General features: G+C 36.2%; 3 protein-coding genes across 9 annotated transcripts; all 3 read right to left on the bottom strand.

Moving 5' to 3' along the window:
- Positions 1 to 12,894: 12,894 nt before the first annotated feature.
- On the bottom strand, positions 12,895 to 21,211 carry rcc1 (regulator of chromosome condensation 1). 2 transcript variants are annotated; one of them, XM_073847043.1, is made up of 10 exons: positions 21,072 to 21,211; positions 19,811 to 19,917; positions 17,456 to 17,643; positions 17,173 to 17,352; positions 16,999 to 17,095; positions 16,793 to 16,915; positions 15,863 to 16,009; positions 15,652 to 15,771; positions 15,388 to 15,540; positions 12,895 to 13,629 (listed from the first exon to the last, which is right to left on the bottom strand). In XM_073847043.1, the coding sequence occupies exons 2-10, from the start codon at positions 19,884 to 19,886 to the stop codon at positions 13,454 to 13,456; spliced, it is 1,260 nt and encodes a 419-aa protein (XP_073703144.1). In that variant the 5' UTR covers positions 19,887 to 19,917; positions 21,072 to 21,211; the 3' UTR covers positions 12,895 to 13,453. The 2 variants fall into 2 exon arrangements, with proteins under 2 accessions (XP_073703144.1, XP_073703145.1); XM_073847044.1 differs by having other exon boundaries at positions 20,998 to 21,117.
- A 1,712-nt stretch (positions 21,212 to 22,923) lies between these two features.
- phactr4b (phosphatase and actin regulator 4b) lies at positions 22,924 to 80,408 on the bottom strand. Of its 6 annotated transcripts, none has more exons than XM_073846836.1 (16): positions 80,312 to 80,408; positions 65,815 to 65,929; positions 63,256 to 63,300; positions 43,633 to 43,803; positions 43,124 to 43,204; positions 39,051 to 39,500; positions 37,259 to 37,663; positions 32,212 to 32,343; positions 29,403 to 29,913; positions 27,777 to 28,075; positions 26,925 to 27,105; positions 25,408 to 25,463; positions 24,927 to 24,988; positions 24,680 to 24,817; positions 24,431 to 24,507; positions 22,924 to 24,346 (listed from the first exon to the last, which is right to left on the bottom strand). In XM_073846836.1, exons 3-16 carry the CDS (start codon positions 63,266 to 63,268, stop codon positions 24,331 to 24,333), a joined length of 2,592 nt encoding a protein of 863 aa, XP_073702937.1. In that variant the 5' UTR covers positions 63,269 to 63,300; positions 65,815 to 65,929; positions 80,312 to 80,408; the 3' UTR covers positions 22,924 to 24,330. The 6 variants fall into 6 exon arrangements, with proteins under 6 accessions (XP_073702937.1, XP_073702936.1, XP_073702938.1 ...); XM_073846835.1 differs by lacking the exon at positions 80,312 to 80,408 and adding an exon at positions 79,406 to 79,765; XM_073846837.1 differs by lacking the exon at positions 80,312 to 80,408 and adding an exon at positions 76,084 to 76,183.
- A 50,860-nt stretch (positions 80,409 to 131,268) lies between these two features.
- On the bottom strand, positions 131,269 to 136,227 carry LOC141343113 (uncharacterized). Its single transcript, XM_073847716.1, has 5 exons — positions 136,106 to 136,227; positions 135,271 to 135,421; positions 134,793 to 134,906; positions 132,332 to 132,511; positions 131,269 to 132,227 (listed from the first exon to the last, which is right to left on the bottom strand). Exons 1-5 carry the CDS (start codon positions 136,161 to 136,163, stop codon positions 132,158 to 132,160), a joined length of 573 nt encoding a protein of 190 aa, XP_073703817.1. The 5' UTR covers positions 136,164 to 136,227; the 3' UTR covers positions 131,269 to 132,157.
- Positions 136,228 to 144,179: the final 7,952 nt, after the last annotated feature.

The following is a 144,179-nucleotide window of genomic DNA, read 5'->3' on the forward strand; positions in this document are numbered from 1 at the left end:
AAAACAAGGGGCTCCAAAGGATCTCTGCATTTTTTGCAAAGAAAAAATAGGCTCTGAAACTCTTATGTGACCCTGGACTACTAAACCAGCCATAAGTAGCTGGGGTACATATTTGTAGCAATAGGCAACATTGTATGGGTCAAAATTATTGATTTTTCTTTTCCAAAAAATGAGTAAATATCATGTTCCTTGGATATTTTGTAAATTTATCTTGTACATTTATTTGGACAACTTCAAAGGCGATTTTTTTCCACCCTCAGATTCCAGATTTTCAAAAAGTTGTATCTTAGCCAAATATTTTCCTATCCTAACAAACCATACATCGAAAGCTATTTATTCAGCTGTATAAATCTTTATTTCAAAAAATTGACTGATTTTGTGGTCCAGGGTCACATTATGTTGATTGTCAGTCAAACCAAGAGTGGAACTATGCTGTTAATAAGTTTTTGCAGCATAACTGAAAAAAAGGGATTCTGTTTACTGTGGCTTTCTACATGAGAGAGGAGCAGAAGCAGTCCACCTGTTATTTTTGAAAGCAGCACCCTGACATTTAAAGCAGTGGTGTATACGGTATGCTTTATGCCAAAGTAGGGATGATGGACTCTGGAAATGGCTATGAAGGGATACAGAGTCTCAACCGGCCAGCAGACACAAATACAGAATCTTAGATGAGCAAATGGGCTGAATACCGAACAGCATCATTATGGTCAGCACATATCTTTTTATGTGCTCCTCCAGTTTCTCGTGATTGTGGTTTGGAGTGTCAGTTACATAATGGCATAAACAGTGGATCAGAGAGCAACGCTGTTTACAGTGGGTGGAGGGAAGCATCACGAGGCACAGTAATGACAAGAGACCCAGCATGTCAGCTAGATTGATCAGGAGGATCACACTCGGCACAAAATTGCACTCAACCCAATTCAGTGGCTTTATGAGATGCACTATTAACAAGCTGCGGGCTAAATCACAGAGTCAGTGTGGATTTTACACTCAACTCACATTTTTGTACATAACACATTTAGCAAGTGATGTTTAACAAGCTAAAATGCTGAAGAGCCACTTCAGTTGGACTTTTTTTATTTATTTATTGTATTTGACAGTTAACTGTCAAGCACAAGCTAAATACATTATATATTATCATATATCAGTCATGATCTAAGCTTAGCAGTTACCCTCAAGGGAATATTGTAAAAATCATACCCATTTCTAGTAAGACCAATTTTCTATTTTGTGAGTTTGCTCTGTTCAGTTTCCATGGTGACATGTGGTTGTTTACCCAATTGGATAAGATGCTATATAATAACGACTGGTCTAATAGTTTAAGGCATGATATTATAATAATATCATATATAACCTCAACAATTACAGACATGCCAGTTTTCAGAAAACACAACTGCTTTACTCATGTCAACAGTTTTATCAATTATGGTGCACAACTTTATCATTGTACAAAAAAATTATGATTAGGGCTGTCACTAACGACTATTTTGATAATCAAGTAATCAGAGAATTCTAATTAATCTGAGTGAATAAAAATAGACCTAAGCACAAAAAAAAGCTTTAAAAAACACATATAGAATAGCAATGACAAATGACTGCAAAGGGCGCCAACGGCCCGACTATTGCTTATGCACTTTGCTATAGTCCTTGTTTAATATTGAATAAACATTTAATTCAAATGTCCACTTAATCTGTAATATTTGGCCAATGCTTTACGACAGAAATGCTATTCATTTGTAGCTTTTATTTTGCGATGAACATTTAGCATTTTGGGAAAAATGTATGTATTCTCCTGTGTTTGCCTAGGTTCACAAATGATTTACCTTACAAATCGGATAAAATGGCGCACGTTGGGTTCCCAGATGAACTTTATAATAACCCAAACTCAGCAATATACAGATATGGAGTTTAAAAAAATATATATTATTATTATGCAGTAATACAGATGTGGAGTACTCGAATTGAATCAAGGAATCGTGACAACCCTAAAATGAACCATAATCTTGGTAAAAACATGAAATTCAGTTACCCAGTATAATATCACGCAGCATATGTGCAAATGCTAACCTAGCCGGGAACTAATTTCAGGCACTTCGGCCATATTATGGCAGCAAACTTCCTTGACTATTACGCCGAATGGGAGTGTAGTTCCTAATCTTAGCGGCCTAGAAAATTGCAGCTTTACATTTTCTGCAAAATACACAAGTACACAATATAACTACAGAAGAGTCAAGTTTTAAACAGGAAAATATCAAAACTCGTTGGTCATTTTTGAACACAATGCTGTTGGTCTCATAGGATTCAATGATCTATGCTAAGCTATGCTTAAAGTGATATCACCAGAACAGGAAAACGGCTGAATGGATTTCAAAACGGTAAAACTCAACTTATCAACTTGGGGGGAGTTGGAGAATGAGCCTATTTCCAAAAAAAGTGGAGTGTTCCTTTAAGATTATACAATAAAATAATATGGTAAGGCAAACCAGTTTGCAATATTAAACAGCAAAAAGTGTTTTGTACAGCTAAAAATAGCTGGACGCGGATACAATTCACAAATGGCTGCGCCTACACTTATGGGAAAAATAAGGTGGATAAGTATGGGGTTATCTTTGTGTTTTTATTATTCAAACAAACATACTGTTTAAGAGTAAAACTAATTATTTTGTAATTAAAAAATAAAAGTTTGCAAAAAAAGTCTTCTTAAATCTCAAAAATAAAGAAATTGATAAAATTATTTGCACTGCGTGTAAAATTTTTTACAATCTTTTTTTTTATTGTGTACTTCAAACATTTTTCATTGCGAAAGCACAAATGTTGCTCTCTTTTCTGCTGTCTTTTTTTGCGGGTCTAAAATTTTTGTTTGCAAGTTGAAAAGTTTTGCTTGCGAGTAAAGCCGTATCTCAGTGGGCGGTCTCTTTCTACCAGGATAAAAAGCCTTTTTCTATTGGTCACTTTCGATTAGTGACCACTCCCACTACGTTTCCCCGCCACTGCCGCCGCTAGTCTGATTGACTTCTATCAGCCATGGCAAACAACAGGTTTTTTACTGAGTAAGATAACTAATTTAACATCTTAAACTCAGTCACAAGTGAATTTATGTAGTCTCTCTTCTCATGCTCACCCATTTAAATACGTAACGTTAGCTAAGCCCGTCTGTAGTTCGGTGATGCCGTTGAATAGATTTGATTATCGATTATAGCTAACGTTAGCTGCCAGAGCCCCCAATAGTAAAGCGTCAAGCCAATATTTTTTATAGAGTATAACTAGGTCCAGTGAAGTCGGGTGTAGGTAATCGTCTGTTAAAAAGTATTAGATTAGTTTAGATTAGCAAGCACGGTTCTGGCAGATCGGTCCTCACACATGAAAAAAGAAAAGGGTGTTTTGGAGCGTCTGATGCCCATATGTATATAAACACCACTGATCCTGACAAACTTCTTCAAAACACATGAGCATCCATTATAAAACACTCGCTGTATACAACTACGTGAATATACTGAACTGTGTTCAAGCAGAAATAGGATGTATAGTGAGTAGTGCATATACAGTGCGTTTGCGCATCAGTAATAACCCAGCAAGCAATTTTGCATTTAAAAGACGTCTATTAGCTGTTCAAACACAGCCCTGACATCTAGGCTAAAACAAGACTGAATTTGGGCTGTCAGTGAAAATTTAATAGGCGTCTAACCATAGCCCAAGAATAGACTAGACATCAGTTAGACCACTATTGAACGACTACATGTATACGTCTAATAGACAGTGATTATAGGTCTAGGCTAAAACAAGACTGAATTTGGGCTGTCCTGTCAGTGAAAATTTAATAGACGTCTAACCATAGCCCAAGAATAGACTAGACATCAGTTAGATCACTATTGAACGACTACATGTATACGTCTAATAGACAGTGAATATAGGTCTAGGCTAAAACAAGACTGAATTTGGGCTGTCAGGGAAAATTTAATAGACGTCTAACCATAGCCCAAGAATAGACTAGACATCAGTTAGACCACTATTGAAAGACTACATGTATACGTCTAATAGACAGTGAATATGGGTCTAGGCTAAAACAAGACTGAATTTGGGCTGTCCTGTCAGTGAAAATTTAATAGACGTCTAACCATAGCCCAAGAATAGACTAGACATCAGTTAGATCACTATTGAACGACTACATGTATACGTCTAGTAGACAGTGAATATAGGTCTAGGCTAAAACAAGACTGAATTTGGGCTGTCAGGGAAAATTTAATAGACGTCTAACCATAGCCCAAGAATAGACTAGACATCAGTTAGACCACTATTGAACGACTACATGTATACGTCTAATAGACAGTGAATATAGGTCTAGGCTAAAACAAGACTGAATTTGGGCTGTCCTGTCAGTGAAAATTTAATAGACGTCTAACCATAGCCCAAGAATAGACTAGACATCAGTTAGATCACTATTGAACGACTACATGTATACGTCTAATAGACAGTGAATATGGGTCTAGGCTAAAACAAGACTGAATTTGGGCTGTCAGTGAAAATTTAATAGACGTCTAACCATAGCCCAAGAATAGACTAGACATCAGTTAGACCACTATTGAAAGACTACATGTATACGTCTAATAGACAGTGAATATAGGTCTAGGCTAAAACAAGACTGAATTTGGGCTGTCAGTGAAAATTTAATAGACGTCTAACCATAGCCCAAGAATAGACTAGACATCAGTTAGACCACTATTGAACGACTACATGTATACGTCTAATAGACAGTGAATATGGGTCTAGGCTAAAACAAGACTGAATTTGGGCTGTCAGTGAAAATTTAATAGACGTCTACCATAGCCCAAGAATAGACTAGACATCAGTTAGACCACTATTGAACGACTACATATATACGTCTAATAGACAGTGAATATAGGTCTAGGCTAAAACAAGACTGAATTTGGGCTGTCAGTGAAAATTTAATAGACGTCTACCATAGCCCAAGAATAGACTAGACATCAGTTAGACCACTATTGAACGACTACATATATACGTCTAATAGACAGTGAATATAGGTCTAGGCTAAAACAAGACTGAATTGGGCTGTCAGTGGGCTGTCAGTGAAAATTTAATAGGCGTCTAACCATAGCCCAAGAATAGACTAGACATCAGTTAGACCACTATTGAACGACTATATGTATACGTCTAATAGACAGTGAATATGGGTCTAGGCTAAAACAAGACTGAATTTGGGCTGTCAGTGAAAATTTAATAGACGTCTACCATAGCCCAAGAATAGACTAGACATCAGTTAGACCACTATTGAACGACTATATGTATACGTCTAATAGACAGTGAATATGGGTCTAGGCTAAAACAAGACTGAATTTGGGCTGTCAGTGAAAATTTAATAGACGTCTAACCATAGCCCAAGAATAGACTAGACATCAGTTAGACCACTATTGAACGACTACATGTATACGTCTAATAGACAGTGAATATGGGTCTAGGCTAAAACAAGACTGAATTTGGGCGGTCAGTGAAAATTTAATAGACGTCTAACCATAGCCCAAGAATAGACTAGACATCAGTTAGACCACTATTGAACGACTACATGTATACGTCTAATAGACAGTGAATATAGGTCTGGGCTAAAACAAGACTGAATTGGGCTGTCAGTGGGCTGTCAGTGAAAATGTAATAGACGTCTAACCATAGCCCAAGAATAGACTAGACATCAGTTAGACCACTATTGAACGACTACATGTATACGTCTAATAGACAGTGAATATGGGTCTAGGCTAAAACAAGACTGAATTTGGGCTGTCAGTGAAAATTTAATAGACGTCTAACCATAGCCCAAGAATAGACTAGACATCAGTTAGACCACTATTGAACGACTACATGTATACGTCTAATAGACAGTGAACATAGGTCTAGGCTAAAACAAGACTGAATTTGGGCTGTCAGTGAAAATTTAATAGACGTCTAACCATAGCCTAAGAATAGACTAGACATCAGTTAGACCACTATTGAACGACTACATGTATACGTCTAATAGACAGTGAATATGGGTCTAGACTAAAACAAGACTGAATTTGGGCTGTCAGTGAAAATTTAATAGACGTCTAACCATAGCCCAAGAATAGACTAGACATCAGTTAGACCACTATTGAACGACTACATGTATACGTCTAATAGACAGTGAATATGGGTCTAGGCTAAAACAAGACTGAATTTGGGCTGTCAGTGAAAATTTAATAGACGTCTAACCATAGCCCAAGAATAGACTAGACATCAGTTAGACCACTATTGAACGACTACATGTATACGTCTAATAGACAGTGAATATAGGTCTAGGCTAAAACAAGACTGAATTTGGGCTGTCAGTGAAAATTTAATAGACGTCTAAACAAAGCCCAAAAATAGACTAGTCATCGAATAGACAGCTAATAAATGCCTACATATATACATCTAATAGACAACAAAATGGCAATCCATCCAAACAAATTAAATATACCGTTTTTATTAATAAAAATATTTTAAGCAATTTTAAGACAATACAAAATTATATTTTTAATGCAGAATAAAATATCATAAATACAATACACTTAAATATAAATATTATGACAAAAATATGGATTTTTAACAATAAAATAAAAATATAAAAGTAATTTTTTTTAGTAACCCATAAATCTTTAAAAGAAATAAATCTTCAATCATTTGTATTTTTTAAGATTTTGTATCAATTTGGAAGTTTCAAACTAAATCTTATTGTGCTTGTACAATGACAAAGATATTCTATTCAATTAGCTCAGACATAAATTCAATATAACAGTTAAAATAAATGATTGACTTAAAGATGAGAGCATTAGTAAGGAAATGTTGTTATGTAGAGGGTTGTTTTTTTACCATTGCTGCCCGGATTTCCTTATTTTCCAGGCGCTCTTTCAGATGGTGAAACTCCTCTTTAGTTTGTTCAAGTCTTCTGAGTGTGTTCACTTTTGCCTCTTCTTGCGCTTGAGTTTGTAAACACATACAAATAATAAACTTTCACTCTATTATCTATTAAATTTTGCAGTTAATCCTCTGATCACATGCATGCCAAACCGTGAGGCCTAGTCACGGATCACTAATAACTACGATTTGCTCCCTTCACTAAAATGTCACCGTTCCTACACATTATAAATACTATAACCATGAACACATGTCAAAGTGAAAACACAGATATTTACATGACCAATATCCTTTATTGTTTGTTGTTCGCCCGTTGCTCTCCGACAGTAGCCAGGCTAACGCCAAACCACGTCATGACAACGTCATGATTCGTGGTCTGGGAACCACATGTTAGGCTCGTTTGAGATTAACAAAATCTGCGCAGAATCGATCACCGGTGATCAACGCAAGATGCATGCCGGTTAGAAAAGTGTCCGAGTTACGTCCGACTTGCTCTGGCATCGTGCTGACGTGTGCCAAAAAACTCTCGCGATGGCGAGGCGGCTGTGTCGGATTGAGCAGTCGGGCGCAGTAGCTCTCCACCAACTGCGCTGAACAAAAGCACGATGGGAAACGACTGGCTGACAACACAGCTTAAAGCTCATTGGTTCAAACAACTGTGATGTTGCGTTCTTTTCTAAAATGTTTTATTGTTTTATATAAAAGCAACAGAGCTGAAATTATGTCATGTTTATCAGCAACACATATATTATAGTCAGGGTTTCCGCGGGGTCTTAAAAAGTCGTAAAAAGTCTAAAATTTAAAAATCAAAATTTTAGGCCTTAAGTCTTAAATTCGCTGCTCTAGGTCTTAAATAATTTTACACAGGTCTTATTTTTCCGATGTCCATGTAACGCTACCTCTAATGCTCATTTAAATTCTCTTTTTGTTGTTTCCATGGTGTTGTAGTTCTTTATTTCACTATTCCAAATATAAATTGCTGAATTTAAACTACAAATGAGACCAGCATGCAATAGCCAATCAGCTTTCTGTTATTGGCGCGAGTCTCTCTCGGATTGTACTGCAGAAGTCAAATGGATTTAACTTTTTAGCTATGATACTGGGCTTGGAAAAACTGAATATAGGGCTTGGCTAAGGCCAGTTGCTAACAACTGTAGATTTTTTTCTCCCTCTGTGGAAGTTACTGCGTCTTCAGACAGAATCGCAGTATTTATATAACATTTCTAATATATATATTTATAAATCAATAAATGTATTTAAAACATTAATCTCACTTTTAATTTTGCAGTGTAAATTATGTAATCTCACTGCTAACAGACATTTAGAATTTATTGATAAATTCATAAAATACATTTCAAAGGTACGCATACATTTCAAAAGTAAAAAAAAAAATCGCTTCAGAATTTTTTTTTTTACATCAGATATTTCTAGTGGTACTTTTATGGGGATATTTTGTGTGGAATAGTATCTGCTGATATGGAAAGTTCACTGTATATCGTAGTAATAAATTTAATTTATGACAGCCATGAAATTGCGTTTACTTTTTACATTAAACACATTAAATATCACATATGCATGTAATATAATATCTATTTCCATTACAGGTTTAGGTCTTAAATTTCATATAAGGTGGTATTAAAAAGGTCTTAAAAAGTCTTAAATTTCACTTGTTCATATCTGCAGAAACCCTGATTATAGTATATTCCGAGCTAATAATCTAGTGTTAAAGGTCTTTAATCCTGGTAGGTAGAGACTGCCTACTGAGATACTCAGTGAGCGCAAGCAAAACTTTTCAACTCGCAAACAAAAATTTTAGACCAGCAAGAAATAGACAGCAGAAAAGAGAGCAACATTTGTGGTGTTTAGAGTGCACAAAGAAAAATAAAGATTGTAAAATGTAGGCTACACGCACTGCAAATAATTTTATCAATTTCTTTATTTTTGAGATTTAAGAAGACTTTTTTTAGCAAACTTTTATTTTTTAATTACAAAATAATAAGTTTTACTCTCAAACACAGTATGTTTGTTTGAATAATAAAAACACAAAAATAACCCCTTAGATAAGTTGAATTCTTCTGTTGAACAAAAACAATGTTTTCAAGAATGTCGTTAATTAAACAGCTGGTAACCACTAATGAGTAGTAATGAAAAATAGAAGTCAAAGGCACCAAATGTTTGGGAGGAACTTTGTTGTTCAACGTGGCAAATCCATGTGAGCAACTTAAACCTGGTGCAATAAAATAATGAAATTCCCAATAGAGGGTTTGCACTTACATCACCACGGCCATGTTGGCAATACTCAGATGTAAACAACAGCATGGATTGCACGGTTAATGTACTACTGAATAGATTGTTCTGCTGTCTAGCACATGAAAAACCAGGTGGAAGCTGCTAAATCATATAGAGAAAGATAGTACCCCAAATGTTTTTCCTGGTCTGACTGATTAGTACAGCCCAAAACATGACAATAATTGCAAATCATAATCAATAATCAGCAAATATGCAAGTTTCACTTGGTTCAGTGCCGCCAATATGGCCGATTGATGAAAAATTACTGATAATTTGACCAAATAATTTTGTGTGAAAAATGCATTTACAACACACGTAAAACTTTTTCATGTGAAAAAAGAAAAATACTGAGTGCACTGTGATTTTAAACAATTAATTAACTGCCTGCTGTGAAACTTTTCATTTTCATAACGCTTTTAGAACTGCATGATGGAAATGAGTCAAATTTGAACTTTTGCGAATAAGGACGTTCCTCTCAAACATATTTAATGTAGCTTGCTGGCATTAAAAACGGTAACATTTAAAGCCAGTGCCCTGTCCACTTCTCAGATCAGCTACCTCATGCTGCCTCACACCGGGCATCAAAAAAACACTGATGACAGCATTAAATGGTGGTCAATTAAGTGCTTGCAAAAGAGGCTGTTAGCATTTCAAAGCTTTCAGAGAAAGTGGGCCTTGAAGGGCTTTTCAACTGAAATGCCCCACAAAGTCTCTCAGCATGACTCACTGTGGGCTGGAACATAAAGACCAGACCAGGAGCACAATACCATTTCCCCTTCATGGATGCTGAAGTGCTGCTTTGATCTGCAAATGTGATCAATAGTGACCAGCCAATTCCAGCTTCAAGTGTTTTCAACAGTTTAGGACATACTTATGTAAGCCTGAATTCTGACATATACCTAACAGAGTTTACATGTCTTCTGGTTGCACAAGGCCACCTTCTTATAGAAGAAAATCTGGTGAATGTAATCGAAGAAAGTCTGTAGTGGCTGTCAGGCTAATTAAAAAAATATCCATGCTTCTGAAGCCAAACCATTTTGAAGGAATGTATTAAGATATAAGCAATTAAACTAAAGGACGTCACTTTAGTCTTGAGAGCTCATGGTCGCCATCCAGTGGATAAATCACACAAATACAAAGAAACATTCAGTACTTCTATAAATGAAACCTTATGTTAAATCTAGATAAAAATACTTTGTAGACAAACTTTTTTAGTTGGCTTGAAAAAGCCTAGCCAGAAAGTTAAGTAGTTTTGAAAGCTTGAAGTTTTCTGTTTGAAATAGTTATTTAGCAGTTTTAAAAGCTAAAAACCTGTTGATTTAGCATTACTTGGCTAAAAAAACAGCTAAAACCAGTTGAGAAAAACAGCTTAACCAACTAAAACCACCTGATTTATCAAAGACCATCTAAAACCAGTTGATTTAGCATTATTTGACTAAATAAACAGCTAAAACCAGTTGACTTAGGAAAAAAAAAACAACAACCAACAAAACCACATGATTTCTTGCAAGAAACAGTTGGAACATTCAGCTAAAACCAGCTACTTCCAGCTTAGGCTGGTTTTAGCTTATTTTTTCAGCAGGGAAAACAACTAAAACACATTGATTTAGCAAAAAAAAAAAAAAAAAAAAAAACGCTAAAACCAGTTGATTTAGCATTATTTGGTTTATTTAGCCAAAAAAGGAACAGTTAAAAGCAGCTGAGCTGATTTAAAAAAAAAACAAACAAACAACAACAAAAAAAAAAAAACAGCTAAAAACCCGTCAATACGAGCTGATATAGCATTATTTGGCTAAACGGCTATAAACCAACTAAAAGCACCTGATATAGCAACAGCAAAAAGCTTCAAAACCAGCTAAAACCAGTTTATTTAACCAGGGGTGTAGTTGGCTTGAAAAAAGTTAAGTAGCCAGAAAGTTAAGTAGGCCTAGTTTTGAAACCTCGAAGTTAAGATTTTCAGTTTGAAGAATTTAAGTTGTTATGTAGCAGTTTTAAAAGCTAAAAACCAGCTGATTTAGTATGCAAAAAAGACAGTCAAAACCAGTTGATTTACTTGGCTAAAAAACAGCTAAAACCAGTTAATTTAGAAAAACAGCTAAAAACCAACTGAAATCACCTGATTTATCAAAAACCATTTAAAACCAGTTGATTTAGCATTATTTGGCTAAAAACAGCTTAAACTAGTTGATTTAGAAAAAAAAAACGCTAAAAAACAACTAAAACCACCTGATTTATCAAAAAACATCTAAAACCAGTTGATTTAGCATTATTTGGCTAAAAAAAAAAAAAAAAACAGCTAAAACAAAACAAACAAAAAAGAAAGAAAAAACCCCACATGATTTTTTGCAAAAAACAGTTGGAAGATTCAGCTAAAAATCAGCCTGACCAGCTACTTCCAGCTTATGGGTTTTTTAAGCAGAGAAACCAGCTAAAACACATTGATTTAGCAAAAAGGCTAAAACTGGTTGGTCAAGCATTATTTGTCTTAAAAAAAAAAAAAAAAAAAAAAAAAAAACAGCTGGTTGAGCAAAAAACAGCTAAAGACCATTAAAATCAGTTGATTTAGCATTATTTGGCTAAACAGCTAAAACCAGTTGATAAAAAAAAATTAAGTTGTAATTTAGCAGTTTTTTAAAAAACAGCAAACAGCTTAAAACCAGCTAAAACAAGTTTAACTAACAAATAAAAACTAAAACCAGTTAATTTAGTAAACAGCTATAAATAAAACAGTTTAAACCAGTTGATTGGCATTATTTTGCTAAACAAACAACTTAAGATTTCAGATTTAGGGGAAAAAACAGCTAAAACCAGCTAAATCCAGTTTAACCAACAACAACAACAAAAAAAAAGAAGCTAAAAAACAGTTGATTAGCAAAATACTGATAAATCAACTGGTTTTTAGCGGTTTTCTTTTTAATCCACGGCTTTTTACTGGTTTTTAGCCTTTTTGTTTTTAGTTTTGGTTAAATAAACTGGATTTAGCTGGTTTTGCTAAACCAGCTGTTTTAGTTGGTTTTAGCTGTTTTTTTCCCCTAACCTAAAGTTGTTTGTTTAGCAAAATACTGCCAATCAACTGGTTTAAACGGTTTTATTTATAGCTGTTGTTTACTAAATTAACTGGTTTTCTTTTTTGTTAAATCAACTGGTTTTAGCTGATTTTTAGCCGTTTTTCACTAGAAGAACTTTTAGCTGGGTTTTCTCTATATTAATTGGTTTTAGCTGTTTGTTTAGTAAAAGAATGCTAATCAACTGGTTTTAACTGGTATTTAGCTGTTTTTTTTAAATCAAGTGCTTTTAACTTTTTAGCTTTGTCAAAAGCACTTGATTTAAAAAAAAAAAAAAAAAAAAAAAAAAAAAAGCTAAATACCAGCTTTCTTTTACCAAACAGCTAAAAACCACAACTAAAACCAGCTGGTTTAGCAATAAAAAACCTAAGCTAAAACCAGCTTTAGTGCATCTAGAAAAAAATTCTTGGAAAACACTTAAACTCTAATCCTCATGTCTGAAATTAATTAATAGAAAATAAATTCATAAATATATAAACTTTAATCCTTAAATCAAAATATACAAGTGAGCATCCAATAAACCCACACCTAAAACCCTGTAAAGTTACACTGTAAAGACACTTTTTGCTTTAAATCTTCTCTAAATATGTGTTTTTTTAAAGGAGTAACCATACGTCAGTTTCTGTAAAGACTCATTTTTATTAATTGTCCACAAGGCCAGCAATGCATGGATACAATAATAGTTTCAATTAGGAAATTAGGAAAAGAGTTTAACACTGCAAAGTACAGCAATTTTTGTGAGTGATACAGATTAGACCTGCTATCATAACCTTTTATTGCTCGGACCAAAATGTGGAATTTAAAAAAAGGTTTTCCGGGAATTATCTAAAAGACTTATTAAATCACTTTTCAGCTCATACATGCATACAATCACTCACGACAGGCGGTCTCCAGGAAGCATACTAAAGATCTTTGTTAAAAAGAATTAAGAAGATAAAGCAAAGAAAAAGAAACAAAATCCATAAAAAAGATCTCTTTGATCTTTGGGCTCCCCATAAAGCGGGATAAAAGGTTTAATTAGATGATACTCATCCTACCCTCTCCCTCATTTGCTGGCTTGGCTCAGCACAGGAAGCATTACCAACCCCAGACTCCCCTGATCTTGATCAAGCTATAGGTTACAGATACCACTGATACAGTAGTTTGGCTCAGCTGACTTTTAGTCAAGGAGTTAAAAATCAGCTCTCCTGCTTGTCTTTGACCAGCAGGACTGTGTGCTGCCCTCCACTGGATACTGATAGCACTACACGGTTCTCTAGTTGCTTGCCCGTCATCTCCACTGGACTCCATTCATCATCCTCCTCTCCTGTACCCAGCTGCATATTGGTGCCCATGCCCCAGGAAAACACAGAGCCTAGCCAACAGATAGCAATGTTAGAAAACTAAAACACAGCTTTGACCATCAAAACAGTACATTCAGTGTTATTTTTAGACAGCCCTAAAAATAAATTGCTCGGACTGGTGCAATTAATGTAATTAGAGGTTGAAGATACATTCAGGAACAACACACACACTGCGTCATTTGAGGCATTTGCCATTTAAAACTACAGGGATAAACAACTCTACAGCCCAAACCTGTATCAGAACGATATCAGAAAATATAAATGCAAAATTCAACCATAAGGTCACTATAATATTGAAGCCTGTTTCTGCCACTGAACTTCTTAGAATACGGACTTTCCTCTCACAAAAAAACCAAGTTAGAATTGTGCAAGATAAATTCACAATTGCGAGAAATAAAGTCAGAATTGTGAGATAGAAACTCCAATTCTGAGAGGGTTAAAAAAAACCTACTTTTCAGAATTGCGAGTTTATTTCTCAGAATTCTGACTTTATAACTAGCAACTGCGGGTTTATCACACAATTCTGGAAAAATAAAAGTTAGATTTGAAAGTTTATCCCCATGTTTCACAGACGAGACTTAAACCTAGTCCTAGACTAAAATGTAATCGGAGTTGTTTCAACTGAACTTGCATCTAAACAGACTGATAACATTTTACATATCACAATTCTGACTTAATTAGCAATTGGGAGTTTATCGCTCAATTCTGACAATGTTTACAATTCGCAATTGCAAGAAAAAAAAAAAAATCTGAATTGTGAGAAATCGCAATTAATCTTATTTTATTCAGTGGTAGAAATGGGCTTCCACAATATCTAAATTAGGAAATGAATTACACTTTTATTCAGTAAGGATGCTAAAACAACAGTAAAGACATTTACAATGTCACAAAATATTTTTACATCAAATAAATTGTTCTATTAAACGTTCTACTAATTAAAGAATCCAGAATGGCAGAAATATTGAGCAACAACTCTTTTTAACATTGACAAGAAACCGTCGGGCACCAAATAAGTATATTCGAAAGACTTTAAGGATCATGTTATTTTAAATTGTAACATTTCACAATATTACTATTTACTGTATTTTAGACACATGCAGCCTTGGTGTGCACAAGAGACTTAATATAAACAATATTAAAATAAAAATTACTTGCCCACTTCAAACTTTTAAATGGTGGTGTTAAGTACTTTTCCGCCCACCATTTCATAAAGGACCTCTCAGATAGTAGTTGGTTTTAGACCATGCACAAATTCTGTATAAAAGCGTTTACAATTTGAAGCTTTGCATGATAACCTGTAGTGGCTAAAATATTTAATGGTGATAAAACATGAAAAATCTGACTTTTCCCCCCCATGTTTAAGTGCTATAATCAGGTTGCTGGTGCATCTACAAAAACAGAAAATGTAAAAAAGGACAACCCAGTAACTTTGTTCTGGAAAGTCTTTCTCTGCAAGCTTGGGAGAAAACGAGCAGCTCAGATTTCACTTCCTTTCGTTAGATAGAAAGGGGATCTTATAATATTACCACCCCTAAACTGGCACATTTCCACCCACGGCACCATCATTTTGTTTTCACAAGTGACAAGTGTACCAGTTCTAAGGCCATGCCAAAAGCTCAAGCAAAGCATGCCAACTGTTCCGTTGTTGGCTGCACAGATGTGCACAGAACACTAGAGTCCCAGCCTCACAGGAGACAAGAGAGCAGTGGATTTATTGATTTATTTACTGAATATTACGCTGCTACCACACAGATCTAATCTATCCTTACCTTGTTTAGTGACAGCATAGCTCACAGAGGCACCACAGGCAACCATCTGAACATCACTGATCCCAGTAACAGGTGTGGGCTCACTCTTCTCTCCCGCATCCTTCCCCAGGCCCAGACGACCATACTCCGCCCGACCAAGGCTGTGTACTTGTCCTGTGGATGAAGACAGAAATTGAACATCTGGTATAACACGATTAAAAAAAGTAATATAAATAAATTATTTTAATGTATGAGAATTACAAATGAGGTTTGTGGATGAATTACCTTCTGAATTCAGGCACAGTGTGTGATGCTGCCCCCCAGAGAAACCCAACCAGGAGGTGGTGGAGTTCTTGAAAGAACTGAGTTTCACAGGAACAAAGCAGGTGTTTGTGCTTTGGGTGCCTGTAGAAAGCAGCAAGAAGAAATATTCTCTAAAAACTCAGCAACAGACAGAACATTTAATCTTCAGGACTGAATGAGATACGAATCGTACCAAGCTGGTGGTAATTGGAAAGGCCAAATCCATAGACGTGCCCCTCTTTAGAAACAGCAAAGGTGAAGTATGCTCCACAGAAGACATCTGTGAAGACAACTTTCCCCCGTGGTTTAATGATAACCATCTGTGGCTCCAGCAGCCTCACTGAGGAAGGGAAAAAAGATTTATAAACACTGAGAAGTTTGGAGTGAGTGAAACTTAAAAAAAAATAATAATAATAATAATACTTCTATTCAGCAGATGCATTAAATTGATCAGAAGTATAGACTTATGTTACCTATTGAACTTTCGATTCACCAGACTCAAAGGTATTATAGTTTCCACGAAAATTGGCAGCACAATGATTTATAGCTCAAGAAATGTATCAAATAACATTAGAATGACTTCTGAAGGATCATGACACTAAATACTATAGTAATGGCTAAAAATTCAGGTTTGCAATCACAGGTCTACAGTCAAACCCAAATTTATTCAGACACCTTCAATTTCTCACATTATCAGTTTATTTGCAATAGTTTAGAAAATAGTAATAAAATATGACAGCAGTTAAACTGTGTCAGAACAAAGTCAACTCAATGAAACATGGTCAGGTTAAAGCGTCAAATCAAATTTTTGGTCCCAAATTTATCAGTTTTACTGGTAGTGCACTGCATGAATAATTTTTGGGTATATTGGTGTCAGTTTACTTTTTTGCCATCCTCACTTACATAAATGAACCATAATGTCCTGCATCCATTAGTAAACAATATCTAGTGTCTGAATAATTTAGTTTTTTTGCACAGTACCCCTGTTTTACTATAATTTAGATAAAATAAATGCAGCCTACATACTAAGAAAGTTTGGAACAACATGATTTTTTTAAAGAGTACATTATTATTGTCATTTAAATTCTGTAAGTGACAGTTCAATCAAAAGAGAAATACATACTCAATCCCTTCCTGCCTCCACGGTTAGCAAAGTGCTCAGCCACACGGCCCAGCTGCCCTTGTTCTCCACATCCTGAGGTGTACAGCTCTCCATTCACAGTCAGCATCACCAGGTGGTCGTTTCCTTTACATTAAATCCAAAATATTAGTATGTGGATTGATCACAAACAATGGAGTATCGCCACAGCTTGAGTTACTATGACCCACCTGAGACTATTTTAACCACAGGCTTGTCTATAGGAACCTTGACAGGCAATGTGCATTTTTTCATGGGCTCTAAGAGTCCAATGACACCATTATTGTCCTGCAACAGAAAAGACAGGTCAATCAAAACTGGTACCATGTTTCTATTCCACAGCAGGATATAAACACTATACTCACTCTAAAAGAGCCCCAAACATAGACTGTTCCCTCCTCTGTGAGGGCAGCTGTGTGACTGTCGCCTGCAGAAACCTGCACCACTTTTTCACCAAGGTCCACCTTGGCTGGGACCGTCTCCGAGCCTTCCTCAGATGTGTCGCGGCCCAGCGCGCCCTCGTCGTTACAGCCAAATGTATAAATCTACACAGGGAAAAGGAGGAAATGATAAAATGGTTTTATTAGTGGAGTTGAGGTTAGTACAAAGCTTATGATTAATGGTATTTGTACCATTGTAACCGCTTACATTTCCTGTATCGCTGAGGCAGACTGTGTGCATGCCTCCAGCCACAGCCTGCACAATACCCTCAGGAAGTGTCACCAGAGCCGGTTTCTTCCTTTCGAGCACATCCTCTCCCAGGCCAAGCTGCCCGACATCACCCTGCCCCAGAACAAGCACCAGGCCCTTCTCCTGCCCATGACTGTTGTGAGAGACTACAAACAACCACAAAAATGCAATGCACGAGTGTTTAGATCACAATTTGGTCAGTTACCCGGATGCATGGCCATATTCACGATACTCGGATATAAACAACAGCATGGATTGCACGGTTAACATACTACTGAATACCTAATTTGCACCGTCTAAACCATGAAAAGAAATGTGGGACTTAATAAAAAACAAACACCTTTTGTTTTTTCAGAAAGTTTTTTGCACTCTTCTACTTGATTTGTTTAACTTTCGGCAGTCTATAGTACTCCAAATGTTTTTCCTGGGCCAGCCGGGCGTAGTGCAGCCCAAAACATGACAATACTTGACCACTTCCAGCAGCAGTAATCAGCAAAATATGCATGTTTTGTTCGGTTCAGTGCAATCTAGGGATGTAACGGTATCAAAACTTCACGGTACGGTAATACCTCGGTATGAATGGCACGGTACGATATTTATTGAATCATTTACAGGAAAAACAAAAAAACTAATGAAAAGACTCAAAAAAAAGTGCCAGAAGTGTTTATTAAACAATTTACATGAACACTGAACATATCAATGGCATACAAATTAGCCATCTATCTGTAAACTTTGAAACAGGAACTTAAATTTTTCAATTTTAATAACAAAAAATTATGAAACCATGTAACCACGTTACTTTTTTTTTGCAGTACTTTAGCCTACTTTGTGTAATAACGAAAACATTAATTTCAGTGGAAAATAAGTCCAAAACTCTCTATTTTAACATTTTGAACAACAGGGCTCTACAATCTTTTGCTCTTTTTTTTTTTTTTTTTTTTAGAAATTCCTATGTGTTTTAGTTTTTCTGATAATCATGAAATGAAAGCATAAACATTTATTTATTTTTAATCAAATGAAATATAAACCCTTTTCATTTTTGGCAAACAAACAGAGGTTTACTGTTAAAATCAATACATGGAAGAAAAAATTATATTCATTTTAAAACGTTTAAATAATAATTGTAGTACAATTAAGTGGTTAATCTTGTTGTAATATTTATTTTCTTAAATGAAACGGTAAAAGTGACACTCACAGCAGCTTTGGAGATTGAGTTTATCTGTTCATGTGAGATGCAAATGCCAAATATTACCGGGAGCATCACGCATGCTTCAGTGTAGTAAAAAAAAAAAAACGCGTCTCCACCATTTCATACAGAGGCAAACGGAACATGCAGGATTCATATTAAAACGGTCTTTTTGCATTTCAGTTTTCACAGACACTAGTCCATATCGCGATTTGAATTAAGTGACAGACCAACTTTTGGTTTATTAATAAAAAAAAATCAACGAATTCCGTGGCATTCCGCGCTATAGTAGATTACGTTTTTATGAATGGAGTCCTGCGTGTTTTCGCGGAGGAAACATTGTAAACGCGCGACCATGATGAGACAGAAATGACATGCCTTCGTGTAAATAAGATAAATAACATAAGGCAATTTAGTTTGTTTAATAAAAGAACAATGTATAGACCTGTTCTATAGGAAAGATAACCTTAAATGACTTCTATAGTGATCTAGCGCTATATCGAAAATAAAATGAACTTGACGTTCAAGGGGGGCGGGCAACAGACCGCAAAGGATGATGGCCACGCCTGGGCTGATGGGAACTGTAGTTCCCGCTACCTCCCGTTCGCTCCATTCGCCTGAGCAAACTTTTCTCAGAAGACCTATTGTTTTATCGAGTCATGCGACCACGGTAGTATCGAAAAAATTTGCTATTGCGGTACGACGGTATTTACAATACCGTTACATCCCTAGTGCAATCGTTTATGTACCGGGCCGCCAATATGGCTGACTGATGACGCGTCCTGAAAACACTCTATAGACATTACAATAAAAACTTCAATTTTTGTTATTATTTGTCTCTAATAAGACTGACTATGAATTGTAGTAACATTCAAGCTATGATATTATAGCTACAATGGCAAAAAGATTCAGATCCTGTAAAAAAAACAAACATTAGTAGCAGGTTAACTAGATATCTGTGGAAAGGACTTTCTTTACAACCATTTAAAACAAAGAAAGGTTTACCATTTTTATTGTAGCTTTTTTGAGAGAATCTCTCACCTAAATACTTTTGGACAGAAACACCTACAATGCGGGTCAGATTTAAATAAAGATCTGTCTACATGAAAACAGACAGGACGACATACCTTTTTGTTTTTTAACAACCGTTGAGTCCTCAGTTGCTGCAATTGTTTGTCTCTTTGCAGCTTTTTTTGCAGGCATGGTGACTCTAAATGCTTGACAGAACCTAAAACTAGAAAAAAAAATAAAGCAATGCAAGCAAGAAATAACTTTCTGTATACATATAAAAGGAAACATGTGACCACAAAACGAGTCTTAATTAGCAGGGGTATATTTGTAGCAATAGCCAAAAACACAGTTTATGGGTCAAAATTATAATTTTCTTTTATGCCAAAAATCAATAGGATATTCAGTAGAGATCATGTTCCATGAAGATATTTTGTAAACGTCTTAACGTAAATGTATCAAAACCTAATTGTTCATTAGAAATATGCATTGTCTTCATTTGGACAACTTTAAAGGCGATATGTAGAGTTTTTGCACCATATTCCAGATATTCAAATAGTTGTATTTCAGCCAAATATTGTCCTGTCCTTACAAACCATACATTAATAGAAAGCTTAGTTATTTAGCTTTCCGGTTATGTACACTTTAAAAAACAAAATCGAGCCTTTTGACTGATTTTATGGTCCATGGTCACACATATAAATACTAAACAACATTTAAGGCCTACACATAAAACAGGCCTGGAATATCATGTATAAGAAAGTGAAAACTTAAAACTTGCCAGGCTTTCTAGGACATGCACTGCTGCACGTGGCCTTTTATATTGCCTATATATATTCTCTCTGCTTGTTTGGGCATCAATAGCTAAAATGTTGCCCAGTTAAGCAACTGACTAGATTTTGAAACACAGCCATTCTGTTTTCTGGCGGTGACTTCACGGTCTATGACTGACAGCAGCAAATGCTTGAAGGCGGTTTATCGGCTAAAGATGGCATTAGGAAAAACATGCTATTGATTTTAAAGGTTTTATACATGATTTAAAAGCAGGAAATGTTTAAATATGGCGGAACAAGATCTGACTTCAAGTTTAATGTCTTAAAGGAATAACCCGCTAAAAGTTTAAACAGACCGAGCCTCATGCAATGACACTTCGGCGTCACATGCTACTTGGTTTAACGTACTATTTGCTTTGACAATTAGTTATTTTAAATATCACGTCGCACAAGATCAGATATAATTTAAATAAGATTCAAATCAATGAATGAATTAAACAGGGTCAAACATGGTTGTTTTGCACACAGCTCACTTGCAGTTGCAGTCCAAAGCTCTGTTTGTATTACATTTCCTGGGCTTCTGAGAGACTTCTACTTATTGTCTTACCGTCGGAAGGCAGCTGAGATGAAAACCTACACTTATGAGTGAAAACTGCCCAGGTTCAAAGCTACTGCTTGTTCGAGGAGGTTTGTGAACATAAGTAACTCCTTGAGAGAATGTAACGCACGCGTGTCTCACTCCCGCACTACTTCATGTGTTTCACCGGAATCGCGCAAATAAACAAATGCGCAGGCGCCATCTATTGGACCGGCGGGTTGGGGAATTTTGTTGATGAAGAACATGCTGGATTAAAAATTATTTCACTTTAAAGTTAAATGTTACATGATCTTTAACCAAGGGATATTTTCAAAGTGTGTCTATAGTAGCATTTTAAATGTAATATACACACGACTACGACTAATCATAATTGAAAATTCTCGTAATAAATTAGAATCAAGCAGATACGTCACAAAACAAATAAAATCAAATAATAAAATCAAATCCAAAGAATTAGAATCAAGCAGATACGTCACAAAACAAATAAAATAAAATCAAATAATAAAATCAAATCCAAAGAACATTTAAAGAACATAAAATCTTTATACAAAATGTGTGCACAATATTCTAATTTTAGTTTAGGTTTTTGTAATTGCGTTATGTGTGATTTTTATTATTATTTTAAAAACATTTCTATTTACCTTTCATTTATTTTTGTTTCAGTTTTAGTCATTTTACTACTTCAAATAAAATTCATTTAAGTTCAAAATACTTTTAGAAGCTGGAAATAAAACTTACAAGAAAATACAATTTCAACCTTTCTACTTCAAGGTTTCATTCAATGTTTAATTCAACGTCTACTTGCCGTTTCTTTGTAATTATTTAAGTGAAAATTAAAAAGTAAACATTATTTTCATTTCTCATTTGCATTTGAGTTTTTCATACACTACTAGTCAAAAGATTTGTATAGTTTAAAAAAAAAAAAAGTATCTTCTGCTCACGAAGCCTGCATTTATTTGATCCAAAATACAGCAAAAACAGTAACATTTTGAAATAGTTTTACTATTTAAAATATCAGTTTTCTCTTTAAATATATTATATAATATAGCATTACTCCAGTCACAGGATCCATCAGAAATCCTTGTAATATTCTGATTTGCAGCTCAAAAAACATTTATTATGTTGAAAACAGTGGAGTAGAATTTTCTTTCAGGCTTTTTTGATAAATAGAAAGTTCAGAAGACCAGCATTTATCATTCTAAGATCAATTTAAAGCATCCTTGCTAAAAAGGATTAATTTATATCATTTGAAAAATATTTATTTAAATAGAAATCAGTTATTTTAAATAGTACAAATATTTTTGCTGTACTTCAGATCAAATAAATGCAGGCTTGGTGAGCAGAAGAAAATTCTAAAAAAAAAAAAAAAAAATTAAATCTTACTGTTCAAAAACTTTTGACTGGTAGTGTATATAAAATTATTACATATTTTCTCAGCTGTATTTCAATGAACAACACCAGGTCAGACACCCGAAGCATCTACAGATGTAAAATTAATAGACATCATAATATAAATGCAGAAATGAGTTATATTACCTGTTCCTGGCACTTCCTCTCTAAAGCCTCAAGACACTTTTGATGTTATATGCCAACATTGTTGCCTCTTTTGTAATGTATTACGCATATAGTGTTTTAATTTTTGTAATTGCAATTTTTCAACTGTCATTTCTCATCATTTAGACATTACATATCAGAACTGTGAAAAGAAGGGCCTACACAGACCATAATCCGTCTTTGAATAACATCTTTATTTCTGAATTCTGGACCCCAAAATATGTCAAACGTAAGCCATTTCTGTTTAGGTTCATAAGTCATAAGAACGCATTTGCAGGTAAGAAAAATGAAAGCGACACAACAAACATTATTTGTAAGCATTTTAATTTAGATTTAGAGGTGTTTACATCTAAACAGCAAATTTACTGTCAGTTTCTAAAAGTTCACATAGAATTAAAAAGCAAGAATATACAACGCTACATTACATTGTAGTGTCGAATAATACACTAATAATTTTGTGCTTAAAAAAATAGTAACCTATATGAGTTTCAATATATTTAAAATATTTTTCAAATAAAAGGAAGACAAGATATACACAAACAGTCAGGTTCATCTACAGAATGGATCTGTACAGCAGAGCAATTCCTATTTTCCTACTGGCCAAAAAAAACAACAACATAAATGACAAAATAATTGGAAAGAAATGAAGAAGAGTTCCTGCCGCAATAACCTCCCTGTCAACAATACTTCACAAAAACGTCATTTTTAGACCTGTATCAGTGCGTGTCCGAACTAAATTCATTCTCCATTTCAATGGGCAATAAATAACCAGGAAATCCTTTTTATTTAGAAATAAAATATTTTGTAAACATGACTCGGACACTTCTTAAAACTGAAATAGCTAGACCTCACTTTTACAGAAGGTGATATGATTAAAAAAAAGATCACAGTTTTGCTGCAGATCAATAGTGAAATATGAAATGCTTACATTCTACTTAAAAACTGATCCTAACTTCTATTCGTCTCAAGAGTGAGGACCACAAGGTAAGGGGAAATCTGTAACCCTGTCTTGAATAAAGAGGGCAAATGCCAAAGTAATGAGTAAAAAAAACTTGTGCCTTAAAGGTTCTAACATTATAAACATTCCAAAGAGTCAAACTAAGAGAAAAAAAACTAAAAATTACAGCAGCCTATACAAACATACACAAATACACAATAACGTCCAGGTTCAGGTCTTATTCTTGCAGCTCTTCCGTCTGCCCCGCTATGCTCAGTAACTAACACTTACTGTAGTATTACTGTATTTATTATTGTCACATCATTATTATTACTATTATTTTTAACTTTGTTACACTTCCCTGAAAGGAAATAAACTTTGTCATACGAAGTAAAAGCAGAAAAAAGGCCATTCAGAGAGTAGAGAGAGGAATATCCGCCATTGGCACAAGTAACATCCTCTTATAAGTCCTTCGTCGCCTCTCTGTCTTGGCACATGGGTCCCCTAAAGTCCAGGAGAAATACTGCATCTGTCCCCCAGAGGTCACCCGTCCCACACGACAGTGGGTGGACAACTGAGAAACGGTCTGTTTTGTTTGTTTTGATGTTTCTGAATGCTCCAGGCGTCCCTGTGCATCTGAAGAAGTACATTCATAGTAAAAGCAGTCTGAAGGGAGCTCTGACACCCTGAGGCTCCTCAACAAAAAACAAAAAAACCCAGTCATTTCTTCCCAATATCCACCAGCCTTTAAGTGCTTCATTTTCCAGTTAAAAGACGTTAAGGACGATGGAATCTAGACACAAAACCACATAAAAACACATGGTTAGATGCTTTGCACAAGAAGTTTTCTGTATGGTGCATGCAGCAATATACTTGCCTTGTGTAAATTCTGCTTTCCTCATGCACTTCCATCTCAGAGCTCTTAAACTCGTTGAGCTCTTTACGAATAGCAGCCTAAACAAACAGATATAGATCAATAAGCGAGACATTTCCAAGAAATCACTGTCTTTTGAAACTATTTATAGTCTTAAGTACTTGGGTCAAATGATATATAAAGACCTCTTTAGATCTTTATATAGACACAAATGTGTCTCATAGAAATTTGTATTTTTATTTGTAGATGTACCTTGTCTGCGGGAGTGAGTTTAGTCCATGGCTTGTCAGCACGGCGGTCGTAGTCCTGAGCGCATGTGACCTCCACATACTCGTGGAAACGTAATATTTTTCGAGCTTGTAGTTCGGCAACAGTCGGTCGTTGACTCAGCTAAAACAGAAAACAGACAAATGCATGTTAGAAATGCTGTCAGTTAGGTAAGAATCAACATTAATATTATATTCCAGTTGAAATGTAAAGCAAGCAAACCAAAACGCACCTTTCTGGTGAGCCTGCGCTTGATCTCTCTGACCTCTGCTTGTCTGTCTGCTTCATTTTTGGCTGGAGAGGAATGAGAGTTACCATCAGTACCAATCAGGCTGATTCAAATCCAATTTTACAGAAAAATGATAATCTATTAGTGCATTAAAGTATAAAATGAATGTATTTTGGATCTAATTTCACGTCCTACTGTCAAAGGATCACAAACTATAACTCATAAGCTCATTTGAGAGACACAAAAGCAAGGACTTCACTCTATTTAGCAGAAAGTATCAGTAATGTCTGCCGGCATATAAAACCAATAGAGACAGAGAGTAAAATATATGGGTCAGTGTCAATCCTTCAGTGAACACTGAGGGAATAAATGAACAGGAATAAATGAGCAACTAATGAAACGAGGAAAAAGGGACAGAAGAGAACGGAAACGGGAAGATAAATCACAATACAATAACTGGAGTGAGTATAAAGAGGCAATTTACGCTGGAGAATGTTTCTCTGTTCCAACTCCTCAGCAGTAGGTCTCTGGCTCAATCGCCTACAGACAAAAAAAAAATCTCATATTACTCATTTATTTTATTTGCATATTATGCAATATTGTAATACAAACTCATATTCATACACTTTAATTGTACTTAATTATAATAATGTGTGTGTACATTTGTATCTCTCTCAGGGGCGATGAGAAAATTCATAACACAAAAATAAAACAACGCCAGTATTACAAAATATAGCATTGGAAAGTCAATAAATCGCTTGTTTTTCTAAAGTAACTTTGTCTAACAGCGACACCAGCAGGTAAAGTTAAAGCAGAAGTCCGTTTCTCTCTCGCCTCCCCCGAGCCCATTGAGTTTTAACAGACCTCCTGAAGTGTGCGCTAGTTTTGGTGGGGGGTAATTGAGAATGAATGGGGGAAAGTCTCGTGAGAGGAGGCAATGCCTCCATCACGATATGATTGGATATGACTGGTTATGTTCGACTGTGATTGGTCCATGAGACTCTGCTCTTGTGTTTGTGCGCGTTCTACGTTCGCGAATCAGTCTGAATGAACAATATAATGCCGTTAATGGGAAGACTAATTTAAAAAAGTAAGTAAACAACTTACACACTTAGATATAACCACTTTACTACTTCAAAATAAGACTTAATGGCCTGGTTTCACAGACAGGGCTTAGACTAAACCAGGATTAGCCCATAGTTCAATTAGGACATGTAACATGCTTAGAAAAAAAACATTACTGGTGAGCATCTTGAGACAAAACAAAGGCACTGATATAATTTAAGATCAGTCAGTGCAAGTTTCTTTAAGTTGAAACAGCTCAGACTTACATTTTAGTCTTAGACTAGGCTTAAGCCTTGTCTGTGAAACCGGGGGAAAATGGCCTAAAAATTTAATCTGTGGGATTTTTTTTGTGAGTAATCAGCTGAAATTTTAAGTAAATCTCAGTGTCTGTGAAGACTATTTACCAAGCTTTGATGACTGATGATCAGAAAAATTCTAAAATATTTCCACTGATGTATGGTTTGTTAGGACAGGACAATATTTGGCTGAGATACAACTACTTGAAAATCTGGAATCTAAATTAAAATAATATAAATAAAATAAAATCGCCTTTAAAGTTGTCCAAATTAAATGCTTAGCAATGCATATTACTAATAAAAAATTAAGTTTGAGATATTTTGTCAATTTTCTACCATAAATATATCAAGGAACATGATCTTTACTTAATATCCTAATGATTCATTCATTTTGACCCATACAATGTATTGTTGGCTATTGCTACAAATATATCTGTGCTACTTATGACTGCTTTTGTGGTCCAGGGTCATATACACACACGCATACATTTTTCCAGACTAATGTCTTGTTTCTTGTTGGATCTTCCTGCACTGACTATCAGCCTACAGCCTATATTTACAGCTGTGTTCGTATTGAGTACAAAAGTTTTTCAGTGTGATTTGAATTTACGTGGGTGTGTATGGCTGAGAGGTCTATTACCGTGTGAGTGCGGTACCAATCTGTGTGCGGATGGCCTCCCACTGCTCCTTGCTCTGCCACGACAGACCCGTGTGCTCTACTTTGGCCTGCCTCTCAGGAGCCTGCCTGTCTGGGGCAGAGGGCCGACTGCTCAACTTCAGCGCCAACGTGTCCTTCCTTTTCACCCTGCTGGCCAGAGCACCTGCAGCGAGCAAACACACATGCACACACGCATGTAGTCAGAAGTTCTGGCTCTCTTTTACATGGACAGATGTCTGAGTATACGATCGTACTAAAAAAAACCTGTGAAATTAATACGGACAGCAGAAGGCACTTTCTAAACACATAAACACAAATGTATTTAAAACACAATGTACAAATGGTATTTTGAACATTATATCTATAAAAAATGCATTCATGAGTGCCGTTTATGAAGTTTTAAATATGGACATTTTTCTTACACACACGTATCGATTTGCTTAAGAAGGCTTTTATTAACCTCCTTGAGCCATGTGAAGCACTTTTTATGATGGATGGATGCACTTTACTGGAGTTCAAAATCTCACCACCTATTCACTGCCATTATTAAGCTTGGAAGAGCCAAGACGTTTTTAATATAACTCGATTGTATTCGTCTGAAAGAAGAAAGTCATATAGACCTAGGATGGCTTGAAAGTGAGTAAATCAGGGGGTATTTTAAACAGGAACAAATTACATTTCAAAACAGTCAAATAGTTAGTTACATTATAGTTAGTTACATGGTTACAAGTTCACATTATTAATGTTTTACTGTATTTTTGATCAAATTAATGTAGCCTTGGTGAACATAAAAGACTTACATGCAATATATAGTAGAAAAAGCTATTCACATACTTGGTGGGCTGTCGTCATCCTCGTCTTCATCCGATTCATCGTCTTTGTACAGTACAGGCCCGTCCGAGTCGCTCTCCTCCGGCTGTTGGTCTTCCTCATCATCTTCCTCCTCGCTGCTGTTGTTTCCTTCAGGGATGATGCTGACGCTCAGATCCCCCACCAGGCATCTGCGGCTACGAGGCTCAAGTTCTGGCTGAGACTGTGGGGATGGGAGGTGATCAGGTGGAGGTTCATCATCATCGTCATCATCATCATCATCCTCTTCTTCCTCTTCTTCATCCGAGTAGTCATCCTCATCCCTGCGCAAATAAAAATCTATTTCATACAGGATCCATATGCATATATACAGTTGAAGTCAAAAGTTTACATACACCATGCAGAATCTGCAAAATGTACATTTTATCAAAACAAGAGGGATGCGTGCAATTTTTTATTTAGTACTGACCTGAATAAGATATTTCACATAAAACACATTCACATATAGTCCACAAAAGAAAATAGTTAAATTTATAAAAATGACCCCGTTCAAAAGTTTTTATACACTTGATTCCTAATAACTGTTGTTACCTGAATGATCCACGGCTGTTTTTTTTTTTTGTTTGTTTGTTTCGTTTAGTGATAGTTGTTCATGAGTCCCTTGTTTGTCCTGAACAGTTAAACTGACCACTGTTCTTCAGAAAAATCCTTCAGGTCCTTCAGATTCTTTGGTTCTTTAGCATTTTTGTGTATTTGAACCCTTTGTAATAATGACTCTATGATTTTGAGATTCATATTTTGAGATTCACTGAGGACAACTGAGGCACTCATGCAACTATTACAGAAGGTTCAAACGCTCACTGATGCTTCAGAAGAAAACACAATGCAATAAGAGCCAGGGGTGAAAACGTTTGAACAGAATGAAGATGTGTATATTTTTCTTATTTTGCCTAAATATCATATTTTTCCAATTTAGTACTGCCCTTCAGGAGCTACAGAAGATACTTGTTTCTTAGAAAACAAAATCAGTTAAATTGACTCTGATCTTCAAATTTAATGCATCGTGTTTCCTTCTGAAGCATCAGTGAGTGTTTAAACTTTCTGCAATAGTTGCATGCGGTTCAAATACACAATCATTATAAAAAAACAAAGAATTTGTGGGACTTGAAGGATTTTCCTAAAGAACAGTGGGTAAACAAGGGACTCATGAATAACTATCACTAAAAAAAACAGTTGTGGATCATTCAGGTAACAACACAGTATTAAGAATCAAGTGTACGTAAACTTTTGAACTGGGTCATTTCTATAAAATCTAGAAAAAACTATTTTTTCTCTTGTGGACTAATATGTAAACATCTTTTATGTGAAATATCTTATTCAGGTCAGTACTAAATAAAAAAAAATAACATGCTTTTTGTATGATCCCTCTCATTATGCAGATTTTGCAAGGTGTATGTAAACTTTGACTTCAACTGTATTGACAAATTTTTAACTGTCAGAATCAAGAAAAGACACTCTATATAGTGCTTTAGTTTCTAGTAAATGTTCAGCAACAAAACTAAATTTAAAAATATATATTTTGATTCATAATTACATTTTTTGATTGACAGCTCTATTAATACGTATAAAAAGTGCCCAGATTTCACTCACAGTTTGAGGGGCTGGATGGTGACTGGCAGTGGGCGGCTGCCCTGGTACTCCGGTGGTGTCTCAAACAGCAGTGAGTGGGCACGCTGGGAGCCATCTGGGTGTGGGAGAGTGGGTCCCGGGCTACTGAGCGCCCTCTGGATCATGATGTGTAAGGGAACAGGGGCTTGGCGGGCTGGCGGTTCCTCTGGTGGGCTGGGAGGGTCAAAGTGGACAGGAAGTGGTTGGGGCAGGGGGTAGGGGTAGGAGTGTTGGTGGAGGAGATGATGGGTGTGGGCCCGTGGAGGGGAAGGGGGGATGTGTGTTGGGAGAGGTGGGGATGGGGGAGGCGGGGGCAGCTGGTAGCCCCCAGGGATGTTGGCCCTCATGTCCTCGGACAGAATGGAGGGAAGGGAGGAAATGGTCAGAGGAGAGTCCTCTGCATTGCGTTTGGTGACAGGCGTGGTTCGTTTCGGGGGCATTGGGGGTGAGGGCTTGGCCGGTCCTAGGGTGGTGCCTCCCTGTGTGAGTTCAGCTGTAGTATATAATGCACAAAACACATTGTAAATGTAAGTAACAGTTTTCAAACATATTGCGTTTGTTTCTCAAAGGAATAGTTCATTTAAAACTTATAATTCTGTCATCAGTTACCCATCCTCATGCCATTCCAAACCAGTATGCTTTACTACGCTTTAAAAAAAAAAACAGTCAAAATAGTTTGTTCTCAAGTTTAACTCCCTGATTTATTGATTCAGCTCCAATGACTAGTACTGTTGGTTTGTTAATGCTTTACAATAAGGTTTCGTTAACATCGTTAACATAAACTAAGAATGAACAATATTTGTACAACATGCATTAATCTTAGTATTGATTTCAACATTTACTAATGCATTATTGAAATCAAAAGTTTGTTAACATTAATGTACAGTCAACTTGAACTAACAATGAACTAACGTTAACGATGAATAAATACTGTAATAAATGTATTGTTCATTGTTTGTTCATGTTAGTTAATACACTGACCAACGTTAACAAATGACACCTTATTCTAAAGTGTTACTGTGATTTTTATCTAAAACTATTAAAAATTACTTTCCTTAATAGAAATAAAGATAAAAAGTATAAATATTGCATGGAAAACTTAAATAGAAATTTGAAATGTTGACAAGGTTGAAAACCCACCATTGAAAAAGACAAAAATCACAAAATTACAAAAAAAAAAAAAAAAAAAACTAAAATGATTAAAACTAAAACTGAAGTAAAAAGTAGTTATAGTAAAAACTAAAACTTGAAACTTAAAATATAAAAATAAAAGCTAATTCAAACATCAGTAAATGTTATAATATATAAAATAATTTATTAATATTAGTTAATATTTATTTAAACCTTTACTAATGCATTATTAAAATCAAACATTGTTCATGAACATTAGTTAATGCACTGTGAACTAACATGAACTAACAATGAAAAATTTTAATTTTATTAATGTTAACAAAGATGAATAAATACGGTAATAAACGTATTGTTTATTGTTTGTTGATATTACTTAATACTTTAATGTTAACAAATTACACCTTTTTGTAAAACACTAAAAATGACAAAAGCACAAAATAATTAAAAACCCATAACATATAAATGATTAAAACTAAAACTGAACTACAAAATAAAAATAGTAAAAACTAGTTTTAGTAAAAACTAAAAATATAAAAATAAAAGCTAATTCAAACACCAGTAAATATTATAACAGAAAAATATTGAAATAACACTGCAAGAGAACATCAGTGAAAAATGGCTTAATATCTGGCGGACATCTGTTATGTAAAGTTATCATATGATTTTGGAAGTCATATGGACTACATAGTTTTAAGTGCTTTTATATCCTTTTTAAAGTTTAAAAAACATGCAACTGCATGGTAAAAAGCATTCAGTACAGAAAAAGTAATTTTTGTGTTTGACAGAATAAGTAAAAATCACACTTTTGGAATGGCATGAAGGGGTGAGTAAATTTCATTTTTGATAAACACAACTTAAAAGTTTTCACATTTCAGATTAGTCATATCATATTAGTAGAATCAAATGGTTTCCATCGCGACTTGCCAGTAACATCGCCGAAGACCAAGTAATTTTTACAGAGCACATTCTAAGCAAGCAAGTTCATTGACAAAAAGCCACGTGACTGCTAAATCAATGCATTCCAAAGCCCGTGTCACATGACTTACAGATGATTTGTTCTACACATAACCAAAGACATGGTGTAAGTATAATGAAGAACAGCGGTCAAATGCGGTTATTTTTCGGAAGGAAGCATAAATTAAGCTAAACATGCTTTGGATTAGCCTAGCTGCCTCTCTACGAATCAAATGCATGAATTTCAGCCCTCAATCGAAGCAACCCGCAGGATTTCAGCATGTGATGAGGTGGACTGGATTCATTCCTCGTTCTCTAATCTCACAGCTGCTTGTGGAGCAACTGTTGCCTGCAGTAGCTTACGGGAACATATGCTAGCATCTGCTTTGGCATGACGGGGCACTTCCAGCAGCAGTGGCTCAGATCGGCTCAATTCCACAGGGGGCCTTCTAGCCGTTTTTAAACACCTGTTATTAATGTGCCAACGTGCTGCACGCTTGTGACAGCTTTAATGCCCGAAACATGCACTTGAGAATGTGAGTGAGAGAGAAAGCTTAGAAGAGAAGCAGCAAAGGAGGCGCGTTAGTTCCACGCTCAGGTGGTGCGCTAAAGGCATGCTTTGCTGAGGTTGAGAAAGATGAGGCTAGCGCACACGGGAGCAGATGAAGGACGCAGCTTTGGCGATAGGCCCGGCCTCGACGTTTACCTGTACGCATGCCTCCTGCCCGCCGGCAGAGGTAGACAGGCAGGGACAGGTAGACGTCATGGTCACCCTCACGCTTCCAACAGGACCAGTAGAGGGGGAAATCGCTGCCGTCACCCCCATGTAGGGTGGAGGCTGGCGGGGGACAAAAACACACAGTCCCCGGGCGTCAAACAACACATATCTTTACAAAGCAGGGACGACTTATTCTTCTAAATGACTGTCAACATCACGCCAGTGTGCATGACGGTGAAACCACACACAAGGTTTTTAAAGTCAATGTGAAATCAAAATCGACCCCATTTATTTTCCTAATGCACATTCTTTGACTTATTGTGAATCATTCATCAGCGCAGGTTACTCTAAATAAAATATGAGTTCCTGATATCTAATCTAAATATTACATAAAACAACTTTCACTTTGGCCAAATGTGTATCCACTTGTTACAGGGATAGTTCACCCAAAAATAAAAAAAAATCTGTCATTAACTACTCACCCTCATGTCGTTCCAAACCCGTAAGACCTTCATTTATCTTCAGAACACAAATTTAAATATTTTTGATGAAATCTGAAAGCTTTCAGACCCTGCATAGACAGCAACACAACTACCACATTCAAGGCCCAGGAAGGTACTTGATCTCATGATGAAAACATACCTGTGGGAACTTTTTCGCAATACACGAAATACGTACCAATATGTACTGCAGTTTCCAACAGAAATGAACACTAGAGGCGGTTTAAACAGCAAGCACTTGTGATCGTTTTCGTGCACAGTTTTGACTACAGCTTCATATGTTTTGCTTTCCAGACATAAACTTGCTCGGTAGCTCATCCGGCACCAAATTGGACTTAGAATGCAGAATCCTTGGGTACGAATCCCGTGAAAAAAAAAAAATATTCGTGATAAAAAAAACTGTAAGATGAGAGACACTGAATCATTGAATCCTATTAGACCAATAGCATCACGTTCCAAAATGACCAACGTGTTTCAATATTTGTATATTCGATATTTATTATTTAAAACTTGACTATCGTGGTATTACTGCTCCTGCTTCGGCCATATTACGGCAGCAAACTTCTTGACTATTACGCCGGAATGGGAGTGTAGTTCCTAATCTTATCAGCCTAGAAAATTGAAGCTTTGCATTTCCACCGGTCTTAGTACACGATATAACTACAGAAGAGTCAAGTTTTAAATAGGACAAATATCGAAACTCGTTGGTCATTTTTGAACGCGATGCTATTGGTCTAGTAGGATTCAATGATCTATGCTAAGCTATGCTAAAAGTGATTTCGCCAGAACAGAAGAAGGGCTGAATGGATTTCAAAACGGTAAAACTCAACTTATTAACTCGAGGGGGGTTGGAGAATGAGCCTATTTCCAAAAAAAGTGGAGTGTTCCTTTAAGCTTTTGATGGAAACGGCAGTAGAGCTTTTATTTTGAAGGAAAACTCCAGCTTGAGTGAAAACTGGCTTCCAAAAACACATCTTACTACAACTCTAGTGAAATGCTGTAAAAATAAAGCATAACTGGTAGCCGTTGTGTTTCCACATGCACAGTACATGCAATAAACAAGTTCACTGCATTCATTTACTGTGAACGGAGACGTTCTGAGGCGCGGAAAACACAGGATCATTAGCTTATCGCCTGAGCGAAGTGCGCGCTTCGCTTTGAAATGAGCAGTGAAAGCAGACTTGATAAAGGGATTCAACCATATTGCGCTTTCAGTTTTAGTTTGTTTGACACTCAACGGACATTTCAAGTCAAAACTGCGGTGACACAAATCCAACGTTAATAAAACGTACTTTTCTGTTCCATTTTCTGTTCCAGAAACATTCTTTTAGCAACACTAAGTGAACATTTCACTTCAAATATGTAATGAAATGTACATGGCGGTACGAATTTTGCATCTTGCAATAAAGTTCCCACATATACGCTTTTGTCACAAGATCAGGTTGCAAAATAGTTCAACCATGGTTCAACCATAGTTTTTTGAAGCTGAAGACGGAAGAGAAGAAATTGTTGAATAAAGCCATTATTTTTGCTTTCTTTGGGCACAAAAAGTATTCTCGTAACTTCATAACATTACGGTTGAACCACTGATGTCACATGGACTATTTCATCAATGTCACTATCTTTCTGGGCCTTGAACGTGGTAGTTGCGTCGGTGTCAATGCAGGGTCAGAAAGCTCTCTGATTTTATTTAAAGTATCTTAATTTGTGTTCTAAAGATGAACAAAGCTCTTACGGCTTTGGAACAACACAAGGGTGAGAAATTTTTTGGGTGAACTGTCCCTTTAACCAACAGCCAAATAGACAGATATTTGTTTTAGACATGCATCAACCTTTTAGGCATTTAACAAAATTTGTCAAGTTTTAAAATCGAACCAATTTTGTTTGTTTTTTTCCTCATTTGAAATTTTTCTTGTTGAAAAAATGGAAATACATGACATTATGAAAGTAAAATGGGTTGCAAATGGCAATTCACATTGACTTTACACACAAATATGAGATAAACAACCAGCTAAAGCCATAGATATGATCCAAATACGTCAACAGCACCACTATCGGCAACATATAAGGTTGAGCTAGCTAACAACTGCCATGAAACCAACAAAAATGCAACCAACCATCTTATAGCTACTAACAAATGTGTCAGCAAGACTCGTGTACAATATCTACTTTTATAATGCAGCAGAGCTTCAGTCTGGTGGCTGCGGTTCAACAAATATCTGGACGGTTCCAGCGTACTGTGACTCAGCACATTGTTTATAAGCAGTAAAACAATACACAAGTGAGATGTACAGCTCTGGCTTTTCAGAAGCACTGACTGACATGCCCATTGACTGCTTTCCAACTGGACAGCAGGAGGCAGTGTGGAGATTTAATGTGTGAGACACAATGTTTAGACATTTCAAACCATGAAAAACTTGATGCTTTTGGGCTTAAATAAAAATACAAAATAATATATTTACTCTATGCCCACGGACAAATCACAGCCGTGCTGATTTTCAGTTTAGCAGGACTGTTGTGCTATACTGCTTAAATATACCATTCCTAAATTTATAGAGCACATTCAACATATGGTTTTGCCAATATTTTACACTGACAAAATCATATTCAACATCAGATATATCAGAGCCATGTGAGGAGAACTTCTCATATGATTTAACAAACACATTTAATGGACAAATTCAACCAAAAAAGAGTTCCTATTAAATTGGAACAAACATGCCTATTGTTTTTTTCAATAATCAGGGACAAATGACAAATCCAAGATTACAGCATAAATGAAACATTGTCTTTAGTAATAACTCGGTATATCTTGCAATCAAATACTATTATCAAGTTGATCAGCTTAAGGGTCAGAATTCCAAAAATGGGCTCAGCAAGCAGAACAGCAGAAATTATTAAAAACATAGCTGAGTTCTTATGACATGGCACACATGTACATGGATTTAATGCAATTAACACTACAAATCATGTTTCTTTTTTGGCACCACTGTATGTCACACATGCTTAGAAAATATATTAAATTAAAAATAGACCGAAGTCTTGGCAAAAATCCTCAAACATATAAACATCAATGTGGTCTGTTTATGAGAGTCTGTAGAGTGTGCCTGTGAGTAGATATGCTTTGAATATTAGTTAGGATCTCTCAAACTACACTAATACGGTTACAAACCCAGACAGAAATTATTAATACTGCAATCTTTATGTAATAAAGGATCTCATACTATATATGCGAGTTGTCAGAGGATCTGACAGCTGTAAAACTGAAGTGCGAAAGTATCTGAATATTAATGAAATTCCCATTTTAATTCTAAGCTGGTTTGACTTCCCTCACTGAGCATTTTACTCATTTCCTCATTCGCACCATTACAAGTTTGACTAAAACAATTGCACAGCACCTTTACCTCTATGTAAAATACCAACCAAATGTTTCTGCTTCTGATCAGTTGTTCCTTTTTAGTAAAATCTTATATATATTATCTTTTATACACTAAACATCTTACTGTTCAAAAACTTTTGACTGGTAGTGTCAATGTTTTTTGAGCCTGCATTTATTTGCTCCAAAGTACAGCAAAAACAGTAAGATTGTTAAATTTTTGTTCTATTTGAATATATTTTAAAATGCAATTTATTTCTGTGAATTTTCAGCATCATTACTCCAGCCTTCACTGTCACATGAAATCTTTATGTCCAGAAACATTATGTCCAGAAATCTTTCTAATATGCTGATTTGCTGTTCAAGAATTAAAAATATATATATTTTCCACATTTGTAACAGTTGAGTACATTTTTCAGCTTTTGTAACATTATACACTATACCATTCAAAAGCTTGGAGTTGGTATTTTTTGTAAGGAAAAAACAAAAATAGGATGCTTTAAATTGCTCAAAAGTGCTTATAAAGACATTTATTTCATTTATTTATTTCAGATAAAGCATTTTCTATTCATCAAAGAAACCGGAAACATTCTACTCAGCCGTTTTCAACATAACAACAACAACAACAACAAATGTTTTTGAGCAGCAAATCAGAATATTAGAAGGATTTCTGAAGGATCATGTGACTGGAGTAATGATGCTAAAAAATCAGCTTTGAAATCACAGGAATAAATTACACTTTAAAATATATTCAACAGAAAACTGTTACTTTAAATAGTTTTAGATCAAACAAATGCAGGCTTGGTGAGCAAAAGAGACTTAAAAAAAAAACTAAAATCTTACTGTTCAAAAACTTTTGCCTGGTAGTGTAAATGTATAAAAAATATATTTGCGTCATAAACATATAAATAAACATCAGATATCTAAGTATATCATAAATCATACATTTTATTGCTTAAAGGTCATCTGTGGTGATTTGTAGCACAGTATGTTTGTAGAGAACTGGCCTTACCATCCATACCCAAATCTACACCCATGCTTTTACGTTTAATGGAGAACTATTTTCTCAGTGAGCTAGCATGAGGAAGCAAATAAACTGACTAGTAATTTCCCCCGACTTTTATAGGGGTCATGTTATGACATATTTGTGACCACTCACCCATCATGGCGGGGTTGTTGCTTCTGTTGATTGGCTTGGGTGGAGGGAGAGGGGGCTGTTTGATGGGCTGGGCTGGGACATTGCCCATAGAGGATGGTGCTGAAGAGGTGGTAAGGGGAGTAATGCTGGAGGCCTGTGTGTTGGCGCCAGCCGAGGATACGTTTCGTAGTGGTTTTCCAGTCGTGCTGACAGCTGACGAGGAGGAGGAGTTGGAGGAGGCTGAGGAAGAAGAAAAAGCAGCTGCGGGGTTGTGGACAGGGGTGCGGGGCAAGCTTTCAGCACCAGATTCTGGGGTGGAAGCCATCAGCCATTTCGGCGGCATGATGGACTGCTTGGGGGGCAGAGGCTCTCGCAGTGTGTCTCTCAAAATCTCAGAGTTAGAAACGTATTGATTGCTGTCAGACTCTGTAAGGGAATACATAATATTCAGTTATTCGAAAAAAAAAAAAAAAAGATTTTTAATGTTTAATTTGTGTTATGTTTAGTTTGCACCTCATAATAACTGATCTGAAATTAGTGTTAGGTTTAATATTTCACAGTAAAACTGCTTCATTAATAAATTAATAAAGCTTAGTCTATTAAAAATAGTATAAGAGTTTTAGTTTGTTGAAATAAAGTTGGATATTTAAAAACCCTGAAAATGGGTAATGTTGACTTGACAACTAACTAAAACTGAAATATTTAAAAACAAAAACTTGAAAAAAGATAAAAGAACGGAAAATCACTTACATAAAAAATGAAATTAAAAATAAAATAAAAAATACATGAATTTTAAATGAAATAAAATAAAAGCTAAAAATAAATAGCATAATAGTATATAAACAATATTTTTAATGCAACAGTGTCAAATCATCATTAAAACAATATATTTAAATGTTCAAAATATATTAACATTTTATATTAAAATATATGTACATAAATATTGCTATTTTATTATATTATATACATTATAAAAAAACTAATATGAAAAACAACATTTTTTTAAAGAAAAAAAATCTATGTAAAGGTTATTTTAAATAGATTTTTACTGTATTTGTCTAATTTTTTGAACAATTGTTTTTTTTTTTCAATCTTTCATTGAAAACTGTATTATAAGTTTTCTAAAACATTAGGTTTAAATATGCAATTGAGGCATTATTTAAAGTTTGGTGTGTGTAAGTGCTACTTAAGTGGAGATTTATGGCTCAGTGTAGGAGAAAAAACTAATTTTGAGAAAACAGCCTTTAAAAATATGTATTGTAATTGAAATATATTGACATAAATAGATAAAGTGCTATAAAAGAAACACTTAACAGTGTCTTTTGGATGTTTTCTTTCAACTAGTCTGAAAACACTATGAAAAACCAAAAGCTGACAAACCTGACAGGTGCATGAAAGACTGTTTTTGTCTGCAATGTCTCCCCTTAAAATATAAACTAAATAGAAAAGTTACATTGCTCCAAACATAGAGCAACATTTGAACAGTGACTGAATCATTTAAATGAAAACTGTATCATCAGTCCTAGTGGAGTGACAAATCTGTCTCCAAAGGACTAAATAATAATGTTCACTTTGATGAGGATTGAGGTGGCTGTCATTTATTAATTAGGAAAGAACAGGAGAATTCAGCTTAGCTGTGCTCAGTTCCTAAATAAGAACCTTAGCTGGAGCAGAACCCATGGGAACGCAGACACTCGTCTCACTCCAGTTGGCCCAACAGAAGGTGAGGAAGTGATGGCGGAAGTGTGGAGAACAAAGAAGAGGAAGGTACAAAGGGAACTAGAGAAAAATGATTTTAATTGGTCCTACAAACCTCGTCTTCCCCTTCCCTCTTCGACAGACGAGTGGCGAGGAAGCGTCGGCTTCCAGTCCGATTCTGGGCGAGTTCTGCGGCCATCCTCAGAGGGGGCTTTCATTAGCCCAGGCCTCTTGTCCATTTCAGGATGTAGTCTTCCTCCATGTCGGATATCTTCCCCCTGCCAGGCCAGATTAGATTTCCAGTCCTCTGTCCCAACTGACCAACCGCCTCTCCTGCCATCATCCTGATTGGAGGCCCGGGGGCCCAACGCTCCGCGATGATCCCCGTCAGAAGGGGCACGACCTCTGCGGTCATCGGGCTGTGGCAGCCAGACAGGGTTGACTCTAAATTCGGATTCAGAGGGCGAGTGAATCTGCTCTAGCCCCAGACCTCCACCAACTCCTATAGGCAGTGTGTGACCATTCTTCACATAAGGTGGCTTGTGGCCATGGGCCTCACCTGATTCTGAAAATAAAGGGGGGAAAATTATATATTTAATTGTTACATTTTTAAATGTATTTGTTTAACTTTTCATGTGTGTATATACACACACACACACACACACACACACACACACACACACACACACACACACACACACACACACACACACACACACACACACACATACGTATAAGGGCAGTTTCCCATAAAAACACCAATATTATAAAATATAACCTATTAATAACTCAATCGTTTTTCTAAAGAAACATTGTCCAACTGTGCCACCAGCAGGTAAAGTTACAGCGGGAGTCTGCATCTCTTTCCCCTCCCCTGAGCCCATAAACAACTTGGTACAAGCTGATTGGTTCATGGTGCGTATGCAACCAATGAGCTTTTAGCCTTAAATGGCTGGTAGGATTCACTTGGACATTTCGCAGCACGCTATCAGAGTTCCTCTGAAATCCTCCACCTTCCCCAGCTCCACCTGTATAGATCTGCTACAGGTTATTTTATGCTATTTGTGCAGCAGCAGCATGTCCTAAATACTCATAGCACCGTATCACCATATGCTTTGGCAGTAACAAGTTCTGTACTTGCTTGCAGCCGCAATAATGTACAACTACAGCAATAACCAACAGCAGCAGCAATTGAGCAGCATCATAGCAGATCTATTCCGCCAAGACCATATATTAACATTATCATATCCATTACCATGCTAAACTTTTCCGAGAGTTGTCATGTCAGAAATATATAATGGCGTTAATGGGAAGACTAATAAAAAAAATAAAGTAAACAACTCACAAACTTCGATATAACCACATTTTTACATCAAAGTAAGTCTTAAAATTGCATGAAAACAAGGGTTTTTTGACATTTGGGATTTTAGTGAGTAATCAGCTTTGTGAAATTTAAAGTAAATCTCTGTCTGTGACTAGTATTTACCAAGCTTTGATGACTGATGATCCAAAAATAAAACATCCAAAAAAAGTTAACAGTTAACTATTAAAAGATTTAAGGTTTTCTATTTAAGAAAAGCTTTACATAAGTTCACAAATAAAATATATTGTTTAAAATTGTTAACTGCTTTGAGTTGTTATTTTGAAATAAATGTTAAAAACATTAAAATGCTTAAATTAACTTGATGAGATTCATATTTGATTACTATATTTGTTCAACCACTTATATCCTAGTCTTGTATGATGTTTTGCAAACAAAGACAATGTTGTCTACAAAAAAAAGTATCTTTACTTTAAAAAAGAATCTTTCTTAAAAGAACTAAAAAACTATTGTTGAGAGAACTCAAAAGTCTTGCATCAAATTGCCTTATTTTTTACGTTTTCAACTATTTTTTTTTTCACAGGCATAAATTGAAATGTATTGTGAATATACACAAAAGAACACAGAACACGCACAGACAAAAATGACACGTTTCACCTCGAAGCACTATATTCATTGAACAAATATTTATGTTTCTCCAGAAGCAACAGCCCTGCAAAAATCCAAAAGGATTTGCATTTTTATTTCTACCGGGTTTGTGAAATCCTTTCAAATCGGGTTAGAGACTAACGTGGTTTGCTTCTGAAGTTCGACACGAGTCTGTAGCTCTGATTAGTTCTGAAGTACAGGTTGCGTCTCCTCACACATCTCTCAGAGGTTACACGAGCAGCTCTCAAATAAATAGGCCTCTAAAGCAGCCGGTTCACAGCGCATGACTTTCAAAGCTTTTTGCTGCAGGGCACAATTTGCTCCACTTTCTTGTCTTAAGAAAAACTGCATGTCATATCCTTCCCAAAATATGAAGAGTCAAAAAAAGCGATCAAATTTAAATTTCCACTCATCTGCCTCGAAAACTGCCGAATTTGTCTCAGCTCCCCTGACTGCTACCACATTATCAAGGACTGAGATGATATACAACCTCACTGAGCTGTCTGTCGTTCTCTGCTGGGAACAGAGATGATGCACTGAAATTAATGTATAGCACATGTATCAAAATAGCTTTGAGGCACAGAAATGTGATTCGGCAGTAATGTATGCCAAACATCTGTAAATGAGGGGGAAATCATTCCCAGTGTTTATTTTCCTTCTGAGGCCTCAGGTTTTTTTTTCTGTTGGTATGTCTAGTATCCTCAGACCACAATGACAGGAATGTAAGAAATACAGTGAGCTCAATCAAAAATTAAAAGAGTAAACCCCCTGCCTGACTGACACACGCAAAGACTCTTAAAACACAATGTTTATATTATCACTAATGTACTTAATATCTAACAAGTGTCCAACAGTTAGTCATTTACATTTCTCACAGGAGAATATTTGTCATTTTAATTATTTTCCAGAACCAATTTATTTTATTTTCCTTGCTAATTTCTTACTGTAGCCAGCATTTTATGTATCCAAAACAGACATAAGTGGATAAAATAAAAAAATTATTTTAGATAATACAGTGGTGGCCAAAATCATAAGAACACTAGTACTTTTACTAGCTAAAAAATGATTTTAAGTCAGTTATTTCTGTCTTTTGCTATAGTGTGTCAGAAGGAAATATCAGTTTACATTTCCAAATATTCATTTTGCCATTAATTGTAATAATTCAGTGTGATTTTTTGTCGGACAACAGCCAGTGCTCCACACAGAGGTCTGATCTCATCATCATCCAGTCTGTCTGGAATGACATGAAGAAACAGATCAAACTGAGACAGACTCAATCCAGAAGAACTGTGGCAACTTCTCCAAGATGCCTGCAAAGGTACCTAGAAAACTATACACAAGTGCACCTAGGTTGTTTTAATTTAGTTAATAGAAGTTAATTGGCAAAGAAAATCTATTCATGACATTATTTTTTACAGCATCCTCATTTTACAGCCTAAAACTTTTAACAGTACTGTAGCTTTGCAGGTAGGTTTCTTGAGGCATGTTGAAGACGTTGTCACAGTTCTTCTGGATTTAGTCTGTCTCAGTTTGTTCTGTTTCTTCATGTCATTCCAGACAGACTGGGTAATGATGAGATCAGATCTCTGTGTGGAGCACTGGCTGTTGTCAGACTCCTTGTGCAAACAAAAATCTCACTGGATTTTTGCAATTAATGACAAAATGAACGTTTGGATGTTTCCCTACACGCTACAGCAAAATAAAAAATAGAAATAACTGACTTAAAACCATTTCTTAGCTAGTGAAAATACTAGTATTCTAGTCATTATGATCACCACTGTATGTAATTGCATTATTTGACCAAAAATATAATGGGAAACATTATTGGTTTTGTTGGAAACAACAGGCATGTGTAAAATTGACATAATTCAATAAATACAAAATTGCTTTATGATTATTTTACACTCTGTTTCAATCATACTAGTTTTTAATAGTTGCAATAGTTAACATTTTTAAAGGTTCTGGGTGTGTAGAAAAAACAAAGAACATGAAAAGCATTATAAAAGCGACAAATCAGTTAATTAATACAATTTATTAAAATGTTTTATTAATAAAAATCAACCCCTGGGAGAAAAGTGCCCAAAGTTGAATAAACATCCATGTTCATTTTGTTTTTAGAAAATGAACACATCCCCAAACAAAAGTTTTGCCAGGTTTCGCTTCAGGGTACAAACGTCTTGGTACAAAATATGGTTAAGAAAGCATGACCTCTCTCCTACCATTGTCAGGAAGCTCCTTGAGTACTCCCTGCTCGATCAGTTCCTGTCTTGGCCTCCTCATCGACATCTTTCTTTCCAGAACTGTGGAGAGAACAAAAACACACTATATATAAAAGATAAACTCACAATGATATATGGGTATCGGTTATATGGATATGGTTTTGAAAGGCCTTGGATAATAAACACATTCAGAGTTTATGGATTCAGGTTAATTTTGAATCTGAATAATATAATTTGAATTGCTAGATAACAATAACAAAGCAATATAAAGACAACTGTGTTAAGTACTGTATTGGGTCAAGTCCCTAAGTAAAACCACTTGACAACCACTGGGCAAAAGTACTTTGATATCATCTCATTGTTCAAAACATCTGAGAAAACATCATTCATATCAGCAAAGGAAAGAAAACATTTACAAACATTCGGGTGTGATTTATGAAAAAAAAAAAAAGTCAGGGAAAGGAAAGCTATTTTTCCAACACAAACATGAAGAGAAAAGAACAAAGGACCTTCTGAAGTTTCCTTAAACTTCTCACTGCTTTTCTTCTTCCTCCACTTCCAGGGTTTGAAGATTTTACCCAGGGTAGAGAACTTGCCCTTGCGCTTGGGAGGAGGGGTGCCGTCCCCTGCCGTGCCCCCTTCGCTCCCCGTGGTGCTGTGCTGGTGATCACCTTCATCATCTGGAGAAGAGACAGAGAATTAGTCCTCTTACTGACCCGTCAAAACACAGGGCATATCAATAGCTCCAAAAAGCCGCGTGTCAGATAGTTTACGTAACTCAAACTCTGAGTGTTTACTTAAGCATTATCTATAGCGTGCCACATCAGGATGAATTATAATACAGTGCCATCATACAAACACGACAAACATACTGTCCCATTTATGCAGCTGCGTACTGTGCACTGACTTGGATCCAAAGACGCCCTCATGCACAAAATACTTGATACCACAACCCTTCTCCAACCTCAATATCAAAACATACTAAACTGCTGAGCCTGCTTAGAGTCACTATTGTTTTAGACCCCAACCCAGTGTTTTCTGGCGGCTCTCGTGAGAAGACGAGCGGATCCCCATTGCGGACCTCAATCGCATCTCAGCATGGTGAGCTGGCCAGAGGCCACTGCTTCCCCATGTTACACACTCACATTCCTCTCAGGTCCAGCACTGCCAAGTGACTCACAATCTCACATCTTTGGACCATTCAAGTGGGTGCTGAAGGTGGCTTTGAACTTTCCATTTGATGGGGCTGGCCCTACTCTCTTTTATACACTGATGGGGATAGTTCATAAAGTTAAAGTTAAAGGGATAGTTCACCCAAAAATGAAAACTGAGTCATTAATTACTCACCCTCATGTGGTAAACCTGTAAGACCTTCGTTCATCATTGGAACACAAATGAAGATATTTTTGATAAAACCTGAGGGCTTTCTGACCCTGATAGACAGCAACACAACTGACATGTTCAAGGCCCAAAAAGGTAGTAAGGACATCGCTAAAACAGTCCATGTCACATCAGTGGTTCAACCGTAATTTTATGAAGCCACGAAACTAATTTGTGTGCAAAGAAAGCAAAAATAATGACTTTATTTAACAATTTCTTATCTAACATGTCAGTCTTCACGAAAGTACCCCACATTACAGATTTGGAATGACATGAGGCTTAGTAATAATGACAGAATTTTCATTTTTAGGTAAACTATCCATTTTAAAGTCCAATATTTTGCTATTTGGAAAATATTGGCCTATAAAAGAGCCTGTTGCCTGTATAGCTGTGTCAGTTATAAAACATTGTCTGTATTAAAAAATACTGAAATCAATTTCAAGTCAATTTTTAATAAAAGAATACTACTCAAGATAAGGATGCATTTGATTGATCAAAAGTGTCAGTAAAGTGTTCTCTTGATTAGTAAAGAGCCATGAAATACTGACACAATCAGCATATAATAATTTCTGAAGGATCATGAAGGAGAAGAATAAGAAGCGCACAATATTACTATTTTCACTGTATTTTCACTTAACTATACAGCTGAGGTCAAAAGTTTACATATACCCTGCAGAATCTGCAAAATGTTAATTATTCTACCGAATTAGAGGGATTACACAAAATGCATGTTATTTTTATTTAGTACTGACTCACATAAAAAGAAGTTTACATATAGTCCACAAGAAAAAATAATAGTTGAATTTATAAAAAATTACCCTGTTCAAAAGTTTACATACGCTTGTGTCCTCAACAGTTAAACTGCCAGCTGTTTTTTACTTTGTTTAAATTTGTACGGTCATTCAGAAGTTACAGAAGATACTTACATGTTTCCCAAAAGACAAAATAAGTTAAATTTACCCTGATCTTCAAATTCAATTCAAATGTTTTAGTTCTTCTGGAGCATTAGTGAGTGTTTGAACCTTCTGTAATAGTTGCCCACAGTTGTCCTCTTTAAGATTTTGAGATCCATCTTTTCACACTTTCACACTGTGGGCCCTGGTGAAAAAACAGCTAAAACCAGCCTAGGCTGGTTGGCTGGTTTTAGCTGGTCAACCAGCCGGGGTTTAACTGGTCATAGCTGGTCGGTAGACTGGTTTTAAAGGGGTTTTGGCCACTGGGAAACCACCAGCTAAAACCAGCCTGGAAGACCAGCATAAACCAGCTAAGACCAGCCAACCAGCCTAGGCGGGTTTAAGCCTAGCCTGTTTTTTTTTTTTCAGCAGGGGAAAAGGGTTCAAATTCAAACACACACACACAAAAAAAGGGACCTGAAGGATTTTTCTGAAGAGCAGCAGCAGTTTAACTGTGAGGACAAACAAGGAACTTAACAACTATCACTAAACAAACAAACAACAACAAAAACAGCTGTGGATCATTCAGGTAACAACACAGTATTACCAATCAAGCATATGTAAACTTTTGAACAGGGTCATTTTTATAAATTCAACTATTATTTTCTCTTGTGGACTATATGTAAATGTCTTAAGTGAAATATGATGAAACAAAAACCCTCAAAGAAAAAAACTATAATGAAACCCAAAATTATTTTATAGAAACCAGTCACTTTAATCAATTCATTAGGTGGTTGTAAGATGCCTATAACTATCATGATCGATCAACAGAATGTCAAATTTAGTAACCCTTCTTTTGTAAAGGGCTTTACTGTAGTTTTTGGCACATTCAAATATTTGCTAGATCACTACCTTTATAGTACTTAATACTTCTCACTTAAAATGGAAGGCGTTTTAACATAAAGCCAAGTAAACACAGGATGTCCTGTGAGACCTATGCTGTGCATAAAATAAGTAAATATAAGCAATCAACACCTGCAACCCACAAATTAGAGCAGAGAATGCAAAACAGACTTCATAAAGACTCATGAAGCTCCAAAACAGGTCCAAATTGCTTCTTAATTAGCCTATTTAAATACTAATATGGTGACCCCCATTACTACATGTTAGTATGTGGATGCATCAGTCTACCTGGACTCCAGCTGCCATAGCAACTTGTTTGAAAGCAGCAAGCCATAAAAGCGTCCACTTCCTTTCCTGTTTGGCGTCTCCAAATCAAGAAGAATATGAAGGAAAATGTTGTAGTAGGAGTACAAATGGAAAAGCTGTAGTCCTAAAGCACAATAAGATCTAAAAGACCATATATCCAACAGTTCAGATGGAAGACTGTCTGAGTCTGAGGAACAGGCACTGTCACAACTCCAAAAGTGTGAGGACTTCCAGTTCCTCGAGTACATAAGAAGTGTAAAAGCCAGAATGTCTCACAAAAGGAAACACAAAAAGGATCTGCTCCAGTAGACAGCTAGGAAACAACCACAGTCGACCACAAATCCATGATCCACAAATCCATGATCCATGAGCCTTTCGGAAAGACAATCAGTGAATGACGCACATCCACTGAGTTCGGTAAGAAAACAGACCAATGTGTTACGCAGATACCATCCAGCTGCATTAAACTCGAGCGTAAGCAGCCTGAGTCAAGATATTAGCCCTTAATGGATCAGACATCACTAATAGAGGCGAGATAAGTGAACTAGTAGGAAACAGATCCGGAAGACAGGGCTCCAAATGATATGCCGCGGAGCTAAAGATGTCACTTAGAGTGCCGGGAGTGAGGTGTTTAAAGAACGAAAGGCTGTGCGTTAATGGAAGGGAGAGATTCAGATTGCCTTGGAAAACAGAGGGGGGCGAGGCCTGGGAAACAGAGGGAGGAAACGGCACTCCACCCTGATCCTGAAACAGGGGAGAGAGAGGGGGGAAGAGAGTAAGAGGTGAAGAGAACCAAAAACGACCCCCTCCTATGGTCCACCACAGCGTGAAACGGGAAAACAGACAACGGCAGATAAAACAAACATAACTGCACATCAATAAACGTATGTTGGGTCCATGCTGAACAGATGTGGTTTTATTTTAACTTAATTTTATCTGACAGACTAACAGACCGCTGACAATGCCTTCAGGGCACTGCATTAATATTTTTATTTAGACTGCCTTTTAAAAGTTAGCTGGTGGCTGGTAATATTTAGTCTCTTACAAAGCATGAGGGCTGCATTTATTTTTACTACAAAAATGTAGTAAAAACAGTATTATTGTGAAATAACAGTACAGTTTCAAAAGAATTGCTCTTGCATACATTTTACTATTAGTTCACTCCTGTGATAGCAAAGTCGAATTATTTATTTGTTTTATTGCTGATTAGTTTTGTGGGACACAATATTTTGATTCACTTTTTAGGATTCTCAAAATAAAATAAATAAAATAAAATAAAATAAAATAGAAATGAAATAAAATAAAAAAAGAAACTGAAATAATAAAATAAATTAAATAGAAAAGACAAAAGAAAATAAACCGAAATTAAATAAAAGAAAGAACAATCACGTAATATTAACCAAAAGAAAATAAAATAAAAAATAAAATGAAATAAATATAAAATAAATACTAAAATAAAAATAAAATAAAATTATATAATAAAAAGTAAAAAAAAAAAAAAATAATAAAATAAATAAATAAAAAAAATATATAATAAATAAAATGAAAAAAGTAAAATAAAATAAACAATAAAATAACATGAAATAAAATAAAAATACATACAGTCGTGGCCAAAAGTTTTGAGAATTACATAAATATTGGAAATTGGAAAAGTTGCTGCTTAAGTTTTTATAATAGCAATTTGCATATACTCCAGAATGTTATGAAGAGTGATCAGATGAATTGCATAGTACTTCTTTGCCATGAAAATTAACTTAAAAAAAAAAAAAAACTTTCCACTGCATTTCATTGCTGTCATTAAAGGACCTGCTGAGATCATTTCAGTAATCGTCTTGTTAACTCAGGTGAGAATGTTGACGAGCACAAGGCTGGAGATCATTATGTCAGGCTGATTGGGTTAGAATGGCAGACTTGACATGTTAAAAGGAGGGTGATGCTTGAAATCATTGTTCTTCCATTGTTAACCAAGGTGACCTGCAAAGAAACACGTGCAGCCATCATTGCGTTGCATAAAAATGGCTTCACAGGCAAGGATATTGTGGATACTAAGATTGCACCTAAATCAACAATTTATAGGATCATCAAGAACTTCAAGGAAAGAGGTTCAATTCTTGTTAAGAAGGCTTCAGGGCGTCCAAGAAAGTCCAGCAAGCGCCAGGATCGTCTCCTAAAGAGGATTCAGCTGCGGGATCGGAGTGCCACCAGTGCAGAGCTTGCTCAGGAATGGCAGCAGGCAGGTGTGAGCGCATCTGCACGCACAGTGAGGCCAAGACTTTTGGAAGATGGCCTGGTGTCAAGAAGGGCAGCAAAGAAGCCACTTCTCTCCAAAAAAAAAACATCAGGGACAGATTGATCTTCTGCAAAAAGTATGGCGAATGGACTGCTGAGGACTGGGGCAAAGTCATATTCTCCGATGAAGCCTCTTTCCGATTGTTTGGGGCATCTGGAAAAAGGCTTGTCCGGAGAAGAAAAGGTGAGCGCTACCATCAGTCCTGTGTCATGCCAACAGTAAAGCATCCTGAGACCATTCATGTGTGGGGTTGCTTCTCATCCAACGGAGTCGGCTCACTCACAATTTTGCCCAAAAACACAGCCATGAATAAAGAATGGTACCAAAACACCCTCCAACAGCAACTTCTTCCAACAATCCAACAACAGTTTGGTGAAGAACAATGCATTTTCCAGCATGATGGAGCACCGTGCCATAAGGCAAAAGTGATAACTAAGTGGCTCGGGGACCAAAACGTTGACATTGTGGGTCCATGGTCTGGAAACTCCTCAGATCTTAATCCCATTGAGAACTTGTGGTCAATCCTCAAGAGGCGGGTGGACAAACAAAAACCCACTAATTCTGACAAACTCCAAGAAGTGATTATGAAAGAATGGGTTGCTATCAGTCAGGATTTGGCCCAGAAGTTGATTGAGAGCATGCCCAGTCGAATTGCAGAGGTCCTGAAAAAGAAGGGCCAACACTGCAAATACTGACTCTTTGCATAAATGTCATGTAATTGTCGATAAAAGCCTTTGAAACGTATGAAGTGCTTGTAATTATATTTCAGTACATCACAGAAACAACTGAAACAAAGATCTAAAAGCAGTTTAGCAGCAAACTTTGTGAAAACTAATATTTGTGTCATTCTCAAAACTTTTAGCCACGACTGTACAATAAACAAAATAAACAATAAAATTAAAAATGAAATAAAAAAATGAAAAAATGAAATAAACAATTAAAAAATACAATACAAATATACACAATAAATAAAAATAATATATAAAATAAACAAATTAAATTAAACTAAATTAAATTGAATTAAATTAACAATAAAATAAGCAATAAAATAAAAATACAATAAACAAAATTAAATGGAAAAACTTTAAAAAAATGAAAAGACAAATCAAAATGAAATAAAACATTAAAAATAAACAACAAAATATACTAAACAAAATACACTAAACAAGATAAAATGAAAAAAAGAAAATGAACAAAATAAAATGAAATAAATTCAATAAAAAAGGAAACAAAATAAACAATACAAAATTTACATAAAATAAACAATACAAAAAATATAACAATAAACAAAATACAAATTCAATATAGTAATAAAATAAAATAATAAAATTAAATTAAAAATAAAATAAAAAAGCAATAAAATAAAAATAAAGAATAAAATAAAAAACAAAAAAATGAAATTAAAAATAAAACAACCAACAAAATACAATAAACAAAATAAAATAAGAAAATAAACTAAATCAACAATAAAATAAAATAAACAAAAAAATATACGAAATAAAATAAAATAAACAATTAAAAATATATAAAATAAAGAAAATAAACCATTACAAATATATATAAACCAATAAAATAAAGCATCACAACACTGAAAAAGACAACAAGAAATATGGGAAATTATTCATTTTGTAAGAAACAGGTGTTATAATCTTGCACTCTGCTAAAATCTAAAAACAGGTCCTGCGAAAATGTATTGAGGTAAGAATCGTTGCATGAGGTAGCTGCCAATAGCAGCCCAATAACACACCAAATAAAGCCAAATCTGGACACACTCCAGTTCTTCCCACAGAATGATCCCAGTACTTTCGAAAGACGTTCAACTGTTTCTCAAAGGATGTGGCACTGACTGCTTCATCCACTATAATGAATTCGGCTTTCCCTCTATTGGCCCAGTGATTTGAAGCACCTCTCAGCTACATTACCTAACCAGACTGAAACAATCAAGCACTTAAGCAGAACAGCACGAACTCAAAACCATTTTATACGGCCCCAGCACATTACCTCAAAACAGAATCCAATTGTCTTCCAAAGAGCGTCTCACACTGTTTTTACAAAGTCCCCTGCATTCTGTTACATTGTTTTAACACATCTTATGTATTAACCGATCCTTATGACAAATTAGTTGACTTTCAAGTAACCCTACCAACCAACTAGTCGACTTTAAATATATTCCCAAGCATGAGTAAATGTGTGCATTTGTATATGGAACTCCATAGCCAGAGGCTTGAGGTGTATGCTAAGCAGATGAGAGGAGGAGGTGTGTAGAGAGTTGTGTTGTCGAAAATAAGGCCGGCATTCAGCCTGGAGCAGCTTGTTTCATTATGTAACAGTCTGTCTCCGCAGGGAGAAACCATGAAGAGTCAATCACTGCCCTGCCGCTACACACCACCCCCTTATGCATTGCTGTATTATGCACAAATAACTACAGTCTCTCACTCCAGACAGCCTTGATTGTTCTGACTTATTTAACATATAGTTCTTAAATCAGCACTTCGAATGATCAAAAAAAAAGCTTATTAGGAAAATCATACACCAAATCGGCGGCTTGTATCACTAGTTGACATATTGAATGTGAGAATATCAGATGTGATTCTTAAGGGGCTTTTACATAAGATGTACTCTTGCGATCACAAACAGAGCAAACTAATTCAAGAACACAAACGCAGCTCACCAAAGAAGCAGAATGCATGAGTTGTAAAAAGCTGAACTATTTTTAACTTGAAACGACATATTAAACATAACACTGGAGTCGAGATGCTTAAAATACCACGAGACATAATGCAATGGCCAAAGACGACTAACTAACTATGTATGGCTGTAGTAGTGTTGTGTTATAGAGCATGAACAGAAAATACTAGCGCTGGGCAATTAATAATCGCGATTAATCGCATCAAAAATAAAAGGTTTTGTTGATATAATATAGGCGTGTGTACTGTGTATATTCATTACGTATATATAAATACACTGACATACAGCATATATTTTGAAAATATTTACATGTATATGTTTATATTAATATAATTTATATTATATATAAATATATTTAATATATAAACAACATTTTTCTTAAATATATACATGAATGTATGTGTATTCGTATAATTACATAAATTATGTGTGTGTGCTGGTTATATTTATTATGTACACAAATGTTATTTTGGATGTGATTAATCATGATTAATTGCAACTAATCATTGCCCAGCACTAGAAAATACCAAACTTTTCAAAAGGTTTTCCTGTTCAACAGCTAATAAATAACCTGAATTATACATTTAAGAATTTATATTATATATATATATATATATATATATATATATATATATATATATATATATATATATATTTATATATTTATATATAAAAATATTACAATATTTAAAATACACTGCGGTACAATTAGATTAATGTTTTTAACAGTTTTTTATGCTCATTTAGGCGGCATTTATTTGATCAAAAATCCAGAAAAAAAAAAAAAAAAAAAAGTAATATTGTGAAATATTATTTCTATGTAAAATAACTGTTTTCTATGTGAATGCATTTTTAAACCGTAATTTATTCCTGTGATGCAAAGCTGAATTTTCAGCATCATTACTACAGCCTTCAATAATCCTTCAGAAATCATTCTAATGTGTGGATTTATTATCAATGTTGAAAACAGTTGTTCTGCTTAATATTTAGCTGGAACCTGTGGTACTTTTTTCAGGATTATAAAAAAAAAAAAAAGGTAAAAAGAACAGCATTCATTAAAAATAGATATATTTTGTAACAATACAAACAAAATATATAAAGTGAGAGCAAAGACTTTTTTTTGAGTCAGACATTTTTTGAAAAGATTTATATTTTGAATAAATGCGATTCTTTTTAACTTTTCATCAAAGAATCCTGAAAAAAGTATTGTTTGCCGTTTTCAACATTGATAATAAATCATTTGACATTGAAGACTGGAGTAATGATGCTGACAATTCAGCTTTTTATCACAGGAATAAATTATATTTTAAAATATATTAAAATAAAAAAAACACTTTTAAATTGCAATAATATTTCACAATATTACTGTTTTTTCTGTAATTTTAAATCAAAAACACAGCCTTGATGAGCAGAAAATACTTAAATTTTTTTTTTAAATCTTACTGATCCCCAACTTTTGATTGGCAGTGAATATATACTGCATATATTACTTACTATTATATACTTTTAATAAATACCTTTAAAATACTACATAATAATATAAAATTTAAATTATTTGTTGTTGGATAACATTGTGACATCTCTATTTCGACCTGTTTTTGTTCGAGGTCGAGCTCCAATTGGACACGCTGTATGGATAAAAAGTTTCAGACGCTTCCAGCGAATTGACATTTTGCCGCAAGGAGAAACCACTGCAAACAAATACAAAGTCGAGTGGAATCCACTGAGAGAACAAAGACGCCTGTATTGTGACATGAAACCTAGCCGTGCTGTTTGGCTGAGGAACAGTAAAGACTTGATAGCTTCCTCTGTGCAGTAACTGAATGTCAGCTGCGCTTTGTCTCCTTGTTTGTCATCACTATCGGTGGCGTCTCACACCCTGCACTGGGGGAAACGGTACAAAGATCATCAGGCTTCAAGCTTTTTTCCACAAACAGACAAAGGCTGACAGCTGAAGAACGGCTGTAAAGCAAGATACATGGCATTTTGACACCAGCTCAATAGCACTTAATCAAAGCATAGAAGATAGTAAACAAAAACATGGATGCAACAGTTTGTGTTTCAACCATGTTTTCAAAGTTTTTCCTCACCAAAAATTCGTATCGAAAAGAAACAATATAGGATTTATATCACTGAGAAGAACAAAGAATAACCACCAGATGACAGTCAGCTCAGTTCATAATCACAGCTGACAAAATGGTACAACTCCTGTGACTTCACACACAATGATGTCATGTCGGTTCAGTAATGAGGACCAAAAAAGACAGAATGCTGAAGAATTTCTGCACAGATACTCAAAGGCCCCCACCGCCTTCCCGCTCGTCTCCATGTCTGGTTTCCTTCCACTCACAGTTGAGACCCACTGCTGAGTCATAACCAGTTCCTGCTGTGCTGAAGTCAAGCTGAGGTAATGCTTGCTGAGATTAATGCTTCTAAAACCACACCGTTTATTGCCTACATTGACATCTGCTTTCTAAGAGAGTTTCTTAACTGCCTTGGAACCGTTCAGTAGAGTTTGCCATTAGCATGTTGTTGTGTTAATGAGCATAAAAGACTTCTTTAAAAAACATTAAATCTTACTGAGCACAAACTTCTACTTAAGTTGGCTGTTAACCATTGTAATCAGACTACAACCGTTTTTATGAACTGGTTTAATGAATTTTAAAGGTACATTATGTAATTTTCACCACTAGAGAGCGCATATTCAAAACAAACAAGGAACAAAGGCATAGTTTGATGATGCCATGATTGAGTGTGGAATCATAGGAGTTGTCATCTTCATCCCCACTGCCGATGCAATCCGACGGGGCTTGGCAAGAAATCATATTCACGGATGAGCTAACATACTGAAGTTTTATTAACGTCACTATAGTATGAAGCAGGGTGAAAAAAACGTGGAAGCCATGGGGTAAAACAGAACTGTTTTATCATACTAGATACATCTGAGTGTGATAAAAGTTCTGTTATAATTATAATGTGTGTTCATTACCTGTCTAATAAAACGCAAAACAAAAAGCGTCCTTAGTGTATCCATGTTTTCTACAAAATAAAACCGGAAATCGCAGATGTTTGACGTCACTGGCATCTACCTAAATTCACTACTTAAATTCTTATTTCTCTGGATTTCTCTAAACATTCTTGGAAACATTTGGGAGCAATGCAAGCATACAAGTCAGCAAAACATAACTATTCTAGTTAGGGCTGCACAATAAATTGCATTCGATTGTCACGCGCATCTCGTCAGTAAAGCCGGTTCTGTGATTAGTAGTAAATCTCTCTCGCGTGCAATATTGCTTTCAAAATCTAATGCGATTAATCTGCGATTTATCGTACAGCCCTAATTCTAGAGTTTTTTCTGATATTTTATTTTTAAAAATCGTACATATTGTGCTTTTAATGAACAAATAAAAAAAATCAATGATTTGTACATAAATTGGACATCGCTTTCTGTCATTTTTGTAAGCTTCACAGCCCCAATTCTAATTTTTTTTAGGTTAACTTACTTTCATTAACAGTACGCATTTCAACTCTCCTGTTTTCACTTTTTGTTTTATATCTACTTCACAAACCTCAAAGAACACATTATAGTGGAATGTCATTATGCAAACAACAAATAAAATATATTAATTCATACAATAAAAAAATATGGTCAAGCAGTACAAAGTTATGAAAGCCTGTTTCCGTCACTGAATAAAAATTGCGACTTCACAATTTAGACTTTTTTTTCCTCAGGATTGCATGATACAAACTCGCAATTCTGACTTTTTTGCCTCAGAATTGTGAGATATAAATTTGCAATTTCAAGAAAAGGTCAATAAATGCAAGTCAGTATCTTGCAATTCTGACTTCACGCAATTCTAAATCGAGATGAGAAATGAGATATAAACTCTAAGTTATAAAGTCCAAATTTGAGGAGACAAAGAAAGGTGATTTGTTCTCAGTAACTCGCAGTTTCGTGTTATAAAGTCAGAATTGTGAGATAAATGCGAGTTTGTACAGTTGAGGTCAAAAGTTTACATCCCCCTTTCAGAATCTGCAAAATGTTAATTATTTTACCAAAATAAGAGGGAAACTTTTTAAATTTGAAGATCAGAGTAAATTTAACTTATTTTGTCTTCTGGGAAACATGTAACTATCTTCTGTAGCCTCTGAAGGGCAGTACTAAATGTAGATATATGATATTTAGGCAAAATAGGAAAAATTTACACATCTCCATTCTGTTCAAATGTTTTCAACCCCCGGCTCTTTATGTTTTGTTTTTCCTTCTGGAGCATCAGTGAGCATTTGAACCTTCTGTAAGAGTCCCTCAGTTGTCCTCAATGTGAAAAGATGGATCTCAAATTCATAGAGTCACTGTTGGAAAGGTTCAAATACACAAAAATGCTGGAAAACCAAAAGAATTTGTGAGACCTGAAGGATTTTTCTGAAGAACAGCAGGCAGTTTAACTGTTTTAACTTAAGTCAGAACTAAATAAACAATAACATGCATTTTGCATGACTCCTTATTTTGGTAAAATAATTAACATTTTGCAGATTCTGAAAGGGGGATGTAAACTTTTGACTTCAACTGTATGTCGCAATAATGACTTTATATCTTGCAATTCAGATTTTTTAACGGAATTCTGAATTCAGAAAGTCAGTTTGCATTTAGCAATTCTGACTTTTCTATATGAGATATAAACTGACTTATAAAGGTGAATTTTAATGGGGATAGAGGTGGTTGCTTTTTTCTTAGAATTGCAAGTTCATCTCACAATTCTGCAGTGCATTTTGGGACTGCACTTTACAAAAAGGACCGCATACATGCGATGCTGCAGCATGATAAATTTGCTAAATTTCCAAGTCTTTTGAAACTACCTTCATGCCTCAAGTGTGCCTGCAAAGCTTTAAAGAGTTAAAACGCTACATCCATATGCTTTTTCTTGACTCACCCAAGTGTGCGCGAGAATTTTGAGGTTCAGTCTCTAGAGGGAACGTCTGTCCCATGCTCCAGCCCCCAAAGGGCCTCCGTTTGTAGCTCCTGCCCAGGTGCACCCCAGTGGACAGCAACAGCAATTCAGTTTCCCCAAAACCTTCTGCTTTTCCTTTACGCTTCAAAGGACCCCGTTCCTGTCACCTATCGTCGATCTCATGCTTCCTTCTACCTTCCAAGCCAATGTTCCCAAACTCCTCTCAGTCCCTCTTCTTTGAGTGGATCTCATGCCAACTGCCTTTCTTTTTTCCTTCACTCCTCCTTCTGCAACTCTCTCCACCCCCCCTCCCTCTCTCACTAGGGACCCTCCCTCCATACCACTTTCTCTCCCTCCACTTTATAAACGAGCTTGCAAAGCAGATCAGCATAGACGCCGACGGATGCCTATCATTCCTTAAAGCAGAGGTCAAAGTGCACAGTTTGTGTGTGTGTGTGCGCTTGCGTATGACTTCTAATGAAAAGCTAAGAAAAAAAAAAGAGCAAGGAATTAAAGGGAAGTTCTGCCAACGGAGGGAGAGATGGTATCAGCCGGGCGGACATTTGACTTTGTGGTTATGGAGAACATAAAAGCAAGAGGAACTGATCATCAAAAAACATCTACAAACAGGCTGTGTTAGTGAATATTTTAAATGAGATGTGACATTTCCCTGACATTAAAAAGAACATATTGACGACCTTCAAATATAATGTGCTCTTTGAGGTTCATGAAGTAGATATAAGATAAAACATGTACAAATATTGCTGACAGTATTCATCTGAGAAAAAAAAAAAAAATCCATCATTATGTCAACCTGAACCTTCTGCATAACACTGATAGAGCATATCCTGATGACTAAATCTCATCTCTAATTGAGATTTGAGGTAAAAAATAAATAAAAAAGGTCAAATCTGTGAACAAATTCATTGATCCAGTTGTAAAAACAGTTGATTTGTACTGATCCAGTTTTCAAGCTCAATTTAACTCAATGGTCTGATTACAACCATTAACAACCCATTAGAAGAGACGATTATTAGTAAATTATTCAGCAGGCTGAGAGGTGTTTGGTATTCTAATGATATTGGAACTCCAACCGTTTCACTGTTTGTATCACTCCGCTTGTGGTATTTCTCACAGCGAGTGTCATGGTGGACACCCAAATCCACTATAACTTTATAAATAATACTATTTTGTGTCACGCAATGTAGTTTTAAGAGTTTTTTAGGTGAGAATGTACTTGTTCAGACTTTGAATAGGATTTTTGTTTGTCTATTTGAAAATTTGCGTCTATGTTTTCAGCACTCATTAACCCGCCCAGAGCAGCCTCACCTCAGCCAGTTCTCTGATGGCTCTGATGTCTCTATAGTTGTTAAAGGAACCGTATGTATGATTGTGGCCAAAGCTGGTACTGCAATCACTTTCAAAATACTGTAGAACGATGTATCCCCTCCCCCTCCCCCCTGACTCGAGGTTGCCAGCTAAGCTGCAGGATCCAGCAGGAACGTAGGCTGCTACAATTAGCTTCCAATGGCAAGTGACGAGTCCTACACGGTAATTTTTGTTTCTTCTGTTAATTATGTTTATGCTTCACGAGAGATGTTTTGGGAAGTAATTATGTATCGCAAAAATTTAATGGCGATTAACCAAATATTTCGTAAAGATGTACTGTAATACCACATTTCAGTCGGAACATAGATTGTTTTCATACCCTGCTAGTGGTGCGATATAAAGCTTTTTATGAACGCATTTAGCACGGGCGACCGTGGAAAATCCACTGTGTACGGAAGCAAAGTTAGCCAAACATAGATGAATCTTACCTGTCCAGGAGAAAATTAGCAACATTGGCGTCTGTCTTCAAATTTTTCTCCATCTTTCAAAGGCATCTCCTATACAAATCCATGTTTTATTTCGGACTTTGTCACTATGTATTTCAGATTCATAAAGAGGCTTTTAGGTTTCGTAACGTTATACATGTTTTATCCGACACGTTCGTAGCTGCAGCTGTAACTAGAGCAGAGCTGGCAACCCGGATGACGAAACTCTACCGACTTTGTTATTAGTAGATAGCTGTAGGGTGGCGCCTCAGACCAAAACACAAAATGACAACAATAACATCAGTTGTGGGCTGCAATTTTCACTTTTAAATACAATATCCTGACAATATCAAAGTATTTGAAATGAACATGATTTCTTAATGTCTAGTGACATGTCAGGGCCATTTTATGATTAGTCTCGCGTGGCCAGACCTTCAGACTGACGGCTGAAGGTCTGGAATTCATGTCAGCTTTCATCGGCCAAAGGCCCGCCTATAAGACCGTTTGATCGATATGTCAAACAACCAATCACAGTTTGTTTCATTCAGCGTCACGTTTCTGTGCGTAGAAATGCTCCCACAACAACAGACTGGCATGCAACAAGTCAGTCATTGAAATAACCAGCATTGAAACATAACGAAGTAGAACGAAGCGAACGTCGCAAATGTGTATAACAACAATGGCGTCTGCATAAGCACATTTTAGCAAAATGCAGAGTAAACCAGTCTGCGCTTTGTTTTCCCGGCGGACCGAAAATAAACGCGACACTCGCGTCTCCCGGAAATCCGGTCAAATTCAACTAATCAGATGACGACTTCGACATTCCTGAAGTGTTTCCAGTTAAGTGTACCATATGCATCAGACGTTTAGCCAACGTTCCGTGGGCGTGACGTCTGAGGCTGAGACCATTTTATGATTAACTGAAATAAATTTAACATACGGTTCCTTTGAATATCAGATATAATTTGTTTTGGGTAAATCTAACGGGCAGTCTTTTGTCTCATTAATCTATTTGTTCTAGAGCAAATAGTTTTGCTTGAGGGCTAGTGTAAACTTTAGAAACTACTTTTATGATAAATTTGTGTCCTTTGTGAAGCTCAAAACTCCAGCCCCAATTAACTGAAACTGCACAGGAGCAAGCCTTCAATGTTTATCTTTCCGTTTTTCACAAGAGAAAGAAAGTCAGACAAGTTTGGAATGACATGAGGGTGAGTAAACAATTTATTTTTGGGTGAAATGTCCTTAGGACTTACACTGAATATAGGTCTTTGCCCTAAACAAGCTTTCTGTTTTACTCAAGCATTCAATCTATTAGTATACACTCAGTTATAAGCGAATCTGGACTCCTGTTCTCTGCACTTTACCAAATCTTCATCCACAGGAATTCCAAGAATGCAATTTTATCCAGCAGAGTACATTAGCAGAGAACGGGAATGTGGAAGTGTGTAGCTGTGTAACTTGACTACAGCAGATCGCACTCCTAATCCCATTTCCTACAGCCTGACACAACTTCTCATTCAGCAGCATATAACAAAGCAATTCTGTAACAAACCGTGGCATGAATTACATTGAAGTGTATATAAAAGCTTCCTTTAGATGGGGAAACATCAGTCATGGACCAGATCCTTCCTGTAATCAACAATGCTCCAGATCTTTGGTCACCATCCATGACCATGTGTAATCATACAGCTGCACAAGACGTGTTCTTGTGTTCTAAAGCAGCTAGATGAAGTACAAATGATAATGACACAACTTTAATTCACTATATTTCATCAAATTTCCTGTTACATCTTAAAGTTAAAAAAAGTTCAAGTGTACACTTTCATTAGTGCACTAATAAATAACAGCAATAAATTGCTGCCGGTGTATATTCGGGTGACTTCACCCACAGTTAAATGGAAAGTAATTCACGCTTCTATAATTAAATGACTGACGATTTTACATTTATTAGACATATATGTTTAGGAAAACTCTTATCAGTATCCAAGCTCTCTCAACATTTATTAGAACAGTTTTTATTTGTTCTCTTGCCAGCCATGTTTAATAATTCACAGACTAAGGATTAGTCTCCAAGATGAAATATTTAAAACTTCAACTGTGGATTGAATAAAAACAGCAGCACCCCGGATATTTTTTGTTGTTGTTTTGTTTACAGCACAGCGTGGTTCACTTAAAGAGCAGGTCATATGGGTTTTCGAAAAATATATTTTTTTTGCAGTTTGTAATGTAGCTATTCTTCAGGTGTAAACAGTCTTTGTTGTATTTTTAATCGTTTGTTGTATACTCGTCATTTTACAGAGGACTGTTTCTCTAATGTTGGTGAGTTCAACACTGGATTTAGTAAAAGCTTGTCCATGAAAGATACAACCGTACCTTCTTTATTTGGACCAACAAACGTCTCTGAACCACAACCTGTAAGTATGATTAATACGTTATGTTTACATTTTCAATTGAGTGCTCAAAATATTGAGGTTTTTGTGCTAAAATTTGATGTATGCCTGTGCAGCTTTAGGTTTCCAGGTAAACCACGATATTATTGTTTTACTGAAATAGTTCTGATTTGCTTAGAACCCACTATTTCCTAAGAATGTGTCAATTATGTAGACTGTCGCTGTTCTAATTACTTCATTTAATAATAAAGGATGTAGACATATTTTGGTTTACAAACTGTCTTGTTGCATTTGTTAGTCACGTTAGCACTTGGCTAACATATCCACCATTGTTGTTTTGTGAAGTGTTTACAGTTTAGCAGCTAAACTTTAGCTATGCGCGCAATTCCCATGCATTGTATATGGAAAGACCAATCACAACAGACTTGGCCAGCTGACCAATCAGAGCAGAGTAGGCTTTTGGAAGGGAGGGGGTTCACTGACCTTAAACTCAGAACTGCTTTAAACAAATTATTTCAAAATCATTGCAAAATTATTCTAATATTAAATATATATTCTGAGCAAAATATTATATTTTCTGACCTTAGATGCATTTAAACGGGGACTCAGACTCTAACAGAATATTAGGACACTTTAAAATACCATATCACCTGCTTTTTAAAGAGATAGTTCAACTAAAAATTCTAATTCAGTCATCATTTACTCACCCTCAGTGCGAGTAATGTTGTTTGGACCTCAGTGTTCTTTAAAATAACCTATTCTGTCTTGAGGGTAAATAAGTGATGGTTTATGAGGGTGAATAAATGCCGACATTTTTTTTGTGAACTACACATTTAAAATGTGATTTATTATACATTTTATTATTAAAAAAAAATAAGGTGTAGGGTCAGTTTGATACTTTTAAAGAAGTTACTATTATTACTTATCAAAGGATGCATTAAATTGATTATTAAATTGACAGTAATGTTACAATAAATTTCTATTTAAAATAAATGCCGTTCTTTTAAACATTTTATTCACCATAGAATCCTGAAGAAAATATATCAGGGTTTATGCAAAAAATAAATGATAAAAAAAAGGTTTCTTGAACAGCAAATCAGCATATTAGGATGATTTCTAAAGGATCACGTCACTGACAAAAGGACTAATGGCTGCTGAAAATTCTGCTTTGCCATCACAGGAACAAATTTACATTTTAAATATATTAAAATAGAAAACAGTTATTTTAAATTGTAATTAAATATTCACAATATTAGTTTTTACCATATTTTTGATCAAATAAATTGTCTTGGTGAGCATAACATACTTTCAAAAACAACCTCAAACGTTTGAATGGTAGTGTAAAAGAAGCGCAATTTCATGTGATCTGCGATTTAGCTGACAGACCCGAAGCACTGTCTAGCACTAGCAGCAGAAGTAGTTAATTCAACCTCTAGTTTATAGATGGGAAAATTATGTAAAATAGGGCATTAAAACAGAATTGGCTTAAGCTGTAATAATCTTAGGCTCCTTAGGCTGAACACATCTTTTAAACTATTTGAACAAAAAATGAAATGTTTGAGGCTTCAATGAAGTGAACACAGAACCAAGAACAAACAATCCTTTCTTCTGTGGTGCACGAGCTATGAAATCCCCAAACCATGCAATAATAATGACGAACCGGTGGTAACAAATACAAAAACACCAAGAGAAAAATACCGCAGTGATACAACAACATGAAAAAGAAACAAAAGCAATAAGGCACGCAAAGGAAGAGGGACGAGCAAAAATAGCTCTGTGCAACATGGTTCCGACATGTTTAAATAAAATTTGTACATCTAAGCTGAATAGATCACAATCACAAAAGGCACTCTGACCTATTCATCTCACAACTCAAGTCATTCCAGCATCTCTGATATCTTTGCAACCGTTCCAAGTTCAGTACCACAGTACGAACACACACATCTACACTGGAAAAAAAAAAAAAGAGACTCAGAGGATTGAACCGAAGCCCTGCTTCTCTCTGTCCCAGTTACAGCACCTACACCGGGCGCCTTTCCAAAGAGAGAGAACGAGAGAACAGAGAGAAGAGAATCAGCTCGTTGGTTCTACCTAGACCCAGAACCTGACATGACCTGGAAAACAAGCTCCACGGATCTGCTCAAGGAGCTGCCTTCGTGACCTTCCTAACAGGATGACACAGAGCTCTTTACCAGCGTTTTGTCAGCAAACAGGAAGCATCAAACAATTACTTCTGCAAAAACCCCATTTTAATCAAATATATTTGTTCCTTATTACACTGCGCCCACAGACAAATAACAAATGTTTGTCTACAGTGGCTGCATCCCAGAGTCTAGATTGTGTAATAACTGAGGTTTTCACAATAAACACTGTTAAAATCCAAGACGTGGCATGGTAAGTCAAGATCACACCTTGGTTATTGGAGCTTAATCAACAGCGTCGACAAATGGAACATTTCTTCTCAATTATTCAGCATCATTAGTATCAAGACAGGGCAAAGTACGGCAATAAATACTCACCTCGATTTTCCATTACAGAATCTGAGACACAACGATAAATGGATCCTGTAATTAAAGCAAAACAAACAGATAATTACATAAGCAGCCCATTCATTTACAGCACCACTCGTTACTAATTATTACAGACAGTTGACATGGCATTAAAATGATTTAATAAAGCAATAAGCCACAAGAGGCGGTGCATTAGCATTACAGTCAATTTAACACAGGTAAGCAGCGTCCTTAGGCATAATGTGTTTCAAACCACTGGCAGAATTCTCTGTCAGAAATAAATTCACTAAATATCCCTCAAATTTTTTATTTAAGTTATATATAAAAAAAGTCCTGGCTCTTCCAAGCTTTATAATGGCAGTGAATGGGTGTTGAGATTTTAAAGACCAATAAACTGTGTCCATACATGATAAAAAGTACTCCACACAGCTCCGGAAGGTTAATAAAGGCCTTCTGAGGTGAGAAAGATAGCCTTGTTTAAAACTTTATGAACTGTAATCTCTAGCTTTCACTAACTGTTGCACGCACATTCACGAGAGAGTGGCGTTCCAGCGGCTGACGTATCGTAAGTAATGGTGCGTTCACACCGGACGCGACTTGTAGTTGGACGCTTGAACATTTAAGTTTACTCGCTTCATTTGCGAGTAAACTTTAATTTGCTTGTAGTCTCAATATGTATATATATGTAGGTCAAATTGAGTAAAGAGTGTTTTTTAAAACTTACCAGACTGTCCGACCCCTTCACTCACTTTCTTCCAAGCAAGATCCTTTTTATTCCTGTTTCTATAAAAGTACAAAGATGTATCGTACAGCTCCGAGTAACCACAGACAGCAACAGTGATTTTGTCCTCCATTGTTGTTTCGGACTTCTGCCTCCGTCACTACTAGAGCAAGCTTCTGATTGGTTAATGCGGCGCAGATTTTCGCCAAAGTTCAGATTTTTGAACTCGCGCGATACGGCAATCAATAGAAACGCTCAATGCTATTAGGATGGCTATTCGCGTCTTTGCATTGACTTAACATGTAAATCACTCGCGCTTGCCGCTTCATTCGCGTCTGGTGTGAACGCACCGTAAGGCTGCGATGATAAATTGATGCAAAACCGACTTGTGGATCGAGGTCTTCCAAATGCATTGCGATTTCTCTGGAATCGAGTCTAAGCTTAGATTTTAGTTATTGAACTAAATGAAACTTGTAAAGTGTTACCAAAGTTATATATAGTGTGTGTGAATGTGTGTTTTTCACACTCTTGATTTTAAAGTGTAACCCTTTCATTGCTGTAACCCTTAAATCCAAGCTGCCAGAGGGTTACTATAAATGCATGTGCCAGCTGGGCACTTTTTCCTGATGCCACCGGGGTGGCTTTTGCACTGATGGCTTGGGCCCACCATCACTGCTTGCAGCTATATTTTTGTACTTCTAATTTGTGACCAGTGTTTTGTTTTGCTCTCTCGTTAAATACGGATATTTCTTTTACAGAAACACATCAAACCATTTAAGAGGGCACTTATTAACTCTCCTGGGCCGTGTGGAGCACTTTTTATAATTGATGGATGAATTATACTGGACGTCAAAATCTCAGTAGCTATCATGATTTTTTTAAAAGCCAGGACATTTTTTTAATTTAACTCCAATTGTGTTCATATGATTAAGGGTGCCTCACACCTGCCTCATTTAGTTCGGTTGAGAGTTCGTTTTCCCTGGTGTGAATGTAGCAAATCGCATTTGAGTGCACACCAAAAGCGGACCAAAGAAGCGTACCAAGACCTCCTTGAAGAGGTGGTCTCGGTACGCTTTCAAACAAACACTGAAGCGGTTCATTTGTGGTGAGAACATGATCCGAACTCGAACAGACCCAATCGCAAAAAGTACTGCACCTTTTTGGACTAATCCAGCTGCCGTAGTCAGCTGTGCTGTGCTTTACGGGATGAGAACTAGTATTTGTTGACAGTTAGCGCTTTAGCAACATAGCCCCATGGCAGCTTTCGGACAAACTTGGAGTTGTGAGGAGGTGCGGAGACTCATAGAAATTTGGTCTGAATGATCATAGTAGGTCCCAACCTTCGAAAACTCACAAGAACACTGCAATCTTCTCATTGCTTAGCAGTTTAGAAAATACGTTCAATGACACATCTGTCAACGAGTGATGTGGATGTTGTCACATGACTGTATTTTGGTTAGTTCAACTGGTTCGGACCAGAACATTCAGTGTGGTGTGAAAAGGACCCAAAATGGCAGAAAAATGCTACAATGTATCATTTGTTGCCCTTGGTCCGGACCAAATGAACCGAACCACAGATGTGAAAGCACCCTAAATCAGGGGGTAATTTTCATTTTTGGTTGAACTATCCTTTTAAGTGAAGGTTTAGTGACCAAAAAAACAAACAAAAAAACAATAAAATTAAAATAAAACAAAAATCACAATCAAATAAATTATTTAAAAAAAAATGAAGGGATGTTTAGCCTTCTTGAGTGCATAAAAGGACACATGTCTCTCATGAATCACCAATGGGAGCTTGAAAATATATAGAATATATATATATATATAGAATTAATAGACAAACGTACAATGGTGAAGGTCATTGGCGTTGTAAGGGGGTGGTCGTCCGTGGTGCCTCTGTTCTTCTATATCAAATAGTTGAGAGCAGCAGACAGGGTGCATTCGCTCATCTCCAGGGGTTTCCTGTAATATAGAAAGAAAATGTAAAACTCACTTGTTTGGAGGCCAAGCATCGTCTCAAATCCTCACTAGCAGCAATCACAGGTTCATAAGAGCGATCCGTAAAGTGTTATCCTCAAGTACCCTCATCGTCCTTGAAAGCTTCACTACCAGACTCCATATAATGCTTGTTATTTCACTTTAAGTGTAATCTTTGAGATTTGGTGGTTCTTACACTGATTAGTCGCACGTCTCACACCATTAAAATGGCAAGAACTTCATCCGACAAACTTAATAGCAGGTGTAACATCCTCAGGTTACACAACTGATAGGACAAAAAAAAAAACGTAGCGCTTTGATTAAAATACCACCAGTGAGGCTTGAGAAAAAGCAAAATGATGAGAAGAGCAGAGTAAGAAACGACCACAAACAGAAGACAGGCAATTATCTGAAAGGCGTTGATGGAAAGGATAGATAACACAAGCAAATAAAATGAGTGAATGTCTCACAGAGGGATACAAAAAACAGACAGGGCACATCAGACTGTAATGGACTGTCAGTAGAACTAGAGGATGGATGAATGTAGGGGAGAGAGAATGAGAGAGAGAAATGCTAATGAATATCTCCAGGGGCACTGATCGATTAAAGCGAACGCAGACAGACAGCAGTCTCACCGCACTTCGACTTCTGCTTCGCCGCAATGAGAGATAAGAACAGCAGAAGACTGCACAATGTTTACCTGAGCTCAGCTAATGTCATTTGTGCGATGTGTCGTATTTAAAAGGAAAAACCAAGTTGACACAAAATACAGTCAGTGCCAATAGAATGCCGATAAAATAAAACAGATACAGGAACAGGACAGTAATTTTCATGTATAGAGACAGAGTCGGTAAAGAGTGGTCATTGTAAAGTGATGAAAAATACGGTAAAATGTTTTATATTGTGAATTATTATTATTATATAAATTAAGATATTTTTTTATGAAATCTGAGACATTTTTGACCCTGCATAGACAGCAATGAAGTAAGGACATTGTTAAAACAGTCCATGTGACATCATTGGTTCAACCTCAAAATTCATGAAGCTACAAAAATACTTTAAGCAAAAAGAAAACAAAAGTGTTCACAAAATAAATATCATCAAAGATGGATTAGGGTCTTATGGGTCTTATTTTAGGCTTGGAACAACATGAGGGTGAGTATGACAATTTTAAATTTTTGGATGAACTATCCATTTAATATTTGTGTGGAAGGCGTGACGCTTTGTTTTTTAAGGAAAAAAACAACAACATTTCTTTGAAATGCAAATATCTTGTAACAATGTAAAGCTCGTTCCTGACACTTTTGATAAATTTATCACATAAATTTATCACATTTATCTGGCTGAAGAATTCATTTCTTTTTCCCAAAAAACTGATAATGCATAAACTGCAACATTTATGTATTTTTGGCTTTTTGTCTATTTTTTTCAAGCCAATAAACAATGTATATAAATCTGAATAAACCATAATACTGATCAAAATACTGTAAAAACCAACAAAAATCAAGGCATATTTTTACATTTTTCTTCACTAAAATGAAAACAAAGAAAAATTTAGGATACACCAATATTAAAATTCTGGCTGATAATTACTTGACAGTTAAATGGATATAAATGAATGGATAACCTTTACGGTTATTAATATAGCACGAGTTGCTAATATTTAATAATTTTTAAGCAAGCTTATATCCATTAAACAATACATTTTAACCAATATATCAAATATAATAAATCCACAATATATAAAAAAAATTACATCCAAAAACAGCCACGACATATGCAAACACAGATTTACTTTAAATTTCACCAAGATAATTACTAACTAAAAACTCCCACAGATCATGTTTTCATGCCATTTAAAGTCTTATTTTGACATAAATATTGTTCATTCAGACTATTTCGCGAATGTAGAAACTAGAGGTCGACCGATATATCGGGCCGATATTTGCCATTTTTTAATATATCGGCATCGGCCGATATCAGTGTTTAATAGCGCCAATTTAAAGTCAGGCACGTCCGTGGACAGCCCCGTGTTATTGGTGCGGTAAAACGCGCTGCTGTGAAGGACCCCAAGCCAAAACTCTTGTAAGATTCAATAACATTTCTGAGAGATAAAATGTAAGGCTTAAATTCTGTCCTATGGCCATATATTTACTATATATTACTAGTAAACTAGGAAGTGTTGCTTTCACTTAGTGAAAGAAAAGCATAGAACCGTTGTGAACTGGCATAATGCTACAGCTGGTTAAATGTTTGCTTGCAGTTAAGTTGAAGGACTGTAGTCGAAAACGATCAGCAGCTTGCTTGCTATCATATTAGCCCCAGTATTATAAGTTCTGTTTTATTTTTCCTGTATTGGAGTTGGACAATTTCACTCTGTGCGTGGGGAGAACGCGGCGGCGGCTCTCACAAACAATGCAGCTTCGCGATTACTCGCCTATAGCTGGGAGACAGTGATGCATGGAGGATGGTTATATCCACCGGTCTGGCAATAAAAAATGCATTCTAATTACTTGTGGGTGAGTCGCGGGTGGATGAGATAAATCAATAATGATGTAAACATTAACTACATTTTCTAAAATCTGAACCTGAGTTATGTGGTCAGGATTGTGGCGCCAGCTTCCTTTTAAATATATTTTGATGATTGCAGCTGATGCGCCCGCACCGCACCGTCATCTCCGTCACCTCAGATACTGCGAGTTTATTCGGTCACGTCCAGATGTCAGTAAACGTTATTTTTTTCAGCATGGATCTGGCTTAAAAGCACGAGTGATTAAGCCTATATAAGTGTGCAGCGATGTGAAGATCAGCTGTTAAAATGAACCAGCCATTCATCATATTAGCATGCAAAACTAAGAATTAGAATAATTGTAATAGGAAGATCGTGTGCGGTTAGATAAATTAGAGAAATGATGTGCATCCACTTATTATTAGTGTGACATTTTAGCATGCAAACTTCAAGATATCGGCCCTAAAAATCGGCAGCACATATCGGCCATCGGCTGACCCTAACCTCTAAATTTCACCCATTTATTCTCAATAACCTCCATCAAACTCACCACACACTTTAGGTTGTCTGTTAAAACTTAATGGGCCCAGGTGAGGTAAGAGATATGTGCACTCCCACTGAAACTTTACCAGCTGTTGTACAATGTTTCTTAAAGGGATAGTTCACTCAAAAATGAAAATTTGATGTTTATCTGCTTACCCCCAATGCATCCAAGATGTAGGTTACTTTGTTTCCTCAGAAAAACACAAACGAAGATTTTTAACGAAAACCGGTGCAGTCTGCCAGCCTCATCATGGACGTGGATGGGCACCAGACCTTTAAAAGTAAACAAAAACATGCACAGACAAATCCAAATTACACCCTGCGGCTCGTGATGATACATTGATGTCCTAAGACACGAAACGATCGGTTTTTGTGAGAAACTGAACAGTATTTATATCATTTTTTACCTTTGATACACAGCCACGTCCATCTGTAATGTGCACAAGTTTGGCATCAGTCACGTCACATGAGCACGCGCTCTGGCGTAGAATACGCAAACGCCGGAAGTGATCTGTCGCATGTATACGACACTCATTGTTTACACAGAGCACAGATATTGTGGGTATAGCGGCCATTCAAAATGGTAATTACTTGCGCGTATCCTGATTGTTTAAACCGATTTAAAGCTAAAAGATTACATTAGTTTGCGCAAACTCATCCGGGACTTTTCACTGATATCCCCTTACGGCTTTTGCGTATTCTACGACAGAGCGCGTGCTCATGTGACGTGACTGATGCCAAACTCGTGCACATGACAGATGGACGTGGCTGTGTATCAAAGGTAAAAAATTATATAAATACTGTTCAAGTTTCTCACAAAAATCGATCGTTTCGTGTCTTAAGACATCAATGTATCATCACGAGCCACAGGGTGTAATTTGGATTTGTCTGTGCATGTTTTTGTTTACTTTTAAAGGTTTGGTGCCCATCCATGTCCATAATAAGGCTGGCAGACTGCACCGGTTTTCGTTAAAAATCTTCGTTTGTGTTTTTCTGAGGAAACAAAGTAACCTACATCTTGGATGCATTGGGGGTAAGCAGATAAACATCAAATTTTCATTTTTGGGTGAATTATCCCTTTAAGAAAAACGAGGAACATATTCATTAAATCAACCCTGTTATAAAGCTAATATTAAAAGAAAGTGATTGGACCTTACTGAAGCTCAATTCTGGATTCTGATACCTCCCTTATAAAACATGACAGTCAGCTGAGGCCTACAGAATTTGCATCCGTACATTAAGCAGGCAGGAATGCAGTAAACACGAGAAACAGGCAGTGCTAAAACTAAGCAGCCTATTTCAGCTACGACCATTATCCCCAGCAGCCTCACATTTTTGAGGTTTCAGACACCAAAATAATCCTAAAACCGTGGTCACTTGTGTATGCGACTTCCTCGAGCACTATGATCAAACCTAAAGCACACGCTAGACTCAAACTACAAAAGTAAAGAAAGCAAAGCAAATTAAAAAGGACATACAAAAGAGCTGCTTTTGTTTTGGTCATTTAGGTTTTACAAAGAAGTTGAAGTTTTAAACACACAATTGTGGCTCGTTTTAAAAGGCAAAAAACTCTTACGTCACCCCTGCTTGTAGATCACAAATCTAGCGTTCTTTTATCACACAGTTCTTTTATGATTGGAAAAAAACAAGACAAATATAGCAAAATACAGACTCTCAAGAGAAAGGTGTATTGCTATTATTGTTGCAGACGTGGACACACTATAAAAAGCTCTCGTCTGCAGGGAGCCCACGCTGGCCCTTATGCAAATCTCACTGAGAACAACATGGTATACTGCTGCGACGATGCATTGACCAGGCAGCTGGAATACCAATACTGTGCAACTTCAACTCATTCGTGTGAAAATCAAGCAGCGTTTTCACAATGTCGAAATTGATCTTTGCAAACCTAATAGTTTCATAACCACTGTTTGCATTTGTGTTTTTGAAGCATGTCACAATAAGGATTTGAAAGCAGATTTATTTTGGCTTGTACAGGAATTCTTGGTGGGTTTATTGTTGGTTGGTCGCTGAAGCCTTACATTCTTGTTTTGGGCCAAGTGGTTAGCGTGTTGTGACTGTGGTATCGAAACCACAGGGTAATATTGACCAAAGCTATGCATAAATGAAATAATCAATCCTCCCATGTTGTTGTAACCTAGCCACTGCCATAAAGTAGTAACAGTCTTTCAGGTCTCCAAACCTAGGTATCTAAATTGACCGTGTCTAGTCAACAGTTCGAATTACTCTCAAAACCACAAGAACAAGACATTCTCCTCAAGCCATGTTATACCACTTTTATACTACAAGAATTCAGAAAAACCTTTAGTCTGGTTTACCATTTCTTTTGTAGTATGCAGTCCAGTATGTATACTCTGCACAGTATGCTAATTTGCTGTACATCTACTGTACCTAATCTACTATATTTGCCTAAATGTGCAGATCACATGACTTCAGACACTGCATTCCACAATGCAAAGCACTCTCTTCATTGCAGTGTCTAGAAAGACACAGAATATAATCAACAGCAACTTTAGATATTTCTATCACGAGTCATTTTTAGATCAAACTTCCAGCCTAGTACTAAAAATACTTTTACACAAGATTGGAATAAATATAGCGACTAACTAATACTACATTCATGGCCAATGAAGGCTGAAGTTATGGCTGCTAAATGATAAATTGTTAAATTAATAATAAAACACACAAAAATACATTCAAAATGTCACAAGTACATGTAGCCGTCACAAGATATTATGTTACAAATTCTTGTTAAATTTCTTTGTTGGTTCCTTTTTTGATCAAACAGCCAGAACTGGCAAGATTTTTACACAAAATTGAATTACAAACAGCAATTTACCAATATTGCATGTGGCAGATGCACCAATAATTGTTTTCATCTTATGGTTAATAAATGACACTTAATTTTACACTTTTGTGTAAATGAATAATGAAACATTTTAAATTATTTTAAATGCCTCAAGTATATTGAGTCTTTATGGATTTGAAACGACAGTGTTATTAAATCGTTTTTAACGATCAACTAGCGAGTGTTAAAGAAGAGCAAAACGTATCCCAAAATGGAAAAATTTGCATCCACAACTGCTATACACTACCAGTCAAAAGTTTTTGAACAGTAGAAGCTTTAATGTTTTTAAAAGAAGCCTCTTCTGCTCACCAAGCCTGAATTTATTTGATCCAAAATACAGCAAAAGCAATAATATTGTGAAATATTTTTACTATTTAAAATAACTGGCTCAGAAGTCATTCTAATATGCTGATTTGCTGTTCAAGAAACATTTTTTATTTAATTTTTATCATTATCAATATTTAAAACAGTTGAGTACATTTGCTCAGGATTCTTTGATTAACAGAAAGATCCAAAAATCAGCATTTATCTGAAATAAAAAGCGTTTGTTACATTGTACACTATGACCATTCAAAAGCTTGAAATCCGTGTAATTTCTTCTTTTTTTTTTGGAAAGAAGTGATCAAAATTAATACTTTTATTTAGCAATTGATCAAAAGTGATGCTAAAGACATAATGTTACAAAATATTTCTATTCCAGACAAATGCTGTTCTTCTGAACTTTCTATTCATCAAAGAAACCTGAAATAAAAATCTACTCAGCTGTTCTGAAAATAAAAATAAATGTTTTTTGAGCAGCAAATCTGAAGGATCATGTGACTGGAGTAATGATGCTAAAAATTCAGCTTTTGAAATCACAAATTACATTTATTTAAATAGAAAGCAGTTATTTTAAATAGTACAAATATTTAGAAATGTTTTTGCTGTACTTTGAATCAAATAAATGTAGGCTTGGTGATCAGAAGAAGAAAAAAACATTGAAAAACTTTTGACTGGCAGTGTATATATCCAATAGGCGAATCAACCACCACCAATAAATAAATAAATAAATAAACAATACTTTTAGAAATAACTGATAAATGAATGTCACTCACTGAATTTAACATTCAGGTATTTTTAGTAAAATACTGTTTGAAACCTCTCATTGCATATTGCAGGCTATTTCACATTCTACCCCACATTTGATTTGAAGAAATGCTGCTGTGGCTTCATGCTGATGGAGAATGGCTTAGGAATATGTGCTGGATGGGCAAAGGAGCCGAGAGAATGAATTGGAGACACTTCAGTGCCTTAACGGGGAGCAGATGTGTGCGTCTCAGATAAATCCATTCTCACACCCCTGGACCAGAAGCATCAACAGCAGTGAGTCACACTGTAAACTGGAACAATGTGCAGGGCACTTCCATAAAAGGTCCGAATGTATGCATGCATGCATGCAGCATCCGTGTGTGGTGTTTATGAGATGAATGTGAACATGGCCTGAATGTGTGCATCAAAGCCACAATAATAAAGTGAGCATGTTGTCATATTCCCAAATGCAAAGAGAGTTTCACCTCAAGAACCTGCCACTCGGTGATACCCAACGCATGCTAATCCCTGTCACACACACTCCCATCTTCGCAGCCTCCCTCAGGACATGAAGTGTGAAAAAAGGATATAACTGGCCTATTTCTTTTTTAGGTGCTTAACTCCTCATCCCCTGGTTGTGCACCATTTAGGATGTGCACTCAGGGAACTAAAATCCTTCATACTGTAAATTACACATGGCAAAATCAGTGTGGTACCAAACTGTTCAAGTGTTGACCCATTAATGATTTAAAAGCAACATTATTAGGCGACCTCCTAAGACAAATGTTGCATGACCTCGCAAGCTCCTTTCACTTAATCTCGCACATCACTAAAGGTGAGCGTTTCTTAAATGCAGTCGCCAAGCAGGAAAACTAATATAACAGATGTGCACTCTATTATTGCATCTACTGCGTGTCTCTGACGTCTCGCTCTCCTTCAGAACCCCTATATGTGAATGCCAAGGCCAGTCCACACTCTGAACAAAAATACTCTTGAGCCAGAAACAAAAACAAGCAAAAAGAGCTCTTCATTAGGTCCAAAGTAGGGCAGTGCAAAACTAATTTTTTTTGTTTTTTTAAATCGACTAGTCAGTGGATTGCTTAGTTAAAGGACTAGTTCACTCCTGAATTAAAATTTCCTGATAATTTCCTCACCCCCATGTCAAAGTTTTTTCTCCATATAGTGGACTTCAATGGGATTAATGGGTTGAAGGTCCAAATTGCAGTTTCAATGCAGCTTCCAAGGGCTCTACATGATCCCAGCCAAAGAATAAGGGTCTTATCTAGCAAAACGATCAGTCATTTTCTAACGACAAAAAAAGGTATATACTTTAACCACAAATGCTCATCTTGCACTAGCTCTGCAATGCACGCATTACGTAATCAAGTTGGAAAGGTCACGCACGGTTAGTTCTTCATCCTTGTACTTCAGTTCAAAAAAGTAGGGTAAAAACGTCATCTCATTTTCTCCTCCAACTTCAAAATTGTCCGATATCGTCGTTTTCCCTTTTTTTTGTAAATGGCTTTTGACTTTCTTAGCATTTTCATTTGCTAAACACTGGGTTAGTACTTCTACAGCGATGAAGGATGATTTTGAAGTTGGAGGAGTAAATAAGATGGGACTTTTTTTGACCTACCCTAACTGTCTTGAACCGGAATACACAGAGTTCACGCAGAGCTAGACAAGACAAGCATCTGAGGTTAAAAAAAGCATATAAATTGTATTTTGTTTTTAAATAACCAATCGTTTCGCTAGATAAGACCCTTCTTCCTAGGCTGGGATATAAGATTTGGAACCCTTTGTAGCTGCATTTAAACTGCATGTTCAAACTGGAAGTTCAAACTTGCAGGTACCATAGAAGTCCACTACATGGAGAGAAATCCTGAAATGTTTTCCTCAAAAACAATTTTTTTATGACTGAGGAAAGAAAGACATGAACATCTAGGATGACAAGGGGGGCGAGTAAATTATTTGTACATTTTTGTTCTGGAAGGGAACTTCTCCTTTAAGTAGACTTGAGCTTTCAAACTGGGGTCAGGCTACAAGAAAAGGTAAGTTAAAATAAATTAAAGTAAAATTTCCCAAATTTCTAAACATGTGTCATATATCATGAGATTAATCACAAATTATATTATTCTGTTGACAGATGAGATGAAAAAGAAGTGTCAACTCAAAAGAAAGTTAATATATTCTAAATATTTTACACACACTTAGAACATTTCCACAGTAAAAATTGTGATAAAACAGCAAGATGGAGGGCATTAGACTGTAACAATGCACAAGACAAGGCACTTTTTAAAATAAACTTTCCTAAAAACAACACTCGTGGTTAGATGCTCCAAAAATAGCATGAGATGTAAAGCAAAACGCAACGACCAAAGACAAAGACTGCAACTTGCTTTAAAAGTTGGCTTTTATGAAAAATTTTGTCTAAAAACATCCAAAAATACACCTAAAAGAATAAATATATAATCAAACATTTTGATAAATTAAACTTCACAGATCAAATAGTCAGTTGTTGGACCAATCCAAAAACCTCTGATGTCACTTAAATGACTGAAACGATGAAACAATGCTAGAAATTGTATCAGAGCAGATGGCACGCTCAAACACATCCCAAAAGCTCGCAGTTAAAAGTGACACTACAGCACCACCCTCTCATGTATAAAACTAGGCCTACAACTTGACTGCCTAAGAATAGCTTAACACACATAAAAGTGGGTTTAGTGTCCTACATCAAGCCGACTGGAATACCGCATGGTTGATTCTCCAAACACACGTGTGACAGAAAAGAAAGGATGACAGAAAGTAGAGTCCTCTTCTATAAACAGAACTTTCAAATCTAAGGACGAGTTCTTCAACTGGATGCACTGATTCAATTACGTAGCGCGGAAATGGGAGCAGCTGGTACGCTTGTGTGATCTTTAAATAGCATCCCACCTCTGCGCGTCGAGGCTCGCTCGTGTGTTTAGGTTTTGGGCAGAGACAGCTGCTGACGGCTGAGAGAGAAATCGTGCACTGGAGGTCAACAGAGAGTTTCAATTTCACAAACTTTTGCCAATTGCGGGGAAAGACAGCAACTACGCTGAACTTCCGATCTACTATTGTAACCCAAATGCAATCCAAATAAAATCACTCTAGAAGTTGGCCTACCTCTCTAGCTGAGACCTCAACCAGAATGGAAGAGCTCCGTTGAGGGAGCTATGAAGCGAAACCTGCATTTCCTACCTCCGGACCGCATATTACACCGCCGGCTCCCTTCTGAATGACTGGACGGTGCTGTACGTTCCCATTCCGAACCGCCTGTACGTCATTGCCACGCCTGCCCCAGAAAAGCCTCGCTCACCCCAGGGACTTGTGGCCCACTTTCCAAGGAGCCCAAAATGCCGGTCCGAACCAAACTTCAGACTTCATCTCATTCCATCTTCTACACCGCACATGCAAACCTTTACCGAGTCATGCTTCATGGAAAGGATGCCAATCCTTTTTTCCTAACGAAATTCGGTTTCATAGAGTTGAAGAAAAAGCACTCTCCATTTCCTGCCACTGAAGTAAGATCTTGTGACTGAATCCTGATAACTGGCAAACTGCATTTAGAGAGATGAGATCTCCTATACACAAACTAACTCAATCAATATTGGATGGTATTTAGGTGGTAGAGCAGCTAAGTGTGCAACACACTCTTAATGGTAATTCGTAACTAATTTTACGTACTGGTGGTTAATTCGTATGAATTTGTATGATCCTATTTGTACAGTCTTCTTATGGTCCACCGACTGTTAGGTTTAGGGGTGGAATTTTACCCTTAAACTTTTTCCTTAAAAACTACCTTTCTGTGCAAATCACAATGCACAAATACATACAAAATCACCACCACCTCATAAAATATTTAGGTTTTTCTCATGAGATTGGGTTGGAACCACAATTAGTCCCGTTACGCTCTACAAAGCAGCACATATGTGACCCTGGACTACAAAACCAGTCATAAGGGTCAAGTTTTTGAAATTAAGATTTATACATCATCTGAAAGCTGAATAAATAAGCTTTCCATTGTTGTATTTGTTAGGATAGGACGATATATGGCCAAGATACAACTATTTGGAAATCTGGAATCTGAGGGTGCAAAAAAAAAAAAAAAAAAAAAATTTGAGAAAAATCGCCTTTAAAGTTGTCCAAATTAAATTCTTAGCGATGCATATTACTAAAAAATTAATTTTAATATATTTATGGTAGGAAATTTACAAAATATCCCCATGAAACATGATCTTTACTTAATATCCTAATGATTTATGGCATAAAAGACAAATTTAATTTCGACTAGGGGTGCACCGATCCGATATTAGGATCGGATATCAGCCCCGATATTGAAAAAATAGCTGGATCGGGGATCGGAAAAATGAACAGATCCACGGGTCGATCCAGTTTTTTTTTTTTCTCCTTCTTCCTCCGTCGCAGCACTTTGCAGGACTTTGCACGTAATATGTTTATAATGTTTGGTAACTTGTTTGATTACTATTGTATGTTTGACCAATACACTTTTGTTTCTACTACTACATTTTATTTATTTAAATTTATTTTAAGAAGTTTGATTACATTCTATTTTCGATTTGAATGCACAATGGTTCTTTAAATAACAAATAAATAAGTATTCAATACATTACATCTGTTTTGTCTTAGTTAGAAAAGTAATGTTTAGTTAGGAAAGTTTGGTGCCTTTAGTTTCTTCTACATGGTGGAAGGTATGCAGTTTATTATTAAATCAACAATGGTATCGGATCGGTATCGGCAGATATACAAAGCCCAGGCATCGGTATTGGTATCGGGACTGAAAAAGTTGGATCAGTGCATCCCTAATTTCGACCCATACAATATATTTTGGGCTATTGCTACAAATATACCCATGCTATTTAAGACTGGTTTTGTGGTCCAGGGTCACATATTGATTTCAAAATCCATATTAACCAAGATTTGGTTGTTTAGCTCTTTCTAGTAGATGTCATAACTACATCACCTGGCTAAAGTGAGATTTTTTTTGCCAGACATGTTAAAATCAGCAGAAAAAGCACTTTAATACTATTTATCGACACATTCTTTCACAACATAGGCTTTTATGCAGCAACAAAACTGCTGAAGTAGACTACTCACTCAATGACTCACTTATTCTGACTGAGTCCAGATGATATAAGCAGTGAAAAGCTACATTTTGAGTTTTAAATGTAAATGTGATCCACCTCCTCACATGAATTAGATTTCACAAAAATCAAGTTGATCATAAGCCTCAATGGCGTACCCCAGATTACCATTTTATATTGCATGGTCATTATTAAAAGAAATATTAAATGCAGTAACCCTAAAATCACTTTATCCTCTGCATACAGCCAGTTTCATTATGCAGCAGTAGATTTACTGTCAGTGTGAGAGCACAATGCAAACTATACTATATTATCTAATACTATTTATTGACACAATTTTTTTACAACATAGGCTTTTATGCAGCAACAAAACTACTGAAGTAAACTACTCACTCAATGACTCACTTTTTCTGACTAAGGCCAGATGATATAAGCAGTAAAAGGATACATTTGGAGTTCTGAGTTCCATTCCAAACAGATTTGGATGTAAATGTGATCCATCCATCTCATGATTTAGATTTCACAAAGAACAAGTTGGTCATAAATCTAAATTTCAAAACCCAGATAGCCATTTGATATTGCATGGTCATTATTACCGGTAAAACAAATATTAAATGCAGTAACTCTGAAATCAATTTATTCTCTGTATAAAGCCAGTTTCATTATGTAGCAGTAGATTCACCATCAGTGTGAGAGCACGACACAAACCTGCTGTTATAGTTACGCCGTTGCTACGCTCAAGCACTACTTGTGCATGCAGTGTGAAACAGGCTGTCCTAACAGAAGTAGAAAAAAGGAATAGACAATACACACTCATGTGCCATCAACCAAAAGCAAACCTAAAATGACAATTTGCAATTTAAAGGAATATTAGATCAGTCTCTGAAAAAAGCACTCTCCGTTTAAGTCTTCAACATCTACACATCTCTCTGAAGTAATCATTTAGATTTAATATGAAAAGCTCCTAAGAGCTATTAGTTTTTATACCAAAGAGTTTAAACATGATTTGACACATGATAATTGTATAGGCTAAGGATTTTGAACCCCAGAAGATCCATGTCATGGAAAAACTGTTTAACTGAATATCTATTAAGCATTATAGTATGTTACTTACAGTTATTATAAAGAAAACACAACATTTCAAACTGAGGGTCTCTGGTTTGCAGTCTCTGTGTCTATAAAATTGAAAAACCCTGATATTTTCTCTAAAGCACGTTCAGCATTTGTGTCCTCCTTGAAAAAGAACACCAACACGAGTCAAATTAGATGCTCTGCATTACCCCCACAGAGTAACAAAGAAATGTCTTACCATTAAATAGCTAAACAAGTGTCCTTCACCCTACCTTGCAAGCGCCAATCCATCTCAATCTTTCACTCAGGCACACCAGAGAAATTAGAGCTTCACTGAAGCAATGAATGAGTGATGAATGATGGAGCTCCGAGCTGATCAAGTCTTCAAAACGACTCGTCCACAAAGAACAAATGAGATGATCTGCTCTCAGGATGAAATCTACCTCGATGCTACGCAAGCTGACGAGATCAGTCTTTGCATGTGATAAGCATCAGACACCGGCTCTCGTAAACGGTTCCGTTGGATTTGGACTAACAATGGAGAAAAAAACAAGCGGTAGATGCGAGATGCGAAATGTTCACTGTGAGTGGACGCGTCTGCTCCTCGTCGCTCGGATTTCAAATGGAGCGGGGATACATTTGAAAAGCATAGGGTATTTTTTTTGGCTAATTAAATCGAGGGGCTTCGGTCTCCGTATATTTTCCCGTTGGGAAAATCCCGTAAACAAATACAGATTCGTAGAAGCGTTGCTGGAAAGTCAGCTAAAGACAAACATTCTCACATGTGTTCTAGGTTCACTGATCTTCTCTGTACTTAATGCCAGGCTAAAGGGGAAATGTACGGTTTATAGTGGTTATTACAAGCACTGAATGCATGCAACTGGGAAAAAGCGGAACGCAAGCGTGCAGAGATGATGCGGAGCATCACGATGAGCGCAGCGCAGCGCAGCGCAGCTACAACTTTGATTATAAGTATTGATGCAGTGTTTTTTCCTACAATAATAAACACACGTTTGGCTGTGCTTGTGGATGGAAAGCATATGACGAAAATAAATTGTTGTATGTGTGCGAACACCTTTGTGTACAACACTTATAAAAGCTGAGATTTGCATTGCAACAACTTTCCAATGCGGTTTACCTGCGTGTGCATCATCTGGTTAATAGGTAACATCTCTTACCTTCCCCTATTACGTCTAAAGGCACTGGCCCTCCTCTTCCCCCGTCTAGTTTCACTTCATGTACACGACAACACGGATACTTTTTCATTACTCTCTTTTTCCCACCCCCATTGAAACTTTTTCCCAAAGATACCGGAAATCGTAGGAGGGGAAGTATGGTCATTGTAGTTTTCGGTTTAAAAACCTCTGCGCGCTTCCATTGTCTGCGTCAACATAATTGACTACATTACCCATGAGGCGCTGCAGGGGAAACGAACCACTGCAACTCATTCTAGCTTTAGTGTGTATATTGTATGCGTGTGTATATTTAGTGTAGGGTATGTTTTTATTTGTGTTGTTGCGAATTGTTAATTAAAAAAAAAATTAAAGTTTATCAATATATCGAAATTAAACCGACGCGATATATTTAAAAGTTAAATCTTAGCAATTGAAATGGGGTGTTTTTTTTTTACTCAAGTTTAAATGAGTAGTTCACTTTCAGAATAAAAATTTACAGATAATGTACTCACCCCTTGTCATCCAAGATGTTCATGTCTTTCTTTCTTCAGTCGTAAAGAAATTATGTTTTTGAGGAAAACATTTCTGGATTTCTCTACATATAATGGGCTTGTATGGTGCCCCCGAATTTGAACTTCCAAAATGCAGATTAAATGCAGCTTCAAAGGGGTCTAAATGATCCCAGCCAAGGAAGAAGGGTCTTATCTAGCGAAACAATTGGTTATTTTCTAAAAACATTTACAATTTATATACTTTTTAATCTTTACACGGAGTACACACAGAGCTAGACAAGATGAGCATATGAGGTTAAAAAGCATATAAATTGTAATTGTTTTTAGAAAATAAATAATCAATGATCGTTTTGCTAGATAAGACTCTTCTTTCCTCGGCTGTGATCGTTTAGAGCCATTTGAAGCTGCATTTTGGAAGTTCAAACTCGGTCACCATAGAAGTCCATTATATGGAGCAAAATCCTGAAATGTTTTCCTCAGAAAACATTATTTCCTTACGACTGAAGAAAGAAAGACATGAACATCTTGGATGACAAGGGGGAAAGTACATTATCTGTATATTTCTGTTCTGAAAGCGAACTACTCCTTTAAGTGTCCACATGCACTATGTACTAGGTTATGTATTGTAACAGAAAGATTTACAACGAGGTAGAAATTAGCATACTGAATTATGCAATCATTTTAATGTTCTAAACAATATATAAATTTAATGTATCTTTATGTATGTCTTAAATGTAAGATAAGACGTGATAAGATAAACTAGGTAAACAGAGTAGAATAGGCGATAACAATTAAATAATTCTACAGAAGTTCTTAGTCTGTGGCTATAAAAGATGTTGAGTTATGTGGAAATTGTATAGTGAGAGATAACATGGCAGTTAACATGGTGAAATATCGGTCAAAGGGGGCTGAAACCCTGTGACTAAATCAGTGGTTCATGCAATGTAATCATGTATAAGCAAAAATATCACTTACTTATAGGCTACTGTAGCTACACTACCAGTCAAAATTTTTGAACAGATTTTAAATGTTTTTTTAAAGAAGCCTGCATTTATTTGATCCAAAGTACAGCAAAAACAGTCCAAAACACCTGGTTTCTATTTGAATATATTTTTTAAATGTAATTTATTCCTGTGATCAAAGCTACATTTTTAGCATCATTACTCCAGTCTTCAGTGTCACATGATCCTTCAGAAATCATTCTAATATGCTGATTTGCTGTTCAAGAAACATTTATTATTATTATTATTATTATTATTATTATTATTATTTAAAATCATATTTTCCAGAATTCTTTAATGAATAGAAAGATCCAAAGATGTATCTTAATTAAAAAGCTGTAACATTGTACATTCATACCATTCAAAAGCTTAGAGTCAGTATCATTTTTTCTTTTTCTTTTCTTTTTTGGGGGAAAGAAATTCTAGAAATGAATACTTTTATTTAGCAAGGATGCTTTAAACTGATCAAAAGCGTTGATAGACATTTATAATGTTACGAAAGATTTCTATTTAAGATACATTTTGTTTTTCTGAACTTCAAAGAAACCTGAAAAAATCGACTGTTGTTTTTAACATAATAATAATAAAAAAATTTTTTTGAGCAAATCAGAGTATTAGGATGATTTCTGAATGACTGGAAGTATGATGCTTAAAAACAGATTTGAAATCAGAAATAAATTACATTTTAAAATATATTAAAATAGAAAGCAATAATACAAAAATAGTGCACAATTTTACAGTTTTTGCTGTACTTTGAATCAAACAAATGCAGGTATTAAAAACATTAAAAATCATATTTGTAAACTGGATATTTCCATTTTCCTGAGCTTGCATTTAGTGCCATATTAGTTGTATAAAAATAACAACAGTGTTGTTGAAAATCACTTCAAATCTAAAGATTCAATATTGTTGTGATTGCTGTAATGTTTGTGCTTTTAAAAGTCACAACCAGTCAGGATTGAACAACTTCTGACATCCCAAGGATTTATTTAACACAGCATGGGGCTCACATTTAACTACACAAAATGAAAAAATTACAGGTTTGTCATGTAAGTGCTGTCATTTAAAAGTAATTCCTGTTGGGAAGTGATAGTAACAGAATACTGCCACCCAGTGGAACTCTGGATGCTAGTGCTTATGAAGGGTTTTTTGCATTTTACCCCCCCACCCCCCACCCATTGTAATCAAAGGTAAAAAAAAAAGAAGGATAATGTGTTTATGACAAAGATACTATTTCTAGATACAATACAATAAAAGAGCAATAGTGAAACGTTAGAATCTGTTGTAAAATAGTTTTGAAATAAATGTGGGGGAAAACCCTGTACCATATCACTTATGTCAGCTTTCCTAATACATTTCTTACAAAATAAAATGAGATATTTACAGGGAAAAAATTGCAGTAATTCTGAATGTATCGTTTTGGGTTTTTCAGCCTTAAAATAGATTTGTATTATTAGAATTTTTCTGATTAAGTTCAGAGTAATGTCAAACACCTACAATTGCTTATCTAGAGCCATGTCACTTATAAAGTGACGAAACTTTTACATAAAATTAAGATATTTTACATAACTTCATTTGGTAACTAAGACACATGAAGGTGTAATCTTTTTTGTGCAAAGTCATGCATGATCATTTTATAATATACAGTTAGCCCACTCAACATAACAAATCAAAGTTCATCCTCTAACCGCTGACAACGCCTCGTATGACTGAGGCAATAGCAATAGTTTTAAACGATAATGATTGGCAAAAAAAGGTGTTATGCATATTGTTAAAAAAAGGTTAAATGTAAACCATGGCAGACACTCCATAACTGTAGAACCTCTACATATTCTGTTTCAAATACGCTGTTTCTCCACCTGTGAAGGTTAAAGTTATATTTCAGACAGTCAAAGACATCCAACTGACACAGAATACAAACCTAACTCAACTATCCAATGAGAAAATTCTAGAAGTGAGCACGGCATCCATTGAGTGAACCACTGAAAACAAAGGGTTGGCTTCTGATGAAATGTCCTCAACTCAACCCATCGAAAATGTTCCATGCAACTTCTCAAAAGATCTTCTAGAACAATGGAGGTCATGTTAACATGATTTTATCCAATAATAATCAACTATGGAAAAGATCACATGTTTTCCACTAGCTGATGCCTTTTGTGCTATAGAGTCTTTTAGAAGCTGCATTGCTTTTTTGATAATCGCTTATATTGGTACTGTAAAGTCATCCAGGCTACTGGTACTTCTCTGATAAAGAAATACGCACTTTGCTCAGATCTATGAAAACAGGGAACAGTGGAAACAAAAGATCTTTGATAGTGTAGCATTTATTATTATGTACATAATGTTAAACAAATGTTATCACGCTCTAGGCTCATGATCACTGCTTGGCAGAAATGTTTTATTGAGGAAGCTGCAAATACTGTATTTAAAATAATATTTAAAACAATAAAGCTGAAATCTGTCACTGGGGCAGTACCTTTTTTAAAAGGTACACATTTGTACCTAAAGACTCCATTTTGGTTCCTAAAAGGTACCGCACCAGGGACAGCTTCGCTCCCTTTTTTTTTTTTTTTTTTTTTTTTTTTGAGAGTGCGATGTGTTAAATCTCATACAAAATATTATCAGCATAGTCTGCTATATTGCACCAATGAAAATAGTTTTAAACAAAGTTTGGCCCAGTTTCCCCCCTATAGATGTTCATTCCTAAGGTCTATAAAAATGTGTTAAAACATTATTTGACCCAAATGTCTTTAATCTATTCCAGATGTTGTATCCCTCTGACACCTGCTGCTCCTCATACTTTATAACCATGGGTACGTGCTCCAAAGACCACAAAACACATACACAGATGCCATTTTAATACATAGAGAGGGAATTCTTTACATTCTTATTTAGAGATCTGCCACATGTTGTGTTTTTTCGACACTTTCGCCAAAAAATAAAGTTATATAAATGATTACTGCCAATAAGAGATACTATGATGTTAAACAAGCTATAAAAGCTAAACAAATGTATCTTGCTAAATGAAGCTAAATATTAATATTATACGCTAGGGGGCGTTGGTTTATAATCACACTAATATATTAAAGACATATACTGATTTGAACTGTCGGAGCCTCATATATTATGGGACATCTGAACCGTGTCTAATTTCCCCAAAGGGCTTATTTAGTGTGTCTAAAAATACTGAAATAAATCAACATTAGCACTGGGACAATATTTCAAATGATTGCTTAGTTGATTGTAAAAATGATAACAAATTAGCCTATAATGTGGAACATTAAAAGCAAATTCACATTAAGGCATTTTTTTAATGTAGGCATAGTTCACGCATCTTTAAAATGCAAAGCATACAACAAACTCTTTAGTGACATTTTATATATATATATATATATATATATATATATATATATATAGCACGAACCTCAGTGAAACAGGCTACCCAGTTTAAAATATTAGCTACTGATAAACATTCACATTTAGGCTTGTCGTTTGCCGACCTGAGAATGGTTTCCTCTGATATTTCAGCAATCAAGTCATGTGCGTTTTCATTTAGCCGTTTAGATTTAAAACTAGCAATTGAAGATTCGCGAATGAATCTCTCCTTTGATCTAAACGTTCATACGGCTTTGCAAAATTGTTCTGAAATTGTTCACGATTCAGTTTGAATCATTTGCACAGTTCACTGTTTTTAACCATACAAAACAGCTTGCTTTGCTGCTTGATACTGCAAATTTATGTATTTTACCATCTTTATTATCATAATTATGAACACACTGGTTTGTAGTGTATACCGTTTTACCGTTTACTGCACGTTTATCTTCTTGTTTTTTGCCTATGGTAGCTAAGGAACCGGAAGTCTCGCCCATAGACTTACTTCCACGTTATAGAATAAGGTGGATAACCTAAAAATCATAGATATGTATAGATGCCTCATTCCACTGCTCCAAGAAAGTCGCGTCTGCCATCTTGCAACGGTCAACTTAATGTCATTGACCATAATAATTACTGAATATTTGAAGATACCACAATCCTGCACAGATCGATGTAAAAATCACCGGGAAATTCCCGAAGAAACAGGACCTTTCACAGGAAAGAATGTGTTTTTAATATGTATTAACTCAATATTACAGATTTTTAAACTAAAGTACCTTTTAAATGCCTTGTTAGTAAACAGCTTTGTTGTATTGCTTTGTTAGTTTAGCAAGTCTACTGAAAATATAGATATTCAGATATGAATATAACTAGTTGCAGTACAGATACATTAACAACTTGCTCTCAAGTGTTCATGTACATTCCAATATGGCGGACGGCTTAAAGTGGCAAATCAATAGGGCATCAGCCGCTAATAGTAGCCTGGCTAACGCCAGACCACGTTATGACTGATATATGATTCGTGGTCTGGGAACCACATGTTCATTTTCTCGTATTTGAGGCGTGGTTTACGAATGCCCAGAGCCGTTTATTGGGCGCTACGAATGTCTATCAAATGCGCCTGTGCGTAGCTCATAGCCAATCGTTTCAATCATACCGGATGACGTATACAGAGCGATGGTTTAACGCCAAAAGTTGCTCTTTTTTCAAAATAAACTTGCGTTCTAAACTACTTAGAACACTATCTAAGGGGCCGTTCACATGTCGCGTCTTTTGCGCGCTAAAGTTCGTTATTTCAAATGTAGACGCGCGGTATGCGCGCGCATAATGGAAGCGACGCGCTTGCGTTTTCCATGCGCAAGCTACAGAGCGGTTTGGAAAGGAGAAAGCGACGCGCCTAGCGTTTTCCACGCGTTTTTAGGCGCGACATGTGAACGGCTGCATCGAATGATAACTTGCTGCCATGCTGGATCCATAGAAGGCGTCATCGTCTTGCTGCTCCCTCCCCGTTCTGTGATTGGTTCCCTATCTGAGGTGAAAATTTGGTCCATGGTTTCCATGCTACCTTCCAGCGTGAATAAAATCGCGCTGCGCGGAAGGCAGCATGGGGACACCCAGGCTACGCTAATAGGGCATCTAGCTATACATATTTATGCTAAAAATTACCTAAATTGTTACAAAAAGCTTCATTCATAGAGCTAATGTATTCAAATAACTGTTTGCCTGAAGCACATCTATCTTACAGTGCCTTGCGATATTATTCATACCCCTTCATTTTTTTTCACATTTTGTTTTGCTGCTGCCTTATGTTAAACTACTTTAAATTACTTTTTTCCCACAACAATCTACACTCCCTACTCCATAATGGCAAAGCAAAGAATAGGATTTTAACATGTGCAAATTTATTAAAAATAAAAAACAGAAAAGATCCCGTTGCATAAGTATTCATACCCTTTTCTGGGACACTCGAAATTTAGCTCAGGAGCATTCATATTGCTTCTAGATGTTACTACACTTTGAGTGGAGTTAAACTGTGGCTAATTCATTTGAATGAGTATGATTTAGAAAGACACACACCTCTCAGAAAAGGTCTAACAGCTGAAAATGCATATCAGAGCAAAAACCAAGTCCTGAGGTCAAGATAACTGCCTGTAGAGCTCAGTGACAGACTTGCGTTAAAGCAATGATCTAGGGAAGAGTTCAGAAAAAATCTGCTGCATTGAAGGTTCACAGAAGCATGTAGCCTCCATTATCCATAATGGAAGACAATTGGAACAACTAGGACTCTAGAAAATGTCTGCCAGCCCCCATCCAAGCTGACAGAGCTTGAGAGGTGAAAAGGTGAGGCAAAGAATGGCAGATAATTGCCAAATGCAGATGTGGAAGCTCGTCACATCATACCCAAAAAGACTTGAGGCTGTAAAGGTGCTTCAACTATGTACTGAGTTAAGGGTATGAATGCTTATGCAATGTACTTATTTCAGTGTTTTATTTTTTATAAATTTGTAAAATTTGCAAATCTGGTTTTTGCTTTGTCGTTATTATGGTGTATGGAGTGTAAATTGATGTGGGGAAAAACTAATTTAAAGCAGTTTAACATAATGCTGCAACAAAACAAAACGTGAAAAAAATGAAGGGGTATGAATACTTTTGCAAGGCACTGTATATTTGAATAGATTGTATGTGCTTTAGTTAAAAAGCAGGCACACTATTTCATAAGATGTTGATATTTGCTTAAAGGTTGTATCAGCGATTTCTAGCCTAAAACATAAAGTGTCAATTTCAGCTGACCTTTCTTCACGATCCGCTCGCTGCCTGCCCCATAAATTGTCTGTGAAAAAAACGCGTCTCTCTGGTCAGCCTAGGGTCCGAGATATGCCAAAAAAACAATTGCCGCTATCAACTATTCCACAGATAATCAAACAGTGTTCCAACCAATCAGCGTCAGGGGTTTGGTGTTGTGGACTTTCCTACTGGTGTAGGGATGTGAGGGAGGCGGAGCGAAAGTCCACAACACCAAACCCCTGACGCTGATTGGTTGGAACACTGTTTGTTTATCTGTGGAAAGGTTGGTAGTGCCGATTGTTTTTTTGGCATATCTCGGACCCTAGGCTGACCAGAGAGACGCGTTTTTTTCACAGACAATTTATGGGGCAGGCAGCGAGCGGATCGTGATGAAAGGTCAGCTGAATTTGACACTTTATGTTTCATGCTAGAAATCGCTGATACAACCTTTAAATTTCGGTTGCGGATTTGGGTGACCAAAATTCTGAGTCAGTTGGTCTAATGTCAACATTAATTTGACGTCCAATACTGACATCAGCTAACAGTAATATTTTGCTGTTTTCAGGATGTGTTGTAAAGTAGCCAAAATCCAACTTTCTCAAGTCAAGTTATGTAGGTAGTTATAAGGTATTTCATCGACCAGACAGCACACATTGATGGAACGATACTAATCAGCAAGGGAACTCTGTGATTAGGAAGAGCTGTTTGTTTGTTTGGGGTCGTGAAGGAAACAGCTACTTCCTGTTGTAGACACACTTACAAGGGAGCGAGAAAAGTGTAAGGGGTTGATTGAGGCCAGTGCCACAGTACATACACACTGGCTTTGACAAATGTCCCAAATACTTTGGAATGATAACTTGGCTCCTGCTTCCCAAGAGGGACTGTCAAACGAAGATCTGATTATATCTCTTAGACACAGCTCACGCAATGTACCGTAGGGACAGGAGACTGGTGTGAAGTCTAAAATTAACGGAACACTCTACTTTTTTTTGGAAATAGGCTCATTCTCCAACCCCCAAGTTAATAAGTTGAGTTTTACCGTTTTGAAATCCATTCAGCCGTTCACCTGTTCTGTCGAAATCACTTTTAGCATAGCTTAGCATAGATAATTGAATCCTATTAGACCAATAGCATCGTGTTCAAAAATGACCAACGAGTTTCGATATTTGAAAGATATCCTATTTAAAACTTGACTCTTCTGTAGTTATATCATGTACTAAGACTGGCGGAAAATGTAAAGCTGCGATTTTAAAAAGCGGTCGATTTTGATTTGAATTTTCAGCACGACTGATGAAAAAAAAAAAATTCTGATACTTGGTCATACAAGATTTGCTTTCTGAATGCTTGCGACAATTTAATTTATAAACTATGCATTTTATTTCAGTTGTTTGGAAGGTCTTAAAGGAACACTCCACTTTTTTTGGAAATAGGCTCATTCTCCAACTCCCTCCGAGTTAATAAGTTGAGTTTTACAGTTTTGAAATCCATTCAGCCGTTCTCCTGTTCTGGCGATATCACTTTTAGCATAGCTTAGCATAGATCATTGAATCCTATTAGACCAATAGCGTCACGTTCAAAAATGACCAACGAGTTTCGATATTTGTCCTATTCAAAACTTGACTCTTCTGTAGTTATATCGTGTACTAAGACCGGTGGAAATGCAAAGCTTCAATTTTCTAGGCTGATAAGATTGGGAACTACACTCCCATTCCGGCGTAATAGTCAAGGAAGTTTGCTGCCGTAATAAGGCTGAAGCAGGAGCAGTAATACCACGCAGCACATGTGCAAATGCTAACCTAGCTGGGAACTCATTTCTGATAATATTCCGCCTGCTTCGGGGGGAGTTGGAGAATGAGCCTATTTCCAAAACAAGTGGAGTGTTCCTTTAAGAATGTTGTAATTATGTAGATTATTTTGGGTTAGAAATATATAACAGATTGTAATAATTCAGCAAGGACACATTAAATTGATTGAAAGCAACACTTATAATTCTTGATAACGTTCTATTCATTATAAATGCTGAAGTATCAAAGTATCCACAAAAACATTAACCGGCAAATGCTTTTGAAACACCAAAATATCATATATCATCATCATATGCTACAAATTGAGCTTTGCCATCACAGTATTTCAATTACATTTTAAAATACATAAAAATATAAAGTTATTTTAAATTGCAATATTACAAAATATTACTGTATCTGTGATCAAATAAAAGGAGCTTTGAAAAATTAGAGAGATACATTTCAGACTATATAATCCTCCAAACACACATTTTACACCAGCTATTTAAGAGCAATATTTATATTTAATAAAACATTCATTCTCAAACCCAAGGATAATTTACACATGTCAGAAAACAAGTGGAGAACTGAAACAGGAATAAAGAATTACTTGAGGCAAAAGTATACAAAAGACATGGGACATAAGCAAAAAATGAGGGACAAATTAATAACAATCTCAAGAGTCAAAATGCATAAAAATGTCAATAACACCGAGTAAACAGACGGGAAGATATTAAATTAAACTGACAATTGCAACTTAAGGTAATTTGTTAATAATAATTCCTTTTGAAATTCAGGAATTTCAAAACATCAAAATAAAACGTTCTTTCATAAGCATCATAATTTAATGAAAAACAACAGAAACATTTGATAAATGAACAGACAAACTACATGCCTAACTCTGTATGTTAAAAGCATCAAAGATACATGTTATTTTACTCTAATCGCTGTCTTGTAGTTATAGATTCCTACCATTAATTAAACAGCTACATTAGGGGTTCTCAACTCAGGCCCTAGAGGTCCATGGCCCTGCAGGTTTTAGCTCCAACCTTGACCTACTCACCTGCCTATAACTTTCCTGTGATCCAGAAGGGTTGGAGCTAAACTCTGCAGGAAAGTGGACCTTGAGGGCCAGTGTCGAGAAACCCTGAGCTATGCTGATTATTTAACAACCTGGCACATGGACAGCAGTCTTGGTATTTAACTAGCCAGTGAACACTCTTTACAGCAATTATAATCACATATAGCCTATAAGCAATTGCTGATATCACTCTACTACGTAAACATATCAGATTAGTTATCTCCTATTTGATGTCAGTTCTTTATCAGAGAGCTTTCGGATACAGAACACACTGACGTCTGGTGTTAACCCCAGATTAACCAGGACATATGAGAAGCTTCAGAAGAGATGCAACGAAATAAAACAGTTAATTAAAGCTGCAAGCAGCGATGAACGGGCCCTCGCACACGGGCTCACCGCCGACCGGTGGCTTTAGGAACACAGCAAATGGTGGGTAGTATGCTTTTAATACAGTAAAAATAGGAGAAATATGTCAAAGTCACTTAAATGTGCCAAATTTCCTGCTGCCAGCTGGTGGCGCTATGCATATAACTGATTATTGGCATTTAGATGTGTTCAGGCCACCACTTTCATCAAACATATGACGTTTGGTGCAGATTGACCTTGGTATATTTGAGTTAGTTAAAGATGTGATATATCCTGCTGCCAACAGGTGGCGCTATGATAATATCTGAATATTGGCCTTTAGGTGTCTTCAGGCCAGGACTCTTACCAAACCTGTGAAGTTTGAGGCAGATCAGACATTTTATGGCTGAGTTATAACAACTTCTATGTCCATGGCGAAACATCAAACTTTGTCAGGCCGCCACAGACACCCCTTTAACGAAAACTCAAGATCTTCGCAATTTAACATCTTTAAGGCCTCTAGATCAGAATGACCAAATATAGTGTTGATATCATTAAATCTCTAGGAGGAGTTTGGTACAAGTCATTTCCTGTTGCCAACAGGTGGCGCTGTGATTATAATAGAATATAGGCCTTCAGATTGGTTCAGGCCAGGACTCTTATCGAACATGTGAAGTTTGAGGCAAATCGGACATTTTATGGCTGAGTTATAACAAGATTTATATCCATGGCGAGACCACGAAATTTGCCAGGCCGCCACGGACACGCCCTTCAACGAAAACTCAAGATCTTCGCAATTTAACATCGCTAAAGCCTTTTTATTAGACTGACCGATTTTGGTGTTGATCTGATTAAATCTCCAGGAGGAATTTGTTGCAGAGTACAGCATGACACTTCCTGGTGCCTGCAGGTGGCGCTATGAGTAAAACTGAATATGGGCATGTAGATGTCTTCAGGTCAGGAGTGTTATCACACATGTGAAGTTTGGGGCAGATCGGGCATTTTATGCCTGAGTTATAGCAACTTCCTTTTTCATGGCGAAACATCGAAATTTGCGAGGCCGCCACGGACACGCCCTCTGATGAAAACTCTAGATCTTCGCAATTTAACGTCACAAAGGGCTTTAGATTAGACTCATCAAATTTGGTGTTGATCCGAATAAATCTCTAGGAGGAGTTCGTTCAAGTATGACGCCTGAAAATGGCAAAAATGACACAAATTTTGCTAAGAAAATTAATAATAACCGACTTCCTGTTGGGTTTCGGATTTTGTCCCAGGAGGCTTTTTTGTAGGTATTGGTGAGTTACATGTGTGTACCGATTTGCGTGCATGTACGTGAATCACAGCTGAATGCGCACACCGCGGAACGTGTAAAGGTGGCGCTATTGAGCCATTTTGCCACACCCACTTCTGCAACCCATATCAGACGTCCATTTTCGCCAGGTTTGATGTGTGTGCAAAGTTTCATGAGTTTTCGGGTATGTTTAGGCCCTCAAAAATGCGATTCATTCCGGAGAAGAAGAATAATAATAATTAAAGCTGCAAGCAGCGATGACCGGGCCCTCGCCGTCTGTGCAATCGCCATCCCGATAGCATCAGGAAAACGGTGCCCAGTTGGCACATGCATTCACAGTAACCCTTTGGACTAACCCTAACTGTCTCTCCTCCTCTCTGACTCTTTCTCTTACCACCCATCCCCCCTCTTTACACTCAGCCACTTACCACACAAACACACACATTAAGTGCAGAGCAGAGCGAGATCAGATGTTTTTTTATTTTCTTTCATTCGTGGAGTTTTGTATAATTATGAAATGATCTGTGTTTGATCAGAATGAATAGTTATTTGTATGAAAAAAGTTTCAAAGAGTTAGGATGCTGCACTTTAAATATATAATAAATCATTGAAAATTTAAAAATGAAAATGAAATTCTAAGCACGCTATTTGCCTCAAAAACACAGGAAACAAATATTTGAATCTATTTTTAATTTTTATTTATTTGCCATGACAACAGCATTTGATGCATCAGGGACGCCTTTATGTGAAATAATTATAAACAAATATATTAAAAATAAATACATATTTACTTAGTAGATTTTTTTGGCCTTTTTGTATTTGTTTCTCATTCTAATTAAGTGAACTGAGCAGTATAGTGTCATACTTATAAGATTTTTTGTTCTATCAGTGAGAGTGTATATATGTATTTAAATCATATAATTTTTCCTTAAAAGATAAAAAAAAGATTTTAATGCTCTTTAAGCACCTATACAAAATAATTATGTAAAAGTAGACTGACAATACAGTACATATCAACTGATTCTATGGATTATTGTAATTCTTATATACTGAGAATGAGTTAAATAGCATTAGAGGTCAAACGATTCCTTATCTTATGAGGACCTCTAGTGTTCATCCCTGGTATTACAGCTTTAATTTGACAAATTTATATGACACTTTTAATGTTTTTGGGCCCTCTGAGCATGATAACATTTTGAAACTACACATATTTCCTAATAATTTCTTGTTCTTTATATGTAAAAAGTTTTGATGAGTTAGAATAATGCAATTTAAAGATATATGAAAACAACTCTTCATCTTTTTCATTGTTACTTTCATAAATCACCACATCAACACTGTTCAAGATAATCCCAAAGTTGTTCACAATATAGGGAACATTTTCCCAATATTCTGAGGATGATGATAAGAACATGTAATTCATGACGATAACAAAATGTTATTATTGCTTGCTTTACGTCCACCACTTCTGCTTAAATGTCATCGTTACCTATCTGTTCAATTTGTGTGTGGATATTGCTTTTCAGGTGACTCCTGTTATAAGACATCACTCTTAAGCGCTACATAACTAAGAATCAATTAGGAAAACGGTGCCCAGTTGGCACATGCATTCACAGTAACCCTCAGCCAGTTTGGATTTAAAGTTTACAGAAATGAAAGGGTTACATTTTTAAATCAACACACAGACACATACACACTAAATATACAACTTTACCATCCAGTTTCATTTGTTAACATTGTTAACATGAACAATAATTAAATAGCATTTATTAATGTTAATTAATATTAACCTAAAAAAGTACTCATATATTGTTTAAAGGTAAATTAGTATCTTTTAACATAGTGTATGTACTGTGAATTAACATGAACATGAACACAGTTCATGTGGGTATACAACAATACACAATAAAGTGCTCAATAAACGCTTCATTCTTTCAAAATATCTTTAAAAATCAAGTTGTGTATTGTAATGGGGCGATATATAAATATAACTCATCTTAAAATGGTACAATTTTCAGATGTTTTGAACAGATAACAGCAAAGTTTGTTTTGTTGTCAAAGTTTGTCTTGAAATTGTTAGTGTTTTTTTTTTATTAAATCAAAAATTTTAATTATGAAAATAAATGTCTATCAATGAAGATAAATCGCTCATGCTAAAAAGCTGTATTTTTCTTAATCTTTTGCTATGTGACTGAATAGGACAAGTTCATGGTACAGTTCAGTAAAAAATAAATAAAAAAACAACAACTGCAATATACAAAGAATGAAAGAGTTCGTGACCCTTTATATTTTCTCAAAGATCAGACTCTCAAAGTTCAGACATATTTATGCAGATTAAACTACAGCAATGTGCAATGTGCAAATTGCATCTTCCTCAAAGATGGTCTTAAGCAAAACAGCATGTTCCACTGGTCTCTCTCCCTTTCACCCCTCCCCCCTTCAGTCACTCTTAGTGTCAACACAGACTGTCAGCCCAGTGACAACAGTTTACTGATTTCTTTTTTTAATTTTCTTTAATTCATAGAAGCTTGAATAATTATGATATTACCAGCACTTGCTCATAATGATTAGATCTCTGTGTGAAAAAAGTTTTAAAGAGTTTGGATGCTGCACTTTAAAGATATAAAAAATTAGGGTTATGTTTTTAAAAAAAATCACCACGTCAACACCGTTCAAGATATCCCAAATCCGCTCGCAATTTAACATCTTCAGAATCTTCTCTTCATGTTAAAAAAAGTTTGGTGTGAATACCTTGTTATTCTTAGAAGGAGTGTGAATTTGTTTACAGCCTGATTTTTCCAAAAATCCACATTCAAATCAAAATAGCCGGCTTCCTGTTGGTCTTAGCTAATGAGTTTGATTTAGAAAGTTGTCCAGATTGATGAGAACAATATATGTACAGAGTTTGGTGACTGTAGGAAAAACTAACCCCCCAACTTTTGTAAAAAGATGGCGCTATAGAGTGCCTGCTCCACGCCCATTTATGACCTTTTGCCAGTGTCTAACTATCATTAATATTGATGTGTGTGTTGAGTTTCATGAAATTCTAAGCATGTTATCTGCTTCGAAAAGACAGGAATCTAATTTTAAAGTTTGACACGTTGCCATGGCAACAGCATTTGATTCATCATCGACCCCTTTACATATTCTCATCGGCCGTGTTTTGACATTATTTTGATGAAGTTTGAAGAAAATCAAGTAAAATTAAGAGGCTGATTTCAAAGCATTTTGAAAATGACACACTTCCTGCTCCCAGTTGGTGGCGCTATAACTTTGACTCATAATAGTCACATTTATGGAATCGGCATCATACAAGGAACAATCTGGTGAAGTTTCATCAGAATCAGGCAATGTGTGCAACAGTTATTATACACTTCCTGTTTCTCATTTCTCGCCATAATTTTGTCGCCTTGCCACGGCCAAACCGTTCAAGATATCAAAAATCTCCTCGCAATTTAGCGTCCCCAATGTCTTGAGATCATGCTGACCGAGTTTGGTGACAATCCCATGGAATTCCTGGGAGGAGTACGTTAAATTCCAGAGCATGCGCTTTTTAAACAGCCCTAAATATCTCACTTCCTGTTGCGTGGAGCCCATGACATAGAGTACAAAAGTTGTTCAGCTCGATGAGTTCTATATGTGTACCGAGTTTCATATCAATACGCGCAAGTATGTGTGCGCAGTACATCAAGTTTTCAAACTGTGTTCCAGGGGGCGCTGTAGAGGCCCTGAACCACGCCCGGGTCCCAGCCTCTGTGGCGTCCGGACGACGGCAGATTCCGACGTGTGTGCAAATTTTCAAGAGTTTTTGAGTATGTTAAGGCCCCCAAAAGTGCCCCAACGGTTGAAAAAAAATAAAAATAAAAATAAAAAAAAAAACAAATTAAAGCTGCAAGCAGCGATGAACGGGCCCTCGCACACGGGCTCACCGCCGACCGGTGGCTTTAGGAACACAGCAAATGGTGGGTAGTATGCTTTTAATACAGTAAAAATAGGAGAAATATTTCAAAGTCACTTAAATGTGCCAAATTTCCTGCTGCCAGCTGGTGGTGCTATGCCTATAACTGATTATTGGCATGTAGATGTGTTCAGGCCAGCACTTTCATCAAACACATGAAGTTTAGTGCAGATTGACCTTGGTATATTTGAATTAGTGGAAGATATTATATATATTGCTGCCAACAGGTGGCGCTATGATAATATCTGAATATTGGCCTTTAGGTGTCTTCAGGCCAGGACTCTTACCAAACCTGTGAAGTTTGAGGCAGATCGGACATTTTATGGCTGAGTTATAACAACTTCTATGTCCATGGCGAAACATCAAACTTTGTGACGCCGCCACGGACACGCCCTTTAACGAAAACTCAAGATCTTCACAATTTATCATCTCTAAGGCCTCTAGATCAGACTGAGCAAATTTAATGTTGATATCATTAAATCTGTAGGAGGAGTTTGCTACAAGTCATTTCCTGTTACCAACAGGTGGCGCTGTGATTATAACAGAATATTGGCTTTCAGATGTGTTCAGGTCAGGACGTTAATCGAACATGTGAAGTTTGAGGCAAATCGGACATTTTATGGCTGAGTTATAACAAGTTTTATATCCATGGCGAGACCTCGAAATTTGTCAGGCCGCCACGGACACGCCCTTCAACGAAAACTCAAGATCTTCGCAATTTAACATCACTAAAGCCTTTATATTAGACTGACCGATTTTGGTGTTGATCTGTATAAATTTCTAGGAGGAGTTTGTTGCAGAGTACAGCATGACACTACCTGTTGCCAGCAGGTGGCGCTATGAGTATAACTGAATATGGACATGTAGATGTCATCAGGTCAGGAGTGTTATCACACATGTGAAGTTTGGGGCAGATCGGACATTTCATGCCTGAGTTATAGCAACTTCCTTTTTTATGGTGAAACATCGAAATTTGCCAGGCCGCCACGGACACGCCCTCTGATGAAAACTCTAGATCTTCGCAATTTAACGTCACAAAGGGCTTTAGATTAGACTCACCAAATTTGGCTTTGATCCGAATAAATCTCTAGGAGGAGTTCGTTCAATTACGACGCCTGAAAATGGCAAAAATGACACAAATTTTGTTGAGAATATTAATATTAACCGACTTTCTGTTGGGTTCCGGATTTTGCTCCAAGAGGCTTTTTTGTAGGTATTGGTGTGTTACATGTGTGTACCGATTTCCGTGCATGTACGTGAATCACAGCTGAAAGCGCACACCACTGAACGTCTAAAGGTGGCGCTGTCGAGCCATTTTGCCACACCCACTTCTGAACCCCATATCAGACGTAAATTTTCGCCAGGTTTGATGTGTGTGCAAAGTTTTGTGAGTTTTCGGGAATGTTTAGGTCCTCTAAAATGCGATTCATTTTGGAGAAGAATAATAATAATAATTAAAGCTGCAAGCAGCGATGAACGGGCCCTCGCACACGGGCTCACCGCCGACCGGTGGCTTTAGGAACACAGCAAATGGTGGATAGTATGCTTTTAATACAGTAAAAATAGGAGAAATATGTCAAAGTCACTTAAATGTGCCAAATTCCCTGCTGCCAGCTGGTGGCGCTATGCCTATAACTGATTATTGGCATGTAGATGTGTTCAGGCCAGCACTTTCATCAAACATATGAAGTTTGGTGCAGATTGGCCTTGGTATGTTTGAGTTAGTGAAAGATATGATATATCCTGCTGCCAACAGGTGGCGCTATGATAATATCTGAATATTGGCCTTTAGGTGTCTTCAGGCCAGGACTCTTACCAAACCTGTGAAGTTTGAGGCAGATCGGACATTTTATGGCTGAGTTATAACAACTTCTATGTCTATGGCGAAACATCAAACTTTGTCACGCCGCCACAGACACGCCCTTTAACGAAAACTCAAGATCTTAGCAATTTAACATCTGTAAGACCTCTAGATCAGACTGACCAAATATAATGTTGATATCATTAAATCTCTAGGAGGAGTTTGATACAAGTCATTTCCTGTTGCCAACAGGTGGCGCTGTGATTATAATAGAATATTGGCCTTCAGATGTGTTCAGGCCAGGACTCTTATCGAATATGTGAAGTTTGAGGCAAATCGGACATTTTATGGCTGAGTTATAACAAGTTTTATATCCATGGCGATACCTCGAAATTTGTCAGGCCGCCACGGACACGCCCTTCAACGAAAACTCAAGATTTTCGCAATTTAACATCACTAAAGCCTTTTTATTAGACTGACCGATTTTGGTGTTGATCTGTATAAATCTCTAGGAGGAGTTTGTTGTAGAGTACAGCGTGACACTTCCTGTTGCCAGCAGGTGGCGCTATGAATATAACTGAATATGGGCATGTAGATGTCTTCAGGTCAGGAGTGTTATCACACATGTGAAGTTTGGGACAGATCGGACATTTTATGCCTGAGTTATAGCAACTTCCTTTTTTATGGTGAAACATCGAAATTTGCGAGGCCGCCACGGACACGCCCTCCGATGAAAACTCTAGATCTTCACAATTTAACGTCACAAAGGGCTTTAGACTACACTCAGCAAATTTGGCGTTGATCCGAATAAATCTCTAGGAGGAGTTCGTTAAAATACAAGGCCAGAAAATGGCAAAAATGACACAAATTTTGATGAGAATATTAATATTAACCGACTTCCTGTTCGGTTCCGGATTTTGCTCCAAGAGGCTTTTTTGTAGGTGTTGGTGTGTTACATGTGTGTACCGATTTTCGTGCATGTACGTGAATCACAGCTGAATGCGCACACCGCGGAACGTGTAAAGGTGGCGCTGTCGAGCCATTTTGCCACACCCACTTCTGAAACCCATATCAGACGTAAATTTTCGCCAGGTCTGATGTGTGTGCGAAGTTTCATGAGTTTTCGGGTATGTCTAAGCCCTCAAAAATGCGATTCATTTTGGAGAATAATAATAATAATAATAATAATAATAAATATAGCTGCAAGCAGCAATTACGGGGCCAAGCACTCAAAGCGGAAAATGAGGAGCTAAGGATGGCAGGAACAGCAGACCAACTGCAACAATAAGTACAAAGAAGCCATTTTAGGATGATTTTAGTCAAAACGACAGAAAAATGATGTAGAACGACTACTGATGTGATTTAATGGCTTATTAGGTTTGACCAACAGGTGGCGCTGTTATCAAATCGATGTGGTGTGTTTAGTGTGAGATGACAAACGTTCACACAAAGTTTGGTGTCATTATGTCAAAGTTTTCTAAAGATATAGCCTTAGAGTCATTTTCACATCAAGCCTAAAATTTGTAGAGCCGCTGTACGAAAACGGTTTCAACTATCAACATGAAATCCATAAATTTTTGTCAGCACAGTCTGAAGATGATCTGACTCGATTTTGGTGAAAATCGGACAAACGGTCTAGGACTAGTTCGAAAAAGTAGGTTTTCAACATAAATCAAAATGGCGGACAGGGAGTTTGGCCAACTGTTGCATAATTGATATCTATGTTGTCAGCATGACCCAAGGAATATTTTGAGACCAGTTTCATTACAATAGGCTAATGCTATCTACAGTTATTAGCATTTTTGTTCATTTTAAAACTAATGGTTAATGAATGCTTCATTACTCTTGACCAATAGGTGGCGCTGCTACCAAATTGATGTGGTGTAATCAGTGTGAGGTGGTAATGCCACATACCAAATTTGGTGCAAATATCTCAAAGCTTTGCAGAGATACAGCCTCCGATGCGCTTTGGCATCTTACCTGCAAATTCGTTGATGCGTTAAATGAAAACGGTTTCGAATATCGACACGAAATCCATAACTTTTTGTCAGCATGGTCTGAAGATGATCCGATTCAAATTTGGTGAAAATCCGACTAACAGTCTAGGAGGAGTTCGAAAAAGTAGGTTTTCTACATTCATCAAAATGGCGAACAGGAAGTTAGGCCAATTTTGGCATAATTGGTATCAATGTTCTCGGCCAGACCCAAGGAATATTTTGAGATCACTTTTATTACATTAAGCCATTTTTTTCAGAAGTTATTAGCATTTTTAGAAATTTCGTTATAACTTTTGACCACAAGGTGGCGCTGGCCCCAAAATTGGTATGTACATTCAGGGCATGGTGCCGAACATTTTTGTAATTATGGTCGAAACGATACGTTAATCTGTTCTCAAGATACAGCATTTTAAAGCTAAATTCAAAATGGCCGACACCCAAAATGGCTGACATGGGAAAATTGGATATGGTTCGACTCGGCATGCTCCTCCGAATCTAACGGGACCAGTTTCTAGATATTTGGCCAAAGCACTAAGAAGTTATAAGCAAAAATAGCCATTTTTCATATCTCCTGACCACTAGGTGGCACTGTGACGAAACACTGCAGGTAGCCTCAGGTCATGCTTGTTACAACACACACCAAGTTTGGTCTCAATAAGACAAACCGTTGCGGAGATATGGCCTCACATCCGTTTTTGCGCACTTTTCGTAGAATTAATTAGCGCGTTATTCGAGAACGGTTTGTCCAATCAACTTGAATTCCATAACTTTTTGCCTGCATGGTCTGAAGATGATCTGAGCCAATTTTGGTGAAAATCAGACAAACCGTCTAGGACGAGTTCGAAAAAGTAGGTTTTATAAACAAAAAATTATAGAAAAAAAACTAAACCTTAGGATTTTTGAAATTTGGTGTTCATTCGACTCGGCATCACCCAAGGATTCAGGGAAAATTGGAATTTTGATTTTATGGCTTACGGTTCAAAAGTTATTAGCAAAAAGAAAGTGAAAGTTTGGACAAGTGGTGGCGCTAGAGAGTTTGAGTTAGAGACTCCAAACTTGCTATGGTTAATGTTGAGTCGGCCCTCTATCAGTGTGCCAAATTATACAACTTTCCCGCAAGCGGTTCTATGGGCTGCCATAGACTTGCGGCGGAATAATAATAATAATAAGAATTCTAACGGTTTCAATAGGTGCCTTCGCACCTTCGGTGCTTGGCCCCTAAATATAGCTGCAAGCAGCAATTACGGGGCCAAGCACTCAAAGCGGAAAATGAGGAGCTAAGGATGGCAGGAACAGCAGACCAACTGCAACAATAAGTAAAAAGAAGCCATTTTAGGATGATTTTAGTCAAAACGACAGAAAAGTGATGTAGAACGCCTACTGATATGATTTAATGGCTTATTAGGTTTGACCAACAGGTGGCGCTGTTATCAAATCGATGTGGTGTGTTTAGTGTGAGATGACAAACGTTCACACAAAGTTTGGTGTCATTATGTAAAAGTTTTCCAAAGATATAGCCTTAGAGTCATTTTCACATCAAGCCTAAAATTTATAGAGGCGCTGTACGAAAACGGTTTCAACTATCAACATGAAATCCATAACGTTTTGTCAGCACAGTCTGAAGATGATCTGACTCGATTTTGGTGAAAATCGGACAAACGGTCTAGGACTAGTTCGAAAAAGTAGGTTTTCAACATAATTCAAAATGGCGGACAGGGAGTTTGGCCAACTGTGGCATAATTGGTATCTATGTTGTCGGCATGACCCAAGGAATATTTTGAGACCAGTTTCATTACAATAGGCTAATGCTATCTACAGTTATTAGCATTTTTGTTCATTTTAAAACTAATAGTTAATGAATGCTTCATTACTCTTGACCAATAGGTGGCGCTGCTACCAAATTGATGTGGTGTCATCAGTGTGAGGTGTTAATGCCACATACCAAATTTGGTGCAAATATCTCAAAGCTTTGCAGAGATACAGCTTCCGATGCGCTTTGGCATCTTACCTGCAAATTCGTTGATGCGTTAAATAAAAACGGTTTCGAATATCGACACGAAATCCATAACTTTTTGTCAGCATGGTCTGAAGATGATACGAGTCAAATTTGGTGAAAATCCGACTAACGGTCTAGGAGGAGTTCCAAAAAGTAGGTTTTCTACATTCTTCAAAATGGCGAACAGGAAGTTAGGCCAATTTTGGCATAATTGGTATCAATGTTCTCGGCCTGACCCAAGGAATATTTTGAGATCACTTTTATTACAATAAGCCATTTTTTTCAGAAGTTATTAGCATTTTTCGAAATTTCGTTATAACGTTTGACCACAAGGTGGCGCTGGCCCCAAAATTGGTATGTACATTCAGGGCATGGTGCCGAACATTTTTGTAATTATTGTCGAAACGATACGTTAATCCGTTCTCAAGATACAGCATTTTAAAGCTAAATTCAAAATGGCCGACACCCAAAATGGCTGACATGGGAAAATTGGATATGGGTCGACTCGGCATGCTCCTCCGAATCTAACAAGACCAGTTTTGAGATTTTTGGTCAAACCACTGAGAAGTTATAAGCAAAAATAGCCATTTTTCATATCTCCTGACCACTAGGTGGCACTGTGACGAAACACTGCAGGTAGCCTCAGGTCATGCTTGTTATAACACACACCAAGTTTGGTCTCAATATTCCAAAGCGTTCCGGAGATATTGCCTCACTTCCATTTTTGAACGCTTTTCGTAGAATTAATTAGCGCGTTATTCGAGAACGGTTTGTCCAATCAACTTGAATTCCATAACTTTTTGCCTGCATGGTCTGAAGATGATCTGAGCCAATTTTGGTGTAAATCAGACAAACCATCTAGGACGAGTTCGAAAAAGTAGGTTTTATAAACAAAAAATTATAGAAAAAAAACTAAACCTTAGGATTTTAGAAATTTGGTGTTCATTCGACTCGGCATGACCCAACGATTCAGAGGAAATTGGAATTTTGATTTTGTGGCTTACGGTTCAAAAGTTATTAGTAAAAAGAAAGTGAAAGTTTGGACAAGTGGTGGCGCTAGAGAGTTTGAGTTAGAGACTCCAAACTTGCTATGGTTAATGTTGGGACGGTCCTCTATCAGTGTGCCAAATTATACAACTTTCCCGCAAGCGGTTCTATGGGCTGCCATAGACTTGCGGCGGAAGAATAATAATAATAATAAGAATTCTAACGGTTTCAATAGGTGCCTTCGCACCTTCGGTGCTTGGCCCCTAATAATAATAAACGAAGCAGATCCAATAGGGTCCTCACACCATCGGTGCTCGGGCCCTAATAATAATTAAAGCTGCAAGCAGCGATGAACGGGCCCTCGCACCCGGGCTCACCGCCGACTGGTGGCTTTAGTTAAACAGCAAACGGTGGGCAGTATGCTTTTAATACAGTAAATGTAGGAAAAATAGATCAAAGTCACTTAATTGTGCCAAACTTCCTGCTGCCAGCTGGTGGCGCTATGCCTATAATTGATTATGGCATTTAGATGTGTTCAGGCCAGCACTTTTATCAAACATATGAAGTTTGGTGCAGATTGACCTTGGTATGTTTGAGTTAGTGAAAGATATAATATATCCTGCTGCCAACAGGTGGCGCTATGATAATATCTGAATATTGGCCTTTAGGTGTCTTTAGGCCAGGACTCTTACCAAACCTGTGAAGTTTGAGGCAGATCGGACATTTTATGGCTGAGTTATAACAACTTCTATGTCCATGGCGAAACTTCAAACTTTGTCTCGCCGCCACGGACACGCCCTTTAACGAAAACTCAAGATCTTCGCAATTTAACATCTCTAAGGCCTTTAGATTAGACTGACCAAATATAATACATTTACGTCATGGTATTGAAGGTGGGAAGAGCATTGTTTATTCACAATCCCTAAAAAGCCAAATGTGTGTGCAGAATATATCAAAGAACATATAGTGAATAGTTGTGAGAATAAATTAAGTTATTTGAAGTGCTGCTAATAGTAATTGAAGTAATTTTTTAATGTTTTGTTCTATGTATGTTACGTTGAAAAGGTCTTATATATTGTTAGATAGCAATTTTTAGACAATGTTGTTTTTGTTTGTGTTGATTTTTGTGCAGTTGTATCAAAAAAAGTAGCAGTTTGTTAAAGAGATACGTGATATGTGAAACTATGGAATTTGTAATCCGTGTATTAATATCAGTGTTAATGGTTTTTTAGAAGTTTGTCACCAGATAAGGAGTGCATATTTTGCAATGTATGGTTTATTGTTCAGATACATGTAAAGTTGTTAAAAGAGTTTTCTTCAAAAACAGATCATTTAGAACCAGAAGTAGAGGATGGTGGTGAAGCATGGAATAGTCAAGAGTGCTAAGTTGGTAGAAGAACTTAAAGCATTGGAAGAAGCATTGTATATATATATTGTAATTGTTGTACATATTTTGTGAAAAAGGGATTTTTCAAATGTGTGCAGGAATTATTCAAATAAAAGTAATTGTTTAATGTTAGCGCTGCATGTGTCTTTTGTGATGTTTGACAATATGCTTATATTAATCTGTCATATATTTTGTTGGAGGTGGTAGGTTTTCGGTTTTCAAATAAAAATAAGTGTTGGAATGTTTCATATGTATGAAAAAAATTGTATAAATTATTGTGATATAAAATGGGGGTAAAAATTACAAAGGGGGTAAAAAGAAACATGGTAAGGTATTTAGAAAACTTGGCACAATGGAAATACAGTATTTTAGTTCCTTGTGTTGGATTTAATTTTATATTCTTCATATTTCTCTGGGTTTTTAACAATTTGTAGTAAATGTATTTTATTGATTTGATCACAGAAGATGTGGGACTCACAATTATGAAATAAAGATGTTCAAGGTACACATTGTAAGAACATTGTTTTTTTTGTTTTGTTTGGAGCTTAAAGTGGTAATATAGATTTAAATTAAATTAAATTTATTTATTTAAAGAAGTGAGAAAAAGGTGTAAAAGTGAGGGTATGAAGTAGACATACGTGATATGTGTTTTGGATGTTTACTGTTTTGTTGTAATGAACAGAAGCCACTATAAAAATAATTTATAACTCATTTGTGCTTTCATTGGTTTTGCATACTGTATAATGTATTGCCAAGAAAAAAGAAAAAAAAACTATGGAATGAATGAGTTGTGAGAAAAAGAGTACAAGAAAATTGAGTCTATATGTGAAATGTCACATAAAAGTAGAGTAACAGCATTAAGAAAATGTAAATTTTCATTGATCTATGTAACATTTTTGCTTTTGGACTATACCAAACAAGTGATATCTTTTGAGTTTTACCTTAAGAGTCGTTCACATGTCTGCAGAAGGGAGGCAGACAGATAATCCTCTTAACGACTTTCTTTTGTGTGTTTGCATGTTGTATAGACAGGATGTGTGTTTGATTGTGATTGCTGTGGACTTAAGGTGTAAAAGAAAAAATTACAAGAATATATTAGAGCATATTGTAGAAAAAAGTGGTGAAATATAGGTTGCAGAGTGAGAATTTTCCTTTAGTATATATTGGCATTAAACCATAAACTGTAATACAGTGATGAAGTGATATGTAAATATAGACCACAGTGCAAGAAATAAGTACTGTATTAATGTTAGGTGACTTTGGGGGGAGAAAGAAGGAAAATAAAATGTTGATGCATTATAGTGGTATATATATAAAACAAGATGCTTTTGTTTGTGTAGTATGTTAGGATGTTTAAAAATATAAAGTTTTGTACTTTGCTTTATGGTAAAAGTTTGCTGTTAAGTAATTTAGGAATTAGAGTGAAAACTGTTGTACTGTAATATACATTGATACAGCTGTTTTGTGGATGGGAGACTAGGTGTGAAGAGGAGGTGTGGTTTTGGAATTTAAATCTCTTGGTTGGAAGGATGGTTGTTGTGTGTCAGAGAAAGTTGATTGTTCGAACAGGTAAATCCTTTTCAGCAAATGCAGAGGTAAGAAGCGATATGTTTTGTGTGCTTTTATTTTAGTGAATGTAGTGTATAATTTATTGACATGGGTATTTGTGTACAGTATCAGTAGTGCGATTGCAATGAGCAGTGTGAAATTGTTTCCATTTATTTGTTATTTGACAAGAGTATTTTATTGTCAAAAGTGGCATATTTTTACCCTATAATAGTACTGTAGAGAATAAGTGTTATTTTTTGTGGTTGTGATTATATGGAAAGATTTGTGGTTAATGTTATGTAGTTGGAAATTGAAAGATTTTTGTTGTGTTGATTTTTTGTTGTTGTTGCTATTATTGTGGTGTAGGGTAGAACATTCTAGTGGATTGTGTGTGGCTACTTAGAAGAATAATGTTTATTTTATGTCATTCAATGAGCAGTAGTTTTGTTATTGTTAATATCTGCTATGCTAGGCTTTGGGAATTATTTTCAGTATGCACTACCATTTAAAATGTAAGATGTGCAAATTGTTTTTAAAAGAAAATGTTAATAATAAAGTGTAGAAGTCATTACTATAGTTTTTTATTTGGTATTAAAGTACTGTAGGGGACTTTAATGTTTTCTATTAAATGAATATATTAGTTCCTGTAAAAACATTTTGCAGATATCAAACTTTTTGCTTGTATGAAAGACATAAGTATTAAACAGCAGCATTGTTTAGTGGTTGGAATGTTATTGAGAGCAGATAATAAAACAGGTGCATTAAAACATAAGCAGTTTAATGTAAATGTAGCTGTTTTGTGGATGCAAGGTGTGAAGAGAAGGTGTGGAGTTTGGAATTTAAATCTATTGGTTGGAAGGATGAGTGCTGTGTTTTTTAAACTTGATTGTACAAACAGGTTGTATTTTCAATAACTAATTTGTGCTTTCATTGGTTTTGCATACTGTATAATGTAATGCAAAAAAAAAAAAAAAAAAACTATGGAATTAATGAAAGAGTTGTGAGAAAAAGAGTATGAAAATTGAGCCTATATGTGAAGTCACATAAAAGTAGAGTAACAGCATTAAGAAAATGTAAATTTTCATTGATCTATGTAACGTTTTAAGTGTTGCTTTTGGACTATACCAAACAAGTGATATCTTTTGAGTTTTACCTTAAGAGTCGTTCACATGTCTGCAGAAGGGAGGCAGACAGATAATCCTCTTAACGATTTTCTTTTGTGTGTTTGCATGTTGTATAGACAGGATGTGTGTTTGATTGTGATTGCTGTGGACTTAAGGTGTAAAAGAAAAAATTACAAGAATATATTAGAGCATATTTTAGAAAAAAGTGGTGAAATATAGGTTGCAGAGTGAAAATTTTACTGCAGTACATATTGGCATTAAACCATAAACTGTAATACAGTGATGAAGTGATATGTAAATAAGTAGTTTAATGTAAATTTAGCTGTTTTGTGGATGCAAGGTGTGAAGAGAAGGTGTGGAGTTTGGAATTTAAATCTATTGGATGGAAGGATGAGTGCTGTGTTTTTTAAACTTGATTGTACAAACAGGTTGTATTTTCAACAAACATAGAGGTAAGAAGCTACATTTGTAGTGTTTTTATTTTAGTGAATGTCAGCTGTTATTTATGTACATTGCTATTCACTAGTGTGATTAGAATGGTCAAAGTGTGTAATATTTTCTATGTATTTTTTTTTTTTTTTCAGAAAAATATGTAATTTTCAGTGTCATTTTTCTAACCTATAATATCACTGTAGAGAATAAGTGGTATTTTATGTGTTTTTCATTATACGCAAATGGCCGTGGTTAATGTTAAGTTGTTTGGCATTGGAAGATTTCTGTTGTGTTGATTTTTTGTGGCTAGCATTGTGGTGTGTGGTGGTAGAGAGGCTAGTTGAAGGAAAAATACTGTTTATTTCATGTCAGTCAATGCTATAGTTGTTGTAAATTGTTTTTTGTATGCACTATTATTCAAAATGCAGTTTGGGTAACACATCTCTAGTGTTTTGTTTGGTATAAATGTACTCTAGAGTAATATAATATGTTCCTGTAAAATTAGTTTCTTGAAAAAGATTCTGCAGATATGAAGCTTAGTTATGTTTGTTTAAAAAACATAATAAATATTAAACAACAATACTGTTTATTGGTAGAAATGTAATTGATACCTTAAAGAAACAGGTGCATTAAAATATATAACAAAAGTTTAGAATAATTATCATGAAAGCAAATATAGTTGTATGGAAATGGTTTATAATATAAAACATGACATTTGAGAGTACAATGCTATTTTTGTAAAGAATTAATGTGTTTTACAGTTTACAAGGTTTTGTTCCACTTTGTAGGGTTTGGTAAGTCATTTATAGAGATGGGTTAGAATAGTAAATAGTGAAAATAAATTAATTTTGGTTATAGCTATAACCACAAATAAGTAAAACATTATAATACATTAAGACTGTTCTTATGAATACTCATAAGATGATACAACATATTATACGTTTTTTTATAATGTATTATTAATGTATTATAATGCCTTAGAAATACCCTCATAATGTATTATAAATAGGGGCTTCATAGAAAGTGTTACCTTAATTTTTTTTGCATTATGCTTGTATGAAATATTATTGATTTGTATTTTACACATTTGCAAAAAAAAAAACCTTCTGTTACAGTTTGTGTAAGTGTATGTGTGTGTTTTGTTTTTGTTATGTTTTAGAACCTCAGCTCCTCACTGCAGTGTAGTTTTTGGTTTTGTGTATGATTTGTAGATATAATTTGTAAATTAAAATGATCAGCAGATATAATTTGTAAATGAAAAAGATTTTTTTTTATGCAGTTCTTAGCTTTACTACATAAAGAATGTTGTATTAGTGTCTGCATCATAAAAAAAAATAATTATTACTTAACAAGTAATAAAAAATAATGTTTTTTACCATTTTAGGGGAAATACCTGATTAATATATATTTTTCAATCATGTTAAACATCATCTGTTTTCATATTGTGTGGGTATAAATATAAGGTACCAAAAAAGAGAACAATATGCCATTTTGTTTCTTTTTGACAGTTTTGCATATAATAAAAGGCAAGAGTGACCTACATGTTGGAAGACCCCCTGAGAATTTAAGAACAAGAAGTTGGTGGGAAGCAAGGCAGGTTATTTAAATTGTTTGCAAATTAGCAGTTAGTCATTTATGTGTAATTTTGTTTAAAAATTATGTGTCTGTATATATAGGTTGAAACGTAATATAAAATATATTTCTGTGTATTGTGATTTTATGTGTATAAAAAGACACATTTTGTTTCCTCTTTATTAGACTAAATACGATTTTATTTAATGTGATAATCAGTTGGAGGAACACGTTTCATTTGAGCATACATTTTATTTAGCTTAGTATAATTGTATAGTATACTATATATTCCTTCCTCTTTAAAAGTACTGTAAAAAATAAGTGTTATTTGATGTGTTTTGATTATATGCAACGAATAAGTTGTTGAATATTTAGAGTTTCTGTTGTGTGGATTTTTTGTGGCTACTATAAAGTAGAGCATTCTGGTAGATTGTGGGTGGAAACTTGAATGAAGAATAATGTTTATTTTATGTTAGTCATTGAGCAATAGTTGTGTTATTGTTAATATCTACTATGGTAGTTTTGTGGGGTCAGTAAACTTTTTTGAAAGAAGTCTGTTTTTGTTCAAGTTTTTTGTATTATGTATGTGTCATGTCATGTTGTTGTTTTTTTTTACAGTTCAGCATATATTAAAAGGATCGAGGTAATAAATATTACAAGACCTTTTGAGAATTTGAGTAGAAGAAAACAGAACTTAGTGGGACGCAAGGTAAGTTACTTTAATTGTTGATAGCATTGCAAAATAGATGTCAGTCATTAATGTATAATTTTGGAGGTAATATAGTTATAATAAACACCTGCCTGTATAATTTATTGTTAAAAATATCTCTCTATTTTTTTATGATTCTTTATATTTTATATTCTTATTTTCTTTATTTTAGTAAACAAGGAACACATCTTATTTGATCATAGTAATTATATGTTTTTTTTTGGTTATTTGTTTGCTTTTGTTGATTTAGCCTATTATAATTGACCATTTACAGTTACTACTATTATAAAAATACATTTAGTTTTAGGTTTAGCTATACTATTTAGAAATTAAGAAACATGCTTAGAGTAAAATAATTAGAATGTTAGATGGTGTTTCTTTTTGATTAGTTTATTTATACACATGACATTATGCCAGTATGATTATCTCTTGTGCATAAATGTAGGAAAAATTATTTTATTTTACCACATTCACTGATGGTTTTATATCAGCATTAGTCTTAATTATTACAACAGAAAATGCATTGATGTACAGAAATTTAAACTTGACAATAGATGTAAGGGAAAATAAAATAAAAACATGTACACTAAAAGCTACCCTATCTCAACCATTAGTTATTGTATAGCTGTAATAATTTCAATAATTTCTGTTTATTGTAGATGCCGCGGAAGAAGGGGTTTCGTATGCGGCGCACTCAAAGATGCATCAAAAGTAAGAACGATGCTAATGCATGTATATGTTCTGAAAAATTGCAGATGTGTGTTGTTGCTGGGAAACATGTAAGAGCTGCACCATTAAGCTGTGATGCATTGATTGGATGTTGTGTTGTGGCTGCAATCAAACATGGGATTGCTCCTGTGTGTACATGGACACAAACAGATATTGATGACATGTGTGTAGAAGGGAGTAAATTAGCCCAATGTGTAGTTAAGGCAGATCAGAAAAGAGAATGCAAACAGAAAGAGTTGTGTAAGTTGATTAAACAGCACAATGTGTTTGGTAGGAAGTGGGATGCAGAAATTGGACTTCCAGTGTACAAAGATTTTGGATTGTCAGAAGAGGAGAGTGTGATTTATGAAAAACTGCAAGAATATTTGTTGAGGGATGGAATGTGTCTGCTAAATCTTCACAGTGCAGTTAGTGTCATTATTCATCACAATAACTATTTTGTGGTGGTTGATTTCGGCACTCGCAATATGTTTGGGTTGGCATCTGATGTTGGCACGCCTGTGGTTGTCTTTAACACATGTCTTAATGATCTAATGATTCATATCAGGAATCTGAAGAACTCTTTACATGCTGAGTGGTATGCAATTAGTTCTATTTCTGTGAAGACAGGTGAAGAACATCATGGTTGTGGTACAGTGTTTTCAGACAGTGATGTTAAAATTAAAGGTGTTGAATTTGTAAATACAGGCACTGAAGTTGTAGCTGAGTTTGAGGGTAGCACTATTGACAGACTTGAAAACAGTATAAGAGGATCCTTTCATCAGGGGAATGACCGGTTTAAATATGGAGGACTTCAATGTATGGCAATAGGTTTAGTAAGCGTAGCAAAGCATACAGTTGATAGTGCTTTCTTATGGCAGACCAAAGACCTTGACAAAGTTGTTGTTTTAGGTGACGAGTTGTACACAGAGTTGCGAGAGAGTAATAAGATTAGCCATTCGTCAAATCTGTTGTGTGTTACTGATTTGCCCAAAGAATCAGTTATTGATGGAGAAAGTTTTTTGTTTGAATATGGTGACTTTGTCTGTGGTGATACAGATGTGGTTGATGGTGAAATTATTGAGAGCGGTGCCTGCAGCAGTCTTTCAGTTGGACTGGAAAAAATGTTTGCGAAGTATGACACTTGTCTTTTAACATTGCGTGACAGTACATGTGCAATCATTTCTCAAAATGGACAGTATGCACTGATTGACTCTCATGCTCGAAGTGCTCTTGGCATGGTTGATGGAAATGGAAGGAGTATTGTTGTATATTTTTGTTCACTTAAAGATCTGATCAGTCACATCTTGCTTTTAGCTAAAGGGCTTAGTGAGAAACCAAAAGCTTTTGAAATAGCTGGTATATGTGTCACTATTACGACAAGAAAACCTATAGAGTGTGATGCATCAAAAATAAAAAATGAGAAACGTACAAAATATTTCAGAGTGGCAGAGAGTGGCAAAGACATAGACAAGACATTTAAAATAGCCTTTGATGAGAATTCTGGAAAAGATCTGCCAGCAAATAATGATGCAACAACCAAACGTAAAATTTCAGTAAGTAACAGTGCTTCAAAGAAATTGAAACGATACGATGCTACTGAAGTTAATTCAGATGTTGAATTTGTTAGTAATGCAAAAACTGAAAACATGATATTTGATCCTTTTTGTAAACATGCTAGTCAGACATTGTGTGCTCATTTAAAGGTGAATTTTGAAAAACTAAATGTTCCAGCATCAACACAGGTTGGCTTGTTAGGAGTTCCATGCAAAAATGACAGTATAGTGGCTGATGGAAATTGTTTCTTCCGAGCCATTTCTCAAGCAGTAAGTGGCACACAAAAGCATCATAGAAAAATACGTCTTGGTGTTGTGCATCATTTGGAAAAGAATGGTGAAAAATATCAAAACGTTTTGAGGAGAGAGTATTCCTCAGTATCCGAGTATATTAACAAATCTAAAATGAGATATGTTAACAGATGGGCAACAGAAGTTGAAATACAAGCAACAGCGGATTATTTAGGAATTGATGTATATACATTTTATGATGGTCGTTGGTTAAAATACAGTTGCAATGGTAATTGTTTGTCAAAACACAGCATTTACTTAGAAAACTGCCATGAAAACCATTTCGAGACTGTAGTTTGTGTTAATAAGCCTGAACTAGACAGTTGCTATGGCTACTGCAAAATCAGTATGCCGTTCCTTGAGGGGTACAATATTAGAGCAAACAGTGAGAATGAAAAGAACGTTGTAACTTTGGAAAATAACAAACAAATTATTAGTAAGAATATGCAGTTTAGGTCTGAAAATCATACATGTTGTGCAGCTGTAATAGTAACAGATCCTGATGTTGAAGTTGCAGAAAATGCAAGTGAAATGACATTCACATATAGTCCTCTATCCACGAAAGTTGCTCAAGCATTATGCAATAAATTTAAATTGAAATTTGAAAGAGAAAATATACAAGGAGCTACTGTTAATGGATCTTTAGGTGTTGTTTGCAAGACAGATAAAGTGGAAATGGATGGTAATAGTTTTTTTAGAGCAGTAGCTCAAGCAATTAGTGGTTCTGAAAACAGTCATCGCAAGATAAGACTTGCTGTTGTGAAGTATATGGAAAATCACAGTGAAGAACACATGAAGTTAGTAGCTAAAAAATTTGCTTCAATGTCAGAGTATCTTTTAAAGTCACAGATGCGATATGTTGGATATTGTGCTACAGACATAGAATTTCAAGGTACAGCAAATGCTTTAGGAGTGGATCTATTTATATATAATAGGGGAAAATGGGTCAAATACAGTTGCATGAGTGCAGAGATTGGAAGTAATGGAATTTATTTGAAACATTGTACAAATAATACTTTTGAGCCTATAATTTGCATTCAACATGTTGATAAGAATGTTTGCTTTGATTTGTGCAAAGGGAGTAATTTGCCTGAAGCACAGTATATGTGTAGAAAGAATTCAAAAACACAAATAGAGATGACTGCAAATATTTCAAAAAGCAATTATTGTTTATCTAAGTATTATAAAAGGAAATTGGCCTTTCAGAAAAACATTAAATATCAGGAAAATGTGTTGCATAAAGAAAAGCAAAAGGTCATGAGCAAAAGTAAGTATCAAAAAGATGTGTTGTATCAGGAACTGAAAAAGAACATAAGCATGAGAAAGTATAAAGAAAATGTGTTGCATAAAGAGAAGAAGAAAGACATGAGCAAAAGAAAGTATCAAGAAAATGTATTGCATAAAGAGAAAGTAAAAAACATGAGCAAAATAAAGTATCAAGAAAATGTATTGCATAAAGAGAAGGTAAAAAACATGAGCAAAAGGAAGTATCAAGAAAATGTATTGCATAAGGAGAAAGTAAAAAACATGAGCAAAAGAAAGTATCAAGAAAATGCATTGCATAAGGAGAAAGTAAAAAACATGAGCAAAAGAAAGTATCAAGAAAATGTATTGCAAAAGGAGAAAGTAAAAAACATGAGCAAAAGAAAGTATCAAGTAAATGTATTGCATAAAGAGAAGGTAAAAGAAATGAGTAAAAGAAAATATAACTTAAATCAGTTGCACAGAGAGAATGTAAAGACTATTAGTAAAAGAAAATATCATGAAAATCCTCAGCATAAGAAACATGTTAAAAGAAGTATGCAATTTAAAAGGCAACAAATTAAAGTAAAAGCAGAACAGTTTGATTATGTTATGGAGCATTTTTTGGATTTGGTAAAAGATGGACCAGATTTTGTGTGCTGTGTTTGCCAAAGATTGCTTTTTCGGCATCAGGTATTAAATTGCAATAGGGATTATTATAACAGAAAAACAATAGGTTCAATTTTTGATAAATGTGTTAGTGAGCAATATTTACACAAATGTGATAACACCTGTGTAATGCCATGTCAGTTGCTGAATACATCTAGAGGCAAGTTGTGGATTTGTTACACATGTCATTATAAGATAAACAAAGGTGAAATACCACCTGAATGTGCGACAAACAATTTGAAAGTTCATCCCATTCCACCAGAATTGTCATGTTTGAATAGCTTAGAGCAACATTTGATTGCATTAAATATTCCGTTTATGAAAATGTTAGCATTACCTAAAGGGGGGCAAAATGGAGTACATGGACCTGTAACATGTGTACCTGCAAATATTGTGCAAACTTCTAATTTGTTGCCTCTTTCTAGTATGGAAGGATCTTTGTTGCCTGTAAAACTGAAGCGTAAGTTAACTTATAAAGGCCATTATAAATATCAGTTTGTTGACACTATGCACATAAGACAAGCATTAAAATGTTTGAAACAGATAAATTTGCATTATAAAGATGTAGAGTTTAATGAAGTTTGGCTAAATGAGTTTTGTAGAGAACAACATAATGACATTTTAGAAAAGGAAAGTGATAGACATGCAGAAAGTGGTATTGATGTTGACGAAGATGAGCTTTTGCATGACAGACAGCAACATTGCATGTTTCAGGACACGTGTCTCATGCCTGTTGACATTGGTCAGGAAGCACTAGATCAGTATTTTGATGATATATTGAATCTGGCGCCAGCAGAGGGGAATAACCCTGTTAAATTGCTTTCTGATTTAGCAAATGAAGCCAAATGCTTTCCAGTGTTATTTCCACATGGATGTAATACATACCATGAAAATCGAGACAACCGTTTAACACTATCAAGATATTTTAACAATCGTATTTTGCATGCTGATGGTAGATTTGCACAAAATGTAGAATACATATTTTTTGCTCAATACATGTCGGAAATAGAACAAGTTGTTTCAAATGTATCGATAGCATTGCGTAAAGGAAAAAGTGGCTCTACATTTAAAAAAATTGATGATAATGTATTGAACAATGAAGAATCTTTAAAGAAACTTTTAGAATTTGATGATGGGTTTCGTTTCCTTAAACCTATTCGTGGTACCCCAGCTTTCTGGCAGACAGCACAACGTGACCTATTAGCTAGTGTTCGTCAGCTTGGTATGCCTACTTGGTTTTGTTCATTTTCTTCCGCAGATATGCGATGGAACAATCTTCTTTTTAGCATTTTAAAACAAGAAGGTAGAACACAGACAATTGAAGAATTACAATGGGCAGATAGGTGTGAGCTATTGCGCCGCAATCCTGTCACCGCAGCGAGAATGTTTGATTTTCGGTGGCATTGTTTTTTAAAGGAGGTACTTATGTCTTCATCCCATCCAATAGGTAAAATTAAGGATTATTTTTATCGTGTTGAATTTCAACAGCGTGGTTCACCACATGTCCATTGCCTATTTTGGATTGAGAATGCCCCAGTAATTGATAAAAATACAGATGAAGAGGTCATTCAATTTATTGATAAATATGTAACATGTGAACTACCATCACAAGATGACTCATTATTGGACATTGTTACATCTGTGCAACAGCATTCAAAACGACATTCCAAAACTTGTAAAAAGAAAAATACTATTTGTCGTTTTAATTTTCCCAGGCCAGTATCTGCTCGAACATTTATATGTCGTGGTAAAAGTGATGCAAAAAGTCAGTGTAAGTGTCATGTAGATAAGACTGATAATATAACTAAAGAATGTGCATGTGTAAATCAAGGTCAGACAGATTTTAAAATGAAAAAAGAAAAGGCAGGTGAGATTTTGTCGGACATCAAGAAAGCTCTTTCAGATGAAAATTGTAATTATAATAGCGTGGAACATTTGTTTAAACATTTAGGTATAAATCAATCAATTTTTGAGCTTGCATATAAATCCTTTACTCGAAATACACAAGTTGTGCTGAAAAGAGAGGTAAATGAGGTTTGGATCAATCAATATAGCAAGCCATTGTTAAAATGTTGGAATGCAAATTTAGATATCCAGTATGTTGTTGATGCATATGCTTGTGTGGTCTATATAATTTCTTATATATCAAAGTCGGAAAGGGAAATAGGATTGTTGTTAAGTAATGCCCAAAGAGAAGCAAGTAAACAGGGAAATGTTAGTGCAAAAGAGGCACTGAAAAATCTTGGCAGTGTTTATTTACATAACAGAGACGTGTGTGCTCAAGAATCTGTGTATAGGTTAACAAACATGCATCTGAAGGAGTGTTCAAGGAAAGTTGTGTTTGTGCCAACAGGAGACAATATCATTAAAATGAGTCTACCTTTAAATGTGTTGAAACGAAAAGCAACATCAAACAACCTTAGCACAGAAGACATGTGGATGACTAGTATTGTAGATCGCTATAAGAACAGACCAAATGATTTGAATGATTTGTGTATGGCAACATTTGCGTCAGAATTTCGTGTTTTAAGTAAAAATGAAAAATCCCGGAGTCCACTTAAATTAAACAATGACTGTGGTTTTATCACAAAAAGAACACGAACAAAACCTGCAATTGTTCGGTATGTGCGCTTTTCTGAAGAAAAAAATCCAGAACTATTTTATCAAAGTATTATGCAGTTGTTTTTACCATACCGTGTAGATATGCAGCTAAAACCCCCTTACTGTGAAACATTTGAACAATTTTATAGGAATGGTCATGTAACATTTAGTGATGGCTCTAGACATTCAGTCAAGTCAGTTGTTGATTTAAATAGACAGAAATTTGAAATGGAGGCAGATGAATTAGATAATGTCCAAGATACAATTGACAGTAATGGTTTAATAGAAGATGTTTGGTGTGACCTGTGCCCAGAGCAAGAGTTAGAGCGCTTACTTTGTGTGGAGGAAATGAAAGACCAAAAACAGCAAGTAGAAGAACTAGATGAAAATATTCCAGATTTAGCATCAAATAATGCAAAACATGGACACTTGGAAAAGAAAAATAATGTAATGTGTAGAAGTGATGGTTTATCTTTAATTAGATCTTTGAATGATACACAGTTATCTATTTTTTATCAGATTCGACGATGGTGCTTAGATAAAATAAACGGGAAAAACCCAGATCCATTACAAATATTTATAACTGGTGGTGCAGGGACAGGAAAAAGCCATTTAATAAAAGCTATTCAATATGAAGCAATGAGATTACTGTCAACAGTGTGTCGTCATCCTGACAATACATGTGTTTTATTAACTGCCCCTACAGGGATTGCTGCATATAATTTGCACGGAACAACTATTCACCACACATTTAGCATTGGGAAAGATGTTCGCTTACCATACACTCCTCTGGGTGAAGAAAAGCTCAATTGTTTACGTGCTAAATATAGTGATCTGCAGATTTTGATAATAGATGAAATATCTATGGTTGATCACAACCTATTAGCATATATTCATGGTAGGCTAAGACAGATTAAACAAACTGGTGACTTTTCTCCCTTTGGAAATGTAAGTATCATTGCAGTTGGAGATTTTTTTCAGTTGCCTCCAGTTAAAGGAAAACCCCTGTATATTGATGACATACTAGGTATTAACCTATGGTCTAGTCTATTTTCAGTTGTGGAATTGAAAAAAATAGTTAGACAAAAAGATAATATTTTCGCAGAGTTACTAAATAGAATACGAATTCGTACAAAAGTGACCCCAATGCTAAACAGTGACATTGATTTACTGAAAAATTGTGAAACCGGTGAAGACAGCTCAGCTTTACACATATTTTCAACTAATAGACAGGTAAATGAACATAATGTTCAGCAACTATCTAAAACGTGCCCCGAATATGTTGAAATCAATGCTCAAGATTTTAGAAATAATAATAAGACAGGAAAACTTGAATTGAAAAATGGTTATCATGCCAAAACATATAATACATGTTTAGATGAAACACTGCTTTTAGGAAAAGGTGCTCGTGTAATGCTTTGTAAAAATGTAGATGTAGTGGATGGTCTTGTCAATGGGGTGTGTGGCACAGTGACACAAATAGTTTTTCCTGACAATGACAGCAAGTTCCCTCAAACAGTGTATGTCAAATTTGATGACAATGAGGTTGGTGCACAAAGAAGGAAATGTTCTGCATATGCTACAGCAGTTGAAATGGGTTCTACTGGTATCAAACCAGAAGAGGAAAAAATTAACAACAAAGGGGGATTGCGACGACAATTTCCACTAAAACTTGCTTGGGCTTGTACTGTACATAAAGTACAAGGAATTACTGTTGATAAGGCAATAGTATCCCTTAAAAAGATATTTGCACCTGGACAGGCATATGTGGCTTTAAGCCGTGTTAGAAGTTTGTCTGGTTTGATTATTCAAGACTTTGAAGAGAAGGCTATATATTGTAAAGACAGCATCAAGGATGCAATTCAAAGCATGCCCAAATTTTCTGTTAAAAATGTACCATGCCACGAAGTGAATACACAAGCATTCACTATATTTTTGATGAATGTGCAAAATTTAAGACACCATTTAGCAGATTTAGTTTTGCATACCGAGCGTTTGCAACCTAACTGTATTGCTGTTACTGAAACATGGTTACCTGCAGATATCTCATTAGAAACTATACATATTGATGGTTACAGTTTTCATAGTCACCCACGAAGTTTATCTTACAGTAGCAGTAACCCAACATTAACTGAATTACAAGCTCAACAACATGGTGGTGTGGGCATGTATACCTCAAACAGTTTGGCATATAATGTTATCCAGGTACCAAATGTCAATTTAGAATGTTTAGTTTGCAACTATACAACACACGGTATATTAATAGCAGCTATTTATCGGCCACCATCATATCCCATTACTTTGTTTAAAAGAAACCTAGGCAAATTGCTTGATTTTCTACAACCCCTAAGCAATACAATTGCTGTCATTGGCGATTTCAATGATAATATTTTAAACTCTTCGACAATCTGCAAGTTTATAACAGACAGAGGGTTTGTTCAACATGTCAAACAAGCCACAACAGAAAAGGGCACATTAATTGATCATGTATATGTAAAGACAACACATTATAATGTAGAATCAATAGTACTTCCAACATATTTCAGTGACCATGAGGGTATTTTTTGTTCTTTTACATGTAATACTTCTAACCAGGAATCTGACCAGTAGTAGGCTCTAAATGTGATTGTAATTGTTCAGCTTTGTTTGGCACATACAGAGGGAATGTGGATACTTTATCTCTACTTGTGCCATATATTGCTGCATTACAGTGCATGTTCACAGCTAGATAAAAACTTAAAGTATAACATATTAAAAACATATTTGACAAAAAAATAGAAAGAAATTTCACAACTTGTAGTATACCTGTGACTTTAAAATAATGGTATATGGTATATTTCCTTGCTTTGCAACACATTTAAATTTTACACATGTACTCATATTTGTTCCTTTATATGTAATACTCTTAACATCTGATTAGTTATAGGTTGATATAGGTTGTTCAGCTTTATTTGGCAAAGGAAGTGGAGAGAGAATCCTTGTGGATACTTTATCTCTACTGAGACAAATATTGCTGTATTGCAGTGCGTGTTCACTGCAAGGTAGAAATATTAAAATTTTACCAATTACACACATGTCTTTGACAGGACATGGATAAATTACAAGTACAACAATGACTTTCTAAATAATGGTTTCTTTTCCTGCATTGCAACAACATTTAAATTTTTTAATTTTTATTCATTTTTGTTTTATTACAATTAATTTACATTTGCACTAGTAGCATAGTTATATACATTAGGAAAACAAAATAAAACAGTTATTCTAAATGAAACACTGTTTGCATTCAGCCATACAACCACTTCAGTCACATATGACATGAATGATTACCTTGCATGGCTAACAAACATTACTTTGTAGTTCCAGTGTTACAGATAATAACTTTGCATAAAATCACACTTAAACATGGACTGAAATGTAATAACACTTAATACAATGATCCAAAATATTTTTTTCTTTTTTTTTTACCTATTAATTAAACTTTACTTTGATCTGATTTATGCTCCTAGATTTTTATCTTCTGTCCATAATATTACTCTTACAATAATGTGTTCATGTATACATAACATCCACTTTTATGTTGTTGCTAATGCAGGTTTTGCTTTTCCATATGTGTAGTTCCAAAAAGCAAAAGACACTGGTAATGGTACTCCTGGTTTACTGGGATGGGGTTCAATTCCCTACGGTGTTCATGCTTTTTGTACCAACTACATACAACTGAATATTATTTTCATTAGATTAATACCAAGTCAAGAATTACAAACTCATTACTAGGTGCCAAAGTTCCTGCTGCCAGCTGGTTACACTATGACTATAACTGAATATTGGCATGTAAAGGTCTTTAGGTCAGAAATTTATTCAAACATATGAAGTTTGGCGCAGATTGGACATTGCATAATTAAGTTAGTATAAAACAAATAATTTCCTGTTGCCAACAAGTGTCGCTATGATTTTGAGAAAATATTGTTCGAGCCAGGACTTTTAACAAACCTGTAAAGTTTGGTGCAGATTGGACATTGGATGTTTAAGTTAGTATAAAACAAGTAATTTCCTGTTGCCAACAGGTGGTGCTATGATTATAGCTGAATATTGGCCTTAAGATATCTTCAGGCATGGACTCTTACCAAATGTGAAGTTCGATGCAGATTGGACATTGCATGTTTAATTTAGTATAAAATAAGTAATTTCCTTTTGCCAACAGGTGGCGCTACGATTATGAGAGAATATTGGCATTCAGATGTGTTCAAACCAGCACTTTTATCAAACATATGAAGTTTTGTGCAGACTGACCTTGGTATGTTTGAGTTAGTGAAATATATGATATATCCTGCTGCCAACAGGTGGCGCTATGATAATATCTGAATATTGGCCTTTAGGTGTCTTCAGGCCAGGACTCTTACCAAACCTGGGAAGTTTGAGGCAGATCGGACATTTTATGGTTGAGTTATGACAACTTCTATGTCCATGGCGAAACGTCAAATTTTGTCAGGCCGCCATAGACACGACCTTTAACGAAAACTCAAGATCTTCGCAATTTAACATCTCTAAGGCCTTTACATCAAACTGACCAAATATAATGTTGATATCATTAAATCTCTAGGAGGAGTTTGCTACAAGTCATTTCCTGTTGCCAACAGGTGGCGCTGTGATTATAATAGAATATTGGACTTTCAGATGTGTTCAGGCCAGGACTCTTATCGAACATGTGAAGTTTGAGGCAAATCGGACATTTTATGGCTGAGTTATAACTAGTTCTATGTCCATGGCAAAACATCAAACTTTGTCAGGCCGCCACGGACACGCCCTTTACCGAAAACTCAAGATCTTCACAATTTAACATCACTAAGGCCTTTATATTAGACTGACCGATTTTGGAGTTGATCTGTATAAATCTCTAGGAGGAGTTGGTTGTAGAGTACAGCATGACACTCCCTGTTGCCTGCAGGTGGCGCTATGACTATAACTGAATATGGGCATGTAGATGTCTTCAGGTCAGGAGTGTTATCACACATGTGAAGTTTGGGACAGATCAGACATTTTATGCCTAAGTTATAGCAACTTCCTTTTTCATGGCGAAACATCGAAATTTGCGAGGCCACCACGGACACGCCCTCCGATGAAAACTCTAGATCTTCACAATTTAACGTCACAAAGGGCTTTAGATTAGACTCACCAAATTTGGTGTTGATCGGAATAAATCTCTAGGAGGAGTTCGTTCAAGTATGACACCTGAAAATGGCAAAAATGACACAAATTTTGCTGAGAAAATTAATAATAACCGACTTCCTGTTGGGTTTCGGATTTTATCTCAAGAGGCTTTTTTGTAGGTATTGGTGTGCTACATGTGTGTACCGATTTTTGTGCATGTACGATAATCACAGCTGAATGCGCACACCGCGGAACGTGTAAAGGTGGCGCTATTGAGCCATTTTGCCACACCCACTTCTGCAACCCATATCAGACGTCCATTTTCGCCAGGTCTGATGTGTGTGCGAAGTTTCGTTAGTTTTCGGGTATGTCTAGGCCCTCAAAAATGCGATTCATTCCGGATAAGAAGAATAATAATAATAATAATAATAATAAACGGAGCAGATTCAATAGGGTCCTCACACCATCGGTGCTCGGGCCCTAATAATAAACGGAGCAGATCCAATAGGGTCCTCACACCATCGGTGCTCGGGCCCTAATAAGAATCCTTAGAAGAACAATAGGGCCTTCGCCCTTTTGGGCTCGGGCCCTAATTAAAGCTGCAAGCAGCGATGAACGGGCCCTCGCACACGGGCTCACCGCCGACCGGTGGCTTTAGGAACACAGCAAACGGTGGGCAGTATGCTTTTAATACAGTAAATGTAGGAAAAATAGATCAAAGTCACTTAAATGTGCCAAACTTCCTGCTGCCAGCTGGTGGCGCTATGCCTATAACTGATTATTGACATTTAGATGTGTTCAGGCCAGCACTTTGATCAAACATATGAAGTTTGGTGCAGATTGACCTTGGTATGTGTGAGTTAGTGCAAGATATGATATATCCTGCTGCCAATAGGTGGCGCTATAATAATATCTGTATATTGGCCTTTAGATGTCTTCAGGCCAGGACTTTTACCAAACATGTGAAGTTTGAAGCAGATCGGACATTTTATGGCTGAGTTATAACAACTTTTATGTCCATGGCGAAACATCAAACTTTGTCAGGCCGCCATGGACACGCCCTTTAACGAAAACTCAAGATCTTCACAATTTAACATCTCTAAGGCCTCGAGATCAGACTGACCAAATATAATGTTGATATCATTAAATCTCTAGGAGGAGTTTGGTACAAGTCATTTCCTATTGCCAACAGGTGGCGCTGTGATTATAATAGAATATAGGCCTTCAGATTGGTTCAGGCCAGGACTCTTATCGAACATGTGAAGTTTGAGGCAAATCGGACATTTTATGGCTGAGTTATAACAAGTTTTATATCCATGGCGAGACCACGAGATTTGCCAGGCCGCCACGGACACACCCTTCAACGAAAACTCAAGATCTTCGCAATTTAACATCGCTAAAGCCTTTTTATTAGACTGACCGATTTTGGTGTTGATCTGATTAAATCTTTTGGAGGAGTTTGTTGCAGAGTACAGCATGACACTTCCTGGTGCCAGCAGGTGGCGCTATGAGTAAAACTGAATATGGGCATGTAGATGTCATCAGGTCAGGAGTGTTATCACACATGTGAAGTTTGGGGCAGATCGGGCATTTTATGCCTGAGTTATAGCAACTTCCTTTTTCATGGCGAAGCATCGAAATTTGCCAGGCCGCCACGGACACGCCCTCCGATGAAAACTCTAGATCTTCGCAATTTAACGTCACAAAGGGCTTTAGATTAGACTCACCAAATTTGCCGTTGATCCGAATAAATCTCTAGGAGGAGTTCGTTCAAGTATGACGCCTGAAAATGGCAAAAATTACACAAATTTTGCTAAGAAAATTAAAAATAACCGACTTCCTGTTGGGTGTCAAATTTTGCTCCAAGAGGCTTTTTTGTAGGTATTGGTGAGCTACATGTGTGTACCGATTTTCGTGCATGTACGTGAATCACAACTGAAAGCGCACACCGCGGAACGTGTAAAGGTGGCGCTATCGAGCCATTTTGCCACACCCACTTCTGCAACCCATATCAGACGTAAATTTTCGCCAGGTCTGATGTGTGTGCGAAGTTTCATGAGTTTTCGGGTATGTCTAAGCCCTCAAAAATGCGATTCATTTTGGAGAAGAATAATAATAATAATAATAATTAAAGCTGCAAGCAGCGATGAACGGGCCCTCGCACATGGGCTCACCGCCGACCGGTGGCTTTAGGAACACAGCAAACGGTGGGCAGTATGCTTTTAATACAGTAAATGTAGGAAAAATAGATCAAAGTCACTTAAATGTGCCAAACTTCCTACTGCCAGCTGGTGGCGCTATGCCTATAACTGATTATTGGCATGTAGATGTGTTCAGGCCAGCACTTTGATCAAACATATGAAGTTTGGTGCAGATTGACCTTGGTATGTGTGAGTTAGTGCAAGATATGATATATCCTGCTGCCAATAGGTGGCGCTATAATAATATCTGTATATTGGCCTTTAGATGTCTTCAGGCCAGGACTTTTACCAAACATGTGAAGTTTGAGGCAGATCGGACATTTTATGGCTGAGTTATAACAACTTTTATGTCCATGGCGAAACATCAAACTTTGTCAGGCCGCCATGGACACGCCCTTTAACGAAAACTCAAGATCTTCACAATTTAACATCTCTAAGGCCTCGAGATCAGACTGACCAAATATAATGTTGATATCATTAAATCTCTAGGAGGAGTTTGGTACAAGTCATTTCCTATTGCCAACAGGTGGCGCTGTGATTATAATAGAATATAGGCCTTCAGATTGGTTCAGGCCAGGACTCTTATCGAACATGTGAAGTTTGAGGCAAATCGGACATTTTATGGCTGAGTTATAACAAGTTTTATATCCATGGCGAGACCACGAAATTTGCCAGGTCGCCACGGACACACCCTTCAACGAAAACTCAAGATCTTCGCAATTTAACATCATTAAGGCCTTTATATTAGACTGACAGATTTTGGTGTTGATCTGATTAAATCTTTTGGAGGAGTTTGTTGCAGAGTACAGCATGACACTTCCTGGTGCCAGCAGGTGGCGCTATGAGTAAAACTGAATATGGGCATGTAGATGTCATCAGGTCAGGAGTGTTATCACACATGTGAAGTTTGGGGCAGATCGGGCATTTTATGCCTGAGTTATAGCAACTTCCTTTTTCATGGCGAAGCATCGAAATTTGCCAGGCCGCCACGGACACGCCCTCCGATGAAAACTCTAGATCTTCGCAATTTAACGTCACAAAGGGCTTTAGATTAGACTCACCAAATTTGCCGTTGATCCGAATAAATCTCTAGGAGGAGTTCGTTCAAGTATGACGCCTGAAAATGGCAAAAATTACACAAATTTTGCTAAGAAAATTAAAAATAACCGACTTCCTGTTGGGTGTCAAATTTTGCTCCAAGAGGCTTTTTTGTAGGTATTGGTGAGCTAGATGTGTGTACCGATTTTCGTGCATGTACGTGAATCACAACTGAAAGCGCACACCGCGGAACGTGTAAAGGTGGCGCTATCGAGCCATTTTGCCACACCCACTTCTGCAACCCATATCAGACGTAAATTTTCGCCAGGTCTGATGTGTGTGCGAAGTTTCATGAGTTTTCGGGTATGTCTAAGCCCTCAAAAATGCGATTCATTTTGGAGAAGAATAATAATAATAATAATAATAATAAACGAAGCAGATCCAATAGGGTCCTCACACCATCGGTGCTCGGGCCCTAATAATAAACGAAGCAGATCCAATAGGGTCCTCACACCATCGGTGCTCGGGCCCTAATAAGAAACGGAGCAGATCCAATAGGGTCCTCACACCATCGGTGCTCGGGCCCTAATTAAGAACGCAACAGTTTCATTTTCCCCCAGCCTGCAGCTGGGACCGAGGAGAGAAAACGTGCCGGTTTTTATGCTTCCCATTATCGACAACCGTCTACTTCATATCGCTTCCTCTGATTTACCTCAGATGTGCCTTTCCTGACCTTCTCCTCACTCTGAATGCGATAGCATTCGGATGGAATGTGTAAAGGCATCCTGTTTTTCGAGCGGGACAAAGATGGCTGTTGGCGGCGCAGCACACGTTGAGCTCAAGGGAGAGATGGACGCTGCCATTGTTTTAAACGTGTCTATTGTTGGGGGCATAAACCCCGTGAACTTGTCAAATAAGTATAAAAGGGTTGCATCTGTGGTAAAATAAAACTCTTTTAAGTAATATTTTACAAAATAAGACGCTTCTGTAATCCTTTACTCACCCTAGCTCACCCGAGGCGTCATAAAAGTATCATAAAAGTGGCCCATATTTTGTGTGGTACGGGAAGACTTTTGACGCCATTTATCGTTCAGTGTAATGAGCAGACCGATATTAACCTGATAATAAGTATCGCTGATAATTTTCCATTCAGAGACGTTTCAGTTTACAGTTGCAATCGTATCATTAGTAACTCAAGAATAAGTCCGGTTCGATCATGAATCATTCAGACTGGATTGTGAACGAATCAACTGATTCATTAAAAAGATTCGAATCCTTTCAAAGAAACAAATCGTTTGCGCGTTGGATCAACTTACAGTGAATAGAAACTTCCAGTCTGTTTGTCTCATAAACCTCAGCTTCACAAAACTTGAAATACACGAGTCATGCAGTTGCAGGCTGCACGTGTCGCCCCGCCCACATGCCTTCTCATTGGTTGTAGGTAAATTAATAATGTCGAGATAACGTAACTCCCACAACTCATCTCATTGGTGGCAAATAATGACGTTGAAAACATTATGGAGTTAAGGGAAATGAAATAGCAGATAAAATAACAAAGGAAGTGACTAAAAATAATCAAATTGATTTTACAGTTAGTATTAGTAGAACAGAAATTAAGAGTATTATTAAAAATAAATTAAAGAAACAATGGCAACAACAATGGGAAGAAAATAGGAAAGGACGATGGTTTCATAAGATTCAAAGGAGAGTGGGAGAAATAAGGTGTACAGGGAGGAATAGGCGAGAAGAGACAATAATATCAAGGCTTCGGTTTGGACACACGGGATTAAATGGAACATTACTGAAAATAGGTAAACATGGCACAGGGAAATTGCGGGCATGAAGAAACAGTGGAACACGTCATATTAGAGTGCAGTAAATATGAAACTGAAGACAATTGACCTTATGCACGGAGCGTAATATGGAATTACCCATATAACCAAAAGATGGCAGCAGAGGATTATTTATTATGCAGCTGCCTTTTAAACTCCCTATATTTTTCAAGACGTCTTACTTTTCGATTTATTATAAAATTACTAGTATAATAAATTGTAGTACTTTTACTGTCCTTAAGTATATAGGAAGTGCAGAAAATCATTAAACTCACACACAAACAGCCTATAAGGGTGAATTATTTAAATACTAATATATAGTTCACTACAAATGCATTAAATAATTGTGGTATAATAATTAAATAATGCATTCAATATGAATCGATAGGAATATGAAATATTTAATAAAATTTAATAACTACATCTTTTAAGTTTTATCTTGAACTGTAAAATCTATTGAATAGCCTATATTTAACCAATGCTTGTCAGATGTTGTCACAGGGATGGTCGGAGACGAGCGGATCCATTCGCAGCATTTATTAAGAATAAACAAACACAAAGGGGCAGGCAGAAATCGTAGTCAAAACACAGGCAGAAAGGTCGGGGCTGGCAGCGAGAATCAAACACGGGAGGGAGTCCAGGGAGGGAGTCCAGGAATCAAACACAGGAAAACAAACACAGGAAGAAATGCTCAGAAATGCAGCCGGGGCAATAAAAGACTTCGCGAAAAAGCTGAGTGTGAGAGTGGCTTAAATGCAGTCCTAGAAATGAGGTGCAGGTGTGAGCGGTAATCAGTGCAGTGAGAAACAAGGAGCAGGTGAATGCAGTGATTAGTGCAGTGGCTTGTGGGGAATGAAGTCCATGATGTGTAGTGCAAGAGTTTATGATGACAGGACGACTCAATTCGTGACAGATGTTTGTCCGGTTATTACTGCCAATCATAGCAATGAATCTCGCATATTTAGCCGATTTACTCGCCTATTTTTTAAACTGGCATTTGTCATTCTTGAAACGGTATACATGGACGTTTGGTCCTCTTAGACAAACAACACTTTTCTTCGATTGTGAGTGGATTATGTAGAGAAAACGAACAAAGTACGCTCATATTATGGCACAGTACAGTTGACCAGAACTGACTTAGCTGGCTTGACTAAACAAGGAAGTAATCCGTGCATATGGTCAATTAATAGCGAAATCAGAAGAAATGAAAATATGTTTCAATTTAGTAGATATACTTCGGGAAGTGTCAACAGATTGTTATAGGGTGTTATTTCAATTTCTTAGAGAAATTATTGTATTTGAGCACAGAGGACCCAGACTGCTGTTTCGCGTGTCACTATTAGATCGGGAGGGAGAATCAGAAATAACTGTGAACATTATTATCTGAAATAAATAACAGTGAAATTCATTCATGTGTCGTCATAATTCATTCATGTGTCATAAATGTTTGTATTTATAAACAACTCTGATGTTTAACAACCCTTTTCTATTTATTAATTTAATAACATAAGGATAGTGGATACTCTTGTTGAGAATTTTCCACATTTATGTATCTTATTAACAATTAAGACAATAATAAAAAAAACTGTAAATAAACACCACTGGTTAACATTTTGATTTATAGTCACGGATTGCCAGAAATGGGATAACTAAACAGCGGAAAGATGTCTTGCTTGTAAATGTATGTAACCTTGGACCACAATCTTAATTGAGATTTGTACACATCTGAAAGCTGAATAAATAAGCAAAGGATTCAGCCTTTACATAAAACGTATAATTCATAAGTATAGTTTCCAACTGCTGCGTGGCAGCGACGTCAATCCATTTCACTAACCAATGAGATGAGTTGTGGGAGGGATGTTGCGCCGACGTCATTAATTTACCTACAACCAATGAAAAGGCATGTGGGCGCAGCGACACGTGCAGCCCCGCCCCAGATTCAGCCCCGCCTCGATCTGCAGGCTGCAGACAGGTGCACTTGCAAAAATCGATTGTTTGGTCCGTCGGATTAATGCCGCGTTCCAGGCAACCCATTACTCGTGTTTTTCCAACCTTCTACCAGTGAAAGTGCACTGGAATGGCAGTCAAACCCGTGACTTCCCACTCGTGAACTCGTACTAGATCGATGGACTACCAGTTACGAGTTCTGACGTAACATAGTCTTCATTATTTTGGCCAGGAAAAACAACATAAAGTAGGGTGACCACTTTTGCATTTTGCAGGATGAAATTAAGAGTTTTGTCTCGAGTCCTGCAAGACATAAGTGTCCTTGTATTATTTTTTCCCCCTGAAATTACAAAACCACAATAAAAAATGTGTTTAGCATTTAAAATTAATTTGCGCAGCAGTCATGATCTCCCTGCTAAAAAAAACCCTGCAAGGCTGGTTTTAGCTGGTAAAATGCATTTAAAATTTGCTATAGTCTAAAGGAAATAAACTAATCGTGTTACAGTATTGCGCATTTTAATCGCGTGATTCTGTTGAGCTTCGGAATGCTATGGCCAACCAGACGCATTCAGATTAGTCGTCACTGAAATCCCAGCGAATAATCTCATTATAAACAATAAATTGCAGATGATGTAAGTAAGAAATTCATTTAACAACAATGCAAACAACTTAACTGATTTTAACGGGAGTTGTTTTGAAAGTGCTTAAACTGGCACTAGACTGTGATAGGCCTAATGTTATTTTTAATTTATTCGCTGTTTGTATTAGTAGCTTAGAATGTTTTTATTAAAATGCGATCACAGATACAAATTAAGTCATATTAAAATTTATGACATCATACCCATATCTGGTAGGTTTATTATGTGCTAAATTACACTAGGCCTCTTTTAGCTTTGCTGAAACTAACATAAATCAACGTAAATCAAAATTTGCATAGTAACAGTAGTAAATTTATCTCTAGTTCTTTTACCTGTGTTGCTCAATATTTGATAATTATTGAAAAGATTCGACTTAAATGAATCATTTGCGACTTGGGTCAAGATTTACAGTGAATAGCATACAAGTCATAATGCAGGGAAAACATTTGAAAAGACTGGCCAGGGAAAACAACATAAGGGTGAGTAAATGAAAAAAATATTCCTTGCTCTCATATTCCCTCAAGTTCTTACCTGTGTTGCTCAATATTTCATAATTAAAAGCAGTTTTGTAAGACTTCACATACCAAAACAATGATGTAACGGTGACGTATATGTTTTTCCCTGGCATTGTGCTCATTGAAATTGCAGTTATCTCACCATCACTCACTGCGGTCCATTCATGTGGCTGCATTTCTCACACATACTAAACACATTTAAATGAGCAGGAATGGTGAGAAACCTTGAGGCAGTGAGGGTTATGCATTTGTTTAAGGAAGGTCTGGATTGGCATGATACACATGATGTAGACATGCAATGTTTTACATGTTAAATAACAGAACAGTTAAGTAATGCACATGTTTTTAGTCTCAATTTGAGAATAAAATAATCAGGATTATAATCAGGAAACTAGCCTTATGTGGCCTGTATAATTTATCATGACAGGAAGATGGAAACCATCAGGACTGTTGTTGTTCTCCTCACATTGCTATTGTCTACACTGTTTCTTTCCCATGCGCCTGCAAGCTTCCTGCCTAATTCACCTGCTCTACAAGAGTCTATCTTTCACATCACAACAACATGTCAATGTGTTCAAACTAATTACTTTTTAACTATGTACACACCCTTTGAGTTTTCATGCCAAGGTGCTTTGTCAACCAAGGAACAGGCAGTGATCCAGGGCAATTATATAGACGTATTAATGCAAGAGATAATGCCAAGGATGTTTTAACATAAAGTGTAATTGTGGGCTATTGCTTTATTTTTTGAGTGTAATCCGGTAATGTCCCATTCCTGCAGGTGACACAGAGACAAGACAACAGCAGGGTGGCAGACTTCAGAAGGACACAAAATTAGGGTGAGCACTAATACTTATTTCAAGATTAATTTATTAGGATTCCTTGTTAATGACAGATACATATTCAGAGTTACAGAGTATGTGAAAGTAAATACATTTATGGAATACATACATTTCATAATAACAATATAAAACTTTATAACCAAATTATATTGCTGGTGTACAATACGGTAATATTTCTCTACAGAATTCTTAATGATTAAATATTGTTTAATATATTATATAACAGTACAACAGCCAAAAATAATAAAGTGCTCTAAAATGTTCCAGTGCCATTCAATAAATTGGAAGGTACTCCCGCTTTTTTGGCATTACTGAATCTATTGTCCATTCTAAGGTTATAATAACAACAGATTGCAACAACGCAACTGTCTGCATCACTTATGAATAAATATGCCAGTTAAAGCTAGACTGATATGAAAAACAAGATCACAGTCAATACAAAGTGGTCATTGTTATGTTATATTCTCAAAACGTCATATTATGCCAACTTCAAAGACATTTAAGTCATTAGTGGATGTACCGCAATTTCTTACTATCTGTGCTCTTCCAGCCAACTTTTCATTAGCACTTCACTGTTCAAACTTGGTGTTTTGGACTAGCTATGATCCAGTCATGTAGCTCAAGCATAGCCACTTTGCTAATATCCTGTTTGTACTAAAGGACTGTCGCTAACACCTAACCCTCTTTTGTGCTGTCACAGTGGACATCTGACTTGCCTTCATCTTACAAATCTCTCCTTTACGTATCCTGTCTCCCAAGCCTTCATCTTTCCCATTCTGCGTTAAACGTGTGACAAAGGCTCTGTTTCCACAGGACTGTCCTTGAGGACCACTGCTTCCAGATCGCAGCGTATGCTTGTTCTGCTGCCCCTCGTTTCACAAGGGTCTTTTTTTTTGTTCAAGTGCTCGCACTCCCATTCCTCCACAAGGTAAGGACCTCATCTATAGCCAGGTTTACTGGCCTTGGATGCCTTTCCCATAGCTCTGGCTCTAGCCCTAACCAGATTCCTGAAACATCAGATAGGTTTGTTAAGTAATGGTGTTAATCAGGACACATTTACAGAATAAGGTGTGTAAACATGAATTTCGTGATTTGTGTAATGTGGCCTTACCCGAGGAAGGTTATGACGTCTGACCGAGCCCCAAGGGAGGAAGACTTCCCTAAAACCAGAACTCCTGGACTGGCCTTTTCGGAATTATTTAGGGCAGTAAGTTGATCTGATTTGGGTTGTTCCTGTTTTTCAGGCACAGGTTTAGATGGGTGCACCAGCTTGATGGCAGGGTTTTCAGAGCTTGAAGAAATATGCGCAAAATTAGTCATAAAAAATTATTGGTTGTAAATGCATCAAAATAAACATAATAAACATTGTCTTAGATTACTGCTATAATGGCTAATCAGTCTATTAAAAAAGTCAGCAAGTGTTGGGGAATCTACTTCAGACTTGTAGCTAGAAGCTAATTACATTTTTAAGTTACAGTTTCGAGCTTGGATGAAGACATTATCAGGGCACTACTTCTGTTACATCATGTTTTTATAAACTGAAAGGAATACGCGGATTTAGCTAATTATTGCTGCTGAAAATGTTCAATTATTGTCATGTTTTGGGCTGTACTAATCGGTTGGACCAGGAAAAACATTTGAAGTAATATAGACTGACAAAAGTTGTAACAAAACAAGAAGAAGAGTGCAAAAAAATTTCTGAGGAACAGAAGGCATTTGTGGTTGGCTGAACCAACTGAATCAGGATTTCCAGGGCAAGCACCTTGACAACATTTGTGTTTGTTTTTATCATTTCCTGTCAGGTAGGTGAAATATTAGGCTAATATCTTAATTAATATTGCTCATACTTTAGTTTATCTTATGTTCTTCTCTATATGATGTAGCAGCGTCCACACATTTTTTCCATGGTTTAGACAGCATAAATTAGCAGAACAATGTATTCAGTAGTACATTAACTGTGCAATCCTTGTTGTTATTTACATCGAGTATCTCCAATATGGCCACATATCCGGGTAACTGTCCAAACCGTGATGAAAGTGCAAACTCTTGTTATGCCTTTGGCCATTTAAAGGAATTCCTGGAAAGTCATTCGTTTTATTACTCCTATGAGTCACGATTATGGACTTTCTGCGCAAGGGCGACCTCTGGTGTTGAGTATGAATGAAACAAATTACACGTGACAGTTTAGCACTCCATAATGGTGCTGGCACTGGGTTTTTATGTGTCATATTATCATATGTGTACTATTCATTTTAAAATACCGGCAATACTGGTGTATTGACACACCCCTAATTAACACGATAACGATATTTAATTATTTAAATATTATGATTATCGTCAATACCGGTATATTATGAGACCCCTACTACAAACGACTAACAAATCATAGCTAACTCAAAGGGAAAAATTAACTATAGCTATGAAATGCTATGGAGGGTTTGCACTTGTGTCACGATTTGGTCAGTTACTCGGATGCGCGGCCATATTAGTGATACTCGGATATATACTTTATGCTGTATAAACCATGGAAAAAATGTGTGGAAGCTGCTAAATCATATAGAGAAGGGCTTTACAAACTAAAGTTAATAGGTGGTAAAGATACGTACAAGCAGTATTAATTAAGATATTAGCCTAATATTTCACCTACCTGACTGGAAATTATAAGAACAAACATGAAAGTTGTCAAGATTCTTGCTCTGGAAATCCTGGTTCAGTTTGGCTGAACACAAACGCCTTTTGTTCCTCAGACAGTTTTTGGCACTCTTCTCTTTGAAGTTATAACTTTCAGCAGTCTATAGTACTTCAAAATGTTTTTCCTGTTCTACTATTAGTACAGCCCAAAACACGACAATAAATGACAATTTTCAACAGCAATAATCAGCAAAATATGTGTTTCGTTTGGTTCAGTGGCATTGTTTACGTTCAGTGCTGCCAATATGGCAAATTGATGGCATCGTGAAAATACTCTAGCAGCATTGTACATTGACCTTTTCCCCCCTCATGAATGATAAAAACATTGACTCTAAACCAGCTAACCAGGCTGAGAGCTAACCAGTTACCAGTTGGTTGTAACTGTTTTCCTCAGCAATTCATATGAAAGTAGTTCAGATTCAGTGGAAAAATCAGTTCTGTCATCTATTTGGTTGTCATAACAACAAATTACAACAACACAACTGCATAGTTTATGAATACATAACAGTGGTTAAAAGCTGATAGTAGATAAGGCTTCTTCAGTGACTAAGCAGCTTGTCATAATGACAAGTTTTTTTCTCTTACAGTATTAAATAGCAGTCATAGCCTGAAAGTCATTAGCTAAAACTCTGACTCATTCGGTGAAACTCTTTCCATCTTAGTAATTCTAATTCATAAACATTCTCTCTCCTGTCATATAGTCTGGATTCTCCAACTGCGTTTGTCTGGTATCACCTCACACCCTCATGAAAACTCCACACACCCTTGTGCACAACCTTACATTAAAAATAGCCTTCTAAAGGGGAATACTAATGACTGCCACTTCCCGCAAATTTGGCTGTCACTTGATTGGTAACGTGCAGATGAGAAATGAGGCTCACCTGTAACGACAGAACGCATTGCATGTACGATCTGCAGGACTGGTGCAGAAACAGCGGCCTGTAGACCTGCGCCGGCGCGCCAACGGACTGCCCAATCCATAGACAGTTGTCTTACTGTGGAGGAGAGGAGACACCAAGAAAGTGTCTAGTCAGTGATTAACTCATCAGAAAGGGAATCACAGGAATAAACCACAACGGGACTTTGTACTTTTTAACTTTAAGAATGAGAATGACAACTGGCGCCAGAAGTATTCTAGATAAACAGCAATAAAATGCACAATGGCTCAAAAGTGAATTTTATTTAACTATAAAAACACTCTCATTTAAGTCACAAATGTAAACTGGTTTACTGAAACAGAAGCAGATTTACTGAGTATGTCCGTGATGTTTTCTTTCTTTCCTCTTAAAAAGAGTCTTCGGCATTGGTTTACTTACGTACGGTTTACGCAGGTTAGCCCATGCATGGGTGAACACTCACCTTGGGGTGTTCACCCAGATGATGTCCAGATGGCAGAAATAGTGGCATTCGGAGTCCAGCTGGTTGTTGCAGGAGCAGCGTTTGCTCCTGACCCTATGGCTTGCAGACGGGTCGCTCAGGTCAGTCTGGGGCACTAGAGGCAACCCCCAGCCTGCAGACAAGAGATATATTGCAGCCCATAAAACTTTCCGTAATCATTCTGGGCCAAAAAGCTTCAGCGGCGACTATATGGCTGAGTCTCAGAGAAATGATGAGCCTCATACTCCACATGTTATTATTATGCTTTTATGATTTTGATTTATAACCTTACTCTAGTCCCACTTCTCTCCGCTATCTTATGTAATACTGAACAAGGTCTCAGATGCTTGATCTTAATGAGTAGCGGGCAGCTGTAAAGTTCACAACTATTCACACACATCTGTGCTGAGTTGTCAATTTTGGCTTTAATTGTCGACACTGAGGCGACAGATTAGTACAAAATGAGTAGGAGTCCCTGACTGTGTTCACATATTGTCAGGCAGATGTTTAAAATTATAACCAGGGTTATAGAGCTGTATTCATTTTTATGGCTGAGTTTAAAGCGAGTGTAAATTTTTAGCACAAACAATTAAGAAAAAATTACAAATGTTTTATCTTAACAAGCCTGAGAATGAAGGCACAGGTAAAGTGTTTGAAATCTCAAACTTGCAGGTTAATAATGAGGGAAAAGCTAAGAAAATATTCCAAAATATCTATTAAAAATAATGTATAAAATATCATATTTACAGTAAAAGACATACAAAAAATAAATAACACAGGAAAAAATCCCCAAGAAACACACACAGAGATGTTTTACCTTCAAGAAGAGTTGTCCACAAGGTGAAAATGAAGATTAGAGTAGTTCTCGACTCCATGTTTCAATAAAAAGTAGTGTAGATGTTCACCTAAGCAATCCCAATAGATCTCACTCAGTTGCAGGTGCTTGTCTACTGTTGAACCGTCCTGTTTGGCCACACTTATAGCTTGTGATATGCACCACCCCCCACTAGGTTGGCTGTTGTGGTTGGTAGTTACACAACTCCAGCTTGTCTTCACACCCTGTGACATTCCAAGAATCTCTGCTGCCCCCTTGGCAGTTGGGGTCACTGGATTGTCTGTCAGGAAGAGACCTGAGCTGCCAAACAATGATGATCAAGTGTAAAAAAAACGTAATCTTTCTTGCCTGGAATTTAACAATGTGGATCTAAATCGACTTAATGGGACTTGGGGGTGGGAAGAGGGTTGCTGTGGAGGGCCAGCAGGAAAAGAGGAGTCACAAGAGGATATCAGCAGATTTGCTGCTTTGCATGAATTCTGTTGCATGCACTTTGCAGGGAAAGACTGCGTCCCGTGGAAAGGAGGAACATTCTGATGGGCAGCTCCTGTCTGTGAGGTTCGAGCGTGGGTGGAGAGCGTGGAACGAAGCTTCCTGTGCCCTCTGGCCATTATTATACAAATTAGTCACCGATATGAAAACGGATTTTAAAATTGATTTGATTATTTTGTGTTGCCACATACAGGGCCAGCATAAACCAGTGCATTCCCGAGATATTATTAAAAAGCTGTTGTGGTACTTTTGATAGAATAATATAACATTTATGCATTGTCTTATGTTAAATTGTGTCATAAATCATACACATAATGCCACCACTTTTGATATTTATGATATTTCAAAATGACTAATCTTTTAATGTTTCTGGAAATATTAAAAGACAATTATAAATAACTAGTTAATTAAAATCAATAACTAAAACTAAAACCATAAAAAAACATTTTCGTTACTTGAAATAAAGCTAAAAAAAATATTTTAAAAAACCTATTTTAGTTTGTTGCCAAGGACACATTTCTAATTTTCATTTAGTTTAAAGTACTAATATAACTAAAATAAAAAAAACATCCGCTTCTCAAAAGAAAAAAAAAAAGTTATTGCAACTTTTTATCTCACAATTTTGACTTTTTTTCCTCACAAATGCGAGTTTGTATCTCGCAATTCTGACTTTTTCTCTCGAAATTGTGAGATATAAAATCGCAATTGTAAGCTATATAGAATAAATACGTATTTTCTCAGAATTGTGAGTTTATATCTCACAATTTTGACTTTTTTATTACAAATTGAGTTTGTTGCCAAGGATACATTTCTCATTTTTATTTAGTTTTATGTACTAAAATAACTCAAAAACTTTGGAAGCCCATTTCCAGCACTCAATGATAATAAAAAAAATTAAAAATGTTATTGCAACTTTTTACCTCACAATTCTGACTTTTTTTTCAGAATTGCATGATACAAACTCGCAATTCAGACTTTTTTCCTCAGTTTTCTGATATAAACTCGCAAATGCATATCTCGCAATCTCTCTGACCTTTTTTCACGAAATTGTGACATATAAACTCGCAATTGCAAGTTATATAGAGTTTTGAGGGGGAAAAAGACTTATATTTTCTCAGAATTGTGAGTTTATATCTTGCAATTGTTACTATTTATTTATATAAAAAAAATAATTTGTTGCCAAGGATACATTTCTCATTTTTATTTAGTTTCATGTACTAAAATAACAAAAATTTTGAATTGTGAATTATAAACTCGCAATTACGAGTTATAAAGAATTTTGAGGTGAAAAAAAGACTAATGAAGTTTATATCTCAAAATTCTGACTCAATTCGCAAGATATACTGTATATTTTCAATTCTGAGATAAAAAGAATTGTTCTGAATTGTTACTTTATTTCTCAGAATTGCAAGTTTTTCCTTGCAATTCTGAATTTATAACTCGCAATTGCAAATTTCTCAGAATTGCGAGTTTGTATCACGCAAATATGAGGAAAAAATGTCAGAATTATGAGATGCAAACTCGCAGTTGCGAGAAAAAAGTCAGAATTGTAAGATAAAAAGTTGCAATTACCTTTTTTATTTTTATAATTATAATTTTACATACTACAAATCACTATAATAAATATTTATTATAGTGTTTTAAATTAATAAATAAATATAATAAATATATTTATTATATATTTATAACAAAATACTATAAATATATACTATATAACTACTATTAAAGGTGCATATTAAAAAACAAAAACTAATAAAAATGACAACAGACACATTTGAACTAAAATTGAAATGAAAACGAAAAATATAAAAATATCTAAAAAATAAAAAGTTTAAAATCTTTTAAAAACTAATATTATCTCCATGATACCAAACAAAAAACAAATATATAAAAATAATGAAGTTCAATACCACTACCAGGGAATGTATGGTCTGATAAAATTAAATGAATGAATGCATGAAAATACAGTTGCAATCAAAATTATTCAACCCCCCTGACCTGCAAAACATTTTGCTGCAGAGAACAACATTTTGTGAAAACAATTCAACAAAGGCATCAGTAAACTAAGTTTATTAATACACTTTTGAGTAATTCTGAGAACGTAAGTTGATGAATAATGAAAAAAAATCGAATTGGCTCTAAACATTTATGTTCAAAATTATTCAACCCCTGAAAGTAAATTTGGTGTAGAATCTTTTATTCTTTAAAACCACCAATAAACACTGCTTGGAAGTGCTTTGAAGCTTCTGTCACCTTTCTGCTGCAATCTTGGGCCATTCCTCCCCTGAAAAAGCTTTCAGATCACTGATAATCTTTGGTTTTTACTTTGCCATTGCTTGCTTCAAATTCAACCATGTATTTTCAATGAGAATTAAATCTGGAAATTGAACAGGCCACTTAAAAACATTCTATGATTGATTCCTAAACCAAGCGTAAGTAGATTTGGATGTATACTTTGGGATGATTGTCCTGCAGGAAAGTCCATTGATTATTAGCTTCAGACTTTGCACAAAAGGCATCACAATGTTTGCCAAAATGGTCTGATACTTTAATAAATCAATGATATCCTTTGTATGGTCATGTTTTCCACTTCCTGCTACAGTAAAACAACCCCATAACAGGACTGGCCCACCTCCATGTTTGATGATGGAGATGGTGTTCTTCTGCTTATAAGCTTTGTCTTTTTTGCAACAGACGTACCTCTGATCCATACGCCCAAAAAGTTCCAGTTTGGTCACATCACTCCATAAAACAAACTTCCAGAACTCCACAGGTCTATCCAAATGATTTTTGGCATGTTCAAGTCAGCCTTTTTGTTCTTCATGGTCAAGAGTGGTATTCAGCAAGATTCCTCAACATGAAGACTACACTTGTCTAGTGTTCCTCTTGTACACAGCATTGAAATATTTTTCCTCCTTTCGTTGGGTCATCTTGCAAGTCTTTGGCTGTACATTGCAAGTTTTTCTCAGTTGATCTGATCAAACATTTTATGATATTGTGCTTTTTTGTTCAACAGCCTCAAAGGTTTTCTGGTTTAACACACTTTAATCTAACAAATACGGCTGCCAGCTGTGTCTCCAGGGACTAGTAATGTCTTAGAAATCTTCATGTAGTTTTAGACTTTCTAATAAAGCAAACTATTTCTTCTCTATTGATTTTGTGTGAGCTTTGTTGACTTTACCATATTTGCTACTCACCTTCAGCACATGCATGGGCTAAGAGTATACTATGTGTTACACCCCAAGCTAATTTCATTTTTAATAAGTTTGTAAAGGCTTAAGACAATTTTTTTTAAGACAATTTTGTTCCTTACCATAAAAATAACTGTCTTAAAACAGCAATGTTGAATAGGAGTTGAATAATTCTGACATAGCTGTGTTATTAAAAAATCCTATAACTCAAAAACATTACATTATATATTGACATTATCACTTTTAATATGCCAGAAAACTGTTGTAGATGCAATTTAGTCCTGGATCTTCAGAAAGAGCAAAAATATTTGTAAAGTACTGCAGTCTCTTTTGATTGCAACTGTACAATGCACTGTAAGACAATTTCATAAATGCAGAGTAAATGAACATTTTAATAAAATAAAATGTAGTAAAACTAGAACTATCACTAATTAAGGTACAGTGATCGTATCGAGTGCCTCTGCACTGTCAAAGAAATCTGCCTTACAGGAACTGAAGATGAGCAACGTTCATCAGTACATGAACATCGATGGGTTTCCGTGATGATTTGCCGTGACCCGTGCAAAGATAAGACACGGGGCACAGCCTGGCAGGTATCGGGCTGAGTTTGCAAATGCAGCCCCCTAGCGTGGGACGTGCACACAGTGTCCATTCACAGACTTTCCAGCACATGTGTATGGAGAATGAGCAGCAGCTGCTGTGGGTGATGCAAATGCATCATACCATAATCTGACCACATTCTTTGATTAGCATGTGTTATCAATTGCATCATAAAACCCTGATGAGAGTTTGCTAAAGCACTTCTCTCATCGCTACTGAGAAAAGTCCCTCGTGCTGATAGGAGTATTAATATGGAAATCATTGAATTACTGATCAGTGCAGGACATACAGATTGCATACATCATCCCACACTCAGATGGAAAGATTTTACGCACTGCAAATATTTCAAATTGTGAAGGACAGGGAGCTTTAAATCATTTTTATAGTTGAAAGCCTTTAAAATGGTCTTAAACTTGGTTAACATTTGAACTAATTTGCATCCAAGTTCAGATACTTTTTGGCTATTATTTATATATATCTTGGGCTATTTATGAGCAAGAAATGAGCTTTAGCAGACATTTGGCAGAAAGTTTTCTTTTCAGCACTGCCAAATCCTATCTTCTGCAGATGGATGAAAGAATGTGTGACACTGTGGAGGAAGTCACTGCAGAGTGATAGAACACATTCCTCTGCATTCCACAGACAGAGGAAATGTGCTCATCCCTCCAAAATCCTATCATGTTCTTTCCGGTTTCTTCCTTTACAGCATGTTGATCAGAAAGCTGCTCCGAGGAAGGGAGGGGAGTGAACTCTGATTAAAGACAGTTGTTACATTTTTAGTTACTTCACCATCCTTGAAGAACAGAATATGAACATTTTTCATACAACGAACTTTAGTTCACAGCTAGTGGGACTCGGGTGTTCAAAGAATTCTTTATCCTCTTTGGTCAGTTGAAGTATTCTGCAGTTATTATTCATTTGAAATGTATATAAAATAGTTAAAGTTTTGCATTTCCTACATTGTTGCGCTAGTTTCATGTCTCTCAGAGCACCTTTCAGTCCTTCTCACATGATCCATTCCATCTCAAAACAATTAAATTCTATATATTTACTTATAATGCTGGGTTCAGCCTGTTGGATCACTTTATTTGGTTGTTTTTTATATTTTTTACACAGAAGCTGGGTAGTTTTTCTAGAGCTCAGCTGCTGGGTAATTTTTAGTGTCAGTACAAATGATAAACCAACTTACACACCTACCCAGTGTTGGGTAGTCTGTGCCAAACCATGGTCTGGTTACATTTGTCAGCGGTTATTTTGTGTTCTGTCCTGAGAGAAAACTGACTGACGGGAAACTTCCTGAAAGAAATGAAGGTTTGTATTACATTGCATTCCTTTCAAATTATCACTGTATAAATAAGAAACCGTCTGTAGTCTCACAATTTTTCCTTTTTTGTTTAAATGTACAGTACGGACCAAAACTTTGGACACACCTTCTCATTCAAAGAGTTTTCTTTATTTTCATGACTATGAAAATTGTAGATTCACACTGAAGGCATCAAAACTATGAATTAACACATGTGGAATTATATTTAATTCTATATATACTTCTGCACAACACAACTGATGGTCCCAACCCCATTTATAAGGCAAGAAATCCCACTTATTAAACCTGACAGGGCACACCTGTGAAGTGAAAACCATTTCAGGTGACTACCTCTTGAAGCTCATCAAGAGAATGCCAAAAAGTGTGCGAAGCAATAATCAAAGCAAAAGGTGGCTACTTTGAAGAACCTAGAATATGACATATTTCCAGTTGTTTCACACTTTTTTGTTATGTATATAATTCCACATGTGTTAATTCATAGTTTTGATGCCATAGTCATGAAAATAAAGAAAACTTTGGTTCAAAGGTGTGTCCAAACTTTTGGTCTGTACTGTACGTCGCAGCGAAGGTCTGCTTGGAATGTTAGCCTTCTACAAACAAAGAATTCAATGAAACAAACGACGCACCGACGCCACCATGTAAGTTTAAACTCCCGCCAAACGAATGCGCGATTAGGGCTGAAACACGACGCGACTTCGTTGTTATATGTAACAAAGTTAAAGTGTGCTCCACTGACTACAATAGGAGCGCTATTGATCTAGTGCGCAATTGTTGCTGCTGTGGTCGCGCTATGCGTTTAACAGGAATGTCTGACAGAAAGATGGCATGAGGTAAAGGCAGGGCCGGCGCTAGCCATTTGGGTGCCCTAAGCACAAAAGCTTGGTGGTGTTTTTGATTTAGTTTTCTTACCACAGGTTCCCATTCACTGCCCTTGTCACGTATTCTGGTATTCTTATTTTTTGAAGAAGTCTTACATTGTATATGAATGTTCTTGTTCTATATCCACTTTGTTCCTGAGTAACAGATGAGCGGCACCATAATGGACTCTAATTTACATTTGGGTGCTTTCGTGTTCCCGTCTACATAGAAATACATGTTAAAACAGGGTAAAAAAAGATCTACTGAAACGTTTTCACAACACAGGTTTAACATTATATTATCAGCTTGGAAATCCGACTAGAAACACCAGAGACCGGCAATGTAAAGCACCGTTCCAGTTGGGCTAGACGTTCAGAAAGGGTGGATATAAAACAGATTTTAGAGTGTATTTTGTTCTAAATGAAAAAACCTTCAATAAGTTGACTCAGGCCCGGCTCCAGGATAAAATCACTGAGGGTGCTTCTACCTTATACCTATATACCTATAACCTTACTTCTTAGCACCCCTGTAGAACCAGGCATGGGTTGACTGACCCAGCACTATGTCAAAAAACAACCCAGCAAATCGGTTAATGCATTACCCCCAATTTCCACCAGGTCCGGATTTGTTGCGGAACGGCTGCGGTCATGACTGACAGCTGACGTCACGAGGCCCCATGTAATCTCGCGAATTCTGGTGTGATCGCACGATATGTAGTTTCTATAAACAGAACTACCAAACCATTTGACGTTTTCAAGGTGTAGTGTAGGGAAATATGAGCGCGGTGTATTTTATTTTGAAAATTAAACGGATCTTTTATTTTGTTTCTGGCTGTTCTGTTTCGTCACTCGACTTCCTGTCCTGCGTACTCTGCCCTGTAGCAAAGAACTAGTGCTGCGGAGCGCTCCGGCATCCGGCAAAAATAGAAGCTCTGCGTATCTGCTCCGGAGGGCTGCGGATCGCCGGAGTCGGAACGCAGCTGTACCGCATTCAGTGGAAATACACTCATTGACTTTAATGGAAACTTATTGACTCCGCCGCCGTGCCGGAGCCGTAACACAGCCGTTACGCATCTGGTGGAAATTGGGGGTTATACCCAACAAGCTGGGTCAAAATAACCCAGCATGTGTTCTGTCCTATATTAACCCAGCGCCGGGATGCCAAATAACCCAGAAATGATTGTCTTTAACCCAGCATTTTAGAGTGTAGCCATAACGAGCTTGATTGTGTGCAATATTCAGGCATTAAGTAATGGAAAATGAGTACATATTATCCTTCACTTATTTCATGGTGACTGTTAAAAAAAAAAACAGTAATATTCTAAACTATTATTACTATTTAAACAGTTGATTTCTATTTTAATGTATTTTAAATAGTCATGTATTCCTGTGATTCCAGCTGTTCCTCAGAAGTATTAAAGTGCAGCTATTATGCAAAATTCACTTTTACATGGTGTTTGAACATAAATGTGTGTTGGCAGTGAGTGTGCAAAACCACCCTATAATGATAAAAATCCTCCTACTTATTTTTTAAATCCCTATAAATCATAAACAGTGTCTCAGAACAAGCAGTTCGCAGAAATCTGTGCAAT

This window comes from Garra rufa, chromosome 9, assembly GCF_049309525.1.
Source record: "Garra rufa chromosome 9, GarRuf1.0, whole genome shotgun sequence".
NCBI lineage: Eukaryota > Metazoa > Chordata > Actinopteri > Cypriniformes > Cyprinidae > Garra > Garra rufa.

Bases quoted from the DNA above. Each gene is read 5' to 3' on its own strand.
- phactr4b (XM_073846833.1), bottom strand. From the start codon at position 56,569: ATGGGACAGACGTTCCCTCTAGAGACTGAACCTCAAAATTCTCGCGCA. The intron at 43,205-43,632 runs GTCCTTTGTTCT...TTCTCTCCACAG, and splicing joins GTTTAAGGAAACTTCAGAAG to TTCTGGAAAGAAAGATGTCG. The intron at 24,989-25,407 runs GTAAATTGCCTC...ATTCCTCTCCAG, and splicing joins ACAGAGAAACATTCTCCAGC to CCAAAAATGAAGCAGACAGA.
- LOC141343113 (XM_073847716.1), bottom strand. From the start codon at position 136,163: ATGGAGTCGAGAACTACTCTAATCTTCATTTTCACCTTGTGGACAACT. The intron at 135,422-136,105 runs GTAAAACATCTC...TCTTGTCTGCAG, and splicing joins GTGGACAACTCTTCTTGAAG to GCTGGGGGTTGCCTCTAGTG. The intron at 134,907-135,270 runs GTGAGTGTTCAC...TCTCCTCCACAG, and splicing joins ATCTGGGTGAACACCCCAAG to TAAGACAACTGTCTATGGAT.
- rcc1 (XM_073847043.1), bottom strand. From the start codon at position 19,886: ATGCCTGCAAAAAAAGCTGCAAAGAGACAAACAATTGCAGCAACTGAG. The intron at 15,772-15,862 runs GTACGATTCGTA...TGCTTTCTACAG, and splicing joins TTCCAATTACCACCAGCTTG to GCACCCAAAGCACAAACACC. The intron at 13,630-15,387 runs GTAAGGATAGAT...TCTGTTGGCTAG, and splicing joins CTATGCTGTCACTAAACAAG to GCTCTGTGTTTTCCTGGGGC.